The following is a 144179-nucleotide window of genomic DNA, read 5'->3' on the forward strand; positions in this document are numbered from 1 at the left end:
AAGAGATTCTATCTGACCAATAGATGTCGCTGGCAGAACACATTTATGCATTTCACCATAGAACGGTCTATTTACAACCTCACATTAGCTGCAGCCTATACTCTAGTCACGACTGCAAGTAGTTACCAGAATGATTCGCGCTCTGCACGCAACCCAAGCTAAATTAATCTTCACACAACACAAACGAAGAAGAAGAAATAGTCCTCTCCCGGACAGTTCTTTTTTAAGACCTTTGAGTAATGAATTTAATACCATTTTCCGACATTTTTAATGAATTTAAGACATTTTGAGGCCTTTAATTTAGATACATGAATTTAAGACTTTTTAAGGATCCGCGGACACCCTGAACACACACAACCGTGCAACACTTAAGTCAAAAATCCCGAGTCTAAACTGAATAACGTATGTGTGTGTGTCTGTGTGTGTGAAGCCAAAGTGTTTTTGCATGAGGAATCTGGACGGGGAGACAAGCAGCAGCAGTAAATAAATAGATTAATACTCATTATGAACAAGAACGCCCACTCGTGTGTCTGTAACTTTTTTTTCTTAACTTTGGGAAGTGGCACGGGACATCTAAAAGTTTGCTGACCCCTGTAGTAGCGGTCCATCCAGTGTGTGGAAATACTTCAGTAAAGTTGAAACCTGTACTACTGTCACTTGCAAAACAATGAAGTCCTTTCTGGAATACAACAAAAGTACAAGTGCCATGCACACTCACCTGAAAAAGCATCCTCTAATGCCAGCTGCTGAGGAACGATCCAAACCCTCTCGACACCAGTCAACTGGCTACTTCACCAAACGCCCTGCCATAACAGGCCATAACAAGATGGCTCCAAATCACCAATTTGCTGGTGAATTTCATTGTGAAATATATTTGACCTTTAGTTGCAGTACATCAGAGAAAGCTTCATAGACCTACTGGCTTTTTTTAACCTGGCTACAATGTCCCATCTTACAACACGCTGTTGAACACTATTAAACAGCACTACGACAGCCAGGATCAAAGAGCAAAAACTGACTGAGCAAGACTATGAGTAGGCTTACAGGCTAGATCTTGCCTGAGTTTTGTTTACCTCAAGTGTTTTTCCTGACGTTTCAATTTTTCTTTTTTTGTACCTTAATGGGAGTTTTACCACATATAAGTTATTAATGCATACATTGATGCAGTTGAGTTGCAAGCTGTTGTTTCTGTTCTGTATAAATTATGTGTATGAGCTGTCTGCTGTCAGCATATACATTAAATTTTGCTAATAGGTTGTCACTTGTTGCAAAGCAGTCCCTTCTCCTGTGCTGTTAGTCAATGTTGACTCGACTTTCATCACAAAACAGTCGACTTTGAAAAAATCTGAAGTCATGTAACCCCTAACAGACACAAAAAAGTTGCACCACAAACATGCCTGCCTGCCCACCCATCAATCCATCCATCCATCCATCCACCCATCTACCTTAACATCATGCTCCTGCAGGTGTCTTCCTCTGGCTTGCAGGTACCCGCAAGGAGCAGCAGCACCACTTCCAGGGGAAACCCAAACTTTTCCCCATCTTGAGTCTGAAAGACACAAAGAGTTGTAATGAGGTTGCTGAGAACCGCCTCAGGTTAAGGATTTTAACAAAAACCCAAGTCAACTTACCTTTATAAGGATTAATTAAAGAACAATGAGAGATAGAGATGTTTTGATTTTAACTATGCAGTTAATGCACTGGGCACTACTGCTTCTGATAAAAAACTAAAAAGTTTCAAAAGATACTGACATTTCAAGAGCTTTTGGGGACAAAAACAATGTCACCATTGTGAAGGTGTCCACCTTTTCTTTGGGAATTTGTAAGGCCACCTTCAGGACAGACACACACAACACCTGTAGTTAAATTATATGCTTTACACTTCTGGTCAAATCTGAATGTCCGACACCTTTTATAAGAGAACACAAGCCGTTTTCTGTACAATCGCTACGTATTTCGTATGCGTAATGTCACCGAAATGTGATTTATAACAATTAACTTACTCCCACGTGTATTACAAAAAGACTTGACATGGGCCATTTGAGACCACTGACATTATGTAGACCAGTGACAGACCTTAGTCGGTATGCAGATATTGGATCGTCGACAGCAGAATGGTCACCAGAAACTACAAAGTTATTTTCCTGCAGCTGCACTGCTTTCACACTGCCCAAAAAAACCCGCTAACATGCGCCAATTTACACTGACCAAAGGCGGACATGAGCGGGGTTTTGCCAGTGTGAAAGCAGTAACATGTCCATTTACATTACTGCCACGTGGTAATTAATCACAGCCTCTGAATAAGCACAAAGCCTTTGCATACCAACACGGCCGAATGGGTCTCCATGTTAACTGTTCCAATAGATTTGATCATTCTTCCAACGCACGCCAGGCTAACCACATGCATACAAACCGCTTGTCACTCAACAAGTCAAACAGACTGACGAATGGATGACGTTGCTGACTAGTGAGCCGCTATTGCAGCAGTGTCGTCAACCAGCACTTGCCCCCATCGGCGTTACCGTTGGCCTAACATGACATTTAACATCCTGGGACTTCACAACTATATTATTCATAACTGCCTGGTTTACTACTAACAAAAGACGTGGGATGAGTATTAATCTTAACAATACGACTGGCTATTTCTCGCAAATTCACTGATTACACTGCGGCCGTCACCACGTGACACGTTTTCCTGCGTAGTGGCTGCTTAGCTCGCTCACATACTCAAAACTCTTTTCCAAACACGAGGCGAAACAAAGAACAGCTCAACACCACATTAGCCAACATCTTACACAATGTGTTAATTACCTCGTCTACTGTATCTGTGGCGAACAAATCCATATTGTACGTGGTCAAAATATGCTTAGTTTCTTTCGTTCGTAAAACGCGCTTACCGAAATAGAAGCCATTTTGTAGATGGTCCCAGGCACGTTCGCAAGCCCCCCCCCCCCCACACACACACACGGGACGTCATTTTAAAGGCCCAGTTGTCCTCCATATGGGAACAGGTCTGAATACAGCGGCATGTACAGTATGAAAGATATGAGCAAAAACGCCATGTCGACTCAAATGAACCGCTGGGTCTCAATGACACAGTAGCTCGCTCAACGGTAAAATGGCTGACGGAGCCTGTGTGGCAAATAACGCGCGGAACATGGCGCCAAGCTTGCAGGACAAAAGACAGGTTTTGACCAGTGTCTCTGGCCAGCCCCTCGCTCACAAACCTAATGTTACGTTTCCCAAGTTAAGTGGCGAAGACACGTTCAAGTCGGCGACATTAAAAAAAACAGCCATTTTAGCTATCCACATACACACAAGTTGTCTTCACTCCAGTTGGTAACCCGTGTTAAGGCCGGCATTAGCTGCTAAGTAGGCGTTATAACCTGATATAAGAAAAAATATGTCCCACAGAATACCACACAAAACAGCTTGCATTGACTTATGTGCACATTACATTAAGGCGCAACGTTATTTCTCAATCAGCAATATTCGGAAACTTTACATCTGGATAAAAATAAAGTTACCTCCTGTCACGACCTCCTAACGAAACGCAGCGGACACGGGCTCGTCACAACATGGCGGCGATCAGGATAATGACCTCCCATCACCCCACGCGTGCGTCCCGCCCCTAAAGCGCCCGCCAATTATATTCAATTTTTAAAAACAGTATTTTATTTCAAATTGTTTATGTGATGAAAGAATACTGTTTCACTTACACAATGTGTTAATTACCTCGTCTACTGTATCTGTGGCGAACAAATCCATATTGTACGCGGTCAAAATATGCTTAGTTTCTTTCGTTCGTAAAACGCGCTTACCGAAATAGAAGCCATTTTGTAGATGGTCCCAGGCACGTTCGCAAGCCCCCCCCCCCCCACACACACACACACGGGACGTCATTTTAAAGGCCCAGTTGTCCTCCATATGGGAACAGGTCTGAATACAGCGGCATGTACAGTATGAGATATATGATCAAAAACGCCATGTCGACTCAAATGAACCGCTGGGTCTCAATGACACAGCAGCTCGCTCAACGGTAAAATGGCTGACGGAGCCTGTGTGGCACATAACGCGCGGAACATGGCGCCAAGCTTGCAGGACAAAAGACAGGTTTTGGCCAGTGTCTCTGGCCAGCCCCTCGCTCACAAACCTAACGTTACGTTTCCCAAGTTAAGTGGCGAAGACACGTTCAAGTCGGCGACATTAAAAAAAAACAGCCATTTTAGCTATCCACATACACACAAGTTGTCTTCACTCCAGTTGGTAACCCGTGTTAAGGCCGGCATTAGCTGCTAAGTAGGCGTTATAACCTGATATAAGAAAAAATATGTCCCACAGAATACCACACAAAACAGCTTGCATTGACTTATGTGCACATTACATTAAGTCGCAACGTTATTTCTCAATCAGCAATATTCGGAAACTTTACATCTGGATAAAAATAAAGTTACCTCCTGTCACGACCTCCTAACGAAACGCAGCCGACACGGGCTCGTCACAACATGGCGGCGATCAGGATAATGACCTCCCATCACCCCACGCGTGCGTCCCGCCCCTAAAGCGCCCGCCAATTATATTCAATTTTTAAAAACAGTATTTTATTTCAAATTGTTTATGTGATGAAAGAATACTGTTTCAATTCTTCGTTTTCACATCTAGGCAAATATTACGTGTTATATGGGTCCAAATTAAGTTACCTGAATCTGATCCATCCATTTCCCAAACCGCCTATCCTGCTCTGAGGTGGCGGGGATGCTGGAGCCTATCCCAGCAGTCACTCTGACCTTTCAGGCTAAACACGATTTCATTTAAATTCCATTTAGCTGCAGTTAATTGCGATTACATGCGCTTGACCCATGCCAAACTCGGAATGACACAACTGAATCAGGTGTGTATATATACACTCACTGGCCACTTTATTAGGTACACCTTGCTAGTACCGGGTTGGACCCCCTTTTGCCTTCAGAAATGCCTTAATCCTTCGTGGCATAGATTCAACAAGGTACTGGAAACATTCCTCAGAGAGTTTGGTCCATATTGTCATGATAGCATCACGCAGTTGCTGCAGATTTGTCGGCTGCACATCCATGATGCGACTCTCCCGGTCCACCACACCCCAAAGGTGCTCTATTGGATTGAGATCTGGTGACTGTGGAGGCCATTTGAGTACAGTGAACTCATTGTCATGTTCAAGAAACCAGTCTGAGATGATTCGAGCTTTATGACATGGCACGTTATCCTGCTGGAAGTAGCCATCAGAAGATGGGAACACTGTGGTCATAAAGGGATGGACATGGTCAGCAACAATACTCAGGTAGGCTGTAGCGTTGACACGATGCTCAATTGGTACTAAGGGGCCCAAAGTGTGCCAAGAAAATATCCCCCACACCATTACACCACCACCAGCAGCCTGAAGCGTTGATACAAGGCAGGATGGATCCATGCTTTCATGTTGTTGATGCCAAATTCTGACCCTACCATCCGAATGTCGCAGCAGAAATTGAGACTCATCAGACCAGGCAACGTTTTTCCAATCTTCTATTGTCCAATTTTGATGAGCCTGTGCGAATTGTAGCCTCAGTTTCCTGTTCCTAGCTGACGGGAGTGGCAAGATTATCTAATATTTTGGGGTCCTTATGAAGCTTGGGAATTAAAGTTATTATAGCTTGTTTCATAGTGGAAGGAAATTTAATATTGTCAGTTGATTCTTTTAACATAAGAGAGAATGTAACTTTAATAAGTCCCAAAAATGTCTATAGAAATTGGCAGTAAGTCCATCCCTACCTAGAGATTTGTCTAAAGACAAACTCATTACTGCTTTATCCAGCTCATCTGAAGTAATTTCAGCATCACACAACCATACGAACACATCAACAATACAGAGAATAAGAGCTTTGATATTGTTGAAGAAGTCAGCATCCTGAACAGAAAAGGTTGAAGAATACAATTTACTGTGTTAGTAATTAGTATTAGTATTGAGTAGCAGCAGAATACTTCACAACTGCTATCATTAAACGTTTATTGACATGCTACAGTACCAGAGAAAAAGTAAAATCTATGTTAACATTATTTTATTATAATGTTAAACTTTATTTCACTCTCTCTCTCTCGCACACGTAAGGAATCCAGCTTTGGTAAGGAATGAGCTTTGGCTCAAGACAAATCAAACAATAGCAAACAAACAAACCAACACAAAACCCATTTCTGTCACGTATCTGGAAAGAACCCAAAAGCAGACGGGACAAGCAGGTAAGGGAAGAAATCAAGTCTTATGGCCGGACTTGATGAAGCAGCAATCATTGGCAACGCTGTCTTCGGGAGGGGGGCGGAGTCGGCTTGTGTTCGTCACGTGAATGCGTCTCTGTGTGTGTCGGAAAAAACAGTGCTTCGGCCTGGAGTCGCCTTGTCACCAAAGTGGGGAGGCGCTCTCCTTCCAGACTGCCGGCCCTCGGACAGATGCAGTTGGCGAACGCATGCAGTACGAAGGTGGGTGTTTGAATTAAAATAGGGATCGATTGGCCACTAAATTGGGAGAAAAAAGGGAAAAATCAAAAATACATTTAGAAAAAAAAAAAAAAAGAAATCAACTCTTCATCCAAGTGGCCCATCCCAGGGGTAGAGCAGGAGTTGGCTCAGTGGCAGGTAGACTGGCTGGCACAAGTCCATCAATGGCTACGTTCCAGCCAACACTGGTCCACAGTGGAGGCTTTTTAAGGGTGACGCCGATTGCTTGATGGCCAGCTGCTGTGCCGGGGTGAAGGAGGGGTCAGCAGGTGTCCAGGGAGAAGAGGGGTTAGACTTGGGCTTTTGGCTCATGACTTCTATTTATTTAGCACTGGCCTACTGATCTGAGGAATGCTATAATGCTCGACTTCACTCAATGTGGCCAGGGGTGCTCGGGCTGGACCCGTCAAATTGGGCAGCGCTGGCCGCTGAATGTGGCCGGGGCTCGACAATGTATGTGGGCAGGGGTGGTCGCGCTGGCACTACAATCAAGCCCAAAGTCGCGCGACGTTTCGCTGTTTATGTACCTTCTTCAGGCGAGGCCTTATTCAACTAAGAGAGGCAGGGTTAAGCTTAAGGTTAGGGTTAGGCTTTTAAATCCGCATTCCCAAATACATTGCAATTAACCTTGTGCACTGTCCATCGACAAGGTGTTTAGATGGCGGCCACAGTCCCCCACCAACTACCTGACCGTCCCACGCAATCCAAAAATTCAATGGCAGCTAATAATGGTCCCTCAGTTTGGCTCAGTCGCATCATCGGGACCCCAATTTGGTCCCCTGTTTCACTACAACAAAGCCCAAAGTCGCGCGACGTTTCACTTTTCTTCAACCCTCTTCAGGCGAGGGTTTAGACTTTTCCACGAGCGGCATGTCGGTGGCCTTCTAAGGCTCGTGAAAATCAAATCACTTGATTGGAAGCTGCCAATTTGCCATAACAATATGGAAGGACCTCTAAAATCTGTTGTACATACTTTGTGCTACTGCACTTACCAGCATGCTTTGTGTCTTGCACATTTCCTATGTTCTTGTGGGTTTCGAAACATGTGAACCAATGGAATGTATTTGCTCTTTGTATTTTTATTTGAATTTTGTTATTAGCCAATGATGTGGTGTGGAGTTGTTATGCCCGCGAAATCACGAGCTTCGCAACGGTCCATCTCCTCACGGAGAGGGAGGAGTTAGGCAGCCCGAGTGAGTACGACGAAGAGAGAGGGCCATTTTTCTGCTGCTCCGTCTAAGTACCCGTTTCGCGGAGACTTTATACACAGCCCGTGTACTAGGCCGGCATTTGAGGTCAGGAGTGTTGCGATTGGCCCGCGGTCGTATGCTTGCTGGTGGGCTTTGTTTTAGTATGCCGATTATTTTGTTTATGCCCCATAGCCAGTGTCGCCGCTAGCTAGCTAAGTGCATTTAGCATCCAGTGCTAGTGTGTTAGCTAGCCGACTAGAGTTGTGGAGGCTAGTCAGAAGTCATCGGGCTGCGCTGGACGGTGATGTAACTAGGGGAGCCGCTCTGCTCCATTCCTGGGACCTGTCTGCTATCCAAAGAGGACTCGCTTCATCTGCTCTATCTTCGCCAGGGTTGTTTGAACATTGCAACCTTTGGCCATCTTGCGGCGGGTGGAGGCTGCTACCGGGGAGCCGACACCTGCCAGCTGCTAGGCTAGCACTACGCCTTCCATCCTCTGGACTGCACACAGCCTCCCGGTCGAGGGGGCGATGGGTTGTGAGTAACCCGAAAATTTCATTTATACTCACACACACACGCACACTTTTATCTCGTCGCCTGGGCATCGTAGCGGTGGCTGCCTTGCCCTCCGCTCAGAGAGCTGCTTTAATGTGCACCAACGGGCCCCAACGGAAAGTGCTGGGTATTTGTGTGTTCTTTTGATACTTTCTTCCTGTTTATTGTGACCGCTTGTCCCACCCTGTGTAATTTCAATTAATGTTTATTTAATCAGCAATACTACACTCGTGTGGTACTCTCTCTCTCTCTCTCTCTCTCTCTCATTATTATCAAATAAATCCTATTATTATTAATTATATTTCGGGTGTATTGGCAGCTCATTTTCCGCATATGCAAAGCCTAGGTTACTTATAGAGTGCTGGTAATAAGCTTGTACAGTAATTCAGTACACAGCAGAGTTATAAGATCTGCATTAACCACGTGTTTGTTTCATTCTGGGAAGATATACCATTCACCAGCCTTAGCTAAGTGTAGTATTTTCACAGTGGAGGCACCGCGCTACTAAATTGATTATTATCTTGGTTAATTATTTCTATTATCAATTATCACTAATATTGTCATTAGTGGCACTAGCCTACTAGTACACAGGAGGTTCAGCCAGCTCACCATTCCACCGCTGAGAACTCAGGATCCTGTTGCGCTATTGATTTGTATTGTAACACTTTAGTAACTGGTAGCATTAGGCTTTTGTCTTGTTTAAATGTGCTTGGCGTTGCCCGCCAGTGAAAAAGGGGTTACAAATAGCTTTACACTAGTCCAACTCACCGAGCGGGGGGGCGACGTCCCTCTTTGTCGGAGTCCCTCGTAAAAAGAGAGAGTGAACCACAGCTCCGCCTCTAAATACGTCACTGGGAAATATGACACCACCTCCGGTGGGCGTGTGCTTTCGCCCGGGACAGACGTTCCCTAACCATGCCGTTGTCCCGGGAAAATGGACCCGCCCATCTGTTGGATCGCCAGGTCTTTCTCCGGAAACACCGGATGACGACCCATTCGCCGGGGAGGTAGGAATGGAGAACCTTCTCAGCTGGGGTGGGGAGAGCAGCTGCCACCTGTTTGGGAGACTTGGGAGAGAGCAGAGGAGAGATTACAGCAGTGCTGTAGCATAGCATGCTCGTAAAGAGCGGTTTGGGGAAGAGCTCCCGGCGCAGGGCCCGTTCCCATGGTCGGAGGCCGTCCCATGACAATCTCAAAAGGACTAAGCCCTGCTCTGGAGTGTCTTTGTCGCACGCGCATGTACATAAGTACCAGAAGACGTAAGAAACTGTCTCTGTTGCCAGAGAGCACCAAAGTCCACGCCGAAAGCGTAGCGTGAATCCGTGTAGATGGTGACAGACCAGCCAGCTGCCAGCTCGCAGGCCGCAGAGAGGGCCGTGAGTTCAGCAGCCTGTGCAGAGAGGTGAGAGGGCAACGAGCTGCAATTAAGGCAAGCGGAGGCAGAGCAAACGGCCCAACCAACCTGACATTGGCCGGTGGTAAGACAGCGGGAAGCCGACCCATCCACAAAAAGGACAACGTCAGGGTTGGCAAGAGGAGTGGAGCTGAGATCAGGCCGAGGTGAACAAACAGCAGAGACAGCTGCAACGCAGTCGTGTGGTTCACCATCGTCTGGTGAGGGAAGAAGGGTGGCGGGGTTAAGGACAGTGCAACGTTTGACAGTGATGGTGGGCATGTCAAGGAGCACAGTGTTGTAACGTAGCCACCGGGCTGCGGACAGCTGTGACCTTTTCTGTTCAAGTAGGAGGAGCGGGACCGCATGGGGAACCAGGAGAGTAACGTCGGAGTACCCCACGATGTCTCGCGAGGCCATCACAGCCTTTTCAGCAGCAGCGACGGCTCGAAGGCAGCGAGGCAAGCCAGCCGCTACCGGGTCAAGTTTGGTGGAGAAGTAAGCCACAGGGCGCAGCTTGCAGTCCCCCATGAGACTGACTGCAAGAGGACGGAGATCATGCAGCCGTTGCGCTCATCCACAGTTTGAGTGAATGCTTGAGCGGGCTCCGGATAGCCAAGAGTTGGTGCGATTTGGAGCTGGACTTTCAGTCACTCAAAGGCTTTAGTTGCCTCTGGGGTCCACAAGAGGACCTGTGAGGCGGGTGCATGAGAGTCAATGAGGGCCCGAAGGGGTTTGTCAAAGGTTGCAAATGCCGGAACGAACAAGCGACACAGTAGGAAGCCATGCCTAAGAACAGGGTATCTGCAGGTTTCACTAAGTTAATTTTAAGACTTTTTAAGACCTTTTTAATGCCACTTGGATCGGAATTTAAGACCAAGATCTACAACAAAATATATACATATGGTTGGTAAGCACTAACGCCCAACAGCTGAATATTTAACCATTTGATTCGCGCGAGTGCAGTTTTATCGAAATGGTTAAACAAATGTATGTTTTGTGACACGCTGATGTTGTAACCGCATTTCTTGACGTTCAGACCGAATATTTAAAGATTTGATTCGCGGAATTTCGCGCGATTGCAATCAGATAAGCTGAAGTCCTCCTCCATGTTGAAAAAGCTGCCAGAAACTACACGCTGCTGTGACTGGTTGATTCGCTGTGAGCATTTGATGACAAAACAACGAATCACAGCAGAGCGCGCAGCGGAGGTCCCTCCCCCCTCCATCTGGCCGATCAATTCTAGCATCAACTTTTCTTCTTCTTCTCTCGGCTGCTATTTTGTCATGACTTAGTTAGCATTTGTCCGCCAAATTCTGTGTAGGCTATACCATTTAGCAATTAACCGCTCAGTAAAACCAACATCGGTATTCTTTTCGATAACTAGTTACATTAATATTACCTACAACCGTGAGTTGCAGGTAATATTGCCATGGTATCGCATCATCCAGGTCATTTCTTTGTCTATGGGGGATACATATTTGTTTTAATTACAGGGAATAGCATGCTATAGGTAACAGGTGCGCCTGATACGAACCTGGAATTCATGAAAATAGCATGTGTGTTAGAGTTTGTGGGAGACCCCAAGCGCACGACACCAGACAGAGATGGGGTTAGCCGAAAACTGGCGTACTTTATTCAAACATAGGAAGGCAATGAGCGACAAGGAAAAAACGGAAAGTCCAAGGGGGAAAAAAACTCGCGGGTAATCCAAACGGGAACAAGGCAGGATACTTCCACGGGGAAACCTTGCAAGGGAAAAACATGAACCAAGGCTGGGATGAGTTCGTAGAGAAAAGGACCGTGAGAGGAGAGTCGCCGCTACTGCGGGGAGGTAACAACACGAACTGACAACGGGCACGTGGGAGGCCACCAAACTTAAGCCCAGCCCTGATGACTAAGCCCGGCCCTGACGAGCCGATTGGCTGCCGGCGTGGGGTGGGCGGGCCACGGTGCGGGGTGGGCGAGCCATAACACTTGTTTCCCTTTTATTTTCTTTTTTTCCCCTCAAAATTCACTTAATCCTACCAAATGACCACTTCTATTAGTGCGAGACCGAGGGTGAACAGCCGCTTAATTGTCAGTGCACGACCTCATCTGGTTTCAATAGTACGCGTTTTAAATGATCCTTTTATCCTTTAAAGAATTCTGCTTACCCGTGCGATGAATCTCCCAGGGTTTTGCTGAGGGATCTCAGCGACACCGACCAAACGGACCACCCGCCTCTCCCTTTCTTCTTCTCAAACCTGGTGAGGTTATTGGGAGATCGGTGACTATGTCCTTGTCCCGAGATGATCGGTCAGCCGGTTGTCCGTCTGGCGGAGCGACGTGAGATCCCGCTTCTGACACCAAATTGTTGTGGATTTTCCTTTATCCTTTTAATGGGCTCTTGCCCCAGCAACCTCTGGGGAGAATAATCATGGGACAAATATTGAAGCAAACAGAGAATCTTTAATGCATCTGCAGATGGAGAGCCATAAGGCCACAGAGAGGTTCGTCTATGAGGATATGCTCTGCCTCTGAGCTGGAGATAGTGGTTTTTTATAGAACAGTCCGTCGCGTCATACACTATGTTTCCTGCGTCAACTAAGGTGTAATCTTAAAAAGGAATGAAGGAAACATCTACGTAAATCACGTTCTGTGCCTCGTGAGTGTCTGTACGCCTGTTGCACTTGTCTTTTGCTGTACCTGGCCGTTCCTGGGATGCGGCAACGGGGAGGCAAGCATAGTAACAGTTGCTATGTGGCCCCATGGAAGGTACGCATGAGAACAATTGGTATGTGTGTCTGCAGTGAGTGAGAAGTTTCATACACACAGACAAGTGGAAAACTACAGAGTACATACGGAGTGCATATGGAGAACATTTTGTACTCCACATACATCACCAACATCCTGCTCAGCTCTCCCCTTCTCAGCCTCCTCCTGCTCAGCTGCACCACTCTCCTCTCAGAGCCTCACCGCAGCCACATCGTGATGACACGACTGGTACGAATGACATTGCGAGCTACTTGGTGCGCCGAGAGCTTGTGAATTCCGGTCTCATCCAGTTCAACGAGCGCCCAGAAAATTATTGGGCGTGGAAGTCCTGTTTCTTCAACGCCATTGAAGGACTGAACTTAACTGCCAGCGAGGAGCTCGACCTCTTGACAAAGTCGTTAGGAAAAGAGTTCTCAGAGCACGTTAAAAGGATTTGCTATGTGCACGTCGCCGACCCTGTAGTGGGCCTACAACATGTCTGGGAACGCCTAGAAGAGTGCTCCCCTGAAGTGATCGAGAGAGCGCTCTTCGAGAGGATAGAGAACTTTCCAAAAATCGCTCAGAAAGACCCCGTAAAGTTGAGGGAGCTGGGAGACCTGCTGATGGAGTTAGACTCTGCTACGTGTGAGGGCTACCTGCCGGGGCTCTCGTACCTGGACACCGCCAGGCGTGTCAACCCGATCGTTGAGAAGCTGCCACACAGTCTACAAGAGAGGTGGATAACTAAGGGTTCCCAGTACAAAGAGCAGCACTATGTCTCCCCCCCCCATTCACCTTCTTCGCAGACTTCATCTGCAGCGAGGCACACAGAAGAAATGACCCCAGCTTTACTCTCCCTTCAGCTCCATCGAAAACGTCCAACAAGTCCTCCACAGTGTCCTCAAAACATGAGCGATCAGAAAAGGAATCAAGACACGCCAAAAGGCATGTCTCCACCCACAAGACAGAGGTCTCAACAAACCGCTCAGCTTCTCAGTCACGCAGTTCGAGCAGCAAGCCTGGCGACAAAGGGAAACAATGTCCCATCCATCAGAAGCGCCATCCTCTAAAGAAATGTCGAGGTTTTCGAAGCAAGTCTCTTGAGGAGCGCAAAGCCTTTCTGAAAGAGAATGGTGCCTGCTACAGGTGTTTCTCCTCCACAACTCACCTGGCGAAGAACTGTAAGGCAACTTTGAAGTGCAGCGAATGTGAGAGCGATGACCACATAGCGGCGCTCCACCCTGGACCTCCTCCACGGGACAAAAAAGACAAGGACCCCACCTCAGAGCATGGCGGGGAGAGTGAAGAGGAGGCGCCTCCACCAGCAGTCACCTCTAAATGCACAGCACACCCAGACAGAGCTAGTAACGTCTACATCGTCCTGGACGACCAGAGCAACAGATCTCTGGCGAGGTCTGATTTCTTCTACTTCATCCAAATCAGAGGTTCAGACTCACCGTACACCCTGCGTACATGTGCAGGAGTCACCGAGACATCTGGAAGAAGAGCCACAGGGTTCTTGGCGTAGTCGTTGGATGGAAAAAACAAGTGTGCTGCTTCCAACACTCATTGAGTGCAACCATATGCCTGACCATCGGTCAGAAATCCCGACCCCAGAAGCTGCACAGCACCACAGCCACCTGAAGTCCATCGCTCGCAGAATCCCTCGCCTGGACCCTGAAGCCCAGATCCTGATACTTCTGGGACGCCACATCCTTCAGGTTCACAAAGTCAGGGAGCAACGCAATGGTCCTCCCAGCGCCCCCTATGCCCAACGTCTAGACCTGGGTTGGGTGGTTACAGGGGACGTGTGCCTGGGTTCAGCCCACAAGCCAGCAGCTGTGACTCCCTATCGCACCAGCGTGCTCGAAAACGGAAGGCCATCTCTCCTCACTCCGTGCCCCAACCGTCTCCAGGTCAAGGAAAGGTTCCTCCTTACAGCATCAAACATGACACCCCAGTCCCTGATGACGACAAAGTGCGGCTTTCCATCGAAGATCGTCTGTTCCTGGAGTTCATGGACAGAGAGATGGTGATGGACGACACCAACAGCTGGGTGGCGCCTCTCCCATTCCGATCCCCTCGTCGACGGCTCCCTTACAATCGAGACCAAGCTCTCAGCAGACTTACCTCTCCCCGCCGCACCCTGGAAAGAAAGCCTAAGATGAAAGCCGACTTCGTCACACCTTCATGCAAAACATCTTTGATCGCGACCAGGCTGAGTTGGCCCCACCACTACCGGAGGGAAGTGAGTGCTGGTACTTACTTATCTTCAGCGTCTACCACCCTCAAAAGCCAGACAAGATCAGGGTTGTCTTCGATTCCAGCGCTCAACATCACGGCATCTCCCTGAACGATGTGCGTGCTACTTACCGGCCCGGATCTGAACAACAGCTTGCTGGGAGTCTTGCTGCGCTCCCGAAGAGAAACAGTGGCTGTCATAGCGGACATCGAGCAGATGTTTCACAGCTTCGTCGTTCGAGAAGACAACAGAGATTTCTTGTGTTTCCTGTGGTTCAACAACAACGACCCCAACCGAGAGATTGCCGAGTATCGCATGAAAGTCCACGTATTCGGCAACTCACCATCCCCAGCTGTCGCCATCTATGGACTTCACCGAGCAGCAGAACACAGCTCCAGGGAACACGGAATGGATGCCAAGCACTTAGTGGAACGCGACTTCTACGTCGACGACGGCCTCGCTCTGGCTGGGTTGCGTCCCGAGGGGCAGCCGTGAGTAGAGGGAGGAGTCGTTGGCAGCTTGACTGGAGGTGGCCACTTGCTGTGTATTTAGCATAGCAGCACACTCAGCTGCTCCCTCAACCTGTAGTGCGATGGTAATTGCTCTGGACAGCAGCAGATCGTCTTTTTACAGCAGGAGAGTCTCACGCACCTTTGCGTTGTTGGTGTGTTCGATTAGCTGGTCGCGAACCATCTCGTCCTGAAGCGCGCCAAACTTGCATGAGCTAGCTAGCCCTCGCAAATTAGCTACGTACTGCCGCACAGACTCACCAGGCAGTTGGTGTCGCTGACGGAATATAAATCGCCGAAGGAGGGCACTCTGTGGAGCAGCGAAATGGGTGCTCATAAGTCCCACAGCTTCGTCAAAGTTTGTGACGTTCCCCAGAGTCCCGAGCACACGATGACCCTCTGCTCCCAAGCAGTGTAGCAACAGAGCCGTCTTCCTAGCCTGGCTCACGTCGTCGAGCCCTGAGGCGATGATGTAATTTTCAAAACTATGTAGCCAGCGAGTCCATGGTACCGGAGGCTCGCCAGGTAACGCCAGGAAGGGGGCAGGTGGTGGGAGAGAGATATCAGCCATCCTCGTCGCCAATATTGTATTGAGAAATCACGTCAGGACACAGCGCTGTCGCTCGACACAACCTCTACGTTGCATTCTTTATTTAGACTGACACAGCATCACAGGCAGACCCGATCAAACAACCCAGAGCCCGCAGGCATCATCAAGCGATCCCAGCACAATAGAACAGCACCAAATCAAATGCAGCACTGTCGATGTGTGCAGACATAACAAGGGGCTTACCAGCGTTTCCCATTGGAAGTAACAACCCCTTTCAGCCCGCGATTTAGCAAACACCGTTCACATGTGTCGCACCGGGCATTCATGCAGCATAAGCCTCGGTTTGTAGCTAAGAGCCGTTCACAATGTGCTGCACGAGGCCTACCTACACATGTAGCCTGAGCCTCGAATGTTGCTAGTGCTAGCTAACGTTAGCTAGTACAAGAAGTGAATCTCTTGTGCTGCTTAGCTTACGGGTGCTTAATAGTGACGAGCATAATCGTTCAATAAACATTAGGCTCACATGCATCGAAACTGACGATATTAAATGATTCCAAGTAGAAAATTCAACAAGCCAACTAGCTAGATAGCATTTTTCCTTGGCGTGGGACTGACAAGCTAGCATAAGCTAACGTGAGCTAGTGAAAATTCGCACACATTAAAATGTATCTGGATGTAACGTTACATGTATATAGACATCTCCGATATCGTTATGCAAGCAGGTGAGCGGCTAACGTTAAACCGGAATTAAGCAAGCGAGACTGTGTGGCTAGCTAGAATTAGCAGGCCCCGTTTATAGAAGCTAGCAGCAGGTCTGTCTTCTAACGTCAGGCGTAGCCAATCGCTCGGTTGGTTGTCGGTGTGATAACGTGGCAATATTCGCTAACTTTTTAAAAAAAAAAAAATATTCGCTAACTAAACGTTAGCTAGCTTATGCTAGCTAGTCGTTTCCTAGCCAGGCTAGCTAGCTATGAACGTATAAACTGCCGTGCGATAACGTTATAATTAGCTTTAATCAGTCACTTAAAAATCACACCCGAGTGTGCCAAAATGTTACAAAAACATGTCGATATTCAATGTTTACTGGGCTTTTTCGCGCTTCGGCTCACTTCTTACCGAGAAATTGGCACTTGGCACAAGTTGGCCGTGAACTTGACTTCTCCTCAGGGCTCCAAGCAGTGAAAAGAAAAATGGCATAAAATCAAGAGATTTTGAGAACCAAAGTTTGGCTACGTCAGTAGTCACGTGACATACTGGATGGAAAAATAGTCTTTGGTTTTAAGTCAGTCAAATACATTGAACCAATGAGGCCCTGATTTCCATTGAATTAAAGTGAGTTTAATACATATATAGACCCAAAATATCATAAATACAATTATATCGGGTCCAATCAAATAAAAAACACGCTTTAATTGAATGGCAGCATATGATCACTTTTTACTGTGTGGATGCAAACAGTGAAACTTATGTAACCCCTTTTTCACTGGCGGGTGAAGTAATACTTGGGGTAGTATTGGTCGAGGATCAATGATCACACCGGGTTAGAGAACTCAGGATTAATCGCGGCTCAGTAGGCAGACGTAATAACCATACGTGGTAGTGGTGTAACCATAATAACAGTCCGGGTAGTACATAACACCTAGTGTAGTTCCAGTGGCTATACATGGCATTTATATCACTACAACCAGCTGCACTGATGTTTGCTCGGGAGCTACAGACGCCTGTGGATCTGGTCTTTGGCAAGCCGCCAAACCCACCAGTACGAGTGCCGCCGGGCCAGGACTATGTAGACGCACTACAGGACCGGATGGAGGCTCCTCATCAGCTGGCTCCAGAGAATATGGCTTCTGCAGGGGAAAGGCAGAAGAGAGCCTATGATGTACGTTGCCACCGCAAAGAGTACCAGCAGGGGGACAACGTATGGGTGTATAACCCACGGCGAACGAAGGGACGGTCCCCAAAGCTGAACAGCAACTGGGAGGGGCCCTGCCTCATCCTGAAGAGGATCTCAGAGGTCATCTATAGAGTGAAGCTCCACAGCCGCCCTCGGATAGTCATCCTTCACCAAGATCGCCTCGCACCTTACTTAGTACAGACCAGGCTACCGGGGTCCAGGGAGGGGGTAAGGACACTGCTGGATCAAAGCCAACCTCCCTGGATGTCAGCAAGGAGCTACCATTAGAGCATCTTGTTTTGGGCCAGGGAGGGGGCGGGGACACTGGGTTTACAGAGCTGCCCTCCCTGGCCAGGAATGGAAACAGCGGTGACGTCGAAGTCGACGGTGGGGGCTCAGACCCAGCGGATGCAGAGCCGCCCCCGTCATCCATCAGCAGCCCGCGGCAAGGAGCAGCCCGGGATGGGAGAGGTGCTCGGCGGAAGAAACCCTCATGGTGGATGGACCCATCCACATGGGATTTGGGTTAGGCCAACGGGACGTTGGTCTTTCAAGGAAGGAGGCAGTGTGGCGAATTCAACTAGAGTGTTCCTGCTCCAAGTTCATTTGCATGTTACCCACGATGCAACTGAAATGTCGATGTTTTGGTTATGTTGTGGGCTATTGAACACGTTAAAAACGGGCATATCTGTTACAGATAGCGGGGATGCGGTGCAAGGTGATGGGGACGTTACGAGAGAAGTTGATTAGACAACATGCTATTTCCCACCATGAGGGTAAAGAGTAGGCAAATAGATAAGGTCGCTTCTGTGGCCAAGAAAAGGATCAAGCTGAGACCAAAACGAATTTGTGACTGTTATGACTAGCTTGGCTTGCGGTCATTAAAAGCTTGCTTGCTAACTCTGAAAGGTTTGCTGAGAAGTCCATTATTTGACCACGTGGAAATATCATCATGTTAATTTTATGTCAACCCATTTGGCCCCGTTACACTGGGAGGAGCCATTGCATATGAAGCCCCTGCCCCCCCCCCAAAAAAAAAAAACAAACAAAAACAAAACAAAAATAAAAAATGATGTCAGTCATTTATTTGCGACTGTTGTGCGGACTGTGTGTGTTGAGCAGCGACCCCCGGTACACCCTTGTTACAGTCGTTTTTGCTGACCCGGAGGTTGTACTGTCAAGCAAGCGCCACAAACAACGCGCGCGGACAGCCTGGACACGGCAGCACTGGCACATCCTACAAGATTAATAAAGTGTGAGTATTAATCATATACGTTTTGATGCAAGCTGTGGCTTGCCCCTTTAAGGAGAGGGCTTAGTGGGTATTGTGTGTGTGTGTGGGGGGGTGATGTAGACGCAGCCGTGTGTGTGTGTGTGTGTGTGTGTGTGTGTGTGTCTGTGTATTTTCTGTTTGTAGCCGCAGCCGCGGAGACGCTAGTTTGCCGACAAATAGGAAGGTAGCCACCGTTACCAGTGATGATTTGTATGCATCACAGGGAGGGAGGGAGGGAGGGAGGGAGGGAGGCTGCCGTGTGTTAAATGGGACTGCAGTGCAGTGCAGTGGCCGGCCCGTTCTCCACCGCGGAGTTGGTCCGGACTCTTTATGAAGTTGTTACCAGCTACGAGCCAGGCTAAGCTAAATAGACTAGCGAGACACCCACCAGAGGCTTCCAACTACGGTTCGGAGCCGCGACGCTGGAGAGGTAACAGTACTAGACGTGCTGCTGCACTAGACGTTTTGTTGTTTTGTTGTGTTAAGTTACAAGTAAAGCTGAGCGTCGCTGTGTAAGTTAGCTTTTACCTAATCAACGTTAGCCAACTTGCTAAGTAGGCTGTTGCTCTGCGTGCGCGTTTTCATTTTTGGGGTAGCATGCGGCGATAGCTTTTGTTAAAAAGCATGCTAATTTGCCCTGGGAATCAGTGGAGGCTGATGGAAGTGCCCCATTTGTATCTTAACTGTCATCTTCTTCTCTCTATAGACACTGTGGGACCTGAGCATGACCCAAACAGACCTCACCTACGATGCAGTCCCAGGTAGACCAGTATAGTATGGTCTATAATAGCAGATCATGATCCAGCTCAAGGTTATTGTAGTTCACTAAAACTGAACTAAAACCAGGTGTGAAAAGAGAAGAAAAAAAAACAAAAAAAAAACGTTTCAGTTCACTGAAATAAAAATAAAACTTGACTTTAGAGGAGCAAGAAGAGGAAGCGAGTGAAGGCAGAGCCGAAGATCAAATGGTGGAAGTTGAAGAAGGAAAACTGTTGTGTGGAGTTCAGGCAGGGGTTAAGACAGGCACTGGGTGGATAGTGGAGAGTTGCCGGACGGCTGGGCAACCACTGCAGAAATAGTGAGGGAGACAGCTAGGAAGGTACTTGGTGTGTCGGCAGGACAGAGGAAGGAAGACAAGGAGACTTGGTGGTGGAGTGAGGAAGTACAGCAAAGTATACAGAAGAAGAGGTTGGCAAAGAAGAAATGGGATAGTCAGAGAGATGAAGAAAGTAGACAGGAGTACAAAGAGACACAGCGTAAAGCTAAGAGAGGTGGCAAAGGCAAAAGGCGTATGGTGAGTTGTATGACAGGTTAGACACTAAGGAAGGAGAAAAGGACTTGTACCGATTGGCTAGACAGAGGGACCGAGCTGCAAAGGATGTGCAGCAGCTTAGGGTGATGAAGGATAGAGATGGAAATGTGCTGACGAGCGAAGAGAGTGTGCTGAGAAGGTGGAAGGAGTACATTGGGGGGCTGATGAATGAAGAAAATGAGAGAGAGAGAGCAGGTTGGATGATGTGGGGATAGTGAATCAGGAAGTGCAGTGGATTAGCAAGGAGGACGTGAGGGCAGCTATGAAGAGGATGAAGAGTGGCAAGGCAGTTGGTCCTGATGACATACCTGTGGAGGCATGGAGATGTTTAGGAGAGATGGCAGTGGGGTTTTTAACTAGATTGTTTAACTCAAACTTGGAAAGGGAGAGGATGCCTGAGGAGTGGAGAAGAAGCATACCGGTACCGATTTTCAAGAACCAGGGCGATGTGCAGAACTGTAGCAACTACAGAGGTATAAAGTTGATCAGCCACAGCATGAAGATTTGGGAAAGAGTAATCGAAGCTAGGTTAAGAGGAGGAGAGGTGACGATTAGCGAGCGGCAGTATGGTTTCATGCCACGAAAGAGCACCACAGATGCGATGTTTGCTTTGAGAATGTTGATGGAGAAGTATAGAGAAGGCCAGAAGGAGTTACATTGTGTCTTTGTAGATTTAGAGAACGCATAAGCCAGGGTGCCGAGAGAGGAGATGTGGTATTGTATGAGGAAGCCGGGAGTTGCCGAGAAGTATGTAGGAGTGGTGCAGGATATGCACGTGGAAGTGTGACAGTGGCGAGGTGACAGATGGGTTCAAGGTGGAGGTGGGATTACATCAAGAATCGGCTCTGAGCCCCTTCTTGTTTGCAATGGTGATGGACAGGTTGACGGATGAGATCAGGCAGGAGTCTCCATGGACGATGATGTTCGCGGATGACATTGTGATCTGTGGCGAGAGTAGGGTGCAGGTGGAGGAGAGCCTGGAGATGTGGAGGTATGCACTGGAGGGAAGAGGAATGAAAGTCAGTAGGAGCAAGACGGAATACCTGTGTGTGAAAGAGAGGGAAGACAGTGGAATGGTCACGAGTGGAGGTGACGAAGGCATATGACTTTAAATACTTGGGGTCAACAGTCCAAAGTAACGGGGAGTGCAGGAGAGAGGTGAAGAAGAGAGTGCAGGTAGGGCGGAGAAGAGTGTCAGGAGTGATTTGCGACAGAAGGGTGCCAGCAAGAGTTAAAGGGAAGGTTTACAAGATGGTTGTGAGACCAGCTACGTTGTATGGTTTGGAGACAGTGGCACTGACGAAAAGACAGCAGGAGGCGGAGCTGGAGGTGGCAGAGTTGAAGACGCTAAGGTTTTCACTGGGAGTGACGAAGAAGCACAGGATTAGGCACGATTATATTAGAGGGACCGCTCAAGTCGGACGGTTTGGAGACAAAGCAAGAGAGGCAAGATTGAGATGGCTTGGACATGTGTGGAGGAGAGATGCTGATTATGGAGCTGCCAGGGAAGAGAAGAAGAGGAAGGCCAAAGAGGAGGTTTATGGATGTGGTGAGGGAAGACATGCAGGTGGCTGGTGTGACAGAGGAAGACGCAGAAGACAGGAAGAAATGGAAACGGATGATCCGCTGTGGCGACCCCTAACGGGAGCAGCCGAAAGTAGTAGATCTATGTCATATGTACATTATTTACAATTAGTTCATAAGTCATTCATAATTCATGTGTGATTTCGTCATTCCTAGGTTATGTGCAGCTATTTACATGCAGTTATGTAGCCTACAATTATTATTTACATGCAGTCATGTGCAGTTATTTACATATGTTATGTAGTTATGTCATAGACATGTGATAACAATTTATAATTTATGCAATGTTTATTGAAACATTCTTTCTCTGTATTGCCCCCCTATACAGTTTTACAAAAAGGTTTGAATTCTCAAAGTTCTTCAGTAAAGTTCCTCAACTTGGACTGGGACTCTGTATTTCTTTGGGATTCTTCATGTTGGCTATCTGTCCGCCTGTCTATACATGGACACAAATACGTAGGACAGAATAGGCGGTCTTCTCGTTCCCCCCCGCCGTTTAAAGAAAAAAAAATGTGTGTCTTTTTCTATCTTATTCCTCAAGGGTTAAAACCTCAACTAGGGCTTCTTGTTACCTTTCCAGGGTACAAGCCACAACTAGGGTTACCTGGCAGAATTCGGGTTTGAGGTTAAGATTGGGGTTAAGCCAGGGGAAAGGGTACCCCCATCCGGCCACTCGTCAGGCGCTGGCATAATAGGTGTACGTTATGTACAGTAGATTGGATGATTGTATGACCGCCTGGCCAGCAGGTGGAGTCATGGAGGCACCAATCTCAGTAATATGAGGCGCATAGATGACGTCGGCATGCAGCGCAGGCGATTCTGAACGGTGCAAATAAACGAAGCACATGGCTGCATGGAGTTGAGCTCCCGAAAAATACAAGAGTTAATTAAATGCGATAAAGTGGAAACGGTTAATTTAAATGCGATAAAGTGGAAACGTTGTAGAACCAGCATCATCACAGCTCAGTACTGCACGTGTACAGCACGTGTACAGCCAGTGTATGGTCCCACAGCTGTGGTCAGCATCACGTCATTCAGCACGCTGTTGTTCATCTAGCTGTGTGTACAGCTAGCCGTGTATCAGTCAACCAAACGACCAGCTTATGTTAGCTCATGTACAGTTTGGAAACAGCTAATGTTAGCTTGTGTACAGGAGGAAATACATTGTCAACGAACATTTGTGTCATCTCGTCATTTATGGTTGGCGTTCACAACGCCGCTAAATCTCAACAATTGCGACAGATAGTAAATCTGTGTCAGTCCAAACGTTTGTAGTTCAAACGTTTACAATAGGTTAGAAATTTAAAACCGCATTCCCAAATAAATTGGAATTAACCTTGTACACTGTCAATCAACAAGATGTTTAGATGGCGGCCACCTTCTTCAGGCGAGGGCTTAGACTTTTCACGACCGGGCGGCATCTCGGTGGCCTTCTAAGGCTCGTAAAAATCAAATTAACAATGGAAAAAATAGCCAACATTAATCCAACTCACCGAACAGCGGGCAACGTAGCTCTGTGCCGGACTCCATCGAAAAGAGAGAATGAGGCTCCGCCTCTTAATATATACTGGGAAATATGACACCACTTCCGGTAGATGTCACGCTCTCCACAAAAGGCGGCCCCCCACGCCGTTGTCACGGGAAACGTGACGCGACATCCGGCAAACGCGCGCCCTCCCCATAGACGGAAAAAAACAGAAAGGGGGAGAAAAAAAGAAAAAAAAAAGACAAAAGGGACAGTGTGTTTTTTCCAGAGACGGGTTCGGGTTAGAGTTATAGGACCGTGTGTCCGAGGAAAGTGACGTGTTGTTGACAAAATTGGAGTTTGGAGAGAGTAGCTTGGTGACCTTCTTGGGCCAGATGGCGTAAGAGAGAGACCGAGTCACAGCTGCACTGCGTTGTGGTGGGGGCACAAAGCAGGAGGTCGTCGACGTACTGCCATAGGGTTGAGCCGCGCGTCAGCGTAAGTGTGCTAAGGCTGTCTCGAAGCGCCCCGTTGTAGATCGTGGGGCTTTCACAATAGCCCTGACACAGCCTTGTCCATGTGTAAGGCCGACCGTCAAATAGGAACGCAAACCAGAACAGGGACGCTGAAGAAAGCGTTGGCATGGTCCACAACGGCAAACCGCCGTGCAGAAGGGGGAACCTGAGACATAAGGGTGTAGGGATTGGGGACGCAGGGCGTGCGGGCCCTGACAGCTGCATTTACTGCCTGAAGGTCTTGAACGAATCTCCATTCAGTGGGCTGTCCGGGTGGGCGTATCTTCTTCACGGGGAAGATGGGAGTGGAAACCGGGGAGGTGGGCCAAGGGACAATTATGCCCTTGACACGCAAGGCATTGAATACAGGGCAGATGCCATTAACCGCTTCCGGTTTCAAAGGGTACTGAGGTTGGTGGGGACGGAAGTCGGATTTCGGGGTAATGATGACGGGCTCACAATTACGTATGAGACCTACATCCTATTTCCCGTCAGCCCAAAGATGGGAGGGGATGTTGTGAAGCTGCGGAGCAAGTGCAGTGTGTGTGTGTGTGCCAGTGTATGGGCCTCAGTCACTGACGGTGAGGGGGCGGACAGAGCCAACATTCGTGACGTCACCGCAACGGTGGCGCTGACGTCTACCCGGTATAATTTTAGTGAGGGGGACCAGTCGCGTGAAGAGTCGGCGGGAAGCCAATCTGACGCCAGAGAAGCTTGTCGCGCGAGTGGACCCGTATCTGTCCACTGGGAACCCCGTGGTTTTACCAAGGAGACGTGCGGGACCGAGTCATCAACCGAAAACAACGCAGTTTGGTCGTTGTCTAATGTACACGTGACATGAGCGGTGCAGTGTAGGTTGTCCGCTGTCATGTAGGTCGATGCGTCCCCTGTTGTGGTGTGTGAGCAAGGGAGCAGAGCCACTGTGTGTATTGGGAGGCGGTAGGAGCCCACATGTAGACCCGTAGAGGGAGGGCGGGGTTATGTGTATGCAAAAAAATATTCGCTGCTGGTAACGAAGTGATGTACAGCCCTGATGAGGTGGAAACAACAGAGATGCCCAGTTGGATCATGCCATCTCCATCCAGCAAATTAAATGGGCAGTTATCAGAAATTAAAACAGGCAATTTTGTTGATGAGCTGTCATCCAGGCAAACAAGCGCACAGGAACGGATAATGGCTCCGTGACACACGTACCACTCGCAACAGTGGAGAGGACCGTTTGGCCGCTCCGTGTTAACCGTGGCCGGCCGATAGGCGGTTCTCACCACCGTTCGTGTGGCTCCCGTGTCTAACAAGAAAGGCAGCTCAGCATTTGCAAGACGCAAGGTTATCATTGGCAGTTTTCGGAAAGCTAGCTCATGAGATACATACTGTCCAACTGGGGAAGCTAACAGCAAAGCAGAGTCTTCATTGCAAATCAGTGTATTTGGTTGTGTCTGTGCATTCATACGACCTGATGTGGCAGCAGATGTGTCCAGGACCCCCACCTCCTCCTCCCGTGTCGCCTGTCAGTCCGAACCCCGGTATGAGCCTCCCCGTGGGGCCCACTGGTTGTGAGGTCCGTTGCTCCATCCTTGGCCTCTTCTGCGCGTTTGGTTGATGCCCTTGACGGAGTGGACAGTCTTCAGCCCAGTGACCGGGCTGGCCACATGTGAAGCAGCAGTCGTCACCCGGTTGGGGGCCGCTGGGCTGGGCGTGTTGTCACGGGTTCTGACATCGTGAACGGTCCCCGGGTCTGTCCTGTTGCACAGGTTAGTAGGGTGAAGGAAGCCGCTGCGGCACCATGGAGGAGAGAGAGAGAGGTGCGATGTTTGTCCTGAGCCTGCCTTGCCTTCTGTACTTCTTCCTTTTTCTGCATTTGATCGTGGGCATGATCAGCATGTCTCAGCAAGTCTTCCAGTCGTCTCTTTCCGTATCCTACGCAGTGTGTTTCTATGGCTTTCCTAACTCCGTCCTGCAGGCCGGCCAGGAAATGTTTGCAGAGGTGAGTTTCCCATTGGCCCCTCACCGTGGACGGGGGAGAGAGAATTGGTGGCGGTTGGGGTGTTGGTGGTGGTGGTGGTGTCAGACGGGGTGTCGGTGGTGGTCCCAGGATCGGTCTCATGGCGCCGCGTTGTTGGACAGGTTGTTGGACGCACCCGGAGTCGTCAGAGGGGTGTCCCAGAGACATCGCTATGAGCTGCGGATATAAGGAAGACAAAAGGAGAGAGAGAGGCTGGCTGCCATGTGAGTATGGCGGAGGGGTGGATGTCAGAGATGGAATAGGAGAGGTGTGTGAGAACGGGTCTTTGGTTGATACGTGAGCTGTCGTATCTCTGTCTTTACCGAGTCGTCGCTGCGCGTCACAGTCCTCTGTAGCCTTTTTCTTTCCCTACTTTCACACTCTTTCTCCCACATTCCCAAAATTCTTTCTTGCTCTGCCATATACTCTAACCATGTTGTAGGAATCTTTTTCCTTTCTAAGACCTTCGCTTTTCCCTTTTCCATGGACTGTCGGACTTTCATTAGTTTATTCTTGCTCAAAGTTCCTTCAACAGGAAACCCATGATCCTGCATCCAGTCTAAAACATATTTTACCGAGTCTTCACCATATTTCCTTATCACTCATTATCTGATAGATCGGACCCTCCATATTTATCGGGGGCAGTACCTTGTTTCCCTTTTATTTTCTTTTTTTCCCCTCAAAATTCACTTGATCCTTCCAAATGACCACTTCTATTAGTGCGAGACCGAGGGTGAACAGCCGCTTAATTGTCAGTGCACGACCTCATCTGGTTTCAATAGTACGCGTTTTAAATGATCATTTTATCCTTTAAAGAATTCTGCTTACCCGTGCGATGAATCTCCCAGGGTTTTGCTGAGGGATCTCAGCGACACCGAACAAACGGACCACCCGCCTCTCCCTTTCTTCTTCTCAAAGTTCCTTCAACAGGAAACCCATGATCCTGCATCCAGTCTAAAACATATTTTACCGAGTCTTCACCATATTTCCTTATCACTCATTATCTGATAGATCGGACCCTCCATATTTATCGGGGGCAGTACCTTGTTTCCCTTTTATTTTCTTTTTTTCCCCTCAAAATTCACTTGATCCTTCCAAATGACCACTTCTATTAGTGCGAGACCGAGGGTGAACAGCCGCTTAATTGTCAGTGCACGACCTCATCTGGTTTCAATAGTACGCGTTTTAAATGATCATTTTATCCTTTAAAGAATTCTGCTTACCCGTGCGATGAATCTCCCAGGGTTTTGCTGAGGGATCTCAGCGACACCGAACAAACGGACCACCCGCCTCTCCCTTTCTTCTTCTCAAACCTGGTGAGGTTATTGGGAGATCGGTGACTATGTTCTTGTCCCGAGATGATCGGTCAGCCGGTTGTCCGTCTGGCGGGGCGACGTGAGATCCCGCTTCTGACACCAAATTGTTGTGGATTTTCCTTTATCCTTTTAATGGGCTCTTGCCCCAGCAACCTCTGGGGAGAATAATCATCGGACAAATATTAAAGAAAACAGAGAATCTTTAATGCATCTGCAGATGGAGAGACATAAGGCCACACAGAGGTTTGTCTGTGAGGATATGCTCTGCCTCTGAGCTGGAGATAGTGGTTTTTTATAGAACAGTCCGTCGCGTCATACACTATGTTTCCTGCGTCAACTAAGGTGTAATCTTACAAAGGAATGAAGGAAACATCTACGTTAATCACGTTCTGTGCCTCGTGAGTGTCTGTACGCCTGTTGCACTTGTCTTTTGCTGTACCTGGCCGTTCCTGGGATGCGGCAACGGGGAGGCAAGCATAGTAACAGTTGCTATGTGGCCCCATGGAAGGTACGCATGAGAACAATGGTTATGTGTGTCTGCAGTGAGTGAGAAGTTTCATACACACAGACAAGTGGAAAACTACAGAGTACATACGGAGTGCATATGGAGAACATTTTGTACTCCACATACATCACCAACATCCTGCTCAGCTCTCCCCTTCTCAGCCTCCTCCTGCTCAGCTGCACCACTCTCCTCTCAGAGCCTCACCGCAGCCACATCGTGATGACACGACTGGTACGAATGACATTGCGAGGTACTTGGTGCGCCGAGAGCTTGTGAATTCCGGTCTCATCCAGTTCAACGAGCGCCCAGAAAATTATTGGGCATGGAAGTCATCTTTCTTCAACGCCATTGAAGGACTGAACTTAACTGCCAGCGAGGAGCTCGACCTCTTGACAAAGTCGTTAGGAAAAGAGTTCTCAGAGCACGTTACAAGGATTCGCTATGTGCACGTCGCCGACCCTGTAGTGGGCCTACAACATGTCTGGGAACGCCTAGAAGAGTGCTCCCCTGAAGTGATCGAGAGAGCGCTCTTCGAGAGGATAGAGAACTTTCCAAAAATCTCTCAGAAAGACCCCGTAAAGTTGAGGGAACTGGGAGACCTGCTGATGGAGTTAGACTCTGCTAAGTGTGAGGGCTACCTGCCGGGGCTCTCGTACCTGGACACCGCCAGGGGTGTCAACCCGATCGTTGAGAAGCTGCCACACAGTCTACAAGAGAGGTGGATAACTAAGGGTTCCCAGTACAAAGAGCAGCACCATGCCCCCCCCCATTCACCTTCTTCGCAGACTTCCTCTGCAGCGAGGCACACAGAAGAAACGACCCCAGCTTTACTCTCCCTTCAGCTCCCTCGAAAACGTCCAACAAGTCCTCCACAGGGTTCTCAAAACATGAGCGATCAGAAAAGGAATCAAGACACGCCAAAAGGCATGTCTCCACCCACAAGACAGAGGTCTCAACAAACCGCTCAGCTTCTCAGTCACGCAGTTCGAGCAGCATGCCTGGCGACAAAGGGAAACAATGTCCCATCCATCAGAAGCGCCATCCTCTAAAGAAATGTCGGGGTTTTCGAAGCAAGTCTCTTGAGGAGCGCAAAGCCTTTCTGAATGAGAATGGTGCCTGCTACAGGTGTTGCTCCTCCACAACTCACTTGGCGAAGAACTGTAAGGCAACTTTGAAGTGCAGCGAATGTGAGAGCGATGACCACATAGCGGCGCTCCACCCTGGACCTCCTCCACGGGACAAAAAAGACAAGGACCCCACCTCAGAGCATGGCGGGGAGAGTGAAGAGGAGGCGCCTCCACCAGCAGTCACCTCTAAATGCACAGCACACCCAGACAGAGCTAGTAACGTCTACATCGTCCTGGACGACCAGAGCAACAGATCTCTGGCGAGGTCTGATTTCTTCTACTTCATCCAAATCAGAGGTTCAGACTCACCGTACACCCTGCGTTGCGTACATGTGCAGGAGTCACCGAGACATCTGGAAGAAGAGCCACAGGGTTCTTGGCGGAGTCGTTGGATGGAAAAAACAAGTGTGCTGCTTCCAACACTCATTGAGTGCAACCATATGCCTGACCATCGGTCAGAAATCCCGACCCCAGAAGCTGCACAGCACCACAGCCACCTGAAGTCCATCGCTCGCAGAATCCCTCGCCTGGACCCTGAAGCCCAGATCCTGATACTTCTGGGACGCCACATCCTTCAGGTCCACAAAGTCAGGGAGCAACGCAATGGTCCTCCCAGCGCCCCCTATGCCCAACGTCTAGACCTGGGTTGGGTGGTTATAGGGGACGTGTGCCTGGGTTCAGCCCACAAGCCAGCAGCTGTGACTTCCTATCGCACCAGCGTGCTCGAAAACGGAAGGCCATCTCTCCTCACTCCGTGCCCCAACCGTCTCCAGGTCAAGGAAAGGTTCCTCCTTACAGCATCAAACATGACACCCCAGTCCCTGATGACGACAAAGTGGGGCTTTCCATCGAAGATCGTCTGTTCCTGGAGTTCATGGACAGAGAGATGGTGATGGACGACACCAACAGCTGGGTGGCGCCTCTCCCATTCCGATCCCCTCGTCGACGGCTCCCGAACAATCGAGACCAAGCTCTCAGCAGACTTACCTCTCCCCGCCGCACCCTGGAAAGAAAGCCTAAGATGAAAGCCGACTTCGTCACACCTTCATGCAAAACATCTTTGATCGCGACCAGGCGGAGTTGGCCCCAACACTACCGGAGGGAAGTGAGTGCTGGTACTTACTTATCTTCGGCGTCTACAACCCTCAAAAGCCAGACAAGATCAGGGTTGTCTTCGATTCCAGCGCTCAACATCACGGCATCTCCCTGAACGATGTGCGTGCTACTTACCGGCCCGGATCTGAACAACAGCTTGCTGGGAGTCTTGCTGCGCTCCCGAAGAGAAACAGTGGCTGTCATAGCGGACATCGAGCAGATGTTTCACAGCTTCGTCGTTCGAGAAGACAACAGAGATTTCTTGTGTTTCCTGTGGTTCAACAACAACGACCCCAACCGAGAGATTGCCGAGTATCGCATGAAAGTCCACGTATTCGGCAACTCACCATCCCCAGCTGTCGCCATCTATGGACTTCACCGAGCAGCAGAACACAGCTCCAGGGAACACGGAATGGATGCCAAGCACTTAGTGGAACGCGACTTCTACGTCGACGACGGCCTCGCTCTGGCCTCGACTAGCTAGCTTATGCTAGCTAGTCGTTTCCTAGCCAGGCTAGCTAGCTATGAACGTATAAACTGCCGTGCGATAACGTTATAATTAGCTTTAATCAGTCACTTAAAAATCACACCCGAGTGTGCCAAAATGTTACAAAAACATGTCAATATTCAATGTTTACTGGGGTTTTTCGCGCTTCGGCTCACTTCTTACCGAGAAATTGGCACTTGGCACAAGTTGGCCGTGAACTTGACTTCTCCTCAGGGCTCCAAGCAGTGAAAAGAAAAATGGCATAAAATCAAGAGATTTTGAGAACCAAAGTTTGGCTGCGTCAGTAGTCACGTGACATACTGGATGGAAAAATAGTCTTTGGTTTTAAGTCAGTCAAATACATTGAACCAATGAGGCCCTGATTTCCATTGAATTAAAGTGATTTTAATACATATATAGACCCAAAATATCATAAATACAATTATATCGGGTCCAATCAAATAAAAAACACGCTTTAATTGAATGGCAGCATATGATCACTTTTTACTGTGTGGATGCAAACAGTGAAACTTATGTAACCCCTTTTTCACTGGCGGGTGAAGTAATACTTGGGGTAGTATTGGTCGAGGATCAATGACCACACCGGGTTATAGAACTCAGGTTTAATCGTGGCTCAGTAGGCAGACGTAATAACCATACGTGGTAGTGGTGTAACCATAATAACAGTCCGGGTAGTACATAACACCTAGTGTAGTTCCAGTGGATATACATGGCGTTATATCACTACAACCAGCTGCACTGATGTTTGCTCGGGAGCTACAGACGCCTGTGGATCTGGTCTTTGGCAAGCCGCCAAACCCACCAGTACGATTGCCGCCGGGCCAGGACTATGTAGACGCACTACAGGACCGGATGGAGGCTCCTCATCAGCAGGCTCCAGAGAATATGGCTTCTGCAGGGGAAAGGCAGAAGAGAGCCTATGATGTACGTTGCCACCGCAAAGAGTACCAGCAGGGGGACAACGTATGGGTGTATAACCCACGGCGAACGAAGGGACGGTCCCCAAAGCTGAACAGCAACTGGGAGGGGCCCTGCCTCATCCTGAAGAGGATCTCAGAGGTCATCTATAGAGTGAAGCTCCACAGCCGCCCTCGGATAGTCATCCTTCACCAAGATCGCCTCGCACCTTACTTAGTACAGACCAGGCTACCGGGGTCCAGGGAGTGGGTAAGGATACTGCTGGATCAAAGCCAACCTCCCTGGATGTCAGCAAGGAGCTACCATTAGAGCACCTTGTTTTGGGCCAGGGAGGGGGCGGGGACACTGGGTTTACAGAGCTGCCCTCCCTGGCCAGGAATGGCAACAGCGGTGACGTCGACGTCGACAGTGGGGGCTCAGACCCAGCGGATGCAGAGCCGCCGCCGTCATCCATCAGCAGCCCGCGGCAAGGAGCAGCCCGGGATGGGAGAGGTGCTCGGCGGAAGAAACCCTCATGGTGGATGGACCCATCCACATGGGATTTGGGTTAGGCCAACGGGACGTTGGTCTTTCAAGGAAGGAGGCAGTGTGGCGAATTCAACTAGAGTGTTCCTGCTCCAAGTTCATTTGCATGTTACCCACGATGCAACTGAAATGTCGATGTTTTGGTTATGTTGTGGGCTATTGAACACGTTAAAAACGGGCATATCTGTTACAGATAGCGGGGATGCGGTGCAAGGTGATGGGGACGTTACGAGAGAAGTTGATTAGACAACATGCTATTTCCCACCATGAGGGTAAAGAGTAGGCAAATAGATAAGGTCGCTTCTGTGGCCAAGAAAAGGATCAAGCTGAGACCAAAACGAATTTGTGACTGTTATGACTAGCTTGGCTTGCGGTCATTAAAAGCTTGCTTGTTAACTCTGAAAGGTTTGCTGAGAAGTCCATTATTTGACCACGTCAAAATATCATCATGTTAATTTTATGTCAACCCATTTGGCCCCGTTACACTGGGAGGAGCCATTACATATGAAGCCCCTGCCCCTCCCCCCAAAAAAAAACAAACAAAAACAAAACAAAAATAAAAAATGATGTCAGTCATTTATTTGCGACTGTTGTGCGGACTGTGTGTGTTGAGCAGCGACCCCCGGTACACCCTTGTTACAGTCGTTTTTGCTGACCCGGAGGTTGTACTGTCAAGCAAGCGCCACAAACAACGCGCGCGGACAGCCTGGACACGGCAGCACTGGCACATCCTACAAGATTAATAAAGTGTGAGTATTAATCATATACGTTTTGATGCAAGCTGTGCCTTGCCCCTTTAAGGAGAGGGCTTAGTGGGTATTGTGTGTGTGTGTGTGTGGGGGGGGGGGTGATGTAGACGCAGCCGTGTGTGTGTGTGTGTGTCTGTGTATTTTCTGTTTGTAGCCGCAGCCGCGGAGACGCTAGTTTGCCGACAGATAGGAAGGTAGCCACCGTTACCAGTGATGATTTGTATGCATCACAGGGAGAGAGGGAGGGAGGGAGGGAGGGAGGGAGGCTGCCGTGTGTTAAATGGGACTGCAGTGCAGTGCAGTGGCCGGCCCGTTCTCCACTGCAGAGTTGGTCCGGACTCTTTATGAAGTTGTTACCAGCTACGAGCCAGGCTAAGCTAAATAGACTAGCAAGACACCCACCAGAGGCTTCCAACTACGGTTCGGAGCCGCGACGCTGGAGAGGTAACAGTACTAGACGTGCTGCTGCACTAGACGTTTTGTTGTTTTGTTGTGTTAAGTTACAAGTAAAGCTGAGCGTCGCTGTGTAAGTTAGCTTTTACCTAATCAACGTTAGCCAACTTGCTAAGTAGGCTGTTGCTCTGCGTGCGCGTTTTCATTTTTGGGGTAGCATGCGGCGATAGCTTTTGTTAAAAAGCATGCTAATTTGCCCTGGGAATCAGTGGAGGCTGATGGAAGTGACCCATTTGTATCTTAACCGTCATCTTCTTCTCTCTATAGACACTGTGGGACTTGAGCAGGACCCAAACAGACCTCACCTACGATGCAGTCCCAGGTAGACCAGTATAGTATGGTCTATAATAGCAGATCATGATCCAGCTCAAGGTTATTGTAGTTCACTAAAACTGAACTAAAACCAGGTGTGAAAAGAGAAGAAAAAAAAACATTTCAGTTCACTGAAATAAAAATAAAACTTGACTTTAGAGGAGCAAGAAGAGGAAGCGAGTGAAGGCAGAGCCGAAGATCAAATGGTGGAAGTTGAAGAAGGAAAACTTGTGTGGAGTTCAGGCAGGGGTTAAGACAGGCACTGGGTGGATAGTGGAGAGTTGCCGGACGGCTGGGCAACCACTGCAGAAATAGTGAGGGAGACAGCTAGGAAGGTACTTGGTGTGTCGGCAGGACAGAGGAAGGAAGACAAGGAGACTTGGTGATGGAGTGAGGAAGTACAGCAAAGTATACAGAAGAAGAGGTTGGCAAAGAAGAAATGGGATAGTCAGAGAGATGAAGAAAGTAGACAGGAGTACAAGGAGACACAGCGTAAAGCTAAGAGAGGTGGCAAAGGCAAAAGGCGTATGGTGAGTTGTATGACAGGTTAGACACTAAGGAAGGAGAAAAGGACTTGTACCGATTGGCTAGACAGAGGGACCGAGCTGCAAAGGATGTGCAGCAGCTTAGGGTGATGAAGGATAGAGATGGAAATGTGCTGACGAGCGAAGAGAGTGTGCTGAGAAGGTGGAAGGAGTACATTGGGGGGCTGATGAATGAAGAAAATGAGAGAGAGAGAGCAGGTTGGATGATGTGGGGATAGTGAATCAGGAAGTGCAGTGGATTAGCAAGGAGGACGTGAGGGCAGCTATGAAGAGGATGAAGAGTGGCAAGGCAGTTGGTCCTGATGACATACCTGTGGAGGCATGGAGATGTTTAGGAGAGATGGCAGTGGGGTTTTTAACTAGATTGTTTAACTCAAACTTGGAAAGGGAGAGGATGCCTGAGGAGTGGAGAAGAAGCATACCGGTACCGATTTTCAAGAACCAGGGCGATGTGCAGAACTGTAGCAACTACAGAGGTATAAAGTTGATCAGCCACAGCATGAAGATTTGGGAAAGAGTAATCGAAGCTAGGTTAAGAGGAGGAGAGGTGACGATTAGCGAGCGGCAGTATGGTTTCATGCCACGAAAGAGCACCACAGATGCGATGTTTGCTTTGAGAATGTTGATGGAGATGTATAGAGAAGGCCAGAAGGAGTTACATTGTGTCTTTGTAGATTTAGAGAACGCATAAGCCAGGGTGCCGAGAGAGGAGATGTAGTATTGTATGAGGAAGCCGGGAGTTGCCGAGAAGTATGTAGGAGTGGTGCAGGATATGCACGTGGAAGTGTGACAGTGGCGAGGTGACAGATGGGTTCAAGGTGGAGGTGGGATTACATCAAGGATCGGCTCTGAGCCCCTTCTTGTTTGCAATGGTGATGGACAGGTTGACGGATGAGATCAGGCAGGAGTCTCCATGGACGATGATGTTCGCGGATGACATTGTGATCTGTGGCGAGAGTAGGGTGCAGGTGGAGGAGAGCCTGGAGATGTGGAGGTATGCACTGGAGAGAAGAGGAATGAAAGTCAGTAGGAGCAAGACGGAATACCTGTGTGTGAAAGAGAGGGAAGACAGTGGAATGGTCAGGAGTGGAGGTGACGAAGGCATATGACTTTAAATACTTGGGGTCAACAGTCCAAAGTAACGGGGAGTGCAGGAGAGAGGTGAAGAAGAGAGTGCAGGTAGGGCGGAGAAGAATGTCAGGAGTGATTTGCGACAGAAGGGTGCCAGCAAGAGTTAAAGGGAAGGTTTACAAGATGGTTGTGAGACCAGCTACGTTGTATGGTTTGGAGACAGTGGCACTGACGAAAAGACAGCAGGAGGCGGAGCTGGAGGTGGCAGAGTTGAAGACGCTAAGGTTTTCACTGGGAGTGACGAAGAAGCACAGGATTAGGCACGATTATATTAGAGGGACCGCTCAAGTCGGACGGTTTGGAGACAAAGCAAGAGAGGCAAGATTGAGATGGCTTGGACATGTGTGGAGGAGAGATGCTGATTATGGAGCTGCCAGGGAAGAGAAGAAGAGGAAGGCCAAAGAGGAGGTTTATGGATGTGGTGAGGGAAGACATGCAGGTGGCTGGTGTGACAGAGGAAGACGCAGAAGACAGGAAGAAATGGAAACGGATGATCCGCTGTGGCGACCCCTAACGGGAGCAGCCAAAAGTAGTAGATCTATGTCATATGTACATTATTTACAATTAGTTCATAAGTCATTCATAATTCATGTGTGATTTCGTCATTCCTAGGTTATGTGCAGCTATTTACATGCAGTTATGTAGCCTACAATTATTATTTACATGCAGTCATGTGCAGTTATTTACATATGTTATGTAGTTATGTCATAGACATGTGATAACATTTTATAATTTATGCAATGTTTATTGAAACATTCTTTCTCTGTATTGCCCCCCTATACAGTTTTACAAAAAGGTTTGAATTCTCAAAGTTCTTCAGTAAAGTTCCTCAACTTGGACTGGGACTCTGTATTTCTTTGGGATTCTTCATGTTGGCTATCTGTCCGCCTGTCTATACATGGACACAAATACGTAGGACAGAATAGGCGGTCTTCTCGTTCCCCCCCGCCATTTAAAGAAAAAAAAATTGTGTGTCTTTTTCTATCTTATCCCTCAAGGGTTAAAACCTCAACTAGGGCTTCTTGTTACCTTTCCAGGGTTCAAGTCACAACTAGGGTTACCTGGCAGAATTCGGGTTTAAGGTTAAGATTGGGGTTAAGCCAGGGGAAAGGGTACCCCCCCATCCGGCCACTCGTCAGGCGCTGGCATAATAGGTGTACGTTATGTACAGTAGATTGGATGATTGTATGACCGCCTGGCCAGCAGGTGGAGCCATGGAGGCACCAATCTCAGTAATATGAGGCGCATAGATGACGTCATCATGCAGCGCAGGCGATTCTGAACGGTGGAAATAAACGAAGCACATGGTTGCATGGAGTTGAGCTCCCGAAAAATACAAGAGTTAATTAAATGCGATAAAGTGGAAACGGTTAATTTAAATGCGATAAAGTGGAAACGTTGTAGAACCAGCATCATCACAGCTCAGTACTGCACGTGTACAGCACGTGTACAGCCAGTGTATGGTCCCACAGCTGTGGTCAGCATCACGTCATTCAGCACGCTGTTGTTCAGCAAGCTGTGTGTACAGCTAGCCGTGTATCAGTCAACCAAACGACCAGCTTATGTTAGCTCATGTACAGTTTGGAAACAGCTAATGTTATCTTGTGTACAGGAGGAAATACATTGTCAACGAACATTTGTGTCATCTCGTCATTTATGGGTGGCGTTCACAACGCCGCTAAATCTCAACAATTGCGACAGATAGTAAATCTGTGTCAGTCCAAACGTTTGTAGTTCAAACGTTTACAATAGGTTAGAAATTTAAATCTGCATTCCCAAATAAATTGGAATTAACCTTGTACACTGTCCATCAAACAAGATGTTTAGATGGCGGCCACAGTCCACCACCAACGAAAGTCGCGCGACGTTTCGGTTTTATGGAACCTTCTTCAGGCGAGGGCTTAGACTTTTCACGACCGGGCGGCATCTCGGTGGCCTTCTAAGGCTCGTAAAAATCAAATTAACAATCGGAAAAATAGCCAACATTAATCCAACTCACCGAACAGCGGGCGACGTAGCTCTGTGCCGGACTCCGACGAAAAGAGAGAATGAGGCTCCGCCTCTAAATATATACTGGGAAATATGACACCACTTCCGGTAGACGACAAGCTCTCCGGAAAAGGCGGCCCTTCTCGTTCCCCCCCGCCATTTAAAGAAAAAAAAATTGTGTGTCTTTTTCTATCTTATCCCTCAAGGGTTAAAACCTCAACTAGGGCTTCTTGTTACCTTTCCAGGGTTCAAGTCACAACTATGGTTACCTGGCAGAATTCGGGTTTAAGGTTAAGATTGGGGTTAAGCCAGGGGAAAGGGTACCCCCCATCCGGCCACTCGTCAGGCGCTGGCATAATAGGTGTACGTTATGTACAGTAGATTGGATGATTGTATGACCGCCTGGCCAGCAGGTGGAGCCATGGAGGCACCAATCTCAGTAATATGAGGCGCATAGATGACGTCATCATGCAGCGCAGGCGATTCTGAACGGTGGAAATAAACGAAGCACATGGTTGCATGGAGTTGAGCTCCCGAAAAATACAAGAGTTAATTAAATGCGATAAAGTGGAAACGGTTAATTTAAATGCGATAAAGTGGAAACGTTGTAGAACCAGCATCATCACAGCTCAGTACTGCACGTGTACAGCACGTGTACAGCCAGTGTATGGTCCCACAGCTGTGGTCAGCATCACGTCATTCAGCACGCTGTTGTTCAGCAAGCTGTGTGTACAGCTAGCCGTGTATCAGTCAACCAAACGACCAGCTTATGTTAGCTCATGTACAGTTTGGAAACAGCTAATGTTATCTTGTGTACAGGAGGAAATACATTGTCAACGAACATTTGTGTCATCTCGTCATTTATGGGTGGCGTTCACAACGCCGCTAAATCTCAACAATTGCGACAGATAGTAAATCTGTGTCAGTCCAAACGTTTGTAGTTCAAACGTTTACAATAGGTTAGAAATTTAAATCTGCATTCCCAAATAAATTGGAATTAACCTTGTACACTGTCCATCAAACAAGATGTTTAGATGGCGGCCACAGTCCCCCACCAACGAAAGTCGCGCGACGTTTCGGTTTTATGGAACCTTCTTCAGGCGAGGGCTTAGACTTTTCATGACCGGGCGGCATCTCGGTGGCCTTCTAAGGCTCGTAAAAATCAAATTAACAATCGGAAAAATAGCCAACATTAATCCAACTCACCGAACAGCGGGCGACGTAGCTCTGTGCCGGACTCCATCGAAAAGAGAGAATGAGGCTCCGCCTCTTAATATATACTGGGAAATATGACACCACTTCCGGTAGATGTCACGCTCTCCACAAAAGGCGGCCCCCCACGCCGTTGTCACGGGAAACGTGACGCGACATCCGGCAAACGCGCGCCCTCCCCATAGACAGAAAAAAAAAGAAAGGGGGAGAAAAAAAGAAAAAAAAAGACAAAAGGGGACAGTGTGTCTTTTCCAGAGACGGGTTCGGGTTAGAGTTATAGGACCGTGTGTCCGAGGAAAGTGACGTGTTGTTGACAAAATTGGAGTTTGGAGAGAGTAGCTTGGTGACCTTCTTGGGCCAGATGGCGTAAGAGAGAGACCGAGTCACAGCTGCACTGCGTTGTGGTGGGGGCACAAAGCAGGAGGTCGTCGACGTACTGCCATAGGGTTGAGCCGCGCGTCAGCGTAAGTGTGCTAAGGCTGTCTCGAAGCGCCCCGTTGTAGATCGTGGGGCTTTCACAATAGCCCTGACACAGCCTTGTCCATGTGTAAGGCCGACCGTCAAATAGGAACGCAAACCAGAACTGGCCGTCAGGATGAACAGGGACGCTGAAGAAAGCGTTGCCAAGGTCCACAACGGTAAACCGCCGTGCAGAAGGGGGAACCTGAGACATAAGGGTGTAGGGATTGGGGACGCAGGGCGTGCGGGCCCTGACAGCTGCATTTACTGCCTGAAGGTCTTGAACGAACCTCCATTCAGTGGGCTGTCCGGGTGGGCGTATCTTCTTCGCGGGGAAGATGGGAGTGGAAACCGGGGAGGTGGGGCAAGGGACAATTATGCCCTTGACACGCAAGGCATTGAATACAGGGCAGATGCCATTAACCGCTTCCGGTTTCAAAGGGTACTGAGGTTGGTGGGGACGGAAGTCGGATTTCGGGGTAATGATGACGGGCTCACAATTACGTATGAGACCTACATCCTATTTCCTGTCAGCCCAAAGATGGGAGGGGATGTTGTGAAGCTGCGGAGCAAGTGCAGTGTGTGTGTGTGTGTGTGGGCCTCAGTCACTGATGGTGAGGGGGCAGAAAGAGCCAACATTCGTGGCGTCACAGCAACGGTGGCGCTGACGTCTACCCGGTATAATTTTAGTGAGGGGGACCAGTCGCGTGAAGAGTCGGCGGGAAGCCAATCTGACGCCAGAGAAGCCTGTCGCGCGAGTGGACCCGTATCTGTCCACTGGGAACCCCGTGGTTTTACCAAGGAGACGTGCGGGACCGAGTCATCAACCGAAAACAACGCAGTTTGGTCGGTGTCTAATGTACACGTGACATGAGCGGTGCAGTGTAGGTTGTCCGCTGTCATGTAGGTCGATGCGTCCCCTGTTGTGGTGTGTGAGCAAGGGAGCAGAGCCACTGTGTGTATTGGGAGGCGGTAGGAGCCCACATGTAGACCCGTAGAGGGAGGGCGGGGTTATGTGTATGCAAAAAAATATTCGCTGCTGGTAACGAAGTGATGTACAGCCCTGATGAGGTGGAAACAACAGAGATGCCCAGTTGGATCATGCCATCTCCATCCAGCAAATTAAATGGGCAGTTATCAGAAATTAAAACAGGCAATTTTGTTGATGAGCTGTCATCCAGGCAAACAAGCGCACAGGAACGGATAATGGCTCCGTGACACACGTACCACTCGCAACAGTGGAGAGGACCGTTTGGCCGCTCCGTGTTAACCGTGGCCGGCCGATAGGCGGTTCTCACCACCGTTCGTGTGGCTCCCGTGTCTAACAAGAAAGGCAGCTCAGCATTTGCAAGACGCAAGGTTATCATTGGCAGTTTTCGGAAAGCTAGCTCATGAGATACATACTGTCCAACTGGGGAAGCTAACAGCAAAGCAGAGTCTTCATTGCAAATCAGTGTATTTGGTTGTGTCTGTGCATTCATACGACCTGATGTGGCAGCAGATGTGTCCAGGACCCCCTCCTCCTCCTCCCGTGTCGCCTGTCAGTCCGAACCCCGGTATGAGCCTCCCCGTGGGGCCCACTGGTTGTGAGGTCCGTTGCTCCATCCTCGGCCTCTTCCGCGCCTTTGGTTGATGCCCTTGACGGAGTGGACAGTCTTCAGCCCAGTGACCGGGCTGGCCACATGTGAAGCAGCAGTCGTCACCCGGTTGGGGGCCGCTGGGCTGGGCGTGTTGTCACGGGTTCTGACATCGTGAACGGTCCCCGGGTCTGTCCTGTTGCACAGGTTAGTAGGGTGAAGGAAGCCGCTGCGGCACCATGGAGGAGAGAGAGAGAGGTGCGATGTTTGTCCTGAGCCTGCCTTGCCTTCTGTACTTCTTCCTTTTTCTGCATTTGATCGTGGGCATGATCAGCATGTCTCAGCAAGTCTTCCAGTCGTCTCTTTCCGTATCCTACGCAGTGTGTTTCTATGGCTTTCCTAACTCCGTCCTGCAGGCCGGCCAGGAAATGTTTGCAGAGGTGAGTTTCCCATTGGCCCCTCGCCGTGGACGGGGGAGAGAGAATTGGTGGCGGTTGGGGTGTTGGTGGTGGTGGTGGTGTCAGACGGGGTGTCGGTGGTGGTCCCAGGATCGGTCTCATGGCGCCGCGTTGTTGGACAGGTTGTTGGACGGACCCGGAGTCGTCAGAGGGGTGTCCCAGAGACATCGCTATGAGCTGCGGATATAAGGAAGACAAAAGGAGAGAGAGAGGCTGGCTGCCATGTGAGTATGGCGGAGGGGTGGATGTCAGAGATGGAATAGGAGAGGTGTGTGAGAACGGGTCTTTGGTTGATACGTGAGCTGTCGTATCTCTGTCTTTACCGAGTCGTCGCTGCACGTCACAGTCTTCTGTAGCCTTTTTCTTTCCCTACTTTCACACTCTTTCTCCCACATTCCCAAAATTCTTTCTTGCTCTGCCATATACTCTAACCATGTTGTAGGAATCGTTTTCCTTTCTAAGACCTTCGCTTTTCCCTTTTCCATGGACTGTCGGACTTTCATTAGTTTATTCTTGCTCAAAGTTCCTTCAACAGGAAACCCATGATCCTGCATCCAGTCTAAAACATATTTTACCGAGTCTTCACCATATTTCCTTATCACTCATTATCTGATAGATCGGACCCTCCATATTTATCGGGGGCAGTTGCCCTTGTTTCCCTTTTATTTTCTTTTTTTCCCCTCAAAATTCACTTGATCCTTCCAAATGACCACTTCTATTAGTGCGAGACCGAGGGTGAACAGCCGCTTAATTGTCAGTGCACGACCTCATCTGGTTTCAATAGTACGCGTTTTAAATGATCATTTTATCCTTTAAAGAATTCTGCTTACCCGTGCGATGAATCTCCCAGGGTTTTGCTGAGGGATCTCAGCGACACCGAACAAACGGACCACCCGCCTCTCCCTTTCTTCTTCTCAAACCTGGTGAGGTTATTGGGAGATCGGTGACTATGTTCTTGTCCCGAGATGATCGGTCAGCCGGTTGTCCGTCTGGCGGGGCGACGTGAGATCCCGCTTCTGACACCAAATTGTTGTGGATTTCCTTTATCCTTTTAATGGGCTCTTGCCCCAGCAACCTCTGGGGAGAATAATCATCGGACAAATATTAAAGAAAACAGAGAATCTTTAATGCATCTGCAGATGGAGAGACATAAGGCCACACAGAGGTTTGTCTGTGAGGATATGCTCTGCCTCTGAGCTGGAGATAGTGGTTTTTTATAGAACAGTCCGTCGCGTCATACACTATGTTTCCTGCGTCAACTAAGGTGTAATCTTACAAAGGAATGAAGGAAACATCTACGTTAATCACGTTCTGTGCCTCGTGAGTGTCTGTACGCCTGTTGCACTTGTCTTTTGCTGTACCTGGCCGTTCCTGGGATGCGGCAACGGGGAGGCAAGCATAGTAACAGTTGCTATGTGGCCCCATGGAAGGTACGCATGAGAACAATGGTTATGTGTGTCTGCAGTGAGTGAGAAGTTTCATACACACAGACAAGTGGAAAACTACAGAGTACATACGGAGTGCATATGGAGATCATTTTGTACTCCACATACATCACCAACATCCTGCTCAGCTCTCCCCTTCTCAGCCTCCTCCTGCTCAGCTGCACCACTCTCCTCTCAGAGCCTCACCGCAGCCACATCGTGATGACATGACTGGTACGAATGACATTGCGAGGTACTTGGTGCGCCGAGAGCTTGTGAATTCCGGTCTCATCCAGTTCAACGAGCGCCCAGAAAATTATTGGGCATGGAAGTCATCTTTCTTCAACGCCATTGAAGGACTGAACTTAACTGCCAGCGAGGAGCTCGACCTCTTGACAAAGTCGTTAGGAAAAGAGTTCTCAGAGCACGTTACAAGGATTCGCTATGTGCACGTCGCCGACCCTGTAGTGGGCCTACAACATGTCTGGGAACGCCTAGAAGAGTGCTCCCCTGAAGTGATCGAGAGAGCGCTCTTCGAGAGGATAGAGAACTTTCCAAAAATCTCTCAGAAAGACCCCGTAAAGTTGAGGGAACTGGGAGACCTGCTGATGGAGTTAGACTCTGCTAAGTGTGAGGGCTACCTGCCGGGGCTCTCGTACCTGGACACCGCCAGGGGTGTCAACCCGATTGTTGAGAAGCTGCCACAGTCTACAAGAGAGGTGGATAACTAAGGGTTCCCAGTACAAAGAGCAGCACCATGCCCCCCCCCATTCACCTTCTTCGCAGGCTTCCTCTGCAGCGAGGCACACAGAAGAAACGACCCCAGCTTTACTCTCCCTTCAGCTCCCTCGAAAACGTCCAACAAGTCCTCCACAGGGTTCTCAAAACATGAGCGATCAGAAAAGGTATCAAGACACGCCAAAAGGCATGTCTCCACCCACAAGACAGAGGTCTCAACAAACCGCTCAGCTTCTCAGTCACGCAGTTCGAGCAGCATGCCTGGCGACAAAGGGAAACAATGTCCCATCCATCAGAAGCGCCATCCTCTAAAGAAATGTCGGGGTTTTCGAAGCAAGTCTCTTGAGGAGCGCAAAGCCTTTCTGAAAGAGAATGGTGCCTGCTACAGGTGTTGCTCCTCCACAACTCACTTGGCGAAGAACTGTAAGGCAACTTTGAAGTGCAGCGAATGTGAGAGCGATGACCACATAGCGGCGCTCCACCCTGGACCTCCTCCACGGGACAAAAAAGACAAGGACCCCACCTCAGAGCATGGCGGGGAGAGTGAAGAGGAGGCGCCTCCACCAGCAGTCACCTCTAAATGCACAGCACACCCAGACAGAGCTAGTAACGTCTACATCGTCCTGGACGACCAGAGCAACAGATCTCTGGCGAGGTCTGATTTCTTCTACCTCATCCAAATCAGAGGTTCAGACTCACCGTACACCCTGCGTTGCGTACATGTGCAGGAGTCACCGAGACATCTGGAAGAAGAGCCACAGGGTTCTTGGCGGAGTCGTTGGATGGAAAAAACAAGTGTGCTGCTTCCAACACTCATTGAGTGCAACCATATGCCTGACGATCGGTCAGAAATCCCGACCCCAGAAGCTGCACAGCACCACAGCCACCTGAAGTCCATCGCCGTGAACTTGACTTCTCCTCAGGGCTCCAAGCAGTGAAAAGAAAAATGGCATAAAATCAAGAGATTTTGAGAACCAAAGTTTGGCTGCGTCAGTAGTCACGTGACATACTGGATGGAAAAATAGTCTTTGGTTTTAAGTCAGTCAAATACATTGAACCAATGAGGCCCTGATTTCCATTGAATTAAAGTGATTTTAATACATATATAGACCCAAAATATCATAAATACAATTATATCGGGTCCAATCAAATAAAAAACACGCTTTAATTGAATGGCAGCATATGATCACTTTTTACTGTGTGGATGCAAACAGTGAAACTTATGTAACCCCTTTTTCACTGGCGGGTGAAGTAATACTTGGGGTAGTATTGGTCGAGGATCAATGACCACACCGGGTTATAGAACTCAGGTTTAATCGTGGCTCAGTAGGCAGACGTAATAACCATACGTGGTAGTGGTGTAACCATAATAACAGTCCGGGTAGTACATAACACCTAGTGTAGTTCCAGTGGATATACATGGCGTTATATCACTACAACCAGCTGCACTGATGTTTGCTCGGGAGCTACAGACGCCTGTGGATCTGGTCTTTGGCAAGCCGCCAAACCCACCAGTACGAGTGCCGCCGGGCCAGGACTATGTAGACGCACTACAGGACCGGATGGAGGCTCCTCATCAGCAGGCTCCAGAGAATATGGCTTCTGCAGGGGAAAGGCAGAAGAGAGCCTATGATGTACGTTGCCACCGCAAAGAGTACCAGCAGGGGGACAACGTATGGGTGTATAACCCACGGCGAACGAAGGGACGGTCCCCAAAGCTGAACAGCAACTGGGAGGGGCCCTGCCTCATCCTGAAGAGGATCTCAGAGGTCATCTATAGAGTGAAGCTCCACAGCCGCCCTCGGATAGTCATCGCCAAGATCGCCTCGCACCTTACTTAGTACAGACCAGGCTACCGGGGTCCAGGGAGGGGGTAAGGACACTGCTGGATCAAAGCCAACCTCCCTGGATGTCAGCAAGGAGCTACCATTAGAGCATCTTGTTTTGGGCCAGGGAGGGGGCGGGGACACTGGGTTTACAGAGCTGCCCTCCCTGGCCAGGAATGGAAACAGCGGTGACGTCGAAGTCGACGGTGGGGGCTCAGACCCAGCGGATGCAGAGCCGCCCCCGTCATCCATCAGCAGCCCGCGGCAAGGAGCAGCCCGGGATGGGAGAGGTGCTCGGCGGAAGAAACCCTCATGGTGGATGGACCCATCCACATGGGATTTGGGTTAGGCCAACGTGGGACGTTGGTCTTTCAAGGAAGGAGGCAGTGTGGCGAATTCAACTAGAGTGTTCCTGCTCCAAGTTCATTTGCATGTTACCCACGATGCAACTGAAATGTCGATGTTTTGGTTATGTTGTGGGCTATTGAACACGTTAAAAACGGGCATATCTGTTACAGATAGCGGGGATGCGGTGCAAGGTGATGGGGACGTTACGAGAGAAGTTGATTAGACAACATGCTATTTCCCACCATGAGGGTAAAGAGTAGGCAAATAGATAAGGTCGCTTCTGTGGCCAAGAAAAGGATCAAGCTGAGACCAAAACGAATTTGTGACTGTTATGACTAGCTTGGCTTGCGGTCATTAAAAGCTTGCTTGTTAACTCTGAAAGGTTTGCTGAGAAGTCCATTATTTGACCACGTCAAAATATCATCATGTTAATTTTATGTCAACCCATTTGGCCCCGTTACACTGGGAGGAGCCATTACATATGAAGCCCCTGCCCCCCCCCCAAAAAAAACAAACAAAAACAAAACAAACATAAAAAATGATGTCAGTCATTTATTTGCGACTGTTGTGCGGACTGTGTGTGTTGAGCAGCGACCCCCGGTACACCCTTGTTACAGTCGTTTTTGCTGACCCGGAAGTTGTACTGTCAAGCAAGCGCCACAAACAACGCGCGCGGACAGCCTGGACACGGCAGCACTGGCACATCCTACAAGATTAATAAAGTGTGAGTATTAATCATATACGTTTTGATGCAAGCTGTGCCTTGCCCCTTTAAGGAGAGGGCTTAGTGGGTATTGTGTGTGTGTGGGGGGGGGGTGATGTAGACGCAGCCGTGTGTGTGTGTGTGTGTCTGTGTATTTTCTGTTTGTAGCCGCAGCCGCGGAGACGCTAGTTTGCCGACAGATAGGAAGGTAGCCACCGTTACCAGTGATGATTTGTATGCATCACAGGGAGAGAGGGAGGGAGGGAGGGAGGGAGGGAGGCTGCCGTGTGTTAAATGGGACTGCAGTGCAGTGCAGTGGCCGGCCCGTTCTCCACTGCAGAGTTGGTCCGGACTCTTTATGAAGTTGTTACCAGCTACGAGCCAGGCTAAGCTAAATAGACTAGCGAGACACCCACCAGAGGCTTCCAACTACGGTTCGGAGCCGCGACGCTGGAGAGGTAACAGTACTAGACGTGCTGCTGCACTAGACGTTTTGTTGTTTTGTTGTGTTAAGTTACAAGTAAAGCTGAGCGTCGCTGTGTAAGTTAGCTTTTACCTAATCAACGTTAGCCAACTTGCTAAGTAGGCTGTTGCTCTGCGTGCGCGTTTTCATTTTTGGGGTAGCATGCGGCGATAGCTTTTGTTAAAAAGCATGCTAATTTGCCCTGGGAATCAGTGGAGGCTGATGGAAGTGCCCCATTTGTATCTTAACTGTCATCTTCTTCTCTCTATAGACACTGTGGGACTTGAGCAGGACCCAAACAGACCTCACCTACGATGCAGTCCCAGGTAGACCAGTATAGTATGGTCTATAATAGCAGATCATGATCCAGCTCAAGGTTATTGTAGTTCACTAAAACTGAACTAAAACCAGGTGTGAAAAGAGAAGAAAAAAAAAACATTTCAGTTCACTGAAATAAAAATAAAACTTGACTTTAGAGGAGCAAGAAGATGAAGCGAGTGAAGGCAGAGCCGAAGATCAAATGGTGGAAGTTGAAGAAGGAAAACTGTTGTGTGGAGTTCAGGCAGGGGTTAAGACAGGCACTGGGTGGATAGTGGAGAGTTGCCGGACGGCTGGGCAACCACTGCAGAAATAGTGAGGGAGACAGCTAGGAAGGTACTTGGTGTGTCGGCAGGACAGAGGAAGGAAGACAAGGAGACTTGGTGGTGGAGTGAGGAAGTACAGCAAAGTATACAGAAGAAGAGGTTGGCAAAGAAGAAATGGGATAGTCAGAGAGATGAAGAAAGTAGACAGGAGTACAAGGAGACACAGCTTAAAGCTAAGAGAGGTGGCAAAGGCAAAAGGCGTATGGTGAGTTGTATGACAGGTTAGACACTAAGGAAGGAGAAAAGGACTTGTACCGATTGGCTAGACAGAGGGACCGAGCTGCAAAGGATGTGCAGCAGCTTAGGGTGATGAAGGATAGAGATGGAAATGTGCTGACGAGCGAAGAGAGTGTGCTGAGAAGGTGGAAGGAGTACATTGGGGGGCTGATGAATGAAGAAAATGAGAGAGAGAGAGCAGGTTGGAGGATGTGGGGATAGTGAATCAGGAAGTGCAGTGGATTAGCAAGGAGGACGTGAGGGCAGCTATGAAGAGGATGAAGAGTGGCAAGGCAGCTGGTCCTGATGACATACCTGTGGAGGCATGGAGATGTTTAGGAGAGATGGCAGTGGGGTTTTTAACTAGATTGTTTAACTCAATCTTGGAAAGGGAGAGGATGCCTGAGGAGTGGAGAAGAAGCATACCGGTACCGATTTTCAAGAACCAGGGCGATGTGCAGAACTGTAGCAACTACAGAGGTATAAAGTTGATCAGCCACAGCATGAAGATTTGGGAAAGAGTAATCGAAGCTAGGTTAAGAGGAGGAGAGGTGACGATTAGCGAGCGGCAGTATGGTTTCATGCCACGAAATAGCACCACAGATGCGATGTTTGCTTTGAGAGTGTTGGTGGAGAAGTATAGAGAAGGCCAGAAGGAGCTACATTGTGTCTTTGTAGATTTAGAGAACGCATAAGCCAGGGTGCCGAGAGAGGAGATGTGGTATTGTATGAGGAAGCCGGGAGTTGCCGAGAAGTATGTAGGAGTGGTGCAGGATATGCACGTGGAAGTGTGACAGTGGCGAGGTGACAGATGGGTTCAAGGTGGAGGTGGGATTTACATCAAGGATCGGCTCTGAGCCCCTTCTTGTTTGCAATGGTGATGGACAGGTTGACGGATGAGATCAGGCAGGAGTCTCCATGGACGATGATGTTCGCGGATGACATTGTGATCTGTAGCGAGAGTAGGGTGCAGGTGGAGGAGAGCCTGGAGATGTGGAGGTATGCACTGGAGAGAAGAGGAATGAAAGTCAGTAGGAGCAAGACGGAATACCTGTGTGTGAAAGAGAGGGAAGACAGTGGAATGGTCAGGAGTGGAGGTGACGAAGGCATATGACTTTAAATACTTGGGGTCAACAGTCCAAAGTAACGGGGAGTGCAGGAGAGAGGTGAAGAAGAGAGTGCAGGTAGGGCACAGAAGAGTGTCAGGAGTGATTTGCGACAGAAGGGTGCCAGCAAGAGTTAAAGGGAAGGTTTACAAGATGGTTGTGAGACCAGCTACGTTGTATGGTTTGGAGACAGTGGCACTGACGAAAAGACAGCAGGAGGCGGAGCTGGAGGTGGCAGAGTTGAAGACGCTAAGGTTTTCACTGGGAGTGACGAAGAAGCACAGGATTAGGCACGATTATATTAGAGGGACCGCTCAAGTTGGACGGTTTGGAGACAAAGCAAGAGAGGCAAGATTGAGATGGCTTGGACATGTGTGGAGGAGAGATGCTGAGTATATTGGGAGAAGGATGCCGATTATGGAGCTGCCAGGGAAGAGAAGAAGAGGAAGGCCAAAGAGGAGGTTTATGGATGTGGTGAGGGAAGACATGCAGGTGGCTGGTGTGACAGAGGAAGACGCAGAAGACAGGAAGAAATGGAAACGGATGATCCGCTGTGGCGACCCCTAACGGGAGCAGCCGAAAGTAGTAGATCTATGTCATATGTACATTATTTACAATTAGTTCATAAGTCATTCATAATTCATGTGTGATTTCGTCATTCCTAGGTTATGTGCCGCTATTTACATGCAGTTATGTAGCCTACAATTATTATTTACATGCAGTCATGTGCAGTTATTTACATATGTTATGTAGTTATGTCATAGACATGTGATAACATTTTATAATTTATGCAATGTTTATTGAAACATTCTTTCTCTGTATTGCCCCCCTATACAGTTTTACAAAAAGGTTTGAATTCTCAAAGTTCTTCAGTAAAGTTCCTCAACTTGGACTGGGACTCTGTATTTCTTTGGGATTCTTCATGTTGGCTATCTGTCCGCCTGTCTATACATGGACACAAATACGTAGGACAGAATAGGCGGTCTTCTCGTTCCCCCCCGCCATTTAAAGAAAAAAAAATTGTGTGTCTTTTTCTATCTTATCCCTCAAGGGTTAAAACCTCAACTAGGGCTTCTTGTTACCTTTCCAGGGTTCAAGTCACAACTAGGGTTACCTGGCAGAATTCGGGTTTAAGGTTAAGATTGGGGTTAAGCCAGGGGAAAGGGTACCCCCCCATCCGGCCACTCGTCAGGCGCTGGCATAATAGGTGTACGTTATGTACAGTAGATTTGATGATTGTATGACCGCCTGGCCAGCAGGTGGAGCCATGGAGGCACCAATCTCAGTAATATGAGGCGCATAGATGACGTCATCATGCAGCGCAGGCGATTCTGAACGGTGGAAATAAACGAAGCACATGGTTGCATGGAGTTGAGCTCCCGAAAAATACAAGAGTTAATTAAATGCGATAAAGTGGAAACGGTTAATTTAAATGCGATAAAGTGGAAACGTTGTAGAACCAGCATCATCACAGCTCAGTACTGCACGTGTACAGCACGTGTACAGCCAGTGTATGGTCCCACAGCTGTGGTCAGCATCACGTCATTCAGCACGCTGTTGTTCAGCAAGCTGTGTGTACAGCTAGCCGTGTATCAGTCAACCAAACGACCAGCTTATGTTAGCTCATGTACAGTTTGGAAACAGCTAATGTTATCTTGTGTACAGGAGGAAATACATTGTCAACGAACATTTGTGTCATCTCGTCATTTATGGGTGGCGTTCACAACGCCGCTAAATCTCAACAATTGCGACAGATAGTAAATCTGTGTCAGTCCAAACGTTTGTAGTTCAAACGTTTACAATAGGTTAGAAATTTAAATCTGCATTCCCAAATAAATTGGAATTAACCTTGTACACTGTCCATCAAACAAGATGTTTAGATGGCGGCCACAGTCCCCCACCAACGAAAGTCGCGCGACGTTTCGGTTTTATGGAACCTTCTTCAGGCGAGGGCTTAGACTTTTCACGACCGGGCGGCATCTCGGTGGCCTTCTAAGGCTCGTAAAAATCAAATTAACAATCGAAAAAATAGCCAACATTAATCCAACTCACCGAACAGCGGGCGACATAGCTCTGTGCCCGACTCCGACGAAAAGAGAGAATGAGGCTCCGCCTCTAAATATATACTGGGAAATATGACACCACTTCCGGTAGATGACAAGCTCTCCGGAAAAGGCGGCCCCCCACGCCGTTGTCACGGGAAACGTGACGCGACATCCGGCAAACGAGCGCCCTCCCCATAGACGGAAAAAAACAGAAAGGGGGAGAAAAAAAGAAAAAAGGGGACAGGGTTATTTTTCCAGAGACGGGTTAGGGTTATAGGACCGTGTGTCCGAGGAAAGTGACGTGTTGTTGACAAAATTGGAGTTTGGAGAGACTAGCTTGGTGACCTTCTTGTGCCAGATGGCGTAAGAGAGAGACCGAGTCACGGCTGCACTGCGTTGTGGTGGGGGCACAAAGCAGGAGGTCGTCGACGTACTGCCATAGGGTTGAGCCGCGCGTCAGCGTAAGTGTGCTAAGGCTGTCTCGAAGCGCCCCGTTGTAGATCGTGGGGCTTTCACAATAGCCCTGACACAGCCTTGTCCATGTGTAAGGCCGACCGTCAAATAGGAAGGCAAACCAGAACAGGGACGCTGAAGAAAGCGTTGGCAAGGTCCACAACGGTAAACCGCCGTGCAGAAGGGGGAACCTGAGACATAAGGGTGTAGGGATTGGGGACGCAGGGCGTGCGGGCCCTGACAGCTGCATTTACTGCCTGAAGGTCTTGAACGAACCTCCATTCAGTGGGCGTATCTTCTTCACGGGGAAGATGGGAGTGGAAACCGGGGAGGTGGGCCAAGGGACAATTATGCCCTTGACACGCAAGGCATTGAATACAGGGCAGATGCCATTAACCGCTTCCGGTTTCAAAGGGTACTGAGGTTGGTGGGGACGGAAGTCGGATTTCGGGGTAATGATGACGGGCTCACAATTACGTATGAGACCTACATCCTATTTCCCGTCAGCCCAAAGATGGGAGGGGATGTTGTGAAGCTGCGGAGCAAGTGCAGTGTGTGTGTGTGTGCCAGTGTATGGGCCTCAGTCACTGACGGTGAGGGGGCGGACAGAGCCAACATTCGTGACGTCACCGCAACGGTGGCGCTGACGTCTACCCGGTATAATTTTAGTGAGGGGGACCAGTCGCGTGAAGAGTCGGCGGGAAGCCAATCTGACGCCAGAGAAGCTTGTCGCGCGAGTGGACCCGTATCTGTCCACTGGGAACCCCGTGGTTTTACCAAGGAGACGTGCGGGACCGAGTCATCAACCGAAAACAACGCAGTTTGGTCGTTGTCTAATGTACACGTGACATGAGCGGTGCAGTGTAGGTTGTCCGCTGTCATGTAGGTCAATGCGTCCCCTGTTGTGGTATGTGAGCAAGGGAGCAGAGCCACTGTGTGTATTGGGAGGCGGTAGGAGCCCACATGTAGACCCGTAGAGGGAGGGCGGGGTTATGTGTATGCAAAAAAATATTCGCTGCTGGTAACGAAGTGATGTACAGCCCTGATGAGGTGGAAACAACAGAGATGCCCAGTTGGATCATGCCATCTCCATCCAGCAAATTAAATGGGCAGTTATCAGAAATTAAAACAGGCAATTTTGTTGATGAGCTGTCATCCAGGCAAACAAGCACACAGGAACGGATAATGGCTCCGTGACACACGTACCACTCGCAACAGTGGAGAGGACCGTTTGGCCGCTCCGTGTTAACCGTGGCCGGCCGATAGGCGGTTCTCACCACCGTTCGTGTGGCTCCCGTGTCTAACAAGAAAGGCAGCTCAGCATTTGCAAGACGCAAGGTTATCATTGGCAGTTTTCGGAAAGCCAGCTCATGAGATACATACTGTCCAACTGGGGAAGCTAACAGCAAAGCAGACTCTTCATTGCAAATCAGTGTATTTGGTTGTGTCTGTGCATTCATACGACCTGATGTGGCAGCAGATGTGTCCAGGACCCCCACCTCCTCCTCCCGTGTCGCCTGTCAGTCCGAACCCCGGTATGAGCCTCCCCGTGGGGCCCACTGGTTGTGAGGTCCGTTGTTCCATCCTCGGCCTCTTCCGCGCCTTTGGTTGATGCCCTTGACGGAGTGGACAGTCTTCAGCCCAGTGACCGGGCTTGCCACATGTGAAGCAGCAGTCGTCACCCGGTTGGGGGCCGCTGGGCTGGGCGTGTTGTCACGGGTTCTGACATCGTGAACGGTCCCCGGGTCTGTCCTGTTGCACAGGTTAGTAGGGTGAAGGAAGCCACTGCGGCACCATGGAGGAGAGAGAGAGAGGTGCGATGTTTGTCCTGAGCCTGCCTTGCCTTCTGTTCTTCTTCCTTTTTCTGCATTTGATCGTGGGCATGATCAGCATGTCTCAGCAAGTCTTCCAGTCGTCTCTTTCCGTATCCTACGCAGTGTGTTTCTATGGCTTTCCTAACTCCGTCCTGCAGGCCGGTCAGGAAATGTTTGCAGAGGTGAGTGTTGTGGTTACACCGCCCCGAGCTGCCTCCCCGGCACGTTCAAGCCACTCCCCCAGCTCGGACGTGCCGGAAACATCCGAGCGCTCGGCTCGCGCTCTGAGGAGACGAGCGCTGCACTGCACCAGGTGTTTGCCATCATCCATCAGGCACACCTGTGGCATTCAGGCAGCCTTCTACAAGAAGCCTCCCAGAACGTCTCTCTGTGCTTCGACCTACTGAACCCTGCGGTACAGTTCTGACAAGCCCTCCAGCGTTCCTTGCATTCTGTTTATTCCCCAGTGTCTTATCTTCGTGTCTCTGTTTCCTCCCAAGACTCTCCCTCCGCGATTTCCACGGCTCCCCGTGTCTCCCTCGTCCCCAGCGACCTTCACGTTTTCTCCCCGGACCTCTCCTGCGATCTCCCCCCTTGTCCCTCTATCTGTACCCCTCCCTTCGGACTCGACTTCCCGGATCTCGGACCTGGACTTTCTCGGACAACCCCTCTTGGATCACGGACTGGACTTTCTTGCCAGGTACACGCACATTTTTTCAACACCTCCTGGTCATTTACATACCGCACCACACATAGGCTAAAAATACTCACACATAGTTATACAGGCAAACCACGGGACACCACACATAGTTTATTCACACATCCCACTAACAGAACGCCTTTTTCACCATACATTTCTCTCCCACAATAAAACCCCCCTTTGTAGATTTAGAAGTCATCTCGTGTCTGTCTGTCTTGGGTTTCGCCATACGGGTCAGGTTCTGGTGCGCGAGCACAACAGAACATCGGAGCCATTATGGACCCAGGCAAACCCAAGGAGCGGACGGTCCCTGTGACGCCCCAGAGCCCCGTCCCCCTAGAGGCAGTAGTAAGAAGTCACAGTTGCCAACTTGCCTCTCTCCGCTCAGAGCTTACTACTGCCTTCACCCGTGTCACCGGAGAGGTCAGCGATCTTCAGTCCGGCTCCCAGGCCGCGACGAGCGCGTTAGATGCTCTCACCGCGCAGATCGCTGCACTCTCCACAGCGGTCTCCAGGATGAGTGACCACCCTGCCCTGGCCTCGGTCTCTGCCCCCAGCTCGGCCTTCGGTTTCCCCGTTCCTGGTCCCGACGTTCCCCCTCCTCCGAGTCAACCCCCACTGGACCCCCGGTGCGAGCCTAACCTCCCCTGCCCGAAGGCCTTCGGTGGGGAGTTCGAGCTGTGCAGGGGTTTCCTTGGTCAGTGTGAGCTCCTGTTCAAACACCAGCCAGCCAGGTATAGGACAGGAGAGACCAAGGTAGCCCTTGTCATGTCCCTCCTCACCGGCAAAGCCCTCAGCTGGGCCATAGCGGCGGTAGGCCATACCGAGCAGCTCGCCTCGGACTATTGTGCCTTCCGCCGCGAGTTCAATCTGGTGTTCGACCACCCAGCTGACGGGCAGGACGCTGCCGGCCGCCTCCATTCCATCCAACAGGGAGCCAGGTCGGTGGCAGATTATTCCTTGGAGGTAAGGATACTCGCGGCAGACAGTGGGTGGGATGACACTGCGCTCAAGAGCGCGTACAGGAGGGGGCTGAGCGACCCCATCAAAGATCTCATCGTTCGGGACCGCCCTGCCTCCTTCAACGAGCTCGTCACCCTCGCCCTCCAGATGGACGAACGGCTGCGGGAGCGGCGCCAGGAACGCGCCCCGCGCGCTGGCCCCTCCCATAGACCAACCCCCGTCCGTTCTACCGGTGCCTTCCCTGGGTCAGCGTCCCGTGGGCTCTCTCCACCCTCACACTCCCCCTCGCAACCCTGGGTGGCTTCTGGATCCAGGCCGGAGGAGGAGCCCATGCAGTTGGGTCGGTCACGGCTCCCGCTGGAGGTTAGGGAGCAGAGGATGAGTGGCCACCTCTGCCTCTACTGCGGGAGGTCGGGCCACTACATCAAGGCCTGCCCGACTCACCCAAAAAGACCCGGCTCACTAGTGAGGGGTGTCCTAGTGAGCCTGACGACCCTTCCTCAGCCCCAGGGTTCACATTAATTTAGAACATGCAACTTATTTGGTGATATTTCTGAATTAAGTTTACTGCCCATCTTTCTCCCTCACCCCACATTCCCTCCATTCCCTCCCTCTATTCCCTCCCTCCATTCCCTCCCCCCTCCATTCCCCCCCTCCATTCCTCCCTCCATTCCCCCCTCCATTCCCCCCTCCCTCCATTCCCTCCCCCCTCCATTCCCCCCTCCATTTCCCCCTCTATCCCCCCCTCCACTCCCTCCCCCCTCCATCCCCCCTCCATTCCCTCCCCCTCCATCCCCCCTCCATTCCCTCCCCCCTCCCTCTCCCCCTCCATTCCCTCCCCCCTCCATTCCCCCCTCCATTCCCTCCCCCCTCCATCCCCCCCTCCATTCCCTCCCTCCATCCCCCCTCCATTCCCCCCCTCCATCCCCCCCTCCATTCCCTCCCCCCTCCATTCCCCCCCTCCATTCCCCCCTCCATTCCTCCCTCCATTCCCCCCTCCATTCCTCCCTCCATTCCCTCCCCCCTCCATTCCCCCCTCCATTCCCTCCCCCCTCCATCCCCCCCTCCATCCCTCCCTCCATTCCCTCCCCCCTCCATCCCCCCCTCCATTCCCTCCCCCCTCTATTCCTCCCTCCATTCCCTCCTCCTTCCATTCCCCCCTCCATTCCCCCCTCCATTCCTCCCTCCATTCCCTCCCCCCTCCATCCCCCCCTCCATTCCTCCCTCCATCCCCCCCTCCATTCCCCCCTCCATTCCCCCCCTCCATTCCCCCCTCCATTTCCTCCCCCCTCTATTCCCCCCTCCATTCCCTCCTCCTTCCATTCCCCCCTCCATTCCCCCCTCCATTCCTCCCTGCATCCCCCCCTCCATTCCCTCCCCCCTCCATCCCCCCCTCCATTCCTCCCTCCATCCCCCCCTCCATTCCCCCCTCCATTCCCTCCCCCCTCCATTCCCCCCTCCATCCACCCCTCCATTCCCTCCCCCCTCCATCCCCCCCTCCATCCCCCCTCCATTCCCCCCCTCCATTACCCCCTCCATCACCCCCCTCCATTCCCCCCCTTCATTCCTCCCTCCATCCCCCCCTCCATTCCCCCCTCCATCCCTCCCTCCATTCCCTCCCCCCTCCATTCCCCCTCCATTCCCTCCCCCCTCCATCCCCCCCTCCATCCCTCCCTCCATTCCCTCCCCCCTCCATCCCCCCCTCCATTCCCTCCCCCCTCTATTCCCCCCTCCATTCCCTCCTCCTTCCATTCCCCCCTCCATTCCCCCCTCCATTCCTCCCTCCATCCCCCCCTCCATCCCCCCCTCCATTCCCCCCTCCATTCCTCCCTCCATTCCTCCCTCCATCCCCCCCTCCATTCCCCCTTCCATTCCTCCCTCCATCCCCCCTCCATTCCCCCCTCCATTCCCTCCCTCCATTCCTCCCTCCATCCCCCCCTCCATTCCCTCCCCCCTCCATCCCCCCCTTCATTCCCCCCTCCATTCCTCCCTCCATCCCCCCCTCCATTCCCTTCCCCTCCATCCCCCCCTCCAGTCCCCCCTCCATCCCCCCCTCCATTCCCTCCTCCTTCCATTCCCCCCTCCATTCCTCCCTCCATCCGCCCCCTCCATTCCCCCCTCCATTCCCTCCCTCCATTCCTCCCTCCATCCCCCCCTCCATTCCCTCCTGGATTTGACGAAAAGAAGCCGTATGAAAACTGGACAAATTAAGTGGAAATATGGAGACGGGTGACGAACTTGGACAAGAAAAAGCAAGCGTTGGCTGTGGCTCTATCGTTGACAGGTAGAGCGAGGGATACTGCTTTAGGAATAAATGTGGATGATCTAAATAAGGATGATGGAATGACCACTTTGATTGGGGAACTTGACAAGATTTTTTTGAGAGAAGAGAAGGAACGGGCTTACGAAGCCTATTCTGAGTTTGATCGAATATCGAGGGAAAATGGCGTCTCGATGGTGGACTTTATTGTTGATTTTGAACAGAAATACAACAGGATCTGTAAATTCGAGATGGTTCTGCCCGACGCTGTTTTGGCGTTTAAACTACTGGATACAGCAAGTCTTGATGTGAAAGACAAGCAACTGGCATTGACTGCATGTGGTAAGCACACTTTTGATTATATGAAGTCAGCACTGAAACGCATATTCAGAGAAAAACATGAGCAGAAGGCGGGAGCCATTAACGTGAGTCAGGATGCAGCCTACTACACAGATCAAAGAAAACCGCACCCACGAACCCAAAGTGTGCAAGCTAGAGGACCACTCGCAGGCACAAATCCACTTGACAAGTACGGAAGACGAACAAAGTGTGGGATTTGTCAAAGCACATTCCACTGGGTGAAAGATTGCCCACATAAGAAAGAACACGTAAAGATAACAGAAGAAAATAAATGCACAGAAGAACCTGATGAGTGTAATATAACGCTGTTTTCTAAGGAATCGGATACGGAAATATTCATGGTTGAGGCTCTGGGATCAGCTGTCATTGACACGGCATGCACAAGGACTGTCTGTGGTGAAAAATGGCTGAATAACTATGTAGGGGGACTAAATGAGAAAGAAGTACAGAAAATAGTTAACACAGAGAGTAGCAAGCCTTTCAAGTTTGGGGATGGGCGAGTTGTACATTCGACAAAAAAGGTCAAGATACCAGCCAAGATAGGAGAAACAAAATGCTGTAGACACAGAAGTGGTCCCATCTGACATCCCTTTACTGCTGAGTAAAACGTCGCTAAAGAGAGCAGGAGCTGTGCTGAACTTGGAGAACGATACAGCAATAATGTTTCGGCAACCGATAGCTCTGAAGATGACCTCCTTAGGATACTACTGTCTGAACATAATGGATAATGAGTCACCATGCGATACATATGAGAATGTGGTCCTGGCCATCACAGAGAATATGACTAAGGAACAAAAACACAAAGCTTTACTGAAACTTCACAAGCAATTCGGACATGCATCAGTTGACAAACTGAAGAAGCTGCTGATAAGTGCTGGAAACTCTGATAACGAGAGCACTGCTATTCTAGAGGAGATAGTAGGAAAATGTGAGATTTGTCTTAAGTACAGCAAGCCTAAGCCTAAGCCCAAGCCTGCTGTTGGGTCTGCCCATGGCCTCCCGATACAATGAGACTGTGGCAGTAGATTTACATGAGCTAGAACCGAAATGTGTGGTACCTGCACATTATCGATCACTTCACACGCTTCAGTGCGGGTGGCATTGTGACCTCAAAGAAACCAAGTGTGATAGTGAAATGCTTTGGACATTCCTGGATCAGTGTCCATGGTCCACCGGAGCGTCTCTTCAGCGACAACGGTGGCGAGTTCAACAACGAGGAAATAAGAGACATGGCAGAGAACTTCAACATCGAGATAAAGACGACTGCTGGCTATAGTCCATGGAGCAATGGCTTGCTGGAACGCCATAACCAAATGCTCAGAGATAATACTGAAGGTAAAACTTGACAACGGAGTTGACTGGAAAACTGCACTGGATTGGGCACTCATGGCAAAGAACACAGTGCAGAACGTACATGGCTTCAGCCCACATCAGCTGGTGTTTGGACAGAATCCGAACCTTCCCTCTGTGTTAGTGGATCAGCCACCTGCTTTGGAGGGAACTACTATGAGTGCATGGGTGGGACAGCACATAACAGCATTACATGCAGTAAGGAAAGCTTTCATAGAGGCAGAGTGCTCAGAGAGAATCAGAAGAGCTCTACGAAAGCAACTTCGTCAAACAGATGAGAAGTATGAAACTGGGGACAAGGTGTTCTACAAAAGGACAGACTGTGTTGAGTGGAAAGGTCCTGGAGTCGTGATACGACAAGATGGGGTGGTGATCTTTGTACACCATGGTGGGACCTATGTCAGGGTTCATCATTCTAGGTTGCAGAAGGTTGATAAGAGTGAAGTAGGTGCTAGTGAGGGTCTAGAGCACCCTGGGGAGAATGTTACTGAGGGCAATATGAAAGTACCTGTTACTGATAGTGATGTGGATGTTGATAACAATGACAGTGGGAACATACCTGGTACTGATTGTGACATAGATGTTGATATGAACAATGACGGTGAGGCTGGGGGTGTTACAGACAATGATACAGATGTCACTGAGGGTAACAATCATAAGGATAATCAACAGACAGGCATAAGGGTAGCAGCCTCCCTAGGGCTGAAAACAGGTCAAACAATCAGCTTTGTGGATAATGTAACAGATGCGTCTCACAGAGCTAAAGTGATGGGACGAGCAGGAAAGGCTACAGGAAATAACAGAAGCTGGTACTGCCTACAGTACTTAGAACTATCTGACATCGCTGGTACTATGGGGTCAGCTGATCTTACTAAGGTAGACAATCTTCAGGTTAATCCACTGGATAGTGTAGAACTATGCTCTGATATGCAGGAAAATGATGTATTAGTCACAGGTGGTGTTTCATTTGATAAGGCTAAACTAGATGAAATAAGTAGCTGGAAGAATGATGGGGTGTTTGAGAAGGTAAAAGATATGGGTCAAAGGCATGTGTCCACTAGACGGGTGTGCACACTGAAAGAAACCCCTGATGGTGTAATACCCAAAGCGCGTCTTGTGGCTAGAGGTTTTGAAGAATTCAACACTAAAGATCTATAGAAGGACTCACCTACATGCTCATCAGAGTCCCTCAGACTACTCATGTCAGGTCTATGTCAGAATAAGTGGCATCAAATAACTTATCCAGAACAAAAGGATTCATCGTATTCTGTGGTCAGCTACAAAAGAACAGCTGGCAGACTGTCTGACCAAAAAGGGAGCCTCTTCCCTGGTATTACTTAAGGCACTGAATAATGGACAATGGAAGCTAGATGACTGAGTCTGACTGTTGATAACTGAGCATGAGCTCATTAAAAATTAATAATTAAAAATTATTGTTGCATACATTGATGCAACTGAGTTGCAACCTGTTGTTGTTTCTACTTGTTTCTGTTCTGTGTAAATGTGTATGAGTTGTCTGTTGTCAGCATATACATTAAGTTTTGCTAATGTTGTCACTTATTGCAAAGCAGTCCCTTCTCCCGTGGTTTTATTCATGATGTCATCAGCGATTAGTCAATGTCGACTTGACTTTCATCACAAAACAGCTAACTTCAAAAACTCTTAAGTCATACAACCCCTAACACACACACAAAGTTGTACACACAAACATGCCCGTCCATCCATCCATCCTTTCCCCCACCTACCTTAGCGTCATGCTCCTGCAGGTGTGTTCCACTGGCGTGCAGGTAGTTAAAGAGGTCCTCAGAGGGCAGTGGTCTCTCCAGCATCAGGATCAACTCTTGCTCCACTTCAAACCTTTCATGCAGGGTCACTGCTGCACTCTTCCCCATCACTCCTGGGTGACCTGCAAGCAGCAGAAGCCCCAGTTCCAGGGGAAACCCAAACTTTTACCCATCTCGAGTCTGACAGAGACAAAGAGTTACAATGAGGTTGCTGAGAACCGCCTCAGGTTAAGGATTTTAACAAAAACCCAAGTCAACTTACCTTTATAAGGATTAATTAAAGAACAATGAGAGATAGAGATGTTTTGATTTTAACTATGCAGTTAATGCACTGGGCACTACTGCTTCTGATAAAAAACTAAAAAGTTTCAAAAGATACTGACATTTCAAGAGCTTTTGGGGACAAAAACAATGTCACCATTGTGAAGGTGTCCACCTTTTCTTTGGGAATTTGTAAGGCCACCTTCAGGACAGACACACACAACACCTGTAGTTAAATTATATGCTTTACACTTCTGGTCAAATCTGAATGTCCGACACCTTTTATAAGAGAACACAAGCCGTTTTCTGTACAATCGCTACGTATTTCGTATGCGTAAGGTCACCGAATGTTTGTAATACTCCCACGTGTATTACAAAAAGACTTGAAATGGGCCATTTGAGACTACTGACATTATGTAGACCAGTGACAGACCTTAGTCGGTATGCAGATATTGGATCGTCGACAGCAGAATGGTCACCAGAAACTACAAAGTTATTTTCCTGCAGCTGCACTGCTTTCACACTGCCCAAAAAAACCCGCTAACATGCGCCAATTTACACTGACCAAAGGCGGACATGAGCGGGGTTTTGCCAGTGTGAAAGCAGTAACATGTCCATTTACATTACTGCCACGTGGTAATTAATCAGAGCCTCTGAATAGCACAAAGCCTTTGCATACCAACACGGCCGAATGGGTCTCCATGTTAACTGTTCCAATAGATTTGATCATTCTTCCAACGCATGCCAGGCTAACCACATGCATACAAACCGCTTGTCACTCAACAAGTCAAACAGACTGACGAATGGATGACGTTGCTGACTAGTGAGCCGCTATTGCAGCAGTGTCGTCAACCAGCACTTGCCCCCATCAGCGTTACCGTTGGCCTAACATGACATTTAACATCCTGGGACTTCACAACTATATTATTCATAACTGCCTGGTTTACTACTAACAAAAGACGTGGGATGAGTATTAATCTTAACAATACGACTGGCTATTTCTCGCAAATTCACTGATTACACTGCGGCCGTAACCACGTGACACGTTTTCCTGCGTAGTGGCTGCTTAGCTCGCTCACATACTCAAAACTCTGCGGCCTGCGTCTTTTCCAAACACGAGGCGAAACAAAGAACAGCTCAACACCACATTAGCCAACATCTTACACAATGTGTTAATTACCTCGTCTACTGTATCTGTGGCGAACAAATCCATATTGTACGCGGTCAAAATATGCTTAGTTTCTTTCGTTCGTAAAACGCGCTTACCGAAATAGAAGCCATTTTGTAGATGGTCCCAGGCACGTTCGCAAGCCCCCCCCCCCCCCCCCCACACACACACACACACACACACGGGACGTCATTTTAAAGGCCCAGTTGTCCTCCATATGGGAACAGGTCTGAATACAGCGGCATGTACAGTATGAGAGATATGAGCAAAAACGCCATGTCGACTCAAATGAACCGCTGGGTCTCAATGACACAGTAGCTCGCTCAACGGTAAAATGGCTGACGGAGCCTGTGTGGCACATAACGCGCGGAACATGGCGCCAAGCTTGCAGGACAAAAGACAGGTTTTGACCAGTGTCTCTGGCCAGCCCCTCGCTCACAAACCTAACGTTACGTTTCCCAAGTTAAGTGGCGAAGACACGTTCAAGTCGGCGACATTAAAAAAAAACAGCCATTTTAGCTATCCACATACACACAAGTTGTCTTCACTCCAGTTGGTAACCCGTGTTAAGGCCGGCATTAGCTGCTAAGTAGGCGTTATAACCTGATATAAGAAAAAATATGTCCCACAGAATACCACACAAAACAGTTTGCATTGACTTATGTGCACATTACATTAAGTCGCAACGTTATTTCTCAATCAGCAATATTCGGAAACTTTACATCTGGATAAAAATAAAGTTACCTCCTGTCACGACCTCCTAACGAAACGCAACGGACACGGGCTCGTCACAACATGGCGGCGATCAGGATAATGACCTCCCATCACCCCACGCGTGCGTCCCGCCCCTAAAGCGCCCGCCAATTATATTCAATTTTTAAAAACAGTATTTTATTTCAAATTGTTTATGTGATGAAAGAATACTGTTTCACTTCTTCGTTTTCACATCTAGGCAAATATTACGTGTTATATGGGTCCAAATTAAGTTACCTGAATCTGATCCATCCATTTCCCAAACCGCCTATCCTGCTCTGAGGTGGCGGGGATGCTGGAGCCTATCCCAGCAGTCACTCTGACCTTTCAGGCTAAACACGATTTCATTTCAATTCCATTTAGCTGCAGTTAATTGCGATTACATGCGCTTGACCCATGCCAAACTCGGAATGACACAACTGAATCAGGTGTGTATATATACACTCACTGGCCACTTTATTAGGTACACCTTGCTAGTACCGGGTTGGACCCCCTTTTGCCTTCAGAACTGCCTTAATCCTTCGTGGCATAGATTCAACAAGGTACCGGAAACATTCCTCAGAGAGTTTGGTCCATATTGTCATGATAGCATCACGCAGTTGCTGCAGATTTGTCGGCTGCACATCCATGATGCGACTCTCCCGGTCCACCACACCCCAAAGGTGCTCTATTGGATTGAGATCTGGTGACTGTGGAGGCCATTTGAGTACAGTGAACTCATTGTCATGTTCAAGAAACCAGTCTGAGATGATTCGAGCTTTATGACATGGCGCGTTATCCTGCTGGAAGTAGCCATCAGAAGATGGGAACACTGTGGTCATAAAGGGATGGACATGGTCAGCAACAATACTCAGGTAGGCTGTGGCGTTGACACGATGCTCAATTGGTACTAAGGGGCCCAAAGTGTGCCAAGAAAATATCCCCCACACCAATTACACCACCACCACCAGCCTGAAGCGTTGATACAAGGCAGGATGGATCCATGCTTTCATGTTGTTGACGCCAAATTCTGACCCTACCATCCGAATGTCGCAGCAGAAATTGAGACTCATCAGACCAGGCAACGTTTTTCCAATATTCTATTGTCCAATTTTGATGAGCCTGTGCGAATTGTAGCCTCAGTTTCCTGTTCCTAGCTGACGGGAGTGGCACCCGGTGTGGTCTTCTGCTGCTGTAGCCCATCTGCCTCAAGGTTCGACGTGTTGTGCGTTCAGAGATGCTCTTCTGCATACCTCGGTTGTAATGAGTGGTTATTTGAGTTACTGTTGCCTTTCTATCAGCTCGAACCAGTCTGGCCATTCTCCTCTGACCTCTGGCATCAACAAGGCATTTTTGCCCACAGAACTGCCGCTCACTGGATATTTTCTCTTTTTCGGACCAGTCTCTGTAAACCCTAGAGATGGTTGTGCGTGAAAATCCCAGTAGATCAGCAGTTTCTGAAATACTCAGACCAGCCCGTCTGGCACCAACAACCATGCCACGTTCAAAGTCACTTAAATCACCTTTCTTCCCCATTCTGATGCTCGGTTTAAACTGCAGCAGATTGACTTGACCATGTCTACATGCCTAAATGCATTGAGTTGCATTGAGTTGCTGCCATGTGATTGGCTGATTAGAAATTTGCATTAATGAGCAGCTGGACAGGTGTGCCTAATAAGGTGGCCGGTGAGTGTATATTGTAGCGAATTCGGGGGTCAACGCAACCACAGGAACTGCCGCGGCCGGGAAGCGAACCCGTATCGCCCGCACCGCAGGAGACATCGCTAACCGCTAGACTACAGGGTCAGGCCCGCGAGCCAGCGGCCAGCGTGTCTTCTTATCCATGCACGTTACAATATTCTGATTTTGGGTGGTGATGGATGAGACGCCAGTCAAAGCAGAAAAAATATTTTAAAGTTGAGACTTAACATTTCTGTGTGGTTCACACTTTACAGAACATGTGAGGGCCAGTTAATATAAGATGTCGGCCCACAGTCGGCCCACGTGTTATGCACCATTACAGTGCCACCATTGCCAGACTTGGCCCGCCTTCGGTGAAAACACCACTTGTCGATGGTTTAAGGGCACATTTCGGCCAGAGTCGTCAGCTATGTGGGAGGTGATTCTGGATGTATTCAAGAGCTTTTGTGGATTAAAGTGTTGTTGAAGTGTGATCATTATAGAATAATTCATTACCCAAACCGCTCATCCTGCTGTCAGGGTCGCGGGGATACTGGAGTCTATCCCAGCTGTCATTGGGCGGCAGGCAGGGAGACACCCTGGACATGCCGCCATGCCATCATAGGGCAGGAATATTAGTCTAACTGTTCTAATATCAGCTGTTCCACCATGGTTACTACCTCAACCAGCAGTAGATTTCTCTATATTGGATGGTTTACACTCAAAAAGAAACACGGTCAATGTGCAGGCTTATGTGGACACTGTTATAAATAAAATATATGAACACTATTTACGTTAATACTAATTAGGATATTGTAATATATCCATACTCCCGCTAAGAGGCGCTGCTGTTTTCAGGAGTTTCCGGGCTGTGGAGTTCTCTCATGGATGTATTAAAGTATTATAGTTCTACTATAATACTTCCTTGGGTTCTCTTTTTTTTTTGTGAAGATTTTTTTTTAACAATTTCAAACTTACAAACAACATGGCAATAACATTTCCATGTTCGCACAATAGGACCTGGTGCATACAAAGGAAAGATTGAAAAAAATAAAACAAACGAGAGGTTGAAATAACATCAATATAAAATACATAAAATTAAACAGGGCTAGGGCTTTTTGGTTAATTATATTCTTCTATTATACTAAAAAGTTTTACTGCATTTTTTATTTTCATGACTTTAAGGGCCTTTGTATAAGCAAGAAACTCTCTGCGAAATACACAAAAGTCAGGTTTCACTTTCACATATTTTGATTTGTGTTTATAACATTTCCCGAAAATAAGAACGTCGTTGACTAAAAAGTCATCGTTGCTATTGTCCATGGCAAGTCAATAAACAATGTCCTTCAGAGAAAAGTTTTCCAGTTGGAAAACCCTTGGGTAAAGCCAGTCATGTATATCAAGCCATAAAGTTTCATAATTCACACATTGGAAAAATAAATGATCAGTCGTTTGAGCATCATCACAAAATACACAATTATTGGTTTCAATTCCAAATCGCTGTCGTAACAATTCACTGGCTGGATACACTCCATTTAAAAATTTAAAATGGATTTCCTTTGCTTTGGGATTTATGGGGAATTTAAGATATTTAGTTAGTAACATGTGAATAGTTCTTTGAGTAGACTTGTGAAATTGAGTTTCTGTAAGATACTATAGAGTTTGAAATGTTATTAAACATATTTATAATTGTTTTATTTGGGAATCTGACTTCATTAAAATCACAGCCTCCAACTAAAAGTTGTGGGAGACAAGGGGTGATAGAGTAGAATATGTTAAAATTCCTTTGATTAATAGATTTAGGGATTGCTTTAGTTATAGATTTAAATACGTAACGGTTTCCAATTAAATCATATTTAAGGCAGAAACTCTCAAACGATATGATACAGCCACTACTATCAACTACGTAATTGGGTCACTGACCAAAAACCTTTCACCATCCAGTCCTTGTTATAAAATGATTTCTTTTTAACCATAATATATCTATTATTCCATAATGGTGTATTATGTGGGGTGAAATTGCGATTGTATAAGAGTTTCTAATATAAAAAGACCTGCTGGTGAACAAGGGAAAATTCAATCGGGAGTCTTTGAATACTGAAGTCACATTTAAGTAACAATTCTATACTTCCCAACTTCTTAACTGTTTCTCTGGGAAAATGGAACCAAAAGCTATTGTTGTTCAGAAAAGACTTTAGCCAATTGATTTTCAACGTTCCATTTACAAAATCAAAACCGATAGCTTGTAGGCCTCCATCTTTAAAATCTCTGCTCTCTTAACTTAGTGGATTTTCATTTTCCAAAGATAATCAAAACTGACCTGATAGATCTTTTTAATAGCTCTACTTGGAATAGCCATCGAGTATGCCAGATACATGCACCTTGAAATGCTTTCCGTTTTAGTCAAAAAGATTCGACCTAATAAACTAATGCCTCTCCATAACCAAGAGTTAAGTCTAGTTTGGCATTCATCCACTACCTTCCACACATTCATATTTTGATACATATTTATGTCCAAGTACTAAACAGTGGATTTTACAGAAATGCTGTATGCCTCTGTTAAATGACTTTGATGAACTGGCATTAGCTCACACTTGTTCAAATTTAACTTTAGACCAGAGGCTTTGGAGAAAAATCTGAATCATTTGAAGTATTCCGGGGACTTCAGTTAGCTGCTTCATAAAGATGGTTGTATCATCTGCTAACTGGCTAATGATTACTGGTTTCCCAAGTACATCTAATGGAGTGATAGTTGAATTTTTAATAAAGACAGAAAGCATTTCTGTAGCAATTATAAAGAGAGAAGGGGAAATGGGACAACCCTGTTTAACGCCGCGTTTGGTTATAAATCGGGGTGACGTACCTCTTGGTAAAGAGACTGAACAATTTGTATTTTCATAGAGATTCATGTTTTGAAACTTATCCCCAAAACCTAATAACATTAAACAATGGCATTTTTTTTTTGAAAAAAGTGCTCAATTGAATCAAATGCTTTATAAAAGTCAAGAAATAGAATAAAACCATCATCTTCTATTAAATGTCTATAATCTAAAAGATCAAGCATTAAGCAAATATTGTTGTGAATGGATCTACCCTTCATAAAACCAGGTTGAGAATCCCTTATAATTTTATGTAGATTCTTTTTTAACCTATTAGCATAAATAAGGGTCACGATTTTGTAGTCGTTGTTGAATAATGTGATTGGTCTAAGATTATCTAATATTTTGGGGTCCTTATGAAGCTTGGGAATTAAAGTTATTATAGCTTGTTTCATAGTGGAAGGAAATTTAATATTGTCAGTTGATTCTTTTAACATAAGAGAGAATGCAACTTTAATAAGTCCCAAAAATGTCTATAGAAATTGGCAGTAAGTCCATCCCTACCTAGAGATTTGTCTAAAGACAAACTCATTACTGCTTTATCCAGCTCATCTGAAGTAATTCCAGCATCACACAACCATACGAACACATCAACAATACAGAGAATACGAGCTTTGATATTGTTGAAGAAGTCAGCATCCTGAACAGAAAAGGTTGAAGAATACAATTTACTGTGTTAGTAATTAGTATTAGTATTGAGTAGCAGCAGAATACTTCACAACTGCTATCATTAAACGTTTATTGACATGCTACAGTACCAGAGAAAAAGTTAAATCTATGTTAACATTATTTTATTATAATGTTAAACTTTATTTCACTCTCTCTCTCTCGCACACGTAAGGAATCCAGCTTTGGTAAGGAATGAGCTTTGGCTCAAGATAAATCAAACAATAGCAAACAAACAAACCAACACAAAACCAATTTCTGTCACGTATCTGGAAAGAACCCAAAAGCAGACGGGACAAGCAGGTAAGGGAAGAAATCAAGTCTTATGGCCGGACTCGATGAAGCAGCAATCATTGGCAACGCTGTCTTCGGGAGGGGGGCGGAGTCGGCTTGTGTTCGTCACGTCAATGCGTCTCTGTGTGTGTCGGAAAAAACAGTGCTTCGGCTTGGAGTCGCCTTGTCACCAAAGTGGGGAGGCGCTCTCCTTCCAGACTGCCGGCCCTCGGACAGATGCAGTTGGCGAACGCATGCAGTACGAGGGTGGGTGTTTGAATTAAAATAGGGATCGATTGGCCACTAAATTGGGAGAAAAAAGGGAAAAATCCAAAATACATTTATAAAAAAAAAAAAAAAAGAAATCAACTCTTCATTCAAGTGGCCCATCCCAGGGGTAGAGCAGGAGTTGGCTCAGTGGCAGGTAGACTGGCAGGCACAAGTCCATCAATGGCTACGTTCCAGCCAACACTGGTCCACAGTGGAGGCTTTTTAAGGGTGACGCCGATTGCTTGATGGCCAGCTGCTGTGCCGGGGTGAAGGAGGGGTCAGCAGGTGTCCAGGGAGAAGAGGGGTTAGGCTTGGGCTTTTGGCTCATGACTTCTATTTATTTAGCACTGGCCTACTGATCTGAGGAATGCTATAATGCTCGACTTCACTCAATGTGGCCAGGGGTGCTCGGGTTGGACCCGTCAAACTGGGCAGTGCTGGCCGCTGAATGTGGCCGAGGCTCGACAATGTATGTGGGCAGGGGTGGTCGCGCTGGCACTACAATCAAGCCCAAAGTCGCGCGACGTTTCGCTGTTTATGTACCTTCTTCAGGCGAGGCCTTATTCAACTAAGAGAGGCAGGGTTAAGCTTAAGGTTAGGGTTAGGCTTTTAAATCCGCATTCCCAAATACATTGCAATTAACCTTGTGCACTGTCCATCGACATGGTGTTTAGATGGCGGCCACAGTCCCCCACCAACTACCCCACCGTCCCACGCAATCCAAAAATTCAATGGCAGCTAATAATGGTCCCTCAGTTTGGCTCAGTCGCATCATCGGGACCCCAATTTGGTCCCCTGTTTCACTACAACAAAGCCCAAAGTCGCGCGACGTTTCGCTTTTCTTCAACCCTCTTCAGGCGAGGGTTTAGACTTTTCTACGAGCGGCATGTCGGTGGCCTTCTAAGGCTCGTGAAAATCAAATCACTTGATTGGAAGCTGCCAATTTGCCATAACAATATGGAAGGACCTCTAAAATCTGTTGTACATACTTTGTGCTACTGCACTTACCAGCATGCTTTGTGTCTTGCACATTTCCTATGTTCTTGTGGGTTTCGAAACATGTGAACCAATGGAATGTATTTGCTCTTTGTATTTTTATTCGAATTTTGTTATTAGCCAATGATGTGGTGTGGAGTTGTTATGCCCGCGAAATCACGAGCTTCGCAACAGTCCATCTCCTCACGGAGAGGGAGGAGTTAGGCAGCCCGAGTGAGTACGACGAAGAGAGAGGGCCATTTTTCTGCTGCTCCGTCTAAGTACCCGTTTCGCGGAGACTTTATACACAGCCCGTGTACTAGGCCCGCATTTGAGGTCAGGAGTGTTGCGATTGGCCCGCGGTCGTATGCTTGCTGGTGGGCTTTGTTTTAGTATGCCGATTATTTTGTTTATGCCCCATAGCCAGTGTCGCCGCTAGCTAGCTAAGTGCATTTAGCATCCAGTGCTAGTGTGTTAGCTAGCCGACTAGAGTTGTGGAGGCTAGTCAGAAGTCATCGGGCTGCGCTGGACGGTGATCTAACTAGGGGAGCCGCTCTGCTCCATTCCTGGGACCTGTCTGCTATCCAAAGAGGACTCGCTTCATCTGCTCTATCTTCGCCAGGGTTGTTTGAACATTGCAACCTTTGGCCATCTTGCGGCGGGTGGAGGCTGCTACCGGGGAGCCGACACCTGCCAGCTGCTAGGCTAGCACTACGCCTTCCATCCTCTGGACTGCACACAGCCTCCCGGTCGAGGGGGCGATGGGTTGTGAGTAACCCGAAAATTTCATTTATACTCACACACACACGCACACTTTTATCTCGTCGCCTGGGCATCGTAGCGGTGGCTGCCTTGCCCTCCGCTCAGAGAGCTGCTTTAATGTGCACCAACGGGCCCCAACGGAAAGTGCTGGGTATTTGTGTGTTCTTTTGATACTTTCTTCCTGTTTATTGTGACCGCTTGTCCCACCCTGTGTAATTTCAATTAATGTTTATTTAATCAGCAATACTACACTCGTGTGGTACTCTCTCTCTCTCTCTCTCTCTCTCTCATTATTATCAAATAAATCCTATTATTATTAATTATATTTCGGGTGTATTGGCAGCTCATTTTCCGCATATGCAAAGCCTAGGTTACTTATAGAGTGCTGGTAATAAGCTTGTACAGTAATTCAGTACACAGCAGAGTTATAAGATCTGCATTAACCACGTGTTTGTTTCATTCTGGGAAGATATACCATTCACCAGCCTTAGCTAAGTGTAGTATTTTCACAGTGGAGGCACCGCGCTACTAAATTGATTATTATCTTGGTTAATTATTTCTATTATCAATTATCACTAATATTGTCATTAGTGGCACTAGCCTACTAGTACACAGGAGGTTCAGCCAGCTCACCATTCCACCGCTGAGAACTCAGGATCCTGTTGCGCTATTGATTTGTATTGTAACACTTTAGTAACTGGTAGCATTAGGCTTTTGTCTTGTTTAAATGTGCTTGGCGTTGCCCGCCAGTGAAAAAGGGGTTACAAATAGCTTTACACTAGTCCAACTCACCGAGCGGGGGGGCTACGTCCCTCTTTGTCGGAGTCCCTCGTAAAAAGAGAGAGTGAACCACAGCTCCGCCTCTAAATACGTCACTGGGAAATATGACACCACCTCCGGTGGGCGTGTGCTTTCGCCCGGGACAGACGTTCCCTGACCATGCCGTTGTCCCGGGAAAATGGACCCGCCCATCTGTTGGATCGCCAGGTCTTTCTCCGGAAACACCGGATGACGACCCATTCGCCGGGGAGGTAGGAATGGAGAACCTTCTCAGCTGGGGTGGGGAGAGCAGCTGCCACCTGTTTGGGAGACTTGGGAGAGAGCAGAGGAGAGATTACAGCAGTGCTGTAGCATAGCATGCTCGTAAAGAGCGGTTTGGGGAAGAGCTCCCGGCGCAGGGCCCGTTCCCATGGTCGGAGGCCGTCCCATGACAATCTCAAAAGGACTAAGCCCTGCTCTGGAGTGTCTTTGTCGCACGCGCATGTACATAAGTACCAGAGGACGTAAGAAACTGTCTCTGTTGCCAGAGAGCACCAAAGTCCACGCCGAAAGCGTAGCGTGAATCCGTGTAGATGGTGACAGACCAGCCAGCTGCCAGCTCGCAGGCCGCAGAGAGGGCCGTGAGTTCAGCAGCCTGTGCAGAGAGGTGAGAGGGCAATGAGCTGCAATTAAGGCAAGCGGAGGCAGAGCATACGGCCCAACCAACCTGACATTGGCCGGTGGTAAGACAGCGGGAAGCCGACCCATCCACAAAAAGGACAACGGCAGGGTTGGCAAGAGGAGTGGAGCTGAGATCAGGCCGAGGTGAACAAACAGCAGAGACAGCTGCAACGCAGTCGTGTGGTTCACCATCGTCTGGTGAGGGAAGAAGGGTGGCGGGGTTAAGGACAGCGCAACGTTTGACAGTGATGGTGGGCATGTCAAGGAGCACAGTGTTGTAACATAGCCACCGGGCTGCGGACAGCTGTGACCTTTTCTGTTCAAGTAGGAGGACCGGGACCGCATGGGGAACCAGGAGAATAACGTCGGAGTACCCCACGATGTCTCGCGAGGCCATCACAGCCTTTTCAGCAGCAGCGATGGCTCGAAGGCAGCGAGGCAAGCCAGCCGCTACCGGGTCAAGTTTGGCGGAGAAGTAAGCCACAGGGCGCAGCTTGCAGTCCCCCATGAGACTGACTGCAAGAGGACGGAGATCATGCAGCCGTTGCGCTCATCCACAGTTTGAGTGAATGCTTGAGCGGGCTCCGGATAGCCAAGAGTTGGTGCGATTTGGAGCTGGACTTTCAGTCCCTCAAAGGCTTTAGTTGCCTCTGGGGTCCACAAGAGGACCTGTGAGGCGGGTGCATGAGAGTCAATGAGGGCCCGAAGGGGTTTGTCAAAGGTTGCAAATGCCGGAACGAACAAGCGACACAGTAGGAAGCCATGCCTAAGAACAGGGTATCTGCAGGTTTCACTAAGTTAATTTTAAGACTTTTTAAGACCTTTTTAATGCCACTTGGATCGGAATTTAAGACCAAGATCTACAACAAAATATATACATATGGTTGGTAAGCCCTAACGCCCAACAGCTGAATATTTAAACATTTGATTCGCGCGAGTGCAGTTTTATCGAAATGGTTAAACAAATGTATGTTTTGTGACACGCTGATGTTGTAACCGCATTTCTTGACGTTCAGACCGAATATTTAAAGATTTGATTCGCGGAATTTCGCGCGATTGCAATCAGATAAGCTGAAGTCCTCCTCCATGTTGAAAAAGCTGCCAGAAACTACACGCTGCTGTGACTGGTTGATTCGCTGTGAGCATTTGATGACAAAACAACGAATCACAGCAGAGCGCGCAGCGGAGGTCCCTCCCCCCTCCATCTGGCCGATCAATTCTAGCATCAACTTTTCTTCTTCTTCTCTCGGCTGCTATTTTGTCATGACTTAGTTAGCATTTGTCCGCCAAATTCTGTATAGGCTATACCATTTAGCAATTAACCGCTCAGTAAAACCAACATCGGTATTCTTTTCGATAACTAGTTACATTAATATTACCTACAACCGTGAGTTGCAGGTAATATTGCCATGGTATCGCATCATCCAGGTCATTTCTTTGTCTATGGGGGATACATATTTGTTTTAATTACAGGGAATAGCATGCTATAGGTAACAGGTGCGCCTGATACGAACCTGGAATTCATGAAAATAGCATGTGTGTTAGAGTTTGTGGGAGACCCCAAGCGCACGACACCAGACAGAGATGGGGTTAGCCGAAAACTGGCGTACTTTATTCAAACATAGGAAGGCAATGAGCGACAAGGAAAAAACGGAAAGTCCAAGGGGGGAAAAAACTCGCGGGTAATCCAAACGGGAACAAGGCAGGATACTTCCACGGGGAAACCTTGCAAGGGAAAAACATGAACCAAGGGCTGGGATGAGTTCGTAGAGAAAAGGACCGTGAGAGGAGAGTCGCCGCTACTGCGGGGAGGTAACAACACGAACTGACAACGGGCACGTGGGAGGCCACCAAACTTAAGCCCAGCCCTGATGACTAAGCCCGGCCCTGACGAGCCGATTGGCTGCCGGCGTGGGGTGGGCGGGCCACGGTGCGGGGTGGGCGAGCCATAACACTTGTTTCCCTTTTATTTTCTTTTTTTCCCCTCAAAATTCACAGAGTCCCTGGCCTCAGGAATCATAAGGCCCTCGTCTTCCCCGGTGGCAGCGGACTTCTTTTTTGTGGCAAAGAAGGAGGGCAGCCTGAGGCCTTACATAGATTATCGAATGCTACATAACATCACGGTGAAAAATAAATATCCACTCCCCCTTATGAGTTCCACGTTCGAGCCACTCACTCACGCCACGGTGTTCACGAAGCTGGACCTGCGCAGCGCATACCACCTGGTGCGCATCCGGGAAGGGGATGAATGGAAGACGGCCTTCAACACCCACCTAAGGCATTTCGAATACCTCGTTTTGCCCTTCGGCCTGACCAACGCCCCGGCCGTCTTCCAGGCGTTGGTCAACGACGTGCTCCGGGACATGCTGAACACGTTCGCGGTGGTGTACCTGGATGACATCCTCGTGTTCTCCAGGACTGAGGACGAACACCACCAGCATGTCCGCCTGGTCCTCCAACGGCTGCTGGAGAACAGGCTCTTCGTGAAAGCCGAGAAGTGCGTGTTCCACTCCGCCTCCGTGGAGTTCCTTGGCCACATCGTAGAGAAGGGGCTCGTCCGCACTGACCCCAGGAATACCCGAGCGGTGGAGGAGTGGGCACGGCCCACTAACAGGACGCAACTCCAGCACTTCCTGGGGTTTGCAAACTTCTACCGGCGCTTCATCAGGGGGTTCAGCCGTGTGGCCGCCCCCCTCACTGCACTCACCTCCAACCTCCGCCCCTTCTCCTGGACCACGGAGGCAGAAGCCGCCTTTTGGCCCTGAAGAGGCTGTTCACAACGGCTCCGGTGCTCGCCCACCCGGACCCCTGCAGGCAGTTCATCGTGGAGGTGGACGCATCGGACACGGGCATCGGAGCCGTCCTCTCCCAGCGGTCGGAGGAGGACCAGAAGATCCACCCGTGCGCCTTCTTCTCCCGGCGTTTCAGTCCTGCGGAGAAGAATTACGACATCGGCAACAGGGAGTTGCTGGCCGTCCACGCCGCCCTAGAGGAGTGGAGACACTGGCTGGAGGGAGCAGGGCAGCCGTTCATCGTATGGTCCGATCACAAGAACCTGACCTACGTGCGGACGGCTAAGAGGCTCAACCCCAGGCAGGCGCGCTGGGCTCTCTTCTTCAGCCGGTTCGACTTCACCCTCACCTACCGCCCGGGCACCAATAACGTCAGGGCAGACGCCCTCTCCCGTCTGTTTCCCGAGGGGTCCCATGACGCCCCAGACACCATCCTTCCCCCGGACCGGGTGGTGGGTGTCGTCACCTGGGCCATCGAATCGGTGGTGAGAAGGGCCCGGCGCGCCCAGCCCGACCCAGGCAATGGACCCCGGAACCGGCTATTTGTGCCTCCCTGTGTCCGGCCCCAGGTGCTGGAGTGGGGCCACTCCAGCCATCTTGCCTGCCACCCCGGTGTCTACTGAACGGCGGCCTTCATCCGCAGGGGTTTCTGGTGGCCCACCATGGAGGCAGACACCAGAGAGTTCGTGGCAGCCTGCACCACCTGCACCCGCAGCAAGGCTCTCCATCGCCCTCCAGCAGGTCTCCTGCGCCCCCTTCCTGTCCCCGGCCGACCTTGGTCCCACATTGCAATGGACTTTGTAACTGGCCTCCCCGTGTCGCAAGGCAATGACACCATTCTGACCATTGTCGACCGGTTTTCCAAGGCCGTCCACTTTGTTGCCCTCACCAAACTCCCCTCTGCAGCCGAGACGGCGGACCTTCTCGTCTCCCACTTCGTCCGACCCCATGGGATTCCCCTGGACATTGTCTCTGACCGTGGTCCCCAGTTCACTTCGAAGGTATGGCAGGCCTTCTGTAAGGGGATTGGGGCCACGGTCAGCCTCTCCTCCGGGTATCACCCCCAGACCAATGGGCAGGCAGAGCACCTGGAGGCGGCTTTGCGTTGTGTTACCACCAGCAACCCCGCCTCCTGGAGCAAGTACCTGCCCTGGGTGGAGTACTCGCTCAACTCCATGGAGAGTTCGGCTACCGGTTTGTCCCCCTTCGAGTGTTCTCTTGGCTATCAACCTCCTCTGTTCCCCCATCAGGAGTTGGAGGTGGCGGTCCCGTCCACGAGGGCCCATCTCCGCCGATGTCGGCGCGTTTGGAAGACTGCCCGGGCCGCTATGTTGCGAGCTACAGAGCGGGCCCGGCGCAGCGCCAACCGGCGGAGAGTGCCGGCTCCAGCTTATCGACCTGGCCAGAAGGTATGGCTCCTGGCCCGGGACCTGCCCTTCCCTACCCTCAACCGGAAGCTGGCTCCCCGCTACGTCGGTCCCTACACCATCGACCGCATCGTCAACCCTTCGGCGGTGCGTCTCCATCTCCCTACCTCACTCAAGATCCATCCCGTCTCCATGTCTCGCGCCTCAAACCGGTAGCCACCAGCCCCCTGTCTCCCCCTGTCCAAGCTCCTCCACCCCCCAGGGTCCTCGACGGTGGTGACATGGTCTGGGATGTCGACCAGCTGCTCGCCGTACGCAGCTGGGGGCGTGGGTACCAATACCTGGTGGACTGGGTTGGCTATGGGCCCGAGGACCGCAGCTGGGTTCCCCGGTCCTACCTGGCCGACCCCGCACTCCTGGAGGAGTTCTATCGGGCCCACCCCAACGCCATCGGACGGTCGCCCGGTGTCTCCCGTAGGAGGGGGGGTCCTGTTGTGGTGACACCGCCCCGAGCTGCCTCCCCGGCACGTTCAAGCCACTCCCCCAGCTCGGACGTGCCGGAAACATCCGAGCGCTCGGCTCGCGCTCTGAGGAGACGAGCGCTGCACTGCACCAGGTGTTTGCCATCATCCATCAGGCACACCTGTGGCAATCAGGCAGCCTTCTACAAGAAGCCTCCCAGAACGTCTCTCTGTGCTTCGACGTACTGAACCCTGCGGTAAAGTTCTGACAAGCCCTCCAGCGTTCCTTGCATTCTGTTTATTCCCCAGTGTCTTATCTTCGTGTCTCTGTTTCCTCCCAAGACTCTCCCTCCGCGATTTCCACGGCTCCCCGCGTCTCCCTCGTCCCCAGCGACCTTCACGTTTTCTCCCCGGACCTCTCCTGCGATCTCCCCCCTTGTCCCTCTATCTGGACCCCTCCCTTCCGACTCGACTTCCCGGATCTCGGACCTGGACTTTCTCGGACAACCCCTCTTGGATCACGGACTGGACTTTCTTGCCAGGTGCACGCGCATTTTTTCAACACCTCCTGGTCATTTACATACCGCACCACACATAGGCTAAAAACACTCACGCATAGTTATACACGCAAACCACGGGACACCACACATAGTTTATTCACACATCCCACTAACAGAACGCCTTTTTCACCATACATTTCCCTCCCACAATAAAACGACCGGGCGGCATCTCGGTGGCCTTCTAAGGCTCGTAAAAATCAAATTAACAATCGAAAAAATAGCCAACATTAGTCCAACTCACCGAACAGCGGGCGACGTAGTTCTGCCGGACTCCGTCGAAAAGAGAAAATGGAGCTCCGCCTCTAAATATAAACTGGGAAATATGACACCACCTCCGGTAGATGGCACGCTCTCCGGAAAAGGCGGCCCCCCACGCCGTTGTCACGGGAAACGTGACGCGACATCCGGCAAACGCGCGCCCTCCCCACAGACGGAAAAAAACAGAAAGGGGGAGGAAAAAAAGAAAAAAAAAAGAAAAAAAGGGACAGTGTGTTTTTTCCAGAGACGGGTTAGGGTTAGAGTTATAGGACCGTGTGTCCGAGGAAAGTGACGTGTTGTTGACAAAATTGGAGTTTGGAGAGACTAGCTTGGTGACCTTCTTGGGCCAGATGGCGTAAGAGAGAGACCGAGTCACGGCTGCACTGCGTTGTGGTGGGGGCACAAAGCAGGAGGTCGTCGACGTACTGCCATAGGGTTGAGCCGCGCGTCAGCGTAAGTGTGCTAAGGCTGTCTCGAAGCGCCCCGTTGTAGATCGTGGGGCTTTCACAATCGCCCTGACACAGCCTTGTCCATGTGACCGTCAAATAGGAACGCAAACCAGAACTGGCCGTCAGGATGAACAGGGACGCTGAAGAAAGCGTTGGCAAGGTCCACAACGGTAAACCGCCGTGCAGAAGGGGGAACCTGAGACATAAGGGTGTAGGGATTGGGGACGCAGGGCGTGCGGGCCCTGACAGCTGCATTTACTGCCTGAAGGTCTTGAACGAACCTCCATTCAGTGGGCTGTCCGGGTGGGCGTATCTTCTTCGCGGGGAAGATGGGAGTGGAAACCGGGGAGGTGGGGCAAGGGACAATTATGCCCTTGACACGCAAGGCATTGAATACAGGGCAGATGCCATTAACCGCTTCCGGTTTCAAAGGGTACTGAGGTTGGTGGGGACGGAAGTCGGATTTCGGGGTAATGATGACGGGCTCACAATTACGTATGAGACCTACATCCTATTTCCCGTCAGCCCAAAGATGGGAGGGGATGTTGTGAAGCTGCGGAGCAAGTGCAGTGTGTGTGTGTGTGCCAGTGTATGGGCCTCAGTCACTGACGGTGAGGGGGCGGACAGAGCCAACATTCGTGGCGTCACCGCAACGGTGGCGCTGACGTCTACCCGGTATAATTTTAGTGAGGGGTACCAGTCGCGTGAAGAGTCGGCGGGAAGCCAATCTGACGCCAGAGAAGCTTGTCGCGCGAGTGGACCCGTATCTGTCCACTGGGAACCCCGTGGTTTTACCAAGGAGACGTGCGGGACCGAGTCATCAACCGAAAACAACGCAGTTTGGTCGGTGTCTAATGTACACGTGACATGAGCGGTGCAGTGTAGGTTGTCCGCTGTCATGTAGGTCGATGCGTCCCCTGTTGTGGTGTGTGAGCAAGGGAGCAGAGCCACTGTGTGTATTGGGAGGCGGTAGGAGCCCACATGTAGACCCGTAGAGGGAGGGCGGGGTTATGTGTATGCAAAAAAATATTCGCTGCTGGTAACGAAGTGATGTACAGCCCTGATGAGGTGGAAACAACAGAGATGCCCAGTTGGATCATGCCATCTGTATCCAGCAAATTAAATGGGCAGTTATCAGAAATTAAAACAGGCAATTTTGTTGATGAGCTGTCATCCAGGCAAACAAGCGCACAGGAATGGATAATGGCTCCGTGACACACCTACCACTCGCAACAGTGGAGAGGACCGTTTGGCCGCTCCGTGTTAACCGTGGCCGGCCGATAGGCGGTTCTCACCACCGTTCGTGTGGCTCCCGTGTCTAACAAGAAAGGCAGCTCAGCATTTGCAAGACGCAAGGTTATCATTGGCAGTTTTCGGAAAGCTAGCTCATGAGATACATACTGTCCAACTGGGGAAGCTAACAGCAAAGCAGAGTCTTCATTGCAAATCAGTGTATTTGGTTGTGTCTGTGCATTCATACGACCTGATGTGGCAGCAGATGTGTCCAGGACCCCCTCCTCCTCCTCCCGTGTCGCCTGTCAGTCCGAACTCCGGTATGAGCCTCCCCGTGGGGCCCACTGGTTGTGAGGTCCGTTGCTCCATCCTCGGCCTCTTCCGCGCCTTTGGTTGATGCCCTTGACGGAGTGGACAGTCTTCAGCCCAGTGACCGGGCTGGCCACATGTGAAGCAGCAGTCGTCACCCGGTTGGGGGCCGCTGGGCTGGGCGTGTTGTCACGGGTTCTGACATCGTGAACGGTCCCCGGGTCTGTCCTGTTGCACAGGTTAGTAGGGTGAAGGAAGCCGCTGCGGCACCATGGAGGAGAGAGAGAGAGGTGCGATGTTTGTCCTGAGCCTGCCTTGCCTTCTGTTCTTCTTCCTTTTTCTGCATTTGATCGTGGGCATGATCAGCATGTCTCAGCAAGTCTTCCAGTCGTCTCTTTCCGTATCCTACGCAGTGTGTTTCTATGGCTTTCCTAACTCCGTCCTGCAGGCCGACCAGGAAATGTTTGCAGAGGTGAGTGTTGTGGCTACACCGCCCCGAGCTGCCTCCCCGGCACGTTCAAGCCACTCCCCCAGCTCGGACGTGCCGGAAACATCCCAGCGCTCGGCTCGCGCTCTGAGGAGACGAGCGCTGCACTGCACCAGGTGTTTGCCATCATCCATCAGGCACACCTGTGGAAATAAGGCAGCCTTCTACAAGAAGCCTCCCAGAACGTCTCTCTGTGCTTCGACGTACTGAACCCTGAGGTAAAGTTCTGACAAGCCCTCCAGCGTTCCTTGCATTCTGTTTATTCCCCAGTGTCTTATCTTCGTGTCTCTGTTTCCTCCCAAGACTCTCCCTCCGCGATTTCCACGGCTCCCCGCGTCTCCCTCGTCCCCAGCGACCTTCACGTTTTCTCCCCGGACCTCTCCTGCGATCTCCCCCCTTGTCCCTCTATCTGGACCCCTCCTTTCGGACTCGACTTCCCGGATCTCGGACCTGGACTTTCTCGGACAACCCCTCTTGGATCACAGACTGAACTTTCTTGCCAGGTGCACGCACATTTTTTCAACACCTCCTGGTCATTTACATACCACACCACACATAGGCTAAAAACACTCACACATAGTTATACACGCAAACCACGGGACACCACACATAGTTTATTCACACATCCCACTAACAGAACGCCTTTTTCACCATACATTTCCCTCCCACAATAAAACCCCCCTTTGTAGACTTAGAAGTCATCTCGTGTCTGTCTGTCTTGGGTTTCGCCACACGGGTCAGGTTCTGGTGCGCGAGCACAACAGAACGTCGGAGCCATTATGGACCCAGGCAAACCCAAGGAGCGGACGGTCCCTGTGACGCCCCAGAGCCCCGTCCCCCTAGAGGCAGTAGTAAGAAGTCACAGTTGCCAACTTGCCTCTCTCCGCTCAGAGCTCACTACTGCCTTCACTCGTTTCACCGCAGAGATCAGCGATCTTCAGTCCGGCTCCAAGGCCGTGACGAGCGCGTTAGATGCCCTCACCGCGCAGATCGCTGCACTCTCCACAGCGGTCTCCAGGATGAGCGACCACCCTGCCCTGGCCTCGGTCTCTGCCCCCAGCTCGGCCTTCGGTTTCCCCGTTCCTGGTCCCGACGTTCCCCCTCCTCCGAGTCAACCCCCACTGGACCCCCGGTGCGAGCCTAACTTCCCCTGCCCCAAGGCCTTCGGTGGGGAGTTCGAGCTGTGCAGGGGTTTCCTTGGTCAGTGTGAGCTCCTGTTCAAACACCAGCCAGCCAGGTATAGGACAGGAGAGACCAAGGCAGCCCTTGTCATGTCCCTCCTCACCGGCAAAGCCCTCAGCTGGGCCATAGCGGCGGTAGGCCTTACCGAGCAGCTCGCCTCGGACTATGGTGCCTTCCGCCGCGAGTTCAATCTGGTGTTCGACCACCCAGCTGACGGGCAGGACGCTGCCGGCCGCCTCCATTCCATACAACAGGGAGCCAGGTCGGTGGCAGATTATTCCTTGGAGGTAAGGATACTCGCGGCAGACAGTGGGTGGGATGACAAAGCGCTCAAGAGCGCGTACAGGAGGGGGCTGAGCGACCCGTTCAAAGATCTCATCGTTCGGGACCGCCCTGCCTCCTTCAACGAACTCGTCACCCTCGCCCTCCAGATGGACGAACGGCTGCAGGAGCGGCGCCAGGAACGCGCCCCGCGCGCTGGCCCCTCCCATAGACTAACCCCCGTCCGTTCTACCGGTGCCTTCCCTGGGTCAGCGTACCGTGGGCTCTCTCCACCCTCACACTCTCCCTCGCAACCCTGGGTGGCTTCTGGATCCAGGCCGGAGGAGGAGCCCATGCAGTTGGGTCGGTCACGGCTCCCGCTGGAGGTTAGGGAGCAGAGGATGCGTGGCCACCTCTGCCTCTACTGCGGGAGGTCGGGCCACTACATCAAGGCCTGCCCGACTCGCCCAAAAAGGCCCGGCTCACTAGTGAGGGGTGTCCTAGTGAGCCTGACGACCCTTCCTCAGCCCCAGCCCAAGAAGGAGCACAACCACCTTTTTCCGGTCACTCTCACCTGGGGTAACGACTCACTGTCTGTTGGTGCACTCCTGGATTTGGGGGCGGACGAGTGTTTGATGGACATCTCGCTGGCCCGGCAGGCCGGCATTCCACTCGTCCCCCTAGACACACCCCTCACAGCCCAAGCCCTAGATGGTCGTTCACTTGGTAAGATCACACATAGCACTGCTTCCCTCACCCTCACCCTTTCGGGTAATCACGTGGAAGCTATCCGTTTCTTGGTTTTGCACGCCCCCACAGCGCCCCTGGTGCTAGGAAGACCGTGGTTGGAACGGCACGATCCTTACATCTCTTGGTCTACTGGGCGGATTTTGGGTTGGAGCGTTGCGTGTCATGCCAACTGCCTTCGCTCCGCCCACTCCCCGTCCAGCGGCCTCAGACCCGTGCCTCCTCCAACGGATCTCACTGGTGTTCCTCCCATTTATCACGATTTAGCCCCTGTATTTAGTAAAGACAGTGCACTTTCCCTCCCCCCTCACCGTCCCTATGATTGTGCCATAGATCTCTTTCCCGGGGCCGCCCTTCCCACCGGTCGGTTGCATAACCTCTCCGTCCCGGAGAAGGAGGCTATGCGCAATTATATCACAGAGTCCCTGGCCTCAGGAATCATAAGGCCCTCGTCTTCCCCGGTGGCAGCGGACTTCTTTTTTGTGGCAAAGAAGGAGGGCAGCCTGAGGCCTTACATAGATTATCGAATGCTAAATAACATCACGGTGAAAAATAAATATCCACTCCCCCTTATGAGTTCCACGTTCGAGCCACTCACTCACGCCACGGTGTTCACGAAGCTGGACCTGCGCAGCGCGTACCACCTGGTGCGCATCCGGGAAGGGGATGAATGGAAGACGGCCTTCAACACCCACCTAAGGCATTTCGAATACCTCGTTATGCCCTTCGGCCTCACCAACGCCCCGGCCGTCTTCCAGGCGTTGGTCAACGACGTGCTCCGGGACATGCTGAACACGTTCGCGGTGGTGTACCTGGATGACATCCTCGTGTTCTCCAGGACTGAGGAGGAACACCACCAGCATGTCCGCCTGGTCCTCCAACGGCTGCTGGAGAACAGGCTCTTCGTGAAAGCCGAGAAGTGCGTGTTCCACTCCGCCTCCGTGGAGTTCCTTGGCCACATCGTGGAGAAGGGGCTCGTCCGCACTGACCCCAGGAAGACCCGAGCGGTGGAGGAGTGGGCACGGCCCACTAACAGGACGCAACTCCAGCGCTTCCTGGGGTTTGCAAACTTCTACCGGCGCTTCATCAGGGGGTTCAGCCGTGTGGCCGCCCCCCTCACTGCACTCACCTCCAACCTCCGCCCCTTCTCCTGGACCACGGAGGCAGAAGCCGCCTTTTGGCCCTGAAGAGGCTGTTCACAACGGCTCCGGTGCTCGCCCACCCGGACCCGTGCAGGCAGTTCATCGTGGAGGTGGACGCATCGGACACGGGCATCGGAGCCGTCCTCTCCCAGCGGTCGGAGGAGGACCAGAAGATCCACCCGTGCGCCTTCTTCTCCCGGCGTTTCAGTCCTGCGGAGAAGAATTACGACATCGGCAACAGGGAGTTGCTGGCCGTCCACGCCGCCCTAGAGGAGTGGAGACACTGGCTGGAGGGAGCAGGGCAGCCGTTCATCGTATGGTCCGATCACAAGAACCTGACCTACGTGCGGACGGCTAAGAGGCTCAACCCCAGGCAGGCGCGCTGGGCTCTCTTCTTCAGCCGGTTCGACTTCACCCTCACCTACCGCCCGGGCACCAAGAACGTCAGGGCAGACGCCCTCTCCCGTCTGTTTCCCGAGGGGTCCCCTGACGCCCCAGACACCATCCTTCCCGGGTGGTGGGTGTCGTCACCTGGGCCATCGGTGGTGAGAAGGGCCCAGCGCGCCCAACCCGACCCACGCAATGGACCCCGGAACCGGCTATTTGTGCCTCCCTGTGTCCGGCCCCAGGTGCTGGAGTGGGGCCACTCCAGCCATCTTGCTTGCCACCCCGGTGTCTACCGAACGGCGGCCTTCATCCGCAGGGGTTTCTGGTGGCCCACCATGGAGGCAGACACCAGAGAATTCGTGGCAGCCTGCACCACCTGCGCCCGCAGCAAGGCTCTCCATCGCCCTCCAGCAGGTCTCCTGCGCCCCCTTCCTGTCCCCGGCCGACCTTGGTCCCACATTGCCTTGGACTTTGTAACTGGCCTCCCCGTGTCGCAAGGCAATGACACCATTCTGACCATTGTCGACCGGTTTTCCAAGGCCGTCCCCTTTGTTGCCCTCACCAAACTCCCCTCTGCAGCCGAGACGGCGGACCTTCTCGTCTCCCACTTCGTCCGACCCCATGGGATTCCCCTGGACATTGTCTCTGACCGTGGTCCCCAGTTCACTTCGAAGGTATGGCAGGCCTTCTGTAAGGGGATTGGGGCCACGGTCAGCCTCTCCTCCGGGTATCACCCCCAGACCAATGGGCAGGCAGAGCGGGCCAATCAAGCCCTGGAGGCGGCTTTGCGTTGCGTTACCACCAGCAACCCCGCCTCCTGGAGCAAGTACCTGCCCTGGGTGGAGTACTCGTTCAACTCCATGGAGAGTTCGGCTACCGGTTTGTCCCCCTTCGAGTGTTCTCTTGGCTATCAACCTCCTCTGTTCCCCCATCAGGAGTTGGAGGTGGCGGTCCCGTCCACGAAGGCCCATCTCGTTTGGTAGACCGCCCGGGCCGCTCTGTTGCGAGCTACAGAGCGGGCCCGGCGCAGCGCCAACCGGCGGAGAGTGCCGGCTCCAGCTTATCGACCTGGCCAGAAGGTATGGCTCCTGGCCCGGGACCTGCCCTTCCCTACCATCAACCGGAAGCTGGCTCCCCGCTACGTCGGTCCCTACACCATCGACCGCATCGTCAACCCTTCGGCGGTGCGTCTCCATCTCCCTACCTCACTCAAGATCCATCCCGTCTTCCATGTCTCGCGCCTCAAACCGGTAGCCACCAGCCCCCTGTCTCCCCCTGTCCAAGCTCCTCCACCCCCCAGGATCCTCGACGGTGGTGACATGGTCTGGGATGTCGACCAGCTGCTCGCCGTACGCCGCCGGGGGCGTGGGTACCAATACCTGGTGGACTGGGTTGGCTATGGGCCCGAGGACCGCAGCTGGGTTCCCCGGTCCTACCTGGCCGACCCCGCACTCCTGGAGGAGTTCTATCGGGCCCACCCCAACGCCATCGGACGGTCGCCCGGTGTCTCCCGTAGGAGGGGGGGTCCTGTTGTGGTTACACCGCCCCGAGCTGCCTCCCCGGCACGTTCAAGCCACTCCCCCAGCTCGGACGTGCCGGAAACATCCCGAGCGCTGCACTGCACCAGGTGTTTGCCATCATCCATCAGGCACACCTGTGGCAATCAGGCAGCCTTCTACAAGAAGCCTCCCAGAACGTCTCTCTGTGCTTCGACGTACTGAACCCTGCGGTAAAGTTCTGACAAGCCCTCCAGCGTTCCTTGCATTCTGTTTATTCCCCAGTGTCTTACCTTCCTGTCTCTGTTTCCTCCCAAGACTCTCCCTCCGCGATTTCCACGGCTCCCCGCGTCTCCCTCGTCCCCAGCGACCTTCACGTTTTCTCCCCGGACCTCTCCTGCGATCTCCCCCCTTGTCCCTCTATCTGGAACCCTCCTTTCGGACTCGACTTCCCGGATCTCGGACCTGGACTTTCTCGGACAACCCCTCTTGGATCACGGACTGGACTTTCTTGCCAGGTGCACGCACATTTTTTCAACACATCCTGGTCATTTACATACCGCACCACACATAGGCTAAAAACACTCACGCATAGTTATACACGCAAACCACGGGACACCACACATAGTTTATTCACACATCCCACTAACAGAACGCCTTTTTCACCATACATTTCCCTCCAACAATAAAATGACCGGGCGGCATCTCGGTGGCCTTCTAAGGCTCGTAAAAATCAAATTAACAATCAAAAAAAAAAGCCAACATTAGTCCAACTCACCGAACAGCGGGCGACGTAGTTCTGCCGGACTCCGTCGAAAAGAGAGAATGGAGCTCCGCCTCTAAATATAAACTGGGAAATATGACACCACCTCCGGTAGATGGCACGCTCTCCGGAAAAGGCGGCCCCCCACGCCGTTGTCACGGGAAACGTGACGCGACATCCGGCAAACGAGCGCCCTCCCCATAGACAGAAAAACAACAGAAAGGGGGAGAAAAAAAGAAAAAAAAAGAAAAAAAGGGACAGTGTGTTTTTTCCAGAGACGGGTTAGGGTTAGAGTTATAGGACCGTGTGTCCGAGGAAAGTGACGTGTTGTTGACAAAATTGGAGTTTGGAGAGACTAGCTTGGTGACCTTCTTGGGCCAGATGGCGTAAGAGAGAGACCGAGTCACGGCTGCACTGCGTTGTGGTGGGGGCACAAAGCAGGAGGTCGTCGACGTACTGCCATAGGGTTGAGCCGCGCGTCAGCGTAAGTGTGCTAAGGCTGTCTCGAAGCGCCGCGTTGTAGATCGTGGGGCTTTCACAATAGCCCTGACACAGCCTTGTCCATGTGTAAGGCCGACCGTCAAATAGGAACGCAAACCAGAACAGGGACGCTGAAGAAAGCGTTGGCAAGGTCCACAACGGTAAACCGCCGTGCAGAAGGGGGAACCTGAGACATAAGGGTGTAGGGATTGGGGACGCAGGGCGTGCGGGCCCTGACAGCTGCATTTACTGCCTGAAGGTCTTGAACGAACCTCCATTCAGTGGGCTGTCCGGGTGGGCGTATCTTCTTCGCGGGGAAGATGGGAGTGGAAACCGGGGAGGTGGGGCAAGGGACAATTATGCCCTTGACACGCAAGGCATTGAATACAGGGCAGATGCCATTAACCGCTTCCGGTTTCAAAGGGTACTGAGGTTGGTGGGGACGGAAGTCGGATTTCGGGGTAATGATGACGGGCTCACAATTACGTATGAGACCTACATCCTATTTCCCGTCAGCCCAAAGATGGGAGGGGATGTTGTGAAGCTGCGGAGCAAGTGCAGTGTGTGTGTGTGTGTGTGTGTGTGTGTGTGTGTGTGTATGGGCCTCAGTCACTGACGGTGAGGGGGCGGAAAGAGCCAACATTCGTGGCGTCACCGCAACGGTGGCGCCACGAATGTGAGGGGGACCAGTCGCGTGAAGAGTCGGCGGGAAGCCAATCTGACGCCAGAGAAGCTTGTCGCGCGAGTGGACCCGTATCTGTCCACTGGGAACCCCGTGGTTTTACCAAGGAGACGTGCGGGACCGAGTCATCAACCGAAAACAACGCAGTTTGGTCGGTGTCTAATGTACACGTGACATGAGCGGTGCAGTGTAGGTTGTCCGCTGTCATGTAGGTCGATGCGTCCCCTGTTGTGGTGTGTGAGCAAGGGAGCAGAGCCACTGTGTGTATTGGGAGGCGGTAGGAGCCCACATGTAGACCCGTAGAGGGAGGGCGGGGTTATGTGTATGCAAAAAAATATTCGCTGCTGGTAACGAAGTGATGTACAGCCCTGATGAGGTGGAAACAACAGAGATGCCCAGTTGGATCATGCCATCTCTATCCAGCAAATTAAATGGGCAGTTATCAGAAATTAAAACAGGCAATTTTGTTGATGAGCTGTCATCCAGGCAAACAAGCGCACAGGAACGGATAATGGCTCCGTGACACACGTACCACTCGCAACAGTGGAGAGGACCGTTTGGCCGCTCCGTGTTAACCGTGGCCGGCCGATAGGCGGTTCTCACCACCGTTCGTGTGGCTCCAGTGTCTAACAAGAAAGGCAGCCCAGCATTTGCAAGATGCAAGGTTATCATTGGCAGTTTTCGGAAAGCTAGCTCATGAGATACATACTGTCCAACTGGGGAAGCTAACAGCAAAGCAGAGTCTTCATTGCAAATCAGTGTATTTGGTTGTGTCTGTGCATTCATACGACCTGATGTGGCAGCAGATGTGTCCAGGACCCCCCCCTCCTCCTCCCATGTCGCCTGTCAGTCCGAACCCCGGTATGAGCCTCCCCGTGGGGCCCACTGGTTGTGAGGTCCGTTGCTCCATCCTCGGCCTCTTCCGCGCCTTTGGTTGATGCCCTTCACGGAGTGGACAGGGTTCAGCCCAGTGACCAGGCTGGCCACATGTGAAGCAGCAGTCGTCACCCGGTTGGGGGCCGCTGGGCTGGGCGTGTTGTCACGGGTTCTGACATCGTGAACGGTCCCCGGGTCTGTCCTGTTGCACAGGTTAGTAGGGTGAAGGAAGCCGCTGCAGCGCCATGGAGGAGAGAGAGAGAGGTGCGATGTTTGTCCTGAGCCTGCCTTGCCTTCTGTTCTTCTTCCTTTTTCTGCATTTGATCGTGGGCATGATCAGCATGTCTCAGCAAGTCTTCCAGTCGTCTCTTTCCGTATCCTACGCAGTGTGTTTCTATGGCTTTCCTAACTCCGTCCTGCAGGCCGGCCAGGAAATGTTTGCAGAGGTGAGTTTCCCATTGGCCTCTCGCCGTGGACGGGGGAGAGAGAACTGGTGGCGGTTGGGGTGTTGGTGGTGGTGGTGGTGTCAGACGGGGTGTCGGTGGTGGTCCCAGGATCGGTCTCATGGCGCCGCGTTGTTGGACAGGTTGTTGGACGCACCCGGAGTCGTCAGAGGGGTGTCCCAGAGACATCGCTATGAGCTGCGGATATAAGGAAGACAAAAGGAGAGAGAGAGGCTGGCTGCCATGTGAGTATGGCGGAGGGGTGGATGTCAGAGATGGATTAGGAGAGGTGTGTGAGAACGGGTCTTTGGTTGATACGTGAGCTGTCGTATCTCTGTCTTTGTCCGAGTCGTCGCTGCGCGTCATAGTCCTCTGTAGCCTTTTTCTTTCCCTACTTTCACACTCTTTCTCCCACATTCCCAAAATTCTTTCTTGCTCTGCCATATACTCTAACCATGTTGTAGGAATCTTTTTCCTTTCTAAGACCTTCGCTTTTCCCTTTTCCATGGACTGTCGGACTTTCATTAGTTTATTCTTGCTCAAAGTTCCTTCAACAAGAAACCCATGATCCTGCATCCAGTTTAAAATATATTTTACCGAGTCTTCACCATATTTCCTTATCACTCATTATCTGATAGATCGGACCCTCCATATCTATCGGGGGCGGTTTACTGCCCTTTTTTCCCTTTTATTTTCTTTTTTTCCCCTCAAAATTCACTTGATCCTACCAAATGACCACTTCTATTAGTGCGAGACCGAGGGTGAACAGCCGCTTAATTGTCAGTGCACGACCTCATCTGGTTTCAATAGTACGCGTTTTAAATGATCATTTTATCCTTTAAAGAATTCTGCTTACCCGTGCGATGAATCTCCCAGGGTTTTGCTGAGGGATCTCAGCGACACCGAACAAACGGACCACCCGCCTCTCCCTTTCTTCTTCTCAAACCTGGTGAGGTTATTGGGAGATCGGTGACTATGTTCTTGTCCCGAGATGATCAGTCAGCCGGTTGTCCGTCTGGCGGGGCGACGTGAGATCCCGCTTCTGACACCAAATTGTTGTGGATTTTCCTTTATCCTTTTAATGGGCTCTTGCCCCAGCAACCTCTGGGGAGAATAATCATCGGACAAATATTGAAGCAAACAGAGAATCTTTAATGCATCTGCAGATGGAGAGACATAAGGCCACACAGAGGTTCGTCTGTGAGGATATGCTCTGCCTCTGAGCTGGAGATAGTGGTTTTTTATACAACAGTCCGTCGCGTCATACACTATGTTTCCTGCGTCAACTAAGGTGTAATCTTACAAAGGAATGAAGGAAACATCTACGTTAATCACGTTCTGTGCCTCGTGAGTGTCTGTACGCCTGTTGCACTTGTCTTTTGCTGTACCTGGCCGTTCCTGGGATGCGGCAATGGGGAGGCAAGCATAGTAACAGTTGCTATGTGGCCCCATGGAAGGTACGCATGAGAACAATGGTTATGTGTGTCTGCAGTGAGTGAGAAGTTTCATACACACAGACAAGTGGAAAACTACAGAGTACATACGGAGTGCATATGGAGAACATTTTGTACTCCACATACATCACCAACATCCTGCTCAGCTCTCCCCTTCTCAGCCTCCTCCTGCTCAGCTGCACCACTCTCCTCTCAGAGCCTCACCGCAGCCACATCGTCATGACACGACTGGTACGAATGACATTGCGAGGTACTTGGTGCGCCGAGAGCTTGTGAATTCCGGTCTCATCCAGTTCAACGAGCGCCCAGAAAATTATTGGGCATGGAAGTCCTCTTTCTTCAACGCCATTGAAGGACTGAACTTAACTGCCAGCAAGGAGCTCGACCTCTTGACAAAGTCGTTAGGAAAAGAGTTCTCAGAGCACGTTACAAGGATTCGCTATGTGCACGTCGCCGACCCTGTAGTGGGCCTACAACATGTCTGGGAACGCCTAGAAGAGTGCTCCCCTGAAGTGATCGAGAGAGCGCTCTTCGAGAGGATAGAGAACTTTCCAAAAATCTCTCAGAAAGACCCCGTAAAGTTGAGGGAACTGGGAGACCTGCTGATGGAGTTAGACTCTGCTAAGTGTGAGGGCTACCTGCCGGGGCTCTCGTACCTGGACACCGCCAGGGGTGTCAACCCGATCGTTGAGAAGCTGCCACACAGTCTACAAGAGAGGTGGATAACTAAGGGTTCCCAGTACAAAGAGCAGCACCATGCCCCCCCCCATTCACCTTCTTCGCAGACTTCCTCTGCAGCGAGGCACACAGAAGAAACGACCCCAGCTTTACTCTCCCTTCAGCTCCCTCGAAAACGTCCAGCAAGTCCTCCACAGGGTTCTCAAAACATGAGCGATCAGAAAAGGAATCAAGACACGCCAAAACGAATGTCTCCACCCACAAGACAGAGGTCTCAACAAACCGCTCAGCTTCTCAGTCACGCAGTTCGAGCAGCATGCCTGGCGACAAAGGGAAACAATGTCCCATCCATCAGAAGCGCCATCCTCTAAAGAAATGTCGGGGTTTTCGAAGCAAGTCTCTTGAGGAGCGCAAAGCCTTTCTGAAAGAGAATGGTGCCTGCTACAGGTGTTGCTCCTCCACAACTCACTTGGCGAAGAACTGTAAGGCAACTTTGAAGTGCAGCGAATGTGAGAGCGATGACCACATAGCGGCGCTCCACCCTGGACCTCCTCCACGGGACAAAAAAGACAAGGACCCCACCTCAGAGCATGGCGGGGAGAGTGAAGAGGAGGCGCCTCCACCAGCAGTCACCTCTAAATGCACAGCACACCCAGACAGAGCTAGTAACGTCTACATCGTCCTGGACGACCAGAGCAACAGATCTCTGGCGAGGTCTGATTTCTTCTACCTCATCCAAATCAGAGGTTCAGACTCACCGTACACCCTGCGTACATGTGCAGGAGTCACCGATACATCTGGAGGAAGAGCCACAGGGTTCTTGGCGGAGTCGTTGGATGGAAAAAACAAGTGTGCTGCTTCCAACACTCATTGAGTGCAACCATATGCCTGACGATCGGTCAGAAATCCCGACCCCAGAAGCTGCACAGCACCACAGCCACCTGAAGTCCATCGCTCGCAGAATCCCTCGCCTGGACCCTGAAGCCCAGATCCTGATACTTCTGGGACGCCACATCCTTCAGGTCCACAAAGTCAGGGAGCAACGCAATGGTCCTCCCAGCGCCCCCTATGCCCAACGTCTAGACCTGGGTTGGGTGGTTATAGGGGACGTGTGCCTGGGTTCAGCCCACAAGCCAGCAGCTGTGACTTCCTATCGCACCAGCGTGCTAGAAAACGGAAGGCCATCTCTCCTCACTCTGTGCCCCAACCGTCTCCAGGTCAAGGAAAGGTTCCTCCTTACAGCATCAAACATGACACCCCAGTCCCTGATGACGACAAAGTGGGGCTTTCCATCGAAGATCGTCTGTTCCTGGAGTTCATGGACAGAGAGATGGTGATGGACGACACAAACAGCTGGGTGGCGCCTCTCCCATTCCGATCCCCTCGTCGACGGCTCCCGAACAATCGAGACCAAGCTCTCAGCAGACTTACCTCTCCCCGCCGCACCCTGGAAAGAAAGCCTAAGATGAAAGCCGACTTCGTCACACCTTCATGCAAAACATCTTTGATCACGACCAGGCTGAGTTGGCCCCACCACTACCGGAGGGAAGTGAGTGCTGGTACTTACTTATCTTCGGCGTCTACCATCCTCAAAAGCCAGACAAGATCAGGGTTGTCTTCGATTCCAGCGCTCAACATCACGGCATCTCCCTGAACGATGTGCGTGCTACTTACCGGCCCGGATCTGAACAACAGCTTGCTGGGAGTCTTGCTGCGCTCCCGAAGAGAAACAGTGGCTGTCATAGCGGACATCGAGCAGATGTTTCACAGCTTCGTCGTTCGAGAAGACAACAGAGATTTCTTGTGTTTCCTGTGGTTCAACAACAACGACCCCAACCGAGAGATTGCCGAGTATCGCATGAAAGTCCACGTATTCGGCAACTCACCATCCCCAGCTGTCGCCATCTATGGACTTCACCGAGCAGCAGAACACAGCTCCAGGGAACACGGAATGGATGCCAAGCACTTAGTGGAACGCGACTTCTACGTCGACGACCGCCTCGCTCTGGCTGGGTTGCGTCCCGAGGGGCAGCCGTGAGTAGAGGGAGGAGTCGTTGGCAGCTTGACTGGAGGTGGCCACTTGCTGTGTATTTAGCATAGCAGCACACTCAGCTGCTCCCTCAACCTGTAGTGCGATGGTAATTGCTCTGGACAGCAGCAGATCGTCTTTTTCCAGCAGGAGAGTCTCACGTACCTTTGCGTTGTTGGTGTGTTCGATTAGCTGGTCGCGAACCATCTCGTCCTGAAGCGCGCCAAACTTGCATGAGCTAGCTAGCCCTCGCAAATTAGCTACGTACTGCCGCACAGACTCACCAGGCAGTTGGTGTCGCTGACGGAATATAAATCGCCGAAGGAGGGCACTCTGTGGAGCAGCGAAATGGGTGCTCATAAGTCCCACAGCTTCGTCAAAGTTTGTGACGTTCCCCAGAGTCCCGAGCACACGATGACCCTCTGCTCCCAAGCAGTGTAGCAACAGAGCCGTCTTCCTAGCCTGGCTCACGTCGTCGAGCCCTGAGGCGATGATGTAATTTTCAAAACTATGTAGCCAGCGAGTCCATGGTACCGGAGGCTCGCCAGGTAACGCCAGGAAGGGGGCAGGTGGTGGGAGAGAGATATCAGCCATCCTCGTCGCCAATATTGTATTGAGAAATCACGTCAGGACACAGCGCTGTCGCTCGACACAACCTCTACGTTGCATTCTTTATTTAGACTGACACAGCATCACAGGCAGACCCGATCAAACAACCCAGAGCCCGCAGGCATCACCAAGCGATCCCAGCACAATAGAACAGCACCAAATCAAATGCAGCACTGTCGATGTGTGCAGACATAACAAGGGGCTTACCAGCGTTTCCCATTGGAAGTAACAACCCCTTTCAGCCCTTGATTTAGCAAACACCGTTCACATGTGTCGCACCGGGCATTCATGCAGCATAAGCCTCGGTTTGTAGCTAAGAGCCGTTCACAATGTGCTGCACGAGGCCTACCTACACATGTTGCTAGTGCTAGCTAACGTTAGCTAGTACAAGAAGTGAATCTCTTGTGCTGCTTAGCTACGGGTGCTTAATAGTGACGAGCATAATCGTTCAATAAACATTAGGCTCACATGCATCGAAACTGACGATATTAAATGATTCCAAGTAGAAAATTCAACAAGCCAACTAGCTAGATAGCATTTGCCTTGGCGTGGGACTGACAAGCTAGCATAAGCTAACGTGAGCTAGTGAAAATTCGCACACATTAAAATGACATCTGGATGTAACGTTACATGTATATAGACATCTCCGATATCGTTATGCAAGCAGGTGAGCGGCTAACGTTAAACCGGAATTAAGCAAGCGAGACTGTGTGGCTAGCTAGAATTAGCAGGCCCCGTTTATAGCAGCTAGCAGCAGGTCTGTCTTCTAACGTCAGGCGTAGCCAATCGCTCGGTTGGTTGTCGGTGTGATAACGTGGCAATATTCGCTAACTTTAAAAAAAAAAAAATTCGCTAACTAACGTTAGCTAGCTTATGCTAGCTAGTCGTTTCCTAGCCAGGCTAGCTAGCTATGAACGTATAAACTGCCGTGCGATAACGTTATAATTAGCTTTAATCAGTCACTTAAAAATCACACCCGAGTGTGCCAAAATGTTACAAAAACATGTCGATATTCAATGTTTACTGGGCTTTTTCGCGCTTCGGCTCACTTCTTACCGAGAAATTGGCACTTGGCACAAGTTGGCCGTGAACTTGACTTCTCCTCAGGGCTCCAAGCAGTGAAAAGAAAAATGGCATAAAATCAAGAGATTTTGAGAACCAAAGTTTGGCTACGTCAGTAGTCACGTGACATACTGGATGGAAAAATAGTCTTTGGTTTTAAGTCAGTCAAATACATTGAACCAATGAGGCCCTGATTTCCATTGAATTAAAGTGATTTTAATACATATATAGACCCAAAATATCATAAATACCATTATATCGGGTCCAATCAAATAAAAAACACGCTTTAATTGAATGGCAGCATATGATCACTTTTTACTGTGTGGATGCAAACAGTGAAACTTATGTAACCCCTTTTTCACTGGCGGGTGAAGTAATACTTGGAGTAGTATTGGTCGAGGATCAATGACCACACCGGGTTATAGAACTCAGGTTTAATCGTGGCTCAGTAGGCAGACGTAATAACCATACGTGGTAGTGGTGTAACCATAATAACAGTCCGGGTAGTACATAACACCTATTGTAGTTCCAGTGGATATACATGGCGTTATATCACTACAACCAGCTGCACTGATGTTTGCTCGGGAGCTACAGACGCCTGTGGATCTGGTCTTTGGCAAGCCGCCAAACCCACCAGTACGAGTGCCGCCGGGCCAGGACTATGTAGACGCACTACAGGACCGGATGGAGGCTCCTCATCAGCTGGCTCCAGAAAATATGGCTTCTGCAGGGGAAAGGCAGAAGAGAGCCTATGATGTACGTTGCCACTGCAAAGAGTACCAGCAGGGGGACAACGTATGGGTGTATAACCCACGGCGAACGAAGGGACGGTCCCCAAAGCTGAACAGCAACTGGGAGGGGCCCTGCCTCATCCTGAAGAGGATCTCAGAGGTCATCTATAGAGTGAAGCTCCACAGCCGCCCTCGGATAGTCATCCTTCACCAAGATTGCCTCGCACCTTACTTAGTACAGACCAGGCTACCGGGGTCCAGGGAGGGGGTAAGGACACTGCTGGATCAAAGCCAACCTCCCTGGATGTCAGCAAGGAGCTACCATTAGAGCACCTTGTTTTGGGCCAGGGAGGGGGCGGGGACACTGGGTTTACAGAGCTGCCCTCCCTGGCCAGGAATGGAAACAGCGGTGACGTCGACGTCGACGGTGGGGGCTCAGACCCAGCGGATGCAGAGCCGCCCCCGTCATCCATCAGCAGCCCGCGGCAAGGAGCAGCCCGGGATGGGAGAGCTGCTCGGCGGAAGAAACCCTCATGGTGGATGGACCCCTCCACATGGGATTTGGGTTAGGCCAACGGGACGTTGGTCTTTCAAGGAAGGAGGCAGTGTAGCGAATTCAACTAGAGTGTTCCTGCTCCAAGTTCATTTGCATGTTACCCACGATGCAACTGAAATGTCGATGTTTTGGTTATGTTGTGGGCTATTGAACACGTTAAAAACGGGCATATCTGTTACAGATAGCGGGGATGCGGTGCAAGGTGATGGGGACGTTACGAGAGAAGTTGATTAGACAACATGCTATTTCCCACCATGAGGGTAAAGAGTAGGCAAATAGATAAGGTCGCTTCTGTGGCCAAGAAAAGGATCAAGCTGAGACCAAAACGAATTTGTGACTGTTATGACTAGCTTGGCTTGCGGTCATTAAAAGCTTGCTTGCTAACTCTGAAAGGTTTGCTGAGAAGTCCATTATTTGACCACGTCAAAATATCATCATGTTAATTTTATGTCAACCCATTTGGCCCCGTTACACTGGGAGGAGCCATTGCATATGAAGCCCCTGCCCCCCCCCCAAAAAAAACAAACAAAAACAAAACAAAAATAAAAAATGATGTCAGTCATTTATTTGCGACTGTTGTGCGGACTGTGTGTGTTGAGCAGCGACCCCCGGTACACCCTTGTTACAGTCGTTTTTGCTGACCCGGAGGTTGTACTGTCAAGCAAGCGCCACAAACAACGCGCGCGGACAGCCTGGACACGGCAGCACTGGCACATCCTACAAGATTAATAAAGTGTGAGTATTAATCATATACGTTTTGATGCAAGCTGTGCCTTGCCCCTTTAAGGAGAGGGCTTAGTGGGTATTGTGTGTGTGTGTGGGGGGGGGTGATGTAGACGCAGCCGTGTGTGTGTGTGTGTGTGTGTCTGTGTATTTTCTGTTTGTAGCCGCAGCCGTGGAGACGCTAGTTTGCCGACAGATAGGAAGGTAGCCACCGTTACCAGTGATGATTTGTATGCATCACAGGGAGGGAGGGAGGGAGGGAGGGAGGGAGGCTGCCGTGTGTTAAATGGGACTGCAGTGCAGTGCAGTGGCCGGCCCGTTCTCCACTGCAGAGTTGGTCCGGACTCTTTATGAAATTGTTACCAGCTACGAGCCAGGCTAAGCTAAATAGACTAGCGAGACACCCACCAGAGGCTTCCAACTACGGTTCGGAGCCGCGACGCTGGAGAGGTAACAGTACTAGACGTGCTGCTGCACTAGACGTTTTGTTGTTTTGTTGTGTTAAGTTACAAGTAAAGCTGAGCGTCGCTGTGTAAGTTAGCTTTTACCTAATCAACGTTAGCCAACTTGCTAAGTAGGCTGTTGCTCTGCGTGCGCGTTTTCATTTTTGGGGTAGCATGCGGCGATAGCTTTTGTTAAAAAGCATGCTAATTTGCCCTGGGAATCAGTGGAGGCTGATGGAAGTGACCCATTTGTATCTTAACTGTCATCTTCTTCTCTCTATAGACACTGTGGGACTTGAGCAGGACCCAAACAGACCTCACCTACGATGCAGTCCCAGGTAGACCAGTATAGTATGGTCTATAATAGCAGATCATGATCCAGCTCAAGGTTATTGTAGTTCACTAAAACTGAACTAAAACCAGGTGTGAAAAGAGAAGAAAAAAAAACAAAAAAAACGTTTCAGTTCACTGAAATAAAAATAAAACTTGACTTTAGAGGAGCAAGAAGAGGAAGCGAGTGAAGGCAGAGCCGAAGATCAAATGGTGGAAGTTGAAGAAGGAAAACTGTTGTGTGGAGTTCAGGCAGGGGTTAAGACAGGCACTGGGTGGATAGTGGAGAGTTGCCGGACGGCTGGGCAACCACTGCAGAAATAGTGAGGGAGACAGCTAGGAAGGTACTTGGTGTGTCGGCAGGACAGAGGAAGGAAGACAAGGAGACTTGGTGGTGGAGTGAGGAAGTACAGCAAAGTATACAGAAGAAGAGGTTGGCAAAGAAGAAATGGGATAGTCAGAGAGATGAAGAAAGTAGACAGGAGTACAAGGAGACACAACTTAAAGCTAAGAGAGGTGGCAAAGGCAAAAGGCGTATGGTGAGTTGTATGACAGGTTAGACACCAAGGAAGGAGAAAAGGACTTGTACCGATTGGCTAGACAGACGGACCGAGCTGCAAAGGATGTGCAGCAGCTTAGGGTGATGAAGGATAGAGATGGAAATGTGCTGACGAGCGAAGAGAGTGTGCTGAGAAGGTGGAAGGAGTACATTGGGGGGCTGATGAATGAAGAAAATGAGAGAGAGAGAGCAGGTTGGATGATGTGGGGATAGTGAATCAGTAAGTGCAGTGGATTAGCAAGGAGGACGTGAGGGCAGCTATGAAGAGGATGAAGAGTGGCAAGGCAGCTGGTCCTGATGACATACCTGTGGAGGCATGGAGATGTTTAGGAGAGATGGCAGTGGGGTTTTTAACTAGATTGTTTAACTCAAACTTGGAAAGGGAGAGGATGCCTGAGGAGTGGAGAAGAAGCATACCGGTACCGATTTTCAAGAACCAGGGCGATGTGCAGAACTGTAGCAACTACAGAGGTATAAAGTTGATCAGCCACAGCATGAAGATTTGGGAAAGAGTAATCGAAGCTAGGTTAAGAGGAGGAGAGGTGACGATTAGCGAGCGGCAGTATGGTTTCATGCCACGAAAGAGCACCACAGATGCGATGTTTGCTTTGAGAATGTTGATGGAGAAGTATAGAGAAGGCCAGAAGGAGTTACATTGTGTCTTTGTAGATTTAGAGAACGCATAAGCCAGGGTGCCGAGAGAGGAGATGTGGTATTGTATGAGGAAGCCGGGAGTTGCCGAGAAGTATGTAGGAGTGGTGCAGGATATGCACGTGGAAGTGTGACAGTGGCGAGGTGACAGATGGGTTCAAGGTGGAGGTGGGATTACATCAAGGATCGGCTCTGAGCCCCTTCTTGTTTGCAATGGTGATGGACAGGTTGACGGATGAGATCAGGCAGGAGTCTCCATGGACGATGATGTTCGCGGATGACATTGTGATCTGTGGCGAGAGTAGGGTGCAGGTGGAGGAGATGTGGAGGTATGCACTGGAGAGAAGAGGAATGAAAGTCAGTAGGAGCAAGACGGAATACCTGTGTGTGAAAGAGAGGGAAGACAGTGGAATGGTCAGGAGTGGAGGTGACGAAGGCATATGACTTTAAATACTTGGGGTCAACAGTCCAAAGTAACGGGGAGTGCAGGAGAGAGGTGAAGAAGAGAGTGCAGGTAGGGCGGAGAAGAATGTCAGGAGTGATTTGCGACAGAAGGGTGCCAGCAAGAGTTAAAGGGAAGGTTTACAAGATGGTTGTGAGACCAGCTACGTTGTATGGTTTGGAGACAGTGGCACTGACGAAAAGACAGCAGGAGGCGGAGCTGGAGGTGGCAGAGTTGAAGACGCTAAGGTTTTCACTGGGAGTGACGAAGAAGCACAGGATTAGGCACGATTATATTAGAGGGACCGCTCAAGTCGGACGGTTTGGAGACAAAGCAAGAGAGGCAAGATTGAGATGGCTTGGACATGTGTGGAGGAGAGATGCTGATTATGGAGCTGCCAGGGAAGAGAAGAAGAGGAAGGCCAAAGAGGAGGTTTATGGATGTGGTGAGGGAAGACATGCAGGTGGCTGGTGTGACAGAGGAAGACGCAGAAGACAGGAAGAAATGGAAACGGATGATCCGCTGTGGCGACCCCTAACGGGAGCAGCCGAAATTAGTAGATCTATGTCATATGTACATTATTTACAATTAGTTCATAAGTCATTCATAATTCATGTGTGATTTCGTCATTCCTAGGTTATGTGCAGCTATTTACATGCAGTTATGTAGCCTACAATTATTATTTACATGCAGTCATGTGCAGTTATTTACATATGTTATGTAGTTATGTCATAGACATGTGATAACATTTTATAATTTATGCAATGTTTATTGAAACATTCTTTCTCTGTATTGCCCCCCTATACAGTTTTACAAAAAGGTTTGAATTCTCAAAGTTCTTCAGTAAAGTTCCTCAACTTGGACTGGGACTCTGTATTTCTTTGGGATTCTTCATGTTGGCTATCTGTCCGCCTGTCTATACATGGACACAAATACGTAGGACAGAATAGGCGGTCTTCTCGTTCCCCCCCGCCGTTTAAAGAAAAAAAAATGTGTGTCTTTTTCTATCTTATTCCTCAAGGGTTAAAACCTCAACTAGGGCTTCTTGTTACCTTTCCAGGGTACAAGCCACAACTAGGGTTACCTGGCAGAATTCGGGTTTGAGGTTAAGATTGGGGTTAAGCCAGGGGAAAGGGTACCCACATCCGGCCACTCGTCAGGCGCTGGCATAATAGGTGTACGTTATGTACAGTAGATTGGATGATTGTATGACCGCCTGGCCAGCAGGTGGAGTCATGGAGGCACCAATCTCAGTAATATGAGGCGCATAGATGACGTCGGCATGCAGCGCAGGCGATTCTGAACGGTGCAAATAAACGAAGCACATGGCTGCATGGAGTTGAGCTCCCGAAAAATACAAGAGTTAATTAAATGCGATAAAGTGGAAACGGTTAATTTAAATGCGATAAAGTGGAAACGTTGTAGAACCAGCATCATCACAGCTCAGTACTGCACGTGTACAGCACGTGTACAGCCAGTGTATGGTCCCACAGCTGTGGTCAGCATCACGTCATTCAGCACGCTGTTGTTCATCAAGCTGTGTGTACAGCTAGCCGTGTATCAGTCAACCAAACGACCAGCTTATGTTAGCTCATGTACAGTTTGGAAACAGCTAATGTTAGCTTGTGTACAGGAGGAAATACATTGTCAACGAACATTTGTGTCATCTCGTCATTTATGGTTGGCGTTCACAACGCCGCTAAATCTCAACAATTGCGACAGATAGTAAATCTGTGTCAGTCCAAACGTTTGTAGTTCAAACGTTTACAATAGGTTAGAAATTTAAAACCGCATTCCCAAATAAATTGGAATTAACCTTGTACACTGTCCATCAACAAGATGTTTAGTTGGCGGCCACCTTCTTCAGGCGAGGGCTTAGACTTTTCACGACCGGGCGGCATCTCGGTGGCCTTCTAAGGCTCGTAAAAATCAAATTAACAATGGAAAAAATAGCCAACATTAATCCAACTCACCGAACAGCGGGCGACGTAGCTCTGTGCCGGACTCCGTCGAAAAGAGAGAATGAGGCTCCGCCTCTTAATATATACTGGGAAATATGACACCACTTCCGGTAGATGTCACGCTCTCCACAAAAGGCGGCCCCCCACGCCGTTGTCACGGGAAACGTGACGCGACATCCGGCAAACGCGCGCCCTCCCCATAGACGGAAAAAAACAGAAAGGGGGAGAAAAAAGAAAAAAAAAAGACAAAAGGGGACAGTGTGTTTTTTCCAGAGACGGGTTCGGGTTAGAGTTATAGGACCGTGTGTCCGAGGAAAGTGACGTGTTGTTGACAAAATTGGAGTTTGGAGAGAGTAGCTTGGTGACCTTCTTGGGCCAGATGGCGTAAGAGAGAGACCGAGTCACAGCTGCACTGCGTTGTGGTGGGGGCACAAAGCAGGAGGTCGTCGACGTACTGCCATAGGGTTGAGCCGCGCGTCAGCGTAAGTGTGCTAAGGCTGTCTCGAAGCGCCCCGTTGTAGATCGTGGGGCTTTCACAATCGCCCTGACACAGCCTTGTCCATGTGTAAGGCCGACCGTCAAATAGGAACGCAAACCAGAACTGGCCGTCAGGATGAACAGGGACGCTGAAGAAAGCGTTGGCAAAGTCCACAACGGTAAACCGCCGTGCAGAAGGGGGAACCTGAGACATAAGGGTGTAGGGATTGGGGACGCAGGGCGTGCGGGCCCTGACAGCTGCATTTACTGCCTGAAGGTCTTGAACGAACCTCCATTCAGTGGGCTGTCCGGGTGGGCGTATCTTCTTCGCGGGGAAGATGGGAGTGGAAACCGGGGAGGTGGGGCAAGGGACAATTATGCCCTTGACACGCAAGGCATTGAATACAGGGCAGATGCCATTAACCGCTTCCGGTTTCAAAGGGTACTGAGGTTGGTGGGGACGGAAGTCGGATTTCGGGGTAATGATGACGGGCTCACAATTACGTATGAGACCTACATCCTATTTCCTGTCAGCCCAAAGATGGGAGGGGATGTTGTGAAGCTGCGGAGCAAGTGCAGTGTGTGTGTGTGTGTGTGTGCATTTGTGTGTATGGGCCTCAGTCACTGACGGTGAGGGGGCGGAAAGAGCCAATATTCGTGGCGTCACAGCAACGGTGGCGCTGACGTCTACCCGGTATAATTTTAGTGAGGGGGACCAGTCGCGTGAAGAGTCGGCGGGAAGCCAATCTGACGCCAGAGAAGCTTGTCGCGCGAGTGGACCCGTATCTGTCCACTGGGAACCCCGTGGTTTTACCAAGGAGACGTGCGGGACCGAGTCATCAACCGAAAACAACGCAGTTTGGTCGGTGTCTAATGTACACGTGACATGAGCGGTGCAGTGTAGGTTGTCCGCTGTCATGTAGGTCGATGCGTCCCCTGTTGTGGCGTGTGAGCAAGGGAGCAGAGCCACTGTGTGTATTGGGAGGCGGTAGGAGCCCACATGTAGACCCGTAGAGGGAGGGCGCGGTTATGTGTATGCAAAAAAATATTCGCTGCTGGTAACGAAGTGATGTACAGCCCTGATGAGGTGGAAACAACAGAGATGCCCAGTTGGATCATGCCATCTCTATCCAGCAAATTAAATGGGCAGTTATCAGAAATTAAAACAGGCAATTTTGTTGATGAGCTGTCATCCAGGCAAACAAGCGCACAGGAATGGATAATGGCTCCGTGACACACGTACCACTCGCAACAGTGGAGAGGACCGTTTGGCCGCTCCGTGTTAACCGTGGCCGGCCGATAGGCGGTTCTCACCACCGTTCGTGTGGCTCCCGTGTCTAACAAGAAAGGCAGCTCAGCATTTGCAAGACGCAAGGTTATCATTGGCAGTTTTCGGAAAGCTAGCTCATGAGATACATACTGTCCAACTGGGGAAGCTAACAGCAAAGCAGAGTCTTCCTTGCAAATCAGTGTATTTGGTTGTGTCTGTGCATTCATACGACCTGATGTGGCAGCAGATGTGTCCAGGACCCCCTCCTCCTCCTCTCGTGTCGCCTGTCAGTCCGAACCCCGGTATGAGCCTCCCCGTGGGGCCCACTGGTTGTGAGGTCCGTTGCTCCATCCTCGGCCTCTTCCGCGCCTTTGGTTGATGCCCTTGACGGAGTGGACAGTCTTCAGCCCAGTGACCGGGCTGGCCACATGTGAAGCAGCAGTCGTCACCCGGTTGGGGGCCGCTGGGCTGGGCGTGTTGTCACGGGTTCTGACATCGTGAACGGTCCCCGGGTCTGTCCTGTTGCACAGGTTAGTAGGGTGAAGGAAGCCGCTGCGGCACCATGGAGGAGAGAGAGAGAGGTGCGATGTTTGTCCTGAGCCTGCCTTGCCTTCTGTACTTCTTCCTTTTTCTGCATTTGATCGTGGGCATGATCAGCATGTCTCAGCAAGTCTTCCAGTCGTCTCTTTCCGTATCCTACGCAGTGTGTTTCTATGGCTTTCCTAACTCCGTCCTGCAGGCCGGCCAGGAAATGTTTGCAGAGGTGAGTTTCCCATTGGCCCCTCGCCGTGGACGGGGGAGAGAGAATTGGTGGCGGTTGGGGTGTTGGTGGTGGTGGTGGTGTCAGACGGGGTGTCGGTGGTGGTCCCAGGATCGGTCTCATGGCGCCGCGTTGTTGGACAGGTTGTTGGACGGACCCGGAGTCGTCAGAGGGGTGTCCCAGAGACATCGCTATGAGCTGCGGACATAAGGAAGACAAAAGGAGAGAGAGAGGCTGGCTGCCATGTGAGTATGGCGGAGGGGTGGATGTCAGAGATGGAATAGGAGAGGTGTGTGAGAACGGGTCTTCGGTTGATACGTGAGCTGTCGTATCTCTGTCTTTACCGAGTCGTCGCTGCACGTCACAGTCTTCTGTAGCCTTTTTCTTTCCCTACTTTCACACTCTTTCTCCCACATTCCCAAAATTCTTTCTTGCTCTGCCATATACTCTAACCATGTTGTAGGAATCTTTTTCCTTTCTAAGACCTTCGCTTTTCCCTTTTCCATGGACTGTCGGACTTTCATTAGTTTATTCTTGCTCAAAGTTCCTTCAACAGGAAACCCATGATCCTGCATCCAGTCTAAAACATATTTTACCGAGTCTTCACCATATTTCCTTATCACTCATTATCTGATAGATCGGACCCTCCATATTTATCGGGGGCAGTTTACTGCCCTTGTTTCCCTTTTATTTTCTTTTTTTCCCCTCAAAATTCACTTGATCCTTCCAAATGACCACTTCTATTAGTGCGAGACCGAGGGTGAACAGCCGCTTAATTGTCAGTGCACGACCTCATCTGGTTTCAATAGTACGCGTTTTAAATGATCATTTTATCCTTTAAAGAATTCTGCTTACCCGTGCGATGAATCTCCCAGGGTTTTGCTGAGGGATCTCAGCGACACCGAACAAACGGACCACCCGCCTCTCCCTTTCTTCTTCTCAAACCTGGTGAGGTTATTGGGAGATCGGTGACTATGTTCTTGTCCCGAGATGATCGGTCAGCCGGTTGTCCGTCTGGCGGGGCGACGTGAGATCCCGCTTCTGACACCAAATTGTTGTGGATTTCCTTTATGCTTTTAATGGGCTCTTGCCCCAGCAACCTCTGGGGAGAATAATCATCGGACAGATATTAAAGAAAACAGAGAATCTTTAATGCATCTGCAGATGGAGAGACATAAGGCCACACAGAGGTTTGTCTGTGAGGATATGCTCTGCCTCTGAGCTGGAGATAGTGGTTTTTTATAGAACAGTCCGTCGCGTCATACACTATGTTTCCTGCGTCAACTAAGGTGTAATCTTACAAAGGAATGAAGGAAACATCTACGTTAATCACGTTCTGTGCCTCGTGAGTGTCTGTACGCCTGTTGCACTTGTCTTTTGCTGTACCTGGCCGTTCCTGGGATGCGGCAACGGGGAGGCAAGCATAGTAACAGTTGCTATGTGGCCCCATGGAAGGTACGCATGAGAACAATGGTTATGTGTGTCTGCAGTGAGTGAGAAGTTTCATACACACAGACAAGTGGAAAACTACAGAGTACATACGGAGTGCATATGGAGAACATTTTGTACTCCACATACATCACCAACATCCTGCTCAGCTCTCCCCTTCTCAGCCTCCTCCTGCTCAGCTGCACCACTCTCCTCTCAGAGCCTCACCGCAGCCACATCGTGATGACACGACTGGTACGAATGACATTGCGAGGTACTTGGTGCGCCGAGAGCTTGTGAATTCCGGTCTCATCCAGTTCAACGAGCGCCCAGAAAATTATTGGGCATGGAAGTCCTCTTTCTTCAACGCCATTGAAGGACTGAACTTAACTGCCAGCGAGGAGCTCGACCTCTTGACAAAGTCGTTAGGAAAAGAGTTCTCAGAGCACGTTACAAGGATTCGCTATGTGCACGTCGCCGACCCTGTAGTGGGCCTACAACATGTCTGGGAACGCCTAGAAGAGTGCTCCCCTGAAGTGATCGAGAGAGCGCTCTTCGAGAGGATAGAGAACTTTCCAAAAATCTCTCAGAAAGACCCCGTAAAGTTGAGGGAACTGGGAGACCTGCTGATGGAGTTAGACTCTGCTAAGTGTGAGGGCTACCTGCCGGGGCTCTCGTACCTGGACACCGCCAGGGGTGTCAACCCGATCGTTGAGAAGCTGCCACACAGTCTACAAGAGAGGTGGATAACTAAGGGTTCCCAGTACAAAGAGCAGCACCATGCCCCCCCCCATTCACCTTCTTCGCAGGCTTCCTCTGCAGCGAGGCACACAGAAGAAACGACCCCAGCTTTACTCTCCCTTCAGCTCCCTCGAAAACGTCCAACAAGTCCTCCACAGGGTTCTCAAAACATGAGCGATCAGAAAAGGTATCAAGACACGCCAAAAGGCATGTCTCCACCCACAAGACAGAGGTCTCAACAAACCGCTCAGCTTCTCAGTCACGCAGTTCGAGCAGCATGCCTGGCGACAAAGGGAAACAATGTCCCATCCATCAGAAGCGCCATCCTCTAAAGAAATGTCGGGGTTTTCGAAGCAAGTCTCTTGAGGAGCGCAAAGCCTTTCTGAAAGAGAATGGTGCCTGCTACAGGTGTTGCTCCTCCACAACTCACTTGGCGAAGAACTGTAAGGCAACTTTGAAGTGCAGCGAATGTGAGAGCGATGACCACATAGCGGCGCTCCACCCTGGACCTCCTCCACGGGACAAAAAAGACAAGGACCCCACCTCAGAGCATGGCGGGGAGAGTGAAGAGGAGGCGCCTCCACCAGCAGTCACCTCTAAATGCACAGCACACCCAGACAGAGCTAGTAACGTCTACATCGTCCTGGACGACCAGAGCAACAGATCTCTGGCGAGGTCTGATTTCTTCTACCTCATCCAAATCAGAGGTTCAGACTCACCGTACACCCTGCGTTGCGTACATGTGCAGGAGTCACCGAGACATCTGGAAGAAGAGCCACAGGGTTCTTGGCGGAGTCGTTGGATGGAAAAAACAAGTGTGCTGCTTCCAACACTCATTGAGTGCAACCATATGCCTGACGATCGGTCAGAAATCCCGACCCCAGAAGCTGCACAGCACCACAGACACCTGAAGTCCATCGCTCGCAGAATCCCTCGCCTGGACCCTGAAGCCCAGATCCTGATACTTCTGGGACGCCACATCCTTCAGGTCCACAAAGTCAGGGAGCAACGCAATGGTCCTCCCAGCGCCCCCTATGCCCAACGTCTAGACCTGGGTTGGGTGGTTATAGGGGACGTGTGCCTGGGTTCAGCCCACAAGCCAGCAGCTGTGACTTCCTATCGCACCAGCGTGCTCGAAAACGGAAGGCCATCTCTCCTCACTCCGTGCCCCAACCGTCTCCAGGTCAAGGAAAGGTTCCTCCTTACAGCATCAAACATGACACCCCAGTCCCTGATGACGACAAAGTGGGGCTTTCCATCGAAGATCGTCTGTTCCTGGAGTTCATGGACAGAGAGATGGTGATGGACGACACCAACAGCTGGGTGGCGCCTCTCCCATTCCGATCCCCTCGTCGACGGCTCCCGAACAATCGAGACCAAGCTCTCAGCAGACTTACCTCTCCCCGCCGCACCCTGGAAAGAAAGCCTAAGATGAAAGCCGACTTCGTCACACCTTCATGCAAAACATCTTTGATCGCGACCAGGAGGAGTTGGCCCCAACACTACCGGAGGGAAGTGAGTGCTGGTACTTACTTATCTTCGGCGTCTACAACCCTCAAAAGCCAGACAAGATCAGGGTTGTCTTCGATTCCAGCGCTCAACATCACGGCATCTCCCTGAACGATGTGCGTGCTACTTACCGGCCCGGATCTGAACAACAGCTTGCTGGGAGTCTTGCTGCGCTCCCGAAGAGAAACAGTGGCTGTCATAGCGGACATCGAGCAGATGTTTCACAGCTTCGTCGTTCGAGAAGACAACAGAGATTTCTTGTGTTTCCTGTGGTTCAACAACAACGACCCCAACCGAGAGATTGCCGAGTATCGCATGAAAGTCCACGTATTCGGCAACTCACCATCCCCAGCTGTCGCCGTCTATGGACTTCACCGAGCAGCAGAACACAGCTCCAGGGAACACGAAATGGATGCCAAGCACTTAGTGGAACGCGACTTCTACGTCGACGACGGCCTCGCTCTGGCCTCGACTATGCTAGCTAGTCGTTTCCTAGCCAGGCTACCTAGCTATGAACGTATAAACTGCCGTGCGATAACGTTATAATTAGCTTTAATCAGTCACTTAAAAATCACACCCGAGTGTGCCAAAATGTTACAAAAACATGTCGATATTCAATGTTTACTGGGCTTTTTCGCGCTTCGGCTCACTTCTTACCGAGAAATTGGCACTTGGCACAAGTTGGCCGTGAACTTGACTTCTCCTCAGGGCTCCAAGCAGTGAAAAGAAAAATGGCATAAAATCAAGAGATTTTGAGAACCAAAGTTTGGCTGCGTCAGTAGTCACGTGACATACTGGATGGAAAAATAGTCTTTGGTTTTAAGTCAGTCAAATACATTGAACCAATGAGGCCCTGATTTCCATTGAATTAAAGTGATTTTAATACATATATAGACCCAAAATATCATAAATACCATTATATCGGGTCCAATCAAATAAAAAACACGCTTTAATTGAATGGCAGCATATGATCACTTTTTACTGTGTGGATGCAAACAGTGAAACTTATGTAACCCCTTTTTCACTGGCGGGTGAAGTAATACTTGGGGTAGTATTGGTCGAGGATCAATGACCACACCGGGTTATAGAACTCAGGTTTAATCGTGGCTCAGTAGGCAGACGTAATAACCATACGTGGTAGTGGTGTAACCATAATAACATTCCGGGTAGTACATAACACCTAGTGTAGTTCCAGTGGATATACATGGCGTTATATCACTACAACCAGCTGCACTGATGTTTGCTCGGGAGCTACAGACGCCTGTGGATCTGGTCTTTGGCAAGCCGCCAAACCCACCAGTACGAGTGCCGCCGGGCCAGGACTATGTAGACGCACTACAGGACCGGATGGAGGCTCCTCATCAGCAGGCTCCAGAGAATATGGCTTCTGCAGGGGAAAGGCAGAAGAGAGCCTATGATGTACGTTGCCACCGCAAAGAGTACCAGCAGGGGGACAACGTATGGGTGTATAACCCACGGCGAACGAAGGGACGGTCCCCAAAGCTGAACAGCAACTGGGAGGGGCCCTGCCTCATCCTGAAGAGGATCTCAGAGGTCATCTATAGAGTGAAGCTCCACAGCCGCCCTCGGATAGTCATCCTTCACCAAGATCGCCTCGCACCTTACTTAGTACAGACCAGGCTACCGGGGTCCAGGGAGTGGGTAAGGACACTGCTGGATCAAAGCCAACCTCCCTGGATGTCAGCAAGGAGCTACCATTAGAGCACCTTGTTTTGGGCCAGGGAGGGGGCGGGGACACTGGGTTTACAGAGCTGCCCTCCCTGGCCAGGAATGGAAACAGCGGTGACGTCGACGTCGACAGTGGGGGCTCAGACCCAGCGGATGCAGAGCCGCCGCCGTCATCCATCAGCAGCCCGCGGCAAGGAGCAGCCCGGGATGGGAGAGGTGCTCGGCGGAAGAAACCCTCATGGTGGATGGACCCATCCACATGGGATTTGGGTTAGGCCAACGGGACGTTGGTCTTTCAAGGAAGGAGGCAGTGTGGCGAATTCAACTAGAGTGTTCCTGCTCCAAGTTCATTTGCATGTTACCCACGATGCAACTGAAATGTCGATGTTTTGGTTATGTTGTGGGCTATTGAACACGTTAAAAACGGGCATATCTGTTACAGATAGCGGGGATGCGGTGCAAGGTGATGGGGACGTTACGAGAGAAGTTGATTAGACAACATGCTATTTCCCACCATGAGGGTAAAGAGTAGGCAAATAGATAAGGTCGCTTCTGTGGCCAAGAAAAGGATCAAGCTGAGACCAAAACGAATTTGTGACTGTTATGACTAGCTTGGCTTGCGGTCATTAAAAGCTTGCTTGTTAACTCTGAAAGGTTTGCTGAGAAGTCCATTATTTGACCACGTCAAAATATCATCATGTTAATTTTATGTCAACCCATTTGGCCCCGTTACACTGGGAGGAGCCATTACATATGAAGTCCCTGCCCCTCCCCCCCCCAAAAAAAACAAACAAAAACAAAACAAAAATAAAAAATGATGTCAGTCATTTATTTGCGACTGTTGTGCGGACTGTGTGTGTTGAGCAGCGACCCCCGGTACACCCTTGTTACAGTCGTTTTTGCTGACCCGGAAGTTGTACTGTCAAGCAAGCGCCACAAACAACGCGCGCGGACAGCCTGGACACGGCAGCACTGGCACATCCTACAAGATTAATAAAGTGTGAGTATTAATCATATACGTTTTGATGCAAGCTGTGCCTTGCCCCTTTAAGGAGAGGGCTTAGTGGGTATTGTGTGTGTGTGTGGGGGGGGGGGGGGTGATGTAGACGCAGCCGTGTGTGTGTGTGTGTGTGTGTCTGTGTATTTTCTGTTTGTAGCCGCAGCCGCGGAGACGCTAGTTTGCCGACAGATAGGAAGGTAGCCACCGTTACCAGTGATGATTTGTATGCATCACAGGGAGAGAGGGAGGGAGGGAGGGAGGGAGGGAGGCTGCCGTGTGTTAAATGGGACTGCAGTGCAGTGCAGTGGCCGGCCCGTTCTCCACTGCAGAGTTGGTCCGGACTCTTTATGAAGTTGTTACCAGCTACGAGCCAGGCTAAGCTAAATAGACTAGCAAGACACCCACCAGAGGCTTCCAACTACGGTTCGGAGCCGCGACGCTGGAGAGGTAACAGTACTAGACGTGCTGCTGCACTAGACGTTTTGTTGTTTTGTTGTGTTAAGTTACAAGTAAAGCTGAGCGTCGCTGTGTAAGTTAGCTTTTACCTAATCAACGTTAGCCAACTTGCTAAGTAGGCTGTTGCTCTGCGTGCGCGTTTTCATTTTTGGGGTAGCATGCGGCGATAGCTTTTGTTAAAAAGCATGCTAATTTGCCCTGGGAATCAGTGGAGGCTGATGGAAGTGACCCATTTGTATCTTAACCGTCATCTTCTTCTCTCTATAGACACTGTGGGACTTGAGCAGGACCCAAACAGACCTCACCTACGATGCAGTCCCAGGTAGACCAGTATAGTATGGTCTATAATAGCAGATCATGATCCAGCTCAAGGTTATTGTAGTTCACTAAAACTGAACTAAAACCAGGTGTGAAAAGAGAAGAAAAAAAAACATTTCAGTTCACTGAAATAAAAATAAAACTTGACTTTAGAGGAGCAAGAAGAGGAAGCGAGTGAAGGCAGAGCCGAAGATCAAATGGTGGAAGTTGAAGAAGGAAAACTTGTGTGGAGTTCAGGCAGGGGTTAAGACAGGCACTGGGTGGATAGTGGAGAGTTGCCGGACGGCTGGGCAACCACTGCAGAAATAGTGAGGGAGACAGCTAGGAAGGTACTTGGTGTGTCGGCAGGACAGAGGAAGGAAGACAAGGAGACTTGGTGGTGGAGTGAGGAAGTACAGCAAAGTATACAGAAGAAGAGGTTGGCAAAGAAGAAATGGGATAGTCAGAGAGATGAAGAAAGTAGACAGGAGTACAAGGAGACACAGCGTAAAGCTAAGAGAGGTGGCAAAGGCAAAAGGCGTATGGTGAGTTGTATGACAGGTTAGACACTAAGGAAGGAGAAAAGGACTTGTACCGATTGGCTAGACAGAGGGACCGAGCTGCAAAGGATGTGCAGCAGCTTAGGGTGATGAAGGATAGAGATGGAAATGTGCTGACGAGCGAAGAGAGTGTGCTGAGAAGGTGGAAGGAGTACATTGGGGGGCTGATGAATGAAGAAAATGAGAGAGAGAGAGCAGGTTGGATGATGTGGGGATAGTGAATCAGGAAGTGCAGTGGATTAGCAAGGAGGACGTGAGGGCAGCTATGAAGAGGATGAAGAGTGGCAAGGCAGCTGGTCCCGATGACATACCTGTGGAGGCATGGAGATGTTTAGGAGAGATGGCAGTGGGGTTTTTAACTAGATTGTTTAACTCAAACTTGGAAAGGGAGAGGATGCCTGAGGAGTGGAGAAGAAGCATACCGGTACCGATTTTCAAGAACCAGGGCGATGTGCAGAACTGTAGCAACTACAGAGGTATAAAGTTGATCAGCCACAGCATGAAGATTTGGGAAAGAGTAATCGAAGCTAGGTTAAGAGGAGGAGAGGTGACGATTAGCGAGCGGCAGTATGGTTTCATGCCACGAAAGAGCACCACAGATGCGATGTTTGCTTTGAGAATGTTGATGGAGATGTATAGAGAAGGCCAGAAGGAGTTACATTGTGTCTTTGTAGATTTAGAGAACGCATAAGCCAGGGTGCCGAGAGAGGAGATGTAGTATTGTATGAGGAAGCCGGGAGTTGCCGAGAAGTATGTAGGAGTGGTGCAGGATATGCACGTGGAAGTGTGACAGTGGCGAGGTGACAGATGGGTTCAAGGTGGAGGTGGGATTACATCAAGGATCGGCTCTGAGCCCCTTCTTGTTTGCAATGGTGATGGACAGGTTGACGGATGAGATCAGGCAGGAGTCTCCATGGACGATGATGTTCGCGGATGACATTGTGATCTGTGGCGAGAGTAGGGTGCAGGTGGAGGAGAGCCTGGAGATGTGGAGGTATGCACTGGAGAGAAGAGGAATGAAAGTCAGTAGGAGCAAGACGGAATACCTGTGTGTGAAAGAGAGGGAAGACAGTGGAATGGTCAGGAGTGGAGGTGACGAAGGCATATGACTTTAAATACTTGGGGTCAACAGTCCAAAGTAACGGGGAGTGCAGGAGAGAGGTGAAGAAGAGAGTGCAGGTAGGGCGGAGAAGAATGTCAGGAGTGATTTGCGACAGAATGGTGCCAGCAAGAGTTAAAGGGAAGGTTTACAAGATGGTTGTGAGACCAGCTACGTTGTATGGTTTGGAGACAGTGGCACTGACGAAAAGACAGCAGGAGGCGGAGCTGGAGGTGGCAGAGTTGAAGACGCTAAGGTTTTCACTGGGAGTGACGAAGAAGCACAGGATTAGGCACGATTATATTAGAGGGACCGCTCAAGTCGGACGGTTTGGAGACAAAGCAAGAGAGGCAAGATTGAGATGGCTTGGACATGTGTGGAGGAGAGATGCTGATTATGGAGCTGCCAGGGAAGAGAAGAAGAGGAAGGCCAAAGAGGAGGTTTATGGATGTGGTGAGGGAAGACATGCAGGTGGCTGGTGTGACAGAGGAAGACGCAGAAGACAGGAAGAAATGGAAACGGATGATCCGCTGTGGCGACCCCTAACGGGAGCAGCCAAAAGTAGTAGATCTATGTCATATGTACATTATTTACAATTAGTTCATAAGTCATTCATAATTCATGTGTGATTTCGTCATTCCTAGGTTATGTGCAGCTATTTACATGCAGTTATGTAGCCTACAATTATTATTTACATGCAGTCATGTGCAGTTATTTACACATGTTATGTAGTTATGTCATAGACATGTGATAACATTTTATAATTTATGCAATGTTTATTGAAACATTCTTTCTCTGTATTGCCCCCCTATACAGTTTTACAAAAAGGTTTGAATTCTCAAAGTTCTTCAGTAAAGTTCCTCAACTTGGACTGGGACTCTGTATTTCTTTGGGATTCTTCATGTTGGCTATCTGTCCGCCTGTCTATACATGGACACAAATACGTAGGACAGAATAGGCGGTCTTCTCGTTCCCCCCCGCCATTTAAAGAAAAAAAAATTGTGTGTCTTTTTCTATCTTATCCCTCAAGGGTTAAAACCTCAACTAGGGCTTCTTGTTACCTTTCCAGGGTTCAAGTCACAACTAGGGTTACCTGGCAGAATTCGGGTTTAAGGTTAAGATTGGGGTTAAGCCAGGGGAACGGGTACCCCCCCATCCGGCCACTCGTCAGGCGCTGGCATAATAGGTGTACGTTATGTACAGTAGATTGGATGATTGTATGACCGCCTGGCCAGCAGGTGGAGCCATGGAGGCACCAATCTCAGTAATATGAGGCGCATAGATGACGTCATCATGCAGCGCAGGCGATTCTGAACGGTGGAAATAAACGAAGCACATGGTTGCATGGAGTTGAGCTCCCGAAAAATACAAGAGTTAATTAAATGCGATAAAGTGGAAACGGTTAATTTAAATGCGATAAAGTGGAAACGTTGTAGAACCAGCATCATCACAGCTCAGTACTGCACGTGTACAGCACGTGTACAGCCAGTGTATGGTCCCACAGCTGTGGTCAGCATCACGTCATTCAGCACGCTGTTGTTCAGCAAGCTGTGTGTACAGCTAGCCGTGTATCAGTCAACCAAACGACCAGCTTATGTTAGCTCATGTACAGTTTGGAAACAGCTAATGTTATCTTGTGTACAGGAGGAAATACATTGTCAACGAACATTTGTGTCATCTCGTCATTTATGGGTGGCGTTCACAACGCCGCTAAATCTCAACAATTGCGACAGATAGTAAATCTGTGTCAGTCCAAACGTTTGTAGTTCAAACGTTTACAATAGGTTAGAAATTTAAATCTGCATTCCCAAATAAATTGGAATTAACCTTGTACACTGTCCATCAAACAAGATGTTTAGATGGCGGCCACAGTCCCCCACCAACGAAAGTCGCGCGACGTTTCGGTTTTATGGAACCTTCTTCAGGCGAGGGCTTAGACTTTTCACGACCGGGCGGCATCTCGGTGGCCTTCTAAGGCTCGTAAAAATCAAATTAACAATCGGAAAAATAGCCAACATTAATCCAACTCACCGAACAGCGGGCGACGTAGCTCTGTGCCGGACTCCGACGAAAAGAGAGAATGAGGCTCCGCCTCTAAATATATACTGGGAAATATGACACCACTTCCGGTAGATGACAAGCTCTCCGGAAAAGGCGGCCCCCCACGCCGTTGTCACGGGAAACGTGACGCGACATCCGGCAAACGAGCGCCCTCCCCATAGACAGAAAAAAACAGAAAGGGGGAGAAAAAAAGAAAAAAGGGGACAGGGTTATTTTTTCAGAGACGGGTTAGGGTTATAGGACCGTGTGTCCGAGGAAAGTGACGTGTTGTTGACAAAATTGGAGTTTGGAGAGACTAGCTTGGTGACCTTCTTGTGCCAGATGGCGTAAGAGAGAGACCGAGTCACGGCTGCACTGCGTTGTGGTGGGGGCACAAAGCAGGAGGTCGTCGACGTACTGCCAAAGGGTTGAGCCGCGCGTCAGCGTAAGTGTGCTAAGGCTGTCTCGAAGTGCCCCGTTGTAGATCGTGGGGCTTTCACAATAGCCCTGACACAGCCTTGTCCATGTGTAAGGCCGACCGTCAAATAGGAACGCAAACCAGAACAGGGACGCTGAAGAAAGCGTTGGCAAGGTCCACAACGGTAAACCGCCGTGCAGAAGGGGGAACCTGAGACATAAGGGTGTAGGGATTGGGGACGCAGGGCGTGCGGGCCCTGACAGCTGCATTTACTGCCTGAAGGTCTTGAACGAACCTCCATTCAGTGGGCTGTCCGGGTGGGCGTATCTTCTTCGCGGGGAAGATGGGAGTGGAAACCGGGGAGGTGGGGCAAGGGAAAATTTTGCCCTTGACACGCAAGGCATTGAATACAGGGCAGATGCCATTAACCGCTTCCGGTTTCAAAGGGTACTGAGGTTGGTGGGGACGGAAGTCGGATTTCGGGGTAATGATGACGGGCTCACAATTACGTATGAGACCTACATCCTATTTCCCGTCAGCCCAAAGATGGGAGGGGATGTTGTGAAGCTGCGGAGCAAGTGCAGTGTGTGTGTGTGTGCCAGTGTATGGGCCTCAGTCACTGATGGTGAGGGGGCGGAAAGAGCCAACATTCGTGGCGTCACCGCAACGGTGGCGCTGTCGTCTACCCGGTATAATTTTAGTGAGGGGGACCAGTCGCGTGAAGAGTCGGCGGGAAGCCAATCTGACGCCAGAGAAGCTTGTCGCGCGAGTGGACCCGCATCTGTCCACTGGGAACCCCGTGGTTTTACCAAGGAGACGTGCGGGACCGAGTCATTAACCGAAAACAACGCAGTTTGGTCGGTGTCTAATGTACACGTGACATGAGCGGTGCAGTGTAGGTTGTCCGCTGTCATGTAGGTCGATGCGTCCCCTGTTGTGGTGTGTGAGCAAGGGAGCAGAGCCACTGTGTGTATTGGGAGGCGGTAGGAGCCCACATGTAGACCCGTAGAGGGAGGGCGGGGTTATGTGTATGCAAAAAAATATTCGCTGCTGGTAACGAAGTGATGTACAGCCCTGATGAGGTGGAAACAACAGAGATGCCCAGTTGGATCATGCCATCTCTATCCAACAATTTAAATGGGCAGTTATCAGAAATTAAAACAGGCAATTTTGTTGATGAGCTGTCATCCAGGCAAACAAGCGCACAGGAATGGATAATGGCTCCGTGACACACGTACCACTCGCAACAGTGGAGAGGAACGTTTGGCCGCTCCGTGTTAACCGTGGCCGGCCGATAGGCGGTTCTCACCACCGTTCGTGTGGCTCCCGTGTCTAACAAGAAAGGCAGCTCAGCATTTGCAAGACGCAAGGTTATCATTGGCAGTTTTCGGAAAGCTAGCTCATGAGATACATACTGTCCAACTGGGGAAGCTAACAGCAAAGCAGAGTCTTCATTGCAAATCAGTGTATTTGGTTGTGTCTGTGCATTCATACGACCTGATGTGGCAGCAGATGTGTCCAGGACCCCCTCCTCCTCCTCCCGTGTCGCCTGTCAGTCCGAACTCCGGTATGAGCCTCCCCGTGGGGCCCACTGGTTGTGAGGTCCGTTGCTCCATCCTCGGCCTCTTCCGCGCCTTTGGTTGATGCCCTTGACGGAGTGGACAGTCTTCAGCCCAGTGACCGGGCTGGCCACATGTGAAGCAGCAGTCGTCAGCCGGTTGGGGGCCGCTGGGCTGGGCGTGTTGTCACGGGTTCTGACATCGTGAACGGTCCCCGGGTCTGTCCTGTTGCACAGGTTAGTAGGGTGAAGGAAGCCGCTGCGGCACCATGGAGGAGAGAGAGAGAGGTGCGATGTTTGTCCTGAGCCTGCCTTGCCTTCTGTTCTTCTTCCTTTTTCTGCATTTGATCGTGGGCATGATCAGCATGTCTCAGCAAGTCTTCCAGTCGTCTCTTTCCGTATCCTACGCAGTGTGTTTCTATGGCTTTCCTAACTCCGTCCTGCAGGCCGACCAGGAAATGTTTGCAGAGGTGAGTGTTGTGGTTACACCGCCCCGAGCTGCCTCCCCGGCATGTTCAAGCCACTCCCCCAGCTCGGACGTGCCGGAAACATCCCAGCGCTCGGCTCGCGCTCTGAGGAGACGAGCGCTGCACTGCACCAGGTGTTTGCCATCATCCATCAGGCACACCTGTGGAAATCAGGCAGCCTTCTACAAGAAGCCTCCCAGAACGTCTCTCTGTGCTTCGACGTACTGAACCCTGAGGTAAAGTTCTGACAAGCCCTCCAGCGTTCCTTGCATTCTGTTTATTCCCCAGTGTCTTATCTTCGTGTCTCTGTTTCCTCCCAAGACTCTCCCTCCGCGATTTCCACGGCTCCCCGCGTCTCCCTCGTCCCCAGCGACCTTCACGTTTTCTCCCCGGACCTCTCCTGCGATCTCCCCCCTTGTCCCTCTATCTGGACCCCTCCTTTCGGACTCGACTTCCCGGATCTCGGACCTGGACTTTCTCGGACAACCCCTCTTGGATCACGGACTGAACTTTCTTGCCAGGTGCACGCACATTTTTTCAACACCTCCTGGTCATTTACATACCACACCACACATAGGCTAAAAACACTCACACATAGTTATACACGCAAACCACGGGACACCACACATAGTTTATTCACACATCCCACTAACAGAACGCCTTTTTCACCATACATTTCCCTCCCACAATAAAACCCCCCTTTGTAGATTTAGAAGTCATCTCGTGTCTGTCTGTCTTGGGTTTCGCCACACGGGTCAGGTTCTGGTGCGCGAGCACAACAGAACGTTGGAGCCATTATGGACCCAGGCAAACCCAAGGAGTGGACGGTCCCTGTGACGCCCCAGAGCCCCGTCCCCCTAGAGGCAGTAGTAAGAAGTCACAGTTGCCAACTTGCCTCTCTCCGCTCAGAGCTCACTACTGCCTTCACTCGTGTCACCGCAGAGATCAGCGATCTTCAGTCCGGCTCCCAGGCCGTGACGAGCGCGTTAGATGCCCTCACCGCGCAGATCCATGCACTCTCCACAGCGGTCTCCAGGATGAGCGACCACCCTGCCCTGGCCTCGGTCTCTGCCCCCAGCTCGGCCTTCGGTTTCCCCGTTCCTGGTCCCGACGTTCCCCCTCCTCCGAGTCAACCCCCACTGGACCCCCGGTGCGAGCCTAACTTCCCCTGCCCCAAGGCCTTCGGTGGGGAGTTCGAGCTGTGCAGGGGTTTCCTTGGTCAGTGTGAGCTCCTGTTCAAACACCAGCCAGCCAGGTATAGGACAGGAGAGACCAAGGCAGCCCTTGTCATGTCCCTCCTCACCGGCAAAGCCCTCAGCTGGGCCATAGCGGCGGTAGGCCTTACCGAGCAGCTCGCCTCGGACTATGGTGCCTTCCGCCGCGAGTTCAATCTGGTGTTCGACCACCCAGCTGACGGGCAGGACGCTGCCGGCCGCCTCCATTCCATCCAACAGGGAGCCAGGTCGGTGGCAGATTATTCCTTGTAGGTAAGGATACTCGCGGCAGACAGTGGGTGGGATGACAAAGCGCTCAAGAGCGCGTACAGGAGGGGGCTGAGCGACCCGTTCAAAGATCTCATCGTTCGGGACCGCCCTGCCTCCTTCAACGAACTCGTCACCCTCGCCCTCCAGATGGATGAACGGCTGCAGGAGCGGCGCCAGGAACGCGCCCCGCGCGCTGGCCCCTCCCATAGACTAACCCCCGTCCGTTCTACCGGTGCCTTCCCTGGGTCAGCGTCCCGTGGGCTCTCTCCACCCTCACACTCCCCCTCGCAACCCTGGGTGGCTTCTGGATCCAGGCCGGAGGAGGAGCCCATGCAGTTGGGTCGGTCACGGCTCCCGCTGGAGGTTAGGGAGCAGAGGATGCGTGGCCACCTCTGCCTCTACTGCGGGAGGTCGGGCCACTACATCAAGGCCTGCCCGACTCGCCCAAAAAGGCCCGGCTCACTAGTGAGGGGTGTCCTAGTGAGCCTGACGACCCTTCCTCAGCCCCAGCCCAAGAAGGAGCACAACCACCTTTTTCCGGTCACTCTCACCTGGGGTAACGACTCACTGTCTGTTGGTGCACTCCTGGATTTGGGGGCGGACGAGTGTTTGATGGACATCTCGCTGGCCCGGCAGGCCGGCATTCCACTCGTCCCCCTAGACACACCCCTCACAGCCCAAGCCCTAGATGGTCGTTCACTTGGTAAGATCACACATAGCACTGCTTCCCTCACCCTCACCCTTTCGGGTAATCACGTGGAAGCTATCCGTTTCTTGGTTTTGCACGCCCCCACAGCGCCCCTGGTGCTAGGAAGACCGTGGTTGGAACGGCACGATCCTTACATCTCTTGGTCTACTGGGCGGATTTTGGGTTGGAGCGTTGCGTTTCATGCCAACTGCCTTCGCTCCGCCCACTCCCCGTCCAGCGGCCTCAGACCCGTGCCTCCTCCCACGGATCTCACTGGTGTTCCTCCCATTTATCACGATTTAGCCCCTGTATTTAGTAAAGACAGTGCACTTTCCCTCCCCCCTCACCGTCCCTATGATTGTGCCATAGATCTCTTTCCCGGGGCCGCCCTTCCCACCGGTCGGTTGCATAACCTCTCCGTCCCGGAGAAGGAGGCTATGCGCAATTATATCACAGAGTCCCTGGCCTCAGGAATCATAAGGCCCTCGTCTTCCCCGGTGGCAGCGGACTTCTTTTTTGTGGCAAAGAAGGAGGGCAGCCTGAGGCCTTACATAGATTATCGAATGCTAAATAACATCACGGTGAAAAATAAATATCCACTCCCCCTTATGAGTTCCACGTTCGAGCCACTCACTCACGCCACGGTGTTCACGAAGCTGGACCTGCGCAGCGCGTACCACCTGGTGCGCATCCGGGAAGGGGATGAATGGAAGACGGCCTTCAACACCCACCTAAGGCATTTCGAATACCTCGTTATGCCCTTCGGCCTCACCAACGCCCCGGCCGTCTTCCAGGCGTTGGTCAACGACGTGCTCCGGGACATGCTGAACACGTTCGCGGTGGTGTACCTGGATGACATCCTCGTGTTCTCCAGGACTGAGGAGGAACACCACCAGCATGTCCGCCTGGTCCTCCAACGGCTGCTGGAGAACAGGCTCTTCGTGAAAGCCGAGAAGTGCGTGTTCCACTCCGCCTCCATGGAGTTCCTTGGCCACATCGTGGAAAAGGGGCTCGTCCGCACTGACCCCAGGAAGACCCGAGCGGTGGAGGAGTGGGCACGGCCCACTAACAGGACGCAAATCCAGCGCTTCCTGGGGTTTGCAAACTTCTACCGGCGCTTCATCAGGGGGTTCAGCCGTGTGGCCGCCCCCCTCACTGCACTCACCTCCAACCTCCGCCCCTTCTCCTGGACCTCGGAGGCAGAAGCCGCCTTTTGGCCCTGAAGAGGCTGTTCACAACGGCTCCGGTGCTCGCCCACCCGGACCCGTGCAGGCAGTTCATCGTGGAGGTGGACGCATCGGACACGGGCATCGGAGCCGTCCTCTCCCAGCGGTCGGAGGAGGACCAGAAGATCCACCCGTGCACCTTCTTCTTCCGGCGTTTCAGTCCTGCGGAGAAGAATTACGACATCGGCAACAGGGAGTTGCTGGCCGTCCAAGCCGCCCTAGAGGAGTGGAGACACTGGCTGGAGGGAGCAGGGCAGCCGTTCATCGTATGGTCCGATCACAAGAACCTGACCTACGTGTGGACGGCTAAGAGGCTCAACCCCAGGCAGGCGCGCTGGGCTCTCTTCTTCAGCCGGTTCGACTTCACCCTCACCTACCGCCCGGGCACCAATAACGTCAGGGCAGACGCCCTCTCCCGCCTGTTTCCCGAGGGGTCCCCTGACGCCCCAGACACCATCCTTCCCCCGGCCCGGGTGGTGGGTGTCGTCACCTGGGCCATCGGTGGTGAGAAGGGCCCAGCGCGCCCAACCCGACCCGCGCAATGGACCCCGGAACCGGCTATTTGTGCCTCCCTGTGTCCGGCCCCAGGTGCTGGAGTGGGGCCACTCCAGCTATCTTGCTTGCCACCCCGGTGTCTACCGAACGGCGGCCTTCATCCGCAGGGGTTTCTGGTGGCCCACCATGGAGGCAGACACCAGAGAATTCGTGGCAGCCTGCACCACCTGCGCCCGCAGCAAGGCTCTCCATCGCCCTCCAGCAGGTCTCCTGCGCCCCCTTCCTGTCCCCGGCCGACCTTGGTCCCACATTGCCTTGGACTTTGTAACTGGCCTCCCCGTGTCGCAAGGCAATGACACCATTCTGACCATTGTCGACCGGTTTTCCAAGGCCGTCCCCTTTGTTGCCCTCACCAAACTCCCCTCTGCAGCCAAGACGGCGGACCTTCTCGTCTCCCACTTCGTCCGACCCCATGGGATTCCCCTGGACATTGTCTCTGACCGTGGTCCCCAGTTCACTTCGAAGGTATGGCAGGCCTTCTGTAAGGGGATTGGGGCCACGGTCAGCCTCTCCTCCGGGTATCACCCCCAGACCAATGGGCAGGCAGAGCGGGCCAATCAAGCCCTGGAGGCGGCTTTGCGTTGCGTTACCACCAGCAACCCCGCCTCCTGGAGCAAGTACCTGCCCTGGGTGGAGTACTCGTTCAACTCCATGGAGAGTTCGGCTACCGGTTTGTCCCCCTTCGAGTGTTCTCTTGGCTATCAACCTCCTCTGTTCCCCCATCAGGAGTTGGAGGTGGCGGTCCCGTCCACGAAGGCCCATCTCGTTTGGAAGACCGCCCGGGCCGCTCTGTTGCGAGCTACAGAGCGGGCCCGGCGCAGCGCCAACCGGCGGAGAGTGCCGGCTCCAGCTTATCGACCTGGCCAGAAGGTATGGCTCCTGGCCCGGGACCTGCCCTTCCCTACCCTCAACCGGAAGCTGGCTCCCCGCTACGTCGGTCCCTACACCATCGACCGCAACGTCAACCCTTCGGCGGTGCGTCTCCATCTCCCTACCTCACTCAAGATCCATCCCGTTTTCCATGTCTCGCGCCTCAAACCGGTAGCCACCAGCCCCCTGTCTCCCCGTGTCCAAGCTCCTCCACCCCCCAGGATCCTCGACGGTGGTGACATGGTCTGGGATGTCGACCAGCTGCTCGCCGTACGCCGCCGGGGGCGTGGGTACCAATACCTGGTGGACTGGGTTGGCTATGGGCCCGAGGACCGCAGCTGGGTTCCCCGGTCCTACCTGGCCGACCCCGCACTCCTGGAGGAGTTCTATCGGGCCCACCCCAACGCCATCGGACGGTCGCCCGGTGTCTCCCGTAGGAGGGGGGGTCCTGTTGTGGTTACACCGCCCCGAGCTGCCTCCCCGGCACATTCAAGCCACTCCCCCAGCTCGGACGTGCCGGAAACATCCCGAGCGCTGCACTGCACCAGGTGTTTGCCATCATCCATCAGGCACACCTGTGGCAATCAGGCAGCCTTCTACAAGAAGCCTCCCAGAACGTCTCTCTGTGCTTCGACGTACTGAACCCTGCGGTAAAGTTCTGACAAGCCCTCCAGCGTTCCTTGCATTCTGTTTATTCCCCAGTGTCTTACCTTCCTGTCTCTGTTTCCTCCCAAGACTCTCCCTCCGCGATTTCCACGGCTCCCCGCGTCTCCCTCGTCCCCAGCGACCTTCACGTTTTCTCCCCGGACCTCTCCTGCGATCTCCCCCCTTGTCCCTCTATCTGGACCCCTCCTTTCGGACTCGACTTCCCGGATCTCGGACCTGGACTTTCTCGGACAACCCCTCTTGGATCACGGACTGGACTTTCTTGCCAGGTGCACGCACATTTTTTCAACACCTCCTGGTCATTTACATACCGCACCACACATAGGCTAAAAACACTCACGCATAGTTATACACGCAAACCACGGGACACCACACATAGTTTATTCACACATCCCACTAACAGAACGCCTTTTTCACCATACATTTCCCTCCAACAATAAAATGACCGGGCGGCATCTCGGTGGCCTTCTAAGGCTCGTAAAAATCAAATTAACAATCGAAAAAATAGCCAACATTAGTCCAACTCACCGAACAGCGGGCGACGTAGTTCTGCCGGACTCCGTCGAAAAGAGAGAATGGAGCTCCGCCTCTAAATATAAACTGGGAAATATGACACCACCTCCGGTAGATGGCACGCTCTCCGGAAAAGGCGGCCCCCCACGCCGTTGTCACGGGAAACGTGACGCGACATCCGGCAAACGAGCGCCCTCCCCATAGACGGAAAAAAACAGAAAGGGGGAGAAAAAAAGAAAAAAAAAAGAAAAAAAGGGACAGTGTGTTTTTTCCAGAGACGGGTTAGGGTTACAGTTACAGGACCGTGTGTCCGAGGAAAGTGACGTGTTGTTGACAAAATTGGAGTTTGGAGAGACTAGCTTGGTGACCTTCTTGGGCCAGATGGCGTAAGAGAGAGACCGAGTCACGGCTGCACTGCGTTGTGGTGGGGGCACAAAGCAGGAGGTCGTCGACGTACTGCCATAGGGTTGAGCCGCACGTCAGCGTAAGTGTGCTAAGGCTGTCTCGAAGCGCCGCATTGTAGATCGTGGGGCTTTCACAATAGCCCTGACACAGCCTTGTCCATGTGTAAGGCCGACCGTCAAATAGGAACGCAAACCAGAACAGGGACGCTGAAGAAAGCGTTGGCAAGGTCCACAACGGTAAACCGCCGTGCAGAAGGGGGAACCTGAGACATAAGGGTGTAGGGATTGGGGACGCAGGGCGTGCGGGCCCTGACAGCTGCATTTACTGCCTGAAGGTCTTGAACGAACCTCCATTCAGTGGGCTGTCCGGGTGGGCGTATCTTCTTCGCGGGGAAGATGGGAGTGGAAACCGGGGAGGTGGGGCAAGGGACAATTATGCCCTTGACACGCAAGGCATTGAATACAGGGCAGATGCCATTAACCGCTTCCGGTTTCAAAGGGTACTGAGGTTGGTGGGGACGGAAGTCGGATTTCGGGGTAATGATGACGGGCTCACAATTACGTATGAGACCTACATCCTATTTCCCGTCAGCCCAAAGATGGGAGGGGATGTTGTGAAGCTGCGGAGCAAGTGCAGTGTGTGTGTGTGTGTATGGGCCTCAGTCACTGATGGTGAGGGGGCAGAAAGAGCCAACATTCGTGGCGTCACCGCAACGGTGGCGCTGACGTCTACCCGGTATAATTTTAGTGAGGGGTACCAGTCGCGTGAAGAGTCGGCGGGAAGCCAATCTGACGCCAGAGAAGCTTGTCACACGAGTGGACCCGTATCTGTCCACTGGGAACCCCGTGGTTTTACCAAGGAGACGTGCGGGACCGAGTCATCAACCGAAAACAACGCAGTTTGGTCGGTGTCTAATGTACACGTGACATGAGCGGTGCAGTGTAGGTTGTCCGCTGTCATGTAGGTCGATGCGTCCCCTGTTGTGGTGTGTGAGCAAGGGAGCAGAGCCACTGTGTGTATTGGGAGGCGGTAGGAGCCCACATGTAGACCCGTAGAGGGAGGGCGGGGTTATGTGTATGCAAAAAAATATTCGCTGCTGGTAACGAAGTGATGTACAGCCCTGATGAGGTGGAAACAACAGAGATGCCCAGTTGGATCATGCCATCTCTATCCAGCAAATTAAATGGGCAGTTATCAGAAATTAAAACAGGCAATTTTGTTGATGAGCTGTCATCCAGGCAAACAAGCGCACAGGAACAGATAATGGCTCCGTGACACACGTACCACTCGCAACAGTGGAGAGGACCGTTTGGCCGCTCCGTGTTAACCGTGGCCGGCCGATAGGCGGTTCTCACCACCGTTCGTGTGGCTCCCGTGTCTAACAAGAAAGGCAGCTCAGCATTTGCAAGACGCAAGGTTATCATTGGCAGTTTTCGGAAAGCCAGCTCATGAGATACATACTGTCCAACTGGGGAAGCTAACAGCAAAGCAGAGTCTTCATTGCAAATCAGTGTATTTGGTTGTGTCTGTGCATTCATACGACCTGATGTGGCAGCAGATGTGTCCAGGACCCCCACCTCCTCCTCCCGTGTCGCCTGTCAGTCCGAACCCCGGTATGAGCCTCCCCGTGGGGCCCACTGGTTGTGAGGTCCGTTGCTCCATCCTCGGCCTCTTCCGCGCCTTTGGTTGATGCCCTTGACGGAGTGGACAGTCTTCAGCCCAGTGACCGGGCTGGCCACATGTGAAGCAGCAGTCGTCAGCCGGTTGGGGGCCGCTGGGCTGGGCGTGTTGTCACGGGTTCTGACATCGTGAACGGTCCCCGGGTCTGTCCTGTTGCACAGGTTAGTAGGGTGAAGGAAGCCGCTGCGGCACCATGGAGGAGAGAGAGAGAGGTGCGATGTTTGTCCTGAGCCTGACTTGCCTTCTGTTCTTCTTCCTTTTTCTGCATTTGATCGTGGGCATGATCAGCATGTCTCAGCAAGTCTTCCAGTCGTCTCTTTCCGTATCCTACGCAGTGTGTTTCTATGGCTTTCCTAACTCCGTCCTGCAGGCCGACCAGGAAATGTTTGCAGAGGTGAGTGTTGTGGTTACACCGCCCCGAGCTGCCTCCCCGGCACGTTGGAGCCACTCCCCCAGCTCGGACGTGCCGGAAACATCCCAGCGCTCGGCTCGCGCTCTGAGGAGACGAGTGCTGCACTGCACCAGGTGTTTGCCATCATCCATCAGGCACACCTGTGGAAATCAGGCAGCCTTCTACAAGAAGCCTCCCAGAACGTCTCTCTGTGCTTCGACGTACTGAACCCTGAGGTAAAGTTCTGACAAGCCCTCCAGCGTTCCTTGCATTCTGTTTATTCCCCAGTGTCTTATCTTCGTGTCTCTGTTTCCTCCCAAGACTCTCCCTCCGCGATTTCCACGGCTCCCCGCGTCTCCCTCGTCCCCAGCGACCTTCACGTTTTCTCCCCGGACCTCTCCTGCGATCTCCCCCCTTGTCCCTCTATCTGGACCCCTCCTTTCGGACTCGACTTCCCGGATCTCGGACCTGGACTTTCTCGGACAAACCCTCTTGGATCACGGACTGAACTTTCTTGCCAGGTGCACGCACATTTTTTCAACACCTCCTGGTCATTTACATACCACACCACACATAGGCTAAAAACACTCACACATAGTTATACACGCAAACCACGGGACACCACACATAGTTTATTCACACATCCCACTAACAGAACGCCTTTTTCACCATACATTTCCCTCCCACAATAAAACCCCCCTTTGTAGATTTAGAAGTCATCTCGTGTCTGTCTGTCTTGGGTTTCGCCACACGGGTCAGGTTCTGGTGCGCGAGCACAACAGAACGTTGGAGCCATTATGGACCCAGGCAAACCCAAGGAGCGGACGGTCCCTGTGACGCCCCAGAGCCCCGTCCCCCTAGAGGCAGTAGTAAGAAGTCACAGTTGCCAACTTGCCTCTCTCCGCTCAGAGCTCACTACTGCCTTCACTCGTGTCACCGCAGAGATCAGCGATCTTCAGTCCGGCTCCCAGGCCGTGACGAGCGCGTTAGATGCCCTCACCGCGCAGATCCATGCACTCTCCACAGCGGTCTCCAGGATGAGCGACCACCCTGCCCTGGCCTCGGTCTCTGCCCCCAGCTCGGCCTTCGGTTTCCCCGTTCCTGGTCCCGACGTTCCCCCTCCTCCGAGTCAACCCCCACTGGACCCCCGGTGCGAGCCTAACTTCCCCTGCCCCAAGGCCTTTGGTGGGGAGTTCGAGCTGTGCAGGGGTTTCCTTGGTCAGTGTGAGCTCCTGTTCAAACACCAGCCAGCCAGGTATAGGACAGGAGAGACCAAGGCAGCCCTTGTCATGTCCCTCCTCACCGGCAAAGCCCTCAGCTGGGCCAAAGCGGCGGTAGGCCATACCGAGCAGCTCGCCTCGGACTATGGTGCCTTCCGCCGCGAGTTCAATCTGGTGTTCGACCACCCAGCTGACGGGCAGGACGCTGCCGGCCGCCTCCATTCCATCCAACAGGGAGCCAGGTCGGTGGCAGATTATTCCTTGGAGGTAAGGATACTCGCGGCAGACAGTGGGTGGGATGACACTGCGCTCAAGAGCGCGTACAGGAGGGGGCTGAGCGACCCGTTCAAAGATCTCATCGTTCGGGACCGCCCTGCCTCCTTCAACGAACTCGTCACCCTCGCCCTCCAGATGGACGAACGGCTGCAGGAGCGGCCCCAGGAACGCGCCCCGCGCGCTGGCCCCTCCCATAGACTAACCCCCGTCCGTTCTACCGGTGCCTTCCCTGGGTCAGCGTCCCGTGGGCTCTCTCCAGTGGAAGCTATCCGTTTCTTGGTTTTGCACGCCCCCACAGCGCCCCTGGTGTTAGGAAGACCGTGGTTGGAACGGCACGATCCCTACATCTCTTGGTCTACTGGGCGGATTTTGGGTTGGAGCGTTGCGTGTCATGCCAACTGCCTTCGCTCCGCCCACTCCCCGTCCAGCGGCCTCAGACCCGTGCCTCCTCCCACGGATCTCACTGGTGTTCCTCCCATTTATCACGATTTAGCCCCTGTATTTAGTAAAGACAGTGCACTTTCCCTCCCCCCTCACCGTCCCTATGATTGTGCCATAGATCTCTTTCCCGGGGCCGCCCTTCCCACCGGTCGGTTGCATAACCTCTCCGTCCCGGAGAAGGAGGCTATGCGCAATTATATCACAGAGTCCTTGGCCTCAGGAATCATAAGGCCCTCGTCTTCCCCGGTGGCAGCGGACTTCTTTTTTGTGGCAAAGAAGGAGGGCAGCCTGAGGCCTTACATAGATTATCGAATGCTAAATAACATCACGGTGAAAAATAAATATCCACTCCCCCTTATGAGTTCCACGTTCGAGCCACTCACTCACGCCACGGTGTTCACGAAGCTGGACCTGCGCAGCGCGTACCACCTGGTGCGCATCCGGGAAGGGGATGAATGGAAGACGGCCTTCAACACCCACCTAAGGCATTTCGAATACCTCGTTATGCCCTTCGGCCTCACCAAAGCCCCGGCCGTCTTCCAGGCGTTGGTCAACGACGTGCTCCGGGACATGCTGAACACGTTCGCGGTGGTGTACCTGGATGACATCCTCGTGTTCTCCAGGACTGAGGAGGAACACCACCAGCATGTCCGCCTGGTCCTCCAACGGCTGCTGGAGAACAGGCTCTTCGTGAAAGCCGAGAAGTGCGTGTTCCACTCCGCCTCCATGGAGTTCCTTGGCCACATCGTGGAGAAGGGGCTCGTCCGCACTGACCCCAGGAAGACCCGAGCGGTGGAGGAGTGGGCACGGCCCACTAACAGGACGCAAATCCAGCGCTTCCTGGGGTTTGCAAACTTCTACCGGCGCTTCATCAGGGGGTTCAGCCGTGTGGCCGCCCCCCTCACTGCACTCACCTCCAACCTCCGCCCCTTCTCCTGGACCTCGGAGGCAGAAGCCGCCTTTTGGCCCTGAAGAGGCTGTTCACAACGGCTCCGGTGCTCGCCCACCCGGACCCGTGCAGGCAGTTCATCGTGGAGGTGGACGCATCGGACACGGGCATCGGAGCCGTCCTCTCCCAGCGGTCGGAGGAGGACCAGAAGATCCACCCGTGCGCCTTCTTCTCCCGGCGTTTCAGTCCTGCGGAGAAGAATTACGACATCGGCAACAGGGAGTTGCTGGCCGTCCACGCTGCCCTAGAGGAGTGGAGACACTGGCTGGAGGGAGCAGGGCAGCCGTTCATCGTATGGTCCGATCACAAGAACCTGACCTACGTGCGGACGGCTAAGAGGCTCAACCCCAGGCAGGCGCGCTGGGCTCTCTTCTTCAGCCGGTTCGACTTCACCCTCACCTACCGCCCGGGCACCAAGAACGTCAGGGCAGACGCCCTCTCCCGTCTGTTTCCCGAGGGGTCCCCTGACGCCCCAGACACCATCCTTCCCCCGGCCCGGGTGGTGGGTGTCGTCACCTGGGCCATCGGTGGTGAGAAGGGCCCAGCGCGCCCAACCCGACCCACGCAATGGACCCCGGAACCGGCTATTTGTGCCTCCCTGTGTCCGGCCCCAGGTGCTGGAGTGGGGCCACTCCAGCCATCTTGCTTGCCACCCCGGTGTCTACCGAACGGCGGCCTTCATCCGCAGGGGTTTCTGGTGGCCCACCATGGAGGCAGACACCAGAGAATTCGTGGCAGCCTGCACCACCTGCGCCCGCAGCAAGGCTCTCCATCGCCCTCCAGCAGGTCTCCTGCGCCCCCTTCCTGTCCCCGGCCGACCTTGGTCCCACATTGCCTTGGACTTTGTAACTGGCCTCCCCGTGTCGCAAGGCAATGACACCATTCTGACCATTGTCGACCGGTTTTCCAAGGCCGTCCCCTTTGTTGCCCTCACCAAACTCCCCTCTGCAGCCGAGACGGCGGACCTTCTCGTCTCCCACTTCGTCCGACCCCATGGGATTCCCCTGGACATTGTCTCTGACCGTGGTCCCCAGTTCACTTCGAAGGTATGGCAGGCCTTCTGTAAGGGGATTGGGGCCACGGTCAGCCTCTCCTCCGGGTATCACCCCCAGACCAATGGGCAGGCAGAGCGGGCCAATCAAGCCCTGGAGGCGGCTTTGCGTTGCGTTACCACCAGCAACCCCGCCTCCTGGAGCAAGTACCTGCCCTGGGTGGAGTACTCGTTCAACTCCATGGAGAGTTCGGCTACCGGTTTGTCCCCCTTCGAGTGTTCTCTTGGCTATCAACCTCCTCTGTTCCCCCATCAGGAGTTGGAGGTGGCGGTCCCGTCCACGAGGGCCCATCTCGTTTGGAAGACCGCCCGGGCCGCTCTGTTGCGAGCTACAGAGCGGGCCCGGCGCAGCGCCAACCGGCGGAGAGTGCCGGCTCCAGCTTATCGACCTGGCCAGAAGGTATGGCTCCTGGCCCGGGACCTGCCCTTCCCTACCATCAACCGGAAGCTGGCTCCCTGCTACGTCGGTCCCTACACCATCGACCGCATCGTCAACCCTTCGGCGGTGCGTCTCCATCTCCCTACCTCACTCAAGATCCATCCCGTCTTCCATGTCTCGCGCCTCAAACCGGTAGCCACCAGCCCCCTGTCTCCCCCTGTCCAAGCTCCTCCACCCCCCAGGATCCTCGACGGTGGTGACATGGTCTGGGATGTCGACCAGCTGCTCGCCGTACGCCGCCGGGGGCGTGGGTACCAATACCTGGTGGACTGGGTTGGCTATGGGCCCGAGGACCGCAGCTGGGTTCCCCGGTCCTACCTGGCCGACCCCGCACTCCTGGAGGAGTTCTATCGGGCCCACCCCAACGCCATTGGACGGTCGCCCGGTGTCTCCCGTAGGAGGGGGGGTCCTGTTGTGGTTACACCGCCCCGAGCTGCCTCCCCGGCACGTTCAAGCCACTCCCCCAGCTCGGACGTGCCGGAAACATCCCGAGCGCTGCACTGCACCAGGTGTTTGCCATCATCCATCAGGCACACCTGTGGCAATCAGGCAGCCTTCTACAAGAAGCCTCCCAGAACGTCTCTCTGTGCTTCGACGTACTGAACCCTGCGGTAAAGTTCTGACAAGCCCTCCAGCGTTCCTTGCATTCTGTTTATTCCCCAGTGTCTTATCTTCGTGTCTCTGTTTCCTCCCAAGACTCTCCCACCGCGATTTCCGCATCTCCCTCGTCCCCAGCGACCTTCACGTTTTCTCCCCGGACCTCTCCTGCGATCTCCCCCCTTGTCCCTCTATCTGGACCCCTCCCTTCGGACTCGACTTCCCGGATCTCGGACCTGGACTTTCTCGGACAACCCCTCTTGGATCACGGACTGGACTTTCTTGCCAGGTGCACGCACATTTTTTCAACACCTCCTGGTCATTTACATACCGCACCACACATAGGCTAAAAACACTCACGCATAGTTATACACGCAAACCACGGGACACCACACATAGTTTATTCACACATCCCACTAACAGAACGCCTTTTTCACCATACATTTCCCTCCCACAATAAAACCCCCCTTTGTAGATTTAGAAGTCATCTGGTGCGGTATGTAAATGACCAGGAGGTGTTGAAAAAATGTGCGTGCACCTGGCAAGAAAGTCCAGTCCGTGATCCAAGAGGGGTTGTCCGAGAAAGTCCAGGTCCGAGATCCGGGAAGTCGAGTCGGAAGGGAGGGGTCCAGATAGAGGGACAAGGGGGGAGATCGCAGGAGAGGTCCGGGGAGAAAACGTGAAGGTCGCTGGGGACGAGGGAGACGCGGGGAGCCGTGGAAATCGCGGAGGGAGAGTCTTGGGAGGAAACAGAGACACGAAGATAAGACACTGGGGAATAAACAGAATGCAAGGAACGCTGGAGGGCTTGTCAGAACTTTACCGCAGGGTTCAGTACGTCGAAGCACAGAGAGACGTTCTGGGAGGCTTCTTGTAGAAGGCTGCCACACAGAACGCCTTTTTCACCATACATTTCCCTCCCACAATAAAACCCCCTTTTGTAGATTTAGAAGTCATCTCGTGTCTGTCTGTCTTGGGTTTCGCCACACGGGTCAGGTTCTGGTGCGCGAGCACAACAGAACGTCGGAGCCATTATGGACCCAGGCAAACCCAAGGAGCGGACGGTCCCTGTGACGCCCCAGAGCCCCGTCCCCCTAGAGGCAGTAGTAAGAAGTCACAGTTGCCAACTTGCCTCTCTCCGCTCAGAGCTTACTACTGCCTTCACCCGTGTCACCGGAGAGGTCAGCGATCTTCAGTCCGGCTCCCAGGCCGCGACGAGCGCGTTAGATGCCCTCACCGCGCAGATCCCTGCACTCTCCACAGCGGTCTCCAGGATGAGTGACCACCCTGCCCTGGCCTCGGTCTCTGCCCCCAGCTCGGCCATCTGTTTCCCCGTTCCTGGTCCCGACGTTCCCCCTCCTCCGAGTCAACCCCCACTGGACCCCTGGTGCGAGCCTAACCTCCCCTGCCCGAAGGCCTTCGGTGGGGAGTTCGAGCTGTGCAGGGGTTTCCTTGGTCAGTGTGAGCTCCTGTTCAAACACCAGCCAGCCAGGTATAGGACAGGAGAGACCAAGGTAGCCCTTGTCATGTCCCTCCTCACCGGCAAAGCCCTCAGCTGGGCCATAGCGGCGGTAGGCCATACCGAGCAGCTCGCCTCGGACTATTGTGCCTTCCGCCGCGAGTTCAATCTGGTGTTCGACCACCCAGCTGACGGGCAGGACGCTGCCGGTCGCCTCCATTCCATCCAACAGGGAGCCAGGTCGGTGGCAGATTATTCCTTGGAGGTAAGGATACTCGCGGCAGACAGTGGGTGGGATGACACTGCGCTCAAGTGCGCGTACAGGAGGGGGCTGAGCGACCCCATCAAAGATCTCATCGTTCGGGACCGCCCTGCCTTCTTCAACGAGCTCGTCACCCTCGCCCTCCAGATGGACGAACGGCTGCAGGAGCGGCGCCAGGAACGCTTCCCTCGCGCTGGCCCCTCCCATAGACCAACCCCCGTCCGTTCTACCGGTGCCTTCCCTGGGTCAGCGTCCCGTGGGCTCTCTCCACCCTCACACTCCCCCTCGCAACCCTGGGTGGCTTCTGGATCCAGGCCGGAGGAGGAGCCCATGCAGTTGGGTCGGTCATGGCAGGCCTTCTGTAAGGGGATTGGGGCCACGGTCAGCCTCTCCTCCGGGTATCACCCCCAGACCAATGGGCAGGAAGAGCGGGCCAATCAAGCCCTGGAGGCGGCTTTGCGTTGTGTTACCACCATCAACCCCGCCTCCTGGAGCAAGTACCTGCCCTGGGTGGAGTACTCGCTCAACTCCATGGAGAGTTCGGCTACCGGTTTGTCCCCCTTCGAGTGTTCTCTTGGCTATCAACCTCCTCTGTTCCCCCATCAGGAGTTGGAGGTGGCGGTCCCGTCCACGAGGGCCCATCTCCGCCGATGTCGGCGCGTTTGGAAGACCGCCCGGGCCGCTATGTTGCGAGCTACAGAGCGGGCCCGGCGCAGCGCCAACCGGCGGAGAGTGCCGGCTCCAGCTTATCGACCTGGTCAGAAGGTATGGCTCCTGGCCCGGGACCTGCCCTTCCCTACCCTCAACCGGAAGCTGGCTCCCCGCTACGTCGGTCCCTAAACCATCGACCGCATCGTCAACCCTTCGGCGGTGCGTCTCCATCTCCCTACCTCACTCAAGATCCCTCCCGTCTCCATGTCTCGCGCCTCAAACCGGTAGCCACCAGCCCCCTGTCTCCCCCTGTCCAAGCTCCTCCACCCCCCAGGGTCCTCGACGGTGGTGACATGGTCTGGGATGTCGACCAGCTGCTCGCCGTACGCAGCTGGGGGCGTGGGTACCAATACCTGGTGGACTGGGTTGGCTATGGGCCCGAGGACCGCAGCTGGGTTCCCCGGTCCTACCTGGCCGACCCCGCACTCCTGGAGGAGTTCTATCGGGCCCACCCCAACGCCATCGGACGGTCGACCGGTGTCTCCCGTAGGAGGGGGGGTCCTGTTGTGGTGACACCGCCCCGAGCTGCCTCCCCGGCACGTTCAAGCCACTCCCCCAGCTCGGACGTGCCGGAAACATTCGAGCGCTCGGCTCGCGCTCTGAGGAGACGAGCGCTGCACTGCACCAGGTGTTTGCCATCATCCATCAGGCGCACCTGTGGCAATCAGGCAGCCTTCTACAAGAAGCCTCCCAGAACGTCTCTCTGTGCTTCGACGTACTGAACCCTGCGGTAAAGTTCTGACAAGCCCTCCAGCGTTCCTTGCATTCTGTTTATTCCCCAGTGTCTTATCTTCGTGTCTCTGTTTCCTCCCAAGACTCTCCCTCCGCGATTTCCACGGCTCCCCGCGTCTCCCTCGTCCCCAGCGACCTTCACGTTTTCTCCCCGGACCTCTCCTGCGATCTCCCCCCTTGTCCCTCTATCTGGACCCCTCCCTTCCGACTCGACTTCCCGGATCTCGGACCTGGACTTTCTCGGACAAACCCCTCTTGGATCACGGACTGGACTTTCTTGCCAGGTGCACGCACATTTTTTCAACACCTCCTGGTCATTTACATACCGCACCACACATAGGCTAAAAACACTCACGCATAGTTATACACGCAAACCACGGGACACCACACATAGTTTATTCACACATCCCACTAACAGAACGCCTTTTTCACCATACATTTCCCTCCCACAATAAAACGACCGGGCGGCATCTCGGTGGCCTTCTAAGGCTCGTAAAAATCAAATTAACAATCGAAAAAATAGCCAACATTAGTCCAACTCACCGAACAGCGGGCGACGTAGTTCTGCCGGACTCCGTCGAAAAGAGAAAATGGAGCTCCGCCTCTAAATATAAACTGGGAAATATGACACCACCTCCGGTAGATGGCACGCTCTCCGGAAAAGGCGGCCCCCCACGCCGTTGTCACGGGAAACGTGACGCGACATCCGGCAAACGCGCGCCCTCCCCACAGACGGAAAAAAACAGAAAGGGGGAGGAAAAAAAGAAAAAAAAAAGAAAAAAAGGGACACTGTGTTTTTTCCAGAGACGGGTTAGGGTTAGAGTTATAGGACCGTGTGTCCGAGGAAAGTGACGTGTTGTTGACAAAATTGGAGTTTGGAGAGACTAGCTTGGTGACCTTCTTGGGCCAGATGGCGTAAGAGAGAGACCGAGTCACGGCTGCACTGCGTTGTGGTGGGGGCACAAAGCAGGAGGTCGTCGACGTACTGCCATAGGGTTGAGCCGCGCGTCAGCGTAAGTGTGCTAAGGCTGTCTCGAAGCGCCGCGTTGTAGATCGTGGGGCTTTCACAATAGCCCTGACACAGCCTTGTCCATGTGACCGTCAAATAGGAACGCAAACCAGAACAGGGACGCTGAAGAAAGCGTTGGCATGGTCCACAACGGTAAACCGCCGTGCAGAAGGGGGAACCTGAGACATAAGGGTGTAGGCATTGGGGACGCAGGGCGTGCGAGCCCTGACAGCTGCATTTACTGCCTGAAGGTCTTGAACGAACCTCCATTCAGTGGGCTGTCCAGGTGGGCGTATCTTCTTCACGGGGAAGATGGGAATGGAAACCGGGGAGGTGGGGCAAGGGACAATTATGCCCTTGACACGCAAGGCATTGAATACAGGGCAGATGCCATTAACCGCTTCCGGTTTCAAAGGGTACTGAGGTTGGTGGGGACGGAAGTCGGATTTCGGGGTAATGATGACGGGCTCACAATTATGTATGAGACCTACATCCTATTTCCCGTCAGCCCAAAGATGGGAGGGGATGTTGTGAAGCTGCGGAGCAAGTGCAGTGTGTGTGTGTGTGTATGGGCCTCAGTCACTGACGGTGAGGGGGCGGAAAGAGCCAACATTCGTGGCGCCACCGTTGCGGTGACGCCACGAATGTGAGGGGGACCAGTCGCGTGAAGAGTCGGCGGGAAGCCAATCTGACGCCAGAGAAGCTTGTCGCGCGAGTGGACCCGTATCTGTCCACTGGGAACCCCGTCGTTTTACCAAGGAGACGTGCGGGACCGAGTCATTAACCGAAAACAACGCAGTTTGGTCGTTGTCTAATGTACACGTGACATGAGCGGTGCAGTGTAGGTTGTCCGCTGTCATGTAGGTCGATGCGTCCCCTGTTGTGGTGTGTGAGCAAGGGAGCAGAGCCACTGTGTGTATTGGGAGGCGGTAGGAGCCCACATGTAGACCCGTAGAGGGAGGGCGGGGTTATGTGTATGCAAAAAAATATTCGCTGCTGGTAACGAAGTGATGTACAGCCCTGATGAGGTGGAAACAACAGAGATGCCCAGTTGGATCATGCCATCTCTATCCAACAAATTAAATGGGCAGTTATCAGAAATTAAAACAGGCAATTTTGTTGATGAGCTGTCATCCAGGCAAACAAGCGCACAGGAACGGATAATGGCTCCGTGACACACGTACCACTCGCAACAGTGGAGACGACCGTTTGGCCGCTCCGTGTTAACCGTGGCTGGCCGATAGGCGGTTCTCACCACCGTTCGTGTGGCTCCAGTGTCTAACAAGAAAGGCAGCCCAGCATTTGCAAGATGCAAGGTTATCATTGGCAGTTTTCGGAAAGCTAGCTCATGAGATACATACTGTCCAACTGGGGAAGCTAACAGCAAAGCAGAGTCTTCATTGCAAATCAGTGTATTTGGTTGTGTCTGTGCATTCATACGACCTGATGTGGCAGCAAATGTGTCCAGGACCCCCCCCTCCTCCTCCCATGTCGCCTGTCAGTCCGAACCCCGGTATGAGCCTCCCCGTGGGGCCCACTGGTTGTGAGGTCCGTTGCTGCTTGGGGGCCGCTGGGCTGGGCGTGTTGTCACGGGTTCTGACATCGTGAACGGTCCCCGGGTCTGTCCTGTTGCACAGGTTAGTAGGGTGAAGGAAGCCGCTGCAGCGCCATGGAGGAGAGAGAGAGAGGTGCGATGTTTGTCCTGAGCCTGCCTTGCCTTCTGTTCTTCTTCCTTTCTCTGCATTTGATCGTGGGCATGATCAGCATGTCTCAGCAAGTCTTCCAGTCGTCTCTTTCCGTATCCTACGCAGTGTGTTTCTATGGCTTTCCTAACTCCGTCCTGCAGGCCGGCCAGGAAATGTTTGCAGAGGTGAGTTTCCCATTGGCCCCTCGCCGTAGACGGGGGAGAGAGAATTGGTGGTGGTTGGGGTGTTGGTGGTGGTGGTGGTGTCAGACGGGGTGTCGGTGGTGGTCCCAGGATCGGTCTCATGGCGCCGCGTTGTTGGACAGGTTGTTGGACGCACCCGGAGTCGTCAGAGGGGTGTCCCAGAGACATCGCTATGAGCTGCGGATATAAGGAAGACAAAAGGAGAGAGAGAGGCTGGCTGCCATGTGAGTATGGCGGAGGGGTGGATGTCAGAGATGGAATAGGAGAGGTGTGTGAGAACGGGTCTTTGGTTGATACGTGAGCTGTCGTATCTCTGTCTTTGTCCGAGTCGTCGCTGCGCGTCATAGTCCTCTGTAGCCTTTTTCTTTCCCTACTTTCACACTCTTTCTCCCAAATTCCCAAAATTCTTTCTTGCTCTGCCATATACTCTAACCATGTTGTAGGAATCTTTTTCCTTTCTAAGACCTTCGCTTTTCCCTTTTCCATGGACTGTCGGACTTTCATTAGTTTATTCTTGCTCAAAGTTCCTTCAACAGGAAACCCATGATCCTGCATCCAGTCTAAAATATATTTTACCGAGTCTTCACCATATTTCCTTATCACTCATTATCTGATAGATCGGACCCTCCATATCTATCGAGGGCGGTTTACTGCCCTTGTTTCCCTTTTATTTTCTTTTTTTCCCCTCAAAATTCACTTGATCCTACCAAATGACCACTTCTATTAGTGCGAGACCGAGGGTGAACAGCCGCTTAATTGTCAGTGCACGACCTCATCTGGTTTCAACAGTACGCGTTTTAAATGATCATTTTATCCTTTAAAGAATTCTGCTTACCCGTGCGATGAATCTCCCAGGGTTTTGCTGAGGGATCTCAGCGACACCGACCAAACGGACCACCCGCCTCTCCCTTTCTTCTTCTCAAACCTGGTGAGGTTATTGGGAGATCGGTGACTATGTTCTTGTCCCGAGATGATCAGTCAGCCGGTTGTCCGTCTGGCTGGGCGACGTGAGATCCCGCTTCTGACACCAAATTGTTGTGGATTTTCCTTTATCCTTTTAATGGGCTCTTGCCCCAGCAACCTCTGGGGAGAATAATCATCGGACAAATATTGAAGCAAACAGAGAATATTTAATGCATCTGCAGATGGAGAGACATAAGGCCACACAGAGGTTCGTCTGTGAGGATATGCTCTGCCTCTGAGCTGGAGATAGTGGTTTTTTATACAACAGTCCGTCGCGTCATACACTATGTTTCCTGCGTCAACTAAGGTGTAATCTTACAAAGGTATGAAGGAAACATCTACGTTAATCACGTTCTGTGCCTCGTGAGTGTCTGTACGCCTGTTGCACTTGTCTTTTGCTGTACCTGGCCGTTCCTGGGATGCGGCAACGGGGAGGCAAGCATAGTAACAGTTGCTATGTGGCCCCATGGAAGGTACGCATGAGAACAATGGTTATGTGTGTCTGCAGTGAGTGAGAAGTTTCATACACACAGACAAGTGGAAAACTACAGAGTACATACGGAGTGCATATGGAGATCATTTTGTACTCCACATACATCACCAACATCCTGCTCAGCTCTCCCCTTCTCAGCCTCCTCCTGCTCAGCTGCACCACTCTCCTCTCAGAGCCTCACCGCAGCCACATCGTCATGACACGACTGGTACGAATGCCATTGCGAGGTACTTGGTGCGCCGAGAGCTTGTGAATTCCGGTCTCATCCAGTTCAACGAGCGCCCAGAAAATTATTGGGCATGGAAGTCCTCTTTCTTCAACGCCATTGAAGGACTGAACTTAACTGCCAGCAAGGAGCTCGACCTCTTGACAAAGTCGTTAGGAAAAGAGTTCTCAGAGCACGTTACAAGGATTCGCTATGTGCACGTCGCCGACCCTGTAGTGGGCCTACAACATGTCTGGGAACGCCTAGAAGAGTGCTCCCCTGAAGTGATCGAGAGAGCGCTCTTCGAGAGGATAGAGAACTTTCCAAAAATCTCTCAGAAAGACCCCGTAAAGTTGAGGGAACTGGGAGACCTGCTGATGGAGTTAGACTCTGCTAAGTGTGAGGGCTACCTGCCGGGGCTCTCGTACCTGGACACCGCCAGGGGTGTCAACCCGATCGTTGAGAAGCTGCCACACAGTCTACAAGAGAGGTGGATAACTAAGGGTTCCCAGTACAAAGAGCAGCACCATGCCCCCCCCCCATTCACCTTCTTCGCAGACTTCCTCTGCAGCGAGGCACACAGAAGAAACGACCCCAGCTTTACTCTCCCTTCAGCTCCCTCGAAAACGTCCAACAAGTCCTCCACAGGGTTCTCAAAACATGAGCGATCAGAAAAGGAATCAAGACACGCCAAAACGAATGTCTCCACCCACAAGACAGAGGTCTCAACAAACCGCTCAGCTTCTCAGTCACGCAGTTCGAGCAGCATGCCTGGCGACAAAGGGAAACAATGTCCCATCCATCAGAAGCGCCATCCTCTAAAGAAATGTCGGGGTTTTTGAAGCAAGTCTCTTGAGGAGCGCAAAGCCTTTCTGAAAGAGAATGGTGCCTGCTACAGGTGTTGCTCCTCCACAACTCACTTGGCGAAGAACTGTAAGGCAACTTTGAAGTGCAGCGAATGTGAGAGCGATGACCATATAGCGGCGCTCCACCCTGGACCTCCTCCACGGGACAAAAAAGACAAGGACCCCACCTCAGAGCATGGCGGGGAGAGTGAAGAGGAGGCGCCTCCACCAGCAGTCACCTCTAAATGCACAGCACACCCAGACAGAGCTAGTAACGTCTACATCGTCCTGGACGACCAGAGCAACAGATCTCTGGCGAGGTCTGATTTCTTCCACCTCATCCAAATCAGAGGTTCAGACTCACCGTACACCCTGCGTACATGTGCAGGAGTCACCGATACATCTGGAGGAAGAGCCACAGGGTTCTTGGCGGAGTCGTTGGATGGAAAAAACAAGTGTGCTGCTTCCAACACTCATTGAGTGCAACCATATGCCTGACGATCGGTCAGAAATCCCGACCCCAGAAGCTGCACAGCACCACAGCCACCTGAAGTCCATCGCTCGCAGAATCCCTCGCCTGGACCCTGATGCCCAGATCCTGATACTTCTGGGACACCACATCCTTCAGGTCCACAAAGTCAGGGAGCAACGCAATGGTCCTCCCAGCGCCCCCTATGCCCAACGTCTAGACCTGGGTTGGGTGGTTATAGGGGACGTGTGCCTGGGTTCAGCCCACAAGCCAGCAGCTGTGACTTCCTATCGCACCAGCGTGCTAGAAAACGGAAGGCCATCTCTCCTCACTCTGTGCCCCAACCGTCTCCAGGTCAAGGAAAGGTTCCTCCTTACAGCATCAAACATGACACCCCAGTCCCTGATGACGACAAAGTGGGGCTTTCCATCGAAGATCGTCTGTTCCTGGAGTTCATGGACAGAGAGATGGTGATGGACGACACCAACAGCTGGGTGGCGCCTCTCCCATTCCGATCCCCTCGTCGACGGCTCCCGAACAATCGAGACCAAGCTCTCAGCAGACTTACCTCTCCCCGCCGCACCCTGGAAAGAAAGCCTAAGATGAAAGCCGACTTCGTCACACCTTCATGCAAAACATCTTTGATCGCGACCAGGCTGAGTTGGCCCCACCACTACCGGAGGGAAGTGAGTGCTGGTACTTACTTATCTTCGGCGTCTACCACCCTCAAAAGCCAGACAAGATCAGGGTTGTCTTCGATTCCAGCGCTCAACATCACGGCATCTCCCTGAACGATGTGCGTGCTACTTACCGGCCCGGATCTGAACAACAGCTTGCTGGGAGTCTTGCTGCGCTCCCGAAGAGAAACAGTGGCTGTCATAGCGGACATCGAGCAGATGTTTCACAGCTTCGTCGTTCGAGAAGACAACAGAGATTTCTTGTGTTTCCTGTGGTTCAACAACAACGACCCCAACCGAGAGATTGCCGAGTATCGCATGAAAGTCCACGTATTCGGCAACTCACCATCCCCAGCTGTCGCCATCTATGGACTTCACCGAGCAGCAGAACACAGCTCCAGGGAACACGGAATGGATGCCAAGCACTTAGTGGAACGCGACTTCTACGTCGACGACGGCCTCGCTCTGGCTGGGTTGCGTCCCGAGGGGCAGCCGTGAGTAGAGGGAGGAGTCGTTGGCAGCTTGACTGGAGGTGGCCACTTGCTGTGTATTTAGCATAGCAGCACACTCAGCTGCTCCCTCAACCTGTAGTGCGATGGTAATTGCTCTGGACAGCAGCAGATCGTCTTTTTCCAGCAGGAGAGTCTCACGCACCTTTGCGTTGTTGGTGTGTTCGATTAGCTGGTCGCGAACCATCTCGTCCTGAAGCGCGCCAAACTTGCATGAGCTAGCTAGCCCTCGCAAATTAGCTACGTACTGCCGCACAGACTCACCAGGCAGTTGGTGTCGCTGACGGAATATAAATCGCCGAAGGAGGGCACTCTGTGGAGCAGCGAAATGGGTGCTCATAAGTCCCACAGCTTCGTCAAAGTTTGTGACGTTCCCCAGAGTCCCGAGCACACGATGACCCTCTGCTCCCAAGCAGTGTAGCAACAGAGCCGTCTTCCTAGCCTGGCTCACGTCGTCGAGCCCTGAGGCGATGATGTAATTTTCAAAACTATGTAGCCAGCGAGTCCATGGTACCGGAGGCTCGCCAGGTAACGCCAGGAAGGGGGCAGGTGGTGGGAGAGAGATATCAGCCATCCTCGTCGCCAATATTGTATTGAGAAATCACGTCAGGACACAGCGCTGTCGCTCGACACAACCTCTACGTTGCATTCTTTATTTAGACTGACACAGCATCACAGGCAGACCCGATCAAACAACCCAGAGCCCGCAGGCATCACCAAGCGATCCCAGCACAATAGAACAGCACCAAATCAAATGCAGCACTGTCGATGTGTGCAGACATAACAAGGGGCTTACCAGCGTTTCCCATTGGAAGTAACAACCCCTTTCAGCCCGCGATTTAGCAAACACCGTTCACATGTGTCGCACCGGGCATTCATGCAGCATAAGCCTCGGTTTGTAGCTAAGAGCCGTTCACAATGTGCTGCACGAGGCCTACCTACACATGTTGCTAGTGCTAGCTAACGGTAGCTAGTACAAGAAGTGAATCTCTTGTGCTGCTTAGCTACGGGTGCTTAATAGTGACGAGCATAATCGTTCAATAAACATTAGGCTCACATGCATCGAAACTGACGATATTAAATGATTCCAAGTAGAAAATTCAACAAGCCAACTAGTTAGATAGCATTTGCCTTGGCGTGGGACTGACAAGCTAGCATAAGCTAACGTGAGCTAGTGAAAATTCGCACACATTAAAATGACATCTGGATGTAACGTTATATGTATATAGACATCTCCGATATCGTTATGCAAGCAGGTGAGCGGCTAACGTTAAACCGGAATTAAGCAAGCGAGACTGTGTGGCTAGCTAGAATTAGCAGGCCCCGTTTATAGCAGCTAGCAGCAGGTCTGTCTTCTAACGTCAGCGTAGCCAATCGCTCGGTTGGTTGTCGGTGTGATAACGTGGCAATATTCGCTAACTTTTAAAAAAAAAATATTCGCTAACTAACGTTAGCTAGCTTATGCTAGCTAGTCGTTTCCTAGCCAGGCTAGCTAGCTATGAACGTATAAACTGCCGTGCGATAACGTTATAATTAGCTTTAATCAGTCACTTAAAAATCACACCCGAGTGTGCCAAAATGTTACAAAAACATGTCGATATTCAATGTTTACTGGGGTTTTTCGCGCTTCGGCTCACTTCTTACCGAGAAATTGGCACTTGGCACAAGTTGGCCGTGAACTTGACTTCTCCTCAGGGCTCCAAGCAGTGAAAAGAAAAATGGCATAAAATCAAGAGATTTTGAGAACCAAAGTTTGGCTACGTCAGTAGTCACGTGACATACTGGATGGAAAAATAGTCTTTGGTTTTAAGTCAGTCAAATACATTGAACCAATGAGGCCCTGATTTCCATTGAATTAAAGTGAGTTTAATACATATATAGACCCAAAATATCATAAATACAATTATATCGGGTCCAATCAAATAAAAAACACGCTTTAATTGAATGGCAGCATATGATCACTTTTTACTGTGTGGATGCAAACAGTGAAACTTATGTAACCCCTTTTTCACTGGCGGGTGAAGTAATACTTGGAGTAGTATTGGTCGAGGATCAATGACCACACCGGGTTATAGAACTCAGGTTTAATCGTGGCTCAGTAGGCAGACGTAATAACCATACGTGGTAGTGGTGTAACCATAATAACAGTCCGGGTAGTACATAGCACCTATTGTAGTTCCAGTGGATATACATGGCGTTATATCACTACAACCAGCTGCACTGATGTTTGCTCGGGAGCTACAGACGCCTGTGGATCTGGTCTTTGGCAAGCCGCCAAACCCACCAGTACGAGTGCCGCCGGGCCAGGACTATGTAGACGCACTACAGGACCGGATGGAGGCTCCTCATCAGCTGGCTCCAGAAAATATGGCTTCTGCAGGGGAAAGGCAGAAGAGAGCCTATGATGTACGTTGCCACTGCAAAGAGTACCAGCAGGGGGACAACGTATGGGTGTATAACCCACGGCGAACGAAGGGACGGTCCCCAAAGCTGAACAGCAACTGGGAGGGGCCCTGCCTCATCCTGAAGAGGATCTCAGAGGTCATCTATAGAGTGAAGCTCCACAGCCGCCCTCGGATAGTCATCCTTCACCAAGATCGCCTCGCACCTTACTTAGTACAGACCAGGCTACCGGGGTCCAGGGAGGGGGTAAGGACACTGCTGGATCAAGCCAACCTCCCTGGATGTCAGCAAGGAGCTACCATTAGAGCACCTTGTTTTGGGCCAGGGAGGGGGCGGGGACACTGGGTTTACAGAGCTGGCCAGGAATGGAAACAGCGGTGACGTCGAAGTCGACGGTGGGGGCTCAGACCCAGCGGATGCAGAGCCGCCCCCGTCATCCATCAGCAGCCCGCGGCAAGGAGCAGCCCGGGATGGGAGAGCTGCTCGGCGGAAGAAACCCTCATGGTGGATGGACCCATCCACATGGGATTCGGGTTAGGCCAACGGGACGTTGGTCTTTCAAGGAAGGAGGCAGTGTGGCGAATTCAACTAGAGTGTTCCTGCTCCAAGTTCATTTGCATGTTACCCACGATGCAACTGAAATGTCGATGTTTTGGTTATGTTGTGGGCTATTGAACACGTTAAAAACGGGCATATCTGTTACAGATAGCGGGGATGCGGTGCAAGGTGATGGGGACGTTACGAGAGAAGTTGATTAGACAACATGCTATTTCCCACCATGAGGGTAAAGAGTAGGCAAATAGATAAGGTCGCTTCTGTGGCCAAGAAAAGGATCAAGCTGAGACCAAAACGAATTTGTGACTGTTATGACTAGCTTGGCTTGCGGTCATTAAAAGCTTGCTTGTTAACTCTGAAAGGTTTGCTGAGAAGTCCATTATTTGACCACGTCAAAATATCATCATGTTGATTTTATGTCAACCCATTTGGCCCCGTTACACTGGGAGGAGCCATTACATATGAAGCCCCTGCCCCCCCCCAAAAAAAACAAACAAAAACAAAACAAAAATAAAAAATGATGTCAGTCATTTATTTGCGACTGTTGTGCGGACTGTGTGTGTTGAGCAGCGACCCCCGGTACACCCTTGTTACAGTCGTTTTTGCTGACCCGGAAGTTGTACTGTCAAGCAAGCGCCACAAACAACGCGCGCGGACAGCCTGGACACGGCAGCACTGGCACATCCTACAAGATTAATAAAGTGTGAGTATTAATCATATACGTTTTGATGCAAGCTGTGCCTTGCCCCTTTAAGGAGAGGGCTTAGTGGGTATTGTGTGTGTGTGTGGGGGGGTGATGTAGACGCAGCCGTGTGTGTGTGTGTGTGTGTGTCTGTGTATTTTCTGTTTGTAGCCGCAGCCGCGGAGACTCTAGTTTGCCGACAGATAGGAAGGTAGCCTCCGTTACCAGTGATGATTTGTATGCATCACGGGGAGGGGGGGAGGGAGGCTGCCGTGTGTTAAATGGGACTGCAGTGCAGGGCAGTGGCCGGCCCGTTCTCCACCGCAGAGTTGGTCCGGACTCTTTATGAAGTTGTTACCAGCTACGAGCCAGGCTAAGCTAAATAGACTAGCGAGACACCCACCAGAGGCTTCCAACTACGGTTCGGAGCCGCGACGCTGGAGAGGTAACAGTACTAGACGTGCTGCTGCACTAGACGTTTTGTTGTTTTGTTGTGTTAAGTTACAAGTAAAGCTGAGCGTCGCTGTGTAAGTTAGCTTTTACCTAATCAACGTTAGCCAACTTGCTAAGTAGGCTGTTGCTCTGCGTGCGCGTTTTCATTTTTGGGGTAGCATGCGGCGATAGCTTTTGTTAAAAAGCATGCTAATTTGCCCTGGGAATCAGTGGAGGCTGATGGAAGTGCCCCATTTGTATCTTAACTGTCATCTTCTTCTCTCTATAGACACTGTGGGACCTGAGCAGGACCCAAACAGACCTCACCTACGATGCAGTCCCAGGTAGACCAGTATAGTATGGTCTATAATAGCAGATCATGATCCAGCTCAAGGTTATTGTAGTTCACTAAAACTGAACTAAAACCAGGTGTGAAAAGAGAAGAAAAAAAACAAAAAAAAACGTTTCAGTTCACTGAAATAAAAATAAAACTTGACTTTAGAGGAGCAAGAAGAGGAAGCGAGTGAAGGCAGAGCCGAAGATCAAATGGTGGAAGTTGAAGAAGGAAAACTGTTGTGTGGAGTTCAGGCAGGGGTTAAGACAGGCACTGGGTGGATAGTGGAGAGTTGCCGGACGGCTGGGCAACCACTGCAGAAATAGTGAGGGAGACAGCTAGGAAGGTACTTGGTGTGTCGGCAGGACAGAGGAAGGAAGACAAGGAGACTTGGTGGTGGAGTGAGGAAGTACAGCAAAGTATACAGAAGAAGAGGTTGGCAAAGAAGAAATGGGATAGTCAGAGAGATGAAGAAAGTAGACAGGAGTACAAGGAGACACAACTTAAAGCTAAGAGAGGTGGCAAAGGCAAAAGGCGTATGGTGAGTTGTATGACAGGTTAGACACTAAGGAAGGAGAAAAGGACTTGTACCGATTGGCTAGACAGACGGACCGAGCTGCAAAGGATGTGCAGCAGCTTAGGGTGATGAAGGATAGAGATGGAAATGTGCTGACGAGCGAAGAGAGTGTGCTGAGAAGGTGGAAGGAGTACATTGGGGGGCTGATGAATGAAGAAAATGAGAGAGAGAGAGCAGGTTGGATGATGTGGGGATAGTGAATCAGGAAGTGCAGTGGATTAGCAAGGAGGACGTGAGGGCAG

Source organism: Lampris incognitus, unplaced genomic scaffold (assembly GCF_029633865.1).
Source record: "Lampris incognitus isolate fLamInc1 unplaced genomic scaffold, fLamInc1.hap2 scaffold_62, whole genome shotgun sequence".
NCBI lineage: Eukaryota > Metazoa > Chordata > Actinopteri > Lampriformes > Lampridae > Lampris > Lampris incognitus.